This window comes from Pygocentrus nattereri, chromosome 19, assembly GCF_015220715.1.
Source record: "Pygocentrus nattereri isolate fPygNat1 chromosome 19, fPygNat1.pri, whole genome shotgun sequence".
Lineage (NCBI taxonomy): Eukaryota > Metazoa > Chordata > Actinopteri > Characiformes > Serrasalmidae > Pygocentrus > Pygocentrus nattereri.
The window spans coordinates 19826516-19970694 of NC_051229.1; the positions used below are offsets into that span (position 1 = coordinate 19826516).

Below are 144179 nucleotides of genomic sequence, written 5' to 3' on the forward strand. Positions count from 1 at the left end.
ACCCCTTCCACACCAAACAGTAAAAATAGATGCTGCTTTAGAAACTGAATTTTTTTTTCCAAAAGCAGATTGAAAGGGGTGCTGAGTTTGTAGAAGTGGAGTATCCAGTATTATATATTTCAGGTTGGTGAAGGGCTAATATAATTTAGTGGAGAAATTGATATGATTTAAAAATATTCACTTAGCCAGCTAGGTAGTTATTAATAATTAAATGCTTTATTGTTAAATAAATCCTACTTTAAGCTTAATCTTAAATATTTCTTAATATGTCAGCTACTACTGACAATATTGCTGACGTTAGCTGCCTACTGTTGCACATAGCTATAGCTATTGAACAACACAATTGAACTTGAACGCTATAATGTTATCCTAGCTGGTTAAGAATTGAAGCTAACTAGCTAAATGTAGGACAATTAATGTCAGCCCTCTTTCCCTGTGAAACAAACTTGGTTCTTGGTGCTCTCATAACAGTGTATGGCTTGGTCAAGAATTGATGACGTAACCTTAGATGACATTCCTGAAGTACTCCAACATTTTTTACCTGAGATGATAAAGGTGAGGACTGTAGAGACAAGAGCAGAGGACAAACGTAAAAAGATGACAAGAAGGAAAGGAAAATGGGGCAGTGGAGGAGAGATAGATGATGGAGAGAGTGAGGTGAGTACACATTTCAATAAACTCTCACTTTTAGTTGTTTAATCTAAAGTAGATTGTGTTTGTGTATGTGTGCATCTGAATGTCAAAATCATGTAGCAACTCAACAAAAGTTGTAAACTATATTTAAGATAGTGTAAGTGTAATTTTCACTGTACATTCCTTTATCAATGACTCCTTTTTGGAAAAAATTAAGTGGTGTCAAGAAGTCAACTCTATTGACTCCATTCATGCATCACCAGAAAAACATACTGTTTCTATTCATATTTAGTTTTTAATCTGTGGTTGAGACCCCACCCAGTGAAGAAAATGCTTGTGTCGGGTGGTGGCAGTCCTGTCCACTCCACACCTGGCTTGTAGAGACACTGCCACCATGTTAGATGTGACAAAGCTGTGGCAGGATGTGGGTTCTCTACCTAAAAGAACTCTAGCCTTGTTAATTTTTTTTCACGGTCATTGGGTGACAGTGTTTTTCAAAATGATCATCAACGAGGTCCTGCGGCAATTTTGGTCACCACAGCACACTTGACACCCAGTTCTGTCAAGTCCACGGTGGTTGTATGAGGTTGGTGTAAACATGTATTTTTGTGTTTACTGAATGCATGTACATAGACATTGTTCTCTATTTCACCATTAGAATCTGGACGAGCCCTGGGTCTAAGCTGGTATTGTCTATGGGAAAATTAATGTTTTTGAAAGCGCCCTCTTTTGCACACGCTGGTTAACTCACAAGTTCCAAAGCCAATGCATTTTGTCCTACATACACTATATTTCCAAAAGTATTGGATCACATGCATATGAAATTGAATGAGATCCCATTCTTAATCCATAGGGTTTAATATGATGTCGGCCCACTCATTGCAGCTATAACAGCTTCAATTGTTCTGGGAAGCCTTTCCAGAAGGGTTAGGAGTGTGTTTATGAGAATTTTTGACCATTCTTCCAGAAGCGCGTTTGTGAAGTCAGACACTGATCTCGGACAAAAAGGCCTGGCTCACAGTCTCTTCTCTAATTCATCCCAAAGGTGTTCTATCGGGTTGAGGTCAGGATTCTATGCAGGCCAGTCAAGTTCTTCTACACTACACTCATCCAAACTCATCCATGTCTTGGACCTTGCTTTGTGCACTGGTGCACAGTCATGTTGGAACAGGAAGGGGCGAGCAAGAAAGTTGGGACCATGACATTGTCCAAAATCTCTTGGTCTGCTGAAACAGACAACTCCACACCATGATCCCTCATCTACCAAACTTTACAATTGGCACAATGCAGTCAGACAAGTACCGTTCTCCTGTCAACCATCAGATTGCCAGATGGAGAAGCGTGATTCGTCACTCCAGAGAACATGTTTCCACTGCTGTAGAGTCCAGTGGCAGCGCGCTTTACACCACTGCATTCGACACTGCATTGCGCTTGGTGATGTAAGGTTTGGATGCAGCTGCTCGGCCTTGGAAACTCATTCCATGAAGCTCTCTACATGCTGTTCTTGAGCTAATCTGAAGGCCACATGAAGTTTGGAGGTCTGTAGCGATTGACTCTGCAGCAAGTTGGCGACCTCTATGCACTATGCGTTGACCCCACGCTGTCATTTTACTTCATGGCTGAGTTGCTGTCATTCCAATCGTTTGCACTTTGTTATAATACTACTGACAGTTGACTGTGGAATATTTAGTAGAGAGGAAATTTCATGACTGAGCTTGTTGCATAGGTGGCATCCTACCATGGTACCATGCTGGAATTCACTGAGCCACTGAGAGCAACCCATTCTTTCACTAATGATTGTAGAAGCAGTCTGCATGCCTAGGTGCTTGGTTTTATATACCTGTGGCCATGGAAGTGATTGGAACACCTGAATTCAATGATATTGATGGGTGAGTGAATACTTTTGGAAATATAGTGTATATGTTTGATTGGTACTGTGCTATCTGAACCACAAACTTGCAGGTTTGGAACATCACAGGAGATGATTTACCCTGTCAAATTCATTATCATCTTGGAAAATACATAAATATACATGATCTTTATGATAGCGATAGGATAATAGCATTAAAATAATAGAAAGACAGAAGCTAAAGCCCACTGATCCAGCAAAAAAATTCAAGGCTGAAGTCAGCTTCTCATTTGAATGATCTTGTTCCACCTTAAATGGTGCAGCAGTTATGCTCTGGCACCTCAGGCACCATTTGGAATGGGAAAATTCAAACAAAAAGCTGGTGAATATGAGCAGCTGACTTCAGCCTTGTAAAAAGCGGAACATTGTAAGACATTTTAAAAGAAACTATTCTACTTTTGAGGAAAAGTTTCCTGCTGGTGATGTGAGAAAACAGGCTATAGCTGAGCTATGGCTTAAAGCAGAGCAAAGTAAGTCTGCATGGTTGTTTACATTTTTTTTTTAGCCTATACTGAGACAAGTTTACAGCCAAGATGGTAAAATGGACATAAAATGTTGTGGCTCCCAAGGTGGTTTGATTTTTGTTGAAAGGATTAAATGGCTCTTCTTAACATTTGGGTGGCTGACCCCTGCCCAATACCTTACTTATTTTATTAAAATAAATGATTTACCATTCCATTTTGTCACCACCTTTACAGTAACATTAGCAAAATTTTGCCAAATGTTTCGGTAGTGACAATTCTTAAGGTTACACAATTACTGTATTTACATGCACGTAATAATCTGATAACTAAAGAAAATCAGATTTTGTCAGTAATTTATTCAGTGTGTTTACATGTACTTAGGTAATCAGAGAATGGGAAACTCTGGGTCTACATGAGTCAGGCAATAATCTGATTTCTGCTTTGCAACCATCCAGAAGCATTTTGTTTCCATCTCACGGGTACTGTGTTAAATGCTGCTTCCTGTTTCAGGGACATCATTCTGTTTTCATTCATTCTGTACATGTGCATGCTAAGAAAAACAAAAGAAATCAGAATAAGAGTTTACATGTGCTCAAAACTTCAATTATTGGGGTAAAATCCAGATTTGCTAGAAATCTAGTAATGGCCCTTATCTGAAAATCAGAGTTTTACGTTATTGAATGATCATATTATTGGCATGTATGTAAATGCACTTATTGATTTTCAGACTTGGCACATTTACCTCAAACAAGGGGATCTAACTGCTCACCATGTGGTCATGAGGGACAGGGAGATAATGTCTTGCTCTAAAATGCGAGGGTGTGGCTAAAAAAGGTTCCGCCTACAGACTTAAATTCTTTGTGATTCAGTAGTGACATCATCATCAGTAGGGCGTCATTTCTCGATTTAAGTTTTTAAAATTAAATAATTTTAAATTATTTAAATTAGTTTATTACTATCTTATTTAATCATGGGACTAAACAGATCATAACATAGATAGATGTAGAGGGAGAGAGAGAGCGAGAGAGTTTCAGCTAATTTGGTAGAATGGAAACAGAAGAGCAGAACTATTCCTCTACTGCAGAGTAGTTAAAATATGTGATTATATGCATAGTATTTAGTACATATTGTCACTGTCAGGACAAAACCCTGTGTCATTTTTGACGTTTTTCATTTTTTAACATATTCTGAAGTCCTCCACTGCCCTTGACATTGTGCCAAAATTTCTTGATGAATGGACCAATAGAAATGATCCAAGATTACTGGGTGAGACGAATCAACAGAATCCAGACGCTCACAGATAAAAAGGCAACAGTGGTTTTATTATCACTAGGCAAAAGCATGGTCCAATAACAGGCGTGGGTTAAATCCCAAAAAAAAACTCGGTAAGATCACAATGGTGGTCAAATAAACTGGCCAAATGATTCAATAACACAGATCAAATATGAGGGGCAAAAGTACAAAAAGGGGCAAGCAAAGGGCAAAGGCAGTAAAACAATGCAAAGGTCAAAAAACAGGGAAAATGCAGGAAAAACGTTCAGCAAATTCTCAAAGAAACAATACCTCGCACGAAAGCCCGGGCTTATATACTAAATTGTTCTAGTCATATGACAACATACACAGATGACCAGCATTAGTAATCGGGAGTTTGTGAGCACCGATAGGGGTGCAAGCTAGTGTCAGAAGTCATGTGATTTCCCAAAGTATCGTGGGCAATGGAGTCCGTCATGGACTCCGAGTCAGAAGGAAGTTGCTCTGTCATGTGATCTCCCAGTGGAGTCTGGGAAATGAAGTTTCCTTCCAGGAGTCATCCTGATGCTGGACCAACAGATCCTTCTCCTGAGAGTTCTGCAGACGGGTAGGAAGAGAGCTTGATAGCCTCTTACGTGGGCGACCTCTGTGGCGAGGAGTTGGCTTCTTTGGGTGTCGACTGTGGAAATCTGCAACAAAAGCAGGATCCAACACGTCTTCAGTGGACACACAACATTGTTTTTCTGGGCCATACCCCTTCCAATCCACCTGGTGCTGAAGGAGCCCGCCGCGTCTCTTGGAGTCCAGCAACCTACGGACAGCATAGACTGGGGCCCCATCTATCACCTCCGGTGGTGGTGGTATAACGTCCGGTGTGGCCTCGTCCAAGGGCCCTGCAACAACAGCTTTAAGAAGAGATACATGGAAGGATTGTGAGACTATCAGTCTATAGGTTACATTATTAATGCGTTTCACTATCTTGAATGGCCGAATGTATTTGGGCTGAAGTTTTCTGCAACTTCGGAAGTCCCTTGTGGTCAGCCACACTCTATCTCCGGGCTAATATACTGGAATCTGATCCCAATGTCAGTCTGCTTGTTCCTTATGGTGTTGAAGAGCAGTTTCAATGCGCTGGTATCTTGCCACACTTGCTTACTCTGTGTCATCCACTCGTCCACTGCAGGAATGTTGGTCTGAGAGCCAGTCCAGGGAGCTAATGGTGGTTGGTAACCTAAGATGCACTGAAAAGGGATTTTGTGCTATTTTGGCACATGCTAAATACTTAGCCCAATTAGAAGGGTTTTCATAGCAAAACAGTCTTAAAAACCTTCCCAGTTCTTGATTCACACGCTCACATTGTCCATTGGATTGCGGGAGGTATCCTGATGATAGTCTAATATTCTCAATGTGTTCAAATAATGCGGCTCACACCTGAGATGTAAATTGAGGTCCCCTGTCAGACACAATGTACTCTGGAATTATGAAAGTATGAAAAACCTGCTGGAATAATGTTTGTGCCGTCTGAAAGGCACTGGGTACAAATCAAACTCCCCTAGAGAATCTGTCTACCACAGTAAGAATGGTCCTAAACCCTTGTGATTTGGGCAAGTCAGTGACAAACTCTATAGCGATGTGGGACCAGGGTTTGCTAGGTATGGGCAAGGGCATTAACTTTCCTGCAGGTACACTGAGAGCAAATCAAGCAGGAGGAAAAAAAGGAATGGATATCCTGAATCATGGATTCCCATGGGCTAGAGGTTTGTGTGTGTGTGCTTCCCCAGGATGTCCAGATATCAGAGAGGAATGGGCCCATGTAATAAGCTGTGTGCGGAAAGGTTCAGGTACATACAGTTTCCCCGGTGGGCATTGGCTTGTTACTTTGGGACTGATTAGAGCCTTTTCTTTTCTTCTTCAAACTCTCATCGAATAGAGGAGATGGTAACCTCAGGAGGCAGGATCCATTCGGGGTTCTTGGGCTTGGGTGTGGCATTTTCCGCTTGATGGATGCGGGATAACGCATCAGCCTTTGTATTATGATACGATCGGGCTATATGTGATGTTGAAGTGAAAACGTGAAAAGAATAGGGACCATCTGGCTTGGCGAGCATTGAGTCATTTAGCAGTATGGAAATATTCCAGGTTCTTATGGTCTGTGAGGACTGAGAAAAAGTGATTGTCTCCTTCCAGCCAATGTCACCATTCTTCCAAATCTAACTTGATGGCCAGTAATTCACGGTCACCTATACCATAGTTTCTCTCTGCTGTGGAGAATTTATGTGAATAAAATGCTATAGGGTGTAATTTCTAAGGGGATCCAGTTTGTTGGGAAAGTATCGCTCTGACTCCGGTTTCTGAGGCATCCTCCTCTACTACAAATGGCTGTGCAGGATCAGGGTGTTTCAAAATGGGAGCGGTTGTGAACGCCTCTTTGAGACTTTGGAAAGCCTGTTCTGACTGTAGTCCATGTGATTCTTTTGGGGTTTCCTTTTAGCAGGGATGTTTGAGGGGGCTGCAATACTAATAAAATTTCAAATAAATCTATGATGAAAGTTAGTGAAACCCAAAAATCTCTGTAGTTCTTTGACTAACTTGGGTGTGGGCCACTCAACCATGGCATTTACTTTGTGGTCATCCATTATGACTCCTTGTTGGCTAATGATGTATCCCAGAAAGGACACAGACTGCAATTGGGAGACTGTGAGCACTGATAGGTGCAGAAGCTAGTGTCAGAAGTCATGTGATTCCCCAAAGTATTGTAGGCAATGGAGCCCGTCACAGACCACGAGTCAGAAGGAAGTTGCTCTGTCATGTGATCTCCCAGTGGAGTCAGCCCAATGCGTGACACTGGGAATAAATCATTTGTCCATTTACTTCCATTAAAAGTTCAAAATGTTTGGCATTCTCCTATACAGCTACCTTATTGGAGATGCAAGTTTTGTTCCGACAGTGATGATGTGCTCCACTAGATCTCGGTCACAGGTTTAATTGTTAATACTGTCTTCCACTGTTTAATCCACCTCCCTCACATCTCCTCTTATGTATTCAGCTTTTAAAAGTATCAAATTTCACTCCTCCCTCCAAGCTCTTGAAATAGCAGATGTCTGGTTTATGTGTTATAATTGTATTGATCAGTTCTGAAAGCTTGTGGGAGATCGCTAAGCCTAGTTACAGTTATTGATCTATTTTCTGACAGTCTGTGTTTATGTGTTTAGGAGCAGCTTTTAGTGAAAGGTGGCGGGGCCAGGCATGGGATGGGATGGCCTGAACAATGGCTGACAGGTGACTATAAAGAACCCAATCAGGCCATTGAATAATCCAATTAGCTTTTTTGTTAAATCTGAAAGAAGTAGGGAGACCTCGGAGAGATAAGTATCTATAGAAATAATTGAGAATATAGCTGAATGGACACTGGACATTTTTGACATACTGGGTAAGCAGGTCATATCTTACATGAAGAAAATAACTATGTATGATGAGTACTTCTGTTGGAATAATAGTTCACGTTTGACATTTTGCCTTTGGAGTCTGTTTTGTTGTTAAGCTTGTTTGGATTCTTGTCTGTTAAGTGGTTAAATGTAATTTCAGGGAAAGTGGTATTAACCTTTAGGATATGTTTTTACATGGTTCTATTTGTTTAACTTGTCTATGGCTCTAATGAACTAATTCAACAATGGTTTTGTTGTTAAAACTGAAAGGAGTAGCATTACTGAGACAGGTGTTATACATCTTTATCTAAGTAAATGATCTGCTATTTTTGAATGCAACATCAATATTACACAGATGAAAAAATTATGGTAGATAACAACGGTAGATAATTAATTTACATCTTTGAAAGACATACCCTTCACCAAGTTTTGATTGAGTTCTTTTTGAATACTCCTTTAACTTGCTTGCATCTGATTTTTTCAAATCCTTTTTTCAAAACCTTACAAAATGTCTTTCTGCAGTTACACATTTCCACCAGAAAGGTCTCCAAATCGCCAAAACATAGTGCACACACACACACACACACACACACACACACACACACACACACACACACATATATGTATATGTATATGTATATATATATATATATATATATATATATATATATATATATATATATATATATATATATATATATATATATATATATATATATTAAGCTTAGAACAAACAGTATTGTTAGTATTTTTAGATTCAAGAAGTCAAATGTAGCCAGTCTGTGTTTTGTAAATCATACACATATATGTATATATTGATGGAAAAAATGCAACTAAGGTCAAGTAAGAGACATCCTGCAAGCAGCATTGCCTGCATTATCACTGTGAAAAGGGTTAAGATATATTTCAATGTGAAAATGCACCAGAAGCAAAATAAAGGAAAAAAGACAACAAAGTATTGTTCACCCGTAACATCTAGCAAGTCCTCCGCTCAATATGTATTCTGTTGAATTTCAGCTTACTGTGATACAGTAGCTCCATCCATTTTCCAAAAGTCACTGCAGGAAAGAATTCATCTAATTAAAAACATGTTTATAGTGTTGCTTGCTCTACTGTTCTTTCATGACCTTTGTTAGCCTCACACCTTTTCTTAACTTGATGAACTCCATTTGCACCGCATGCATGAGCTGCACCACTCTCCCCTTACCACAGTGCACATTGGTGTATGTGTTTGTGTTGTTTAATGCATGATGTACTGCCATTGTACTTATGTGTTTAGCCATATTTGTTTACCTGCTTGTTTTTTTAATTCATGCCTGCAGCTGTCATTGGAAGCAAACAGAAAAAAAAGCATAATTTCAAATTTTACAGACTTGGAAACCCAAACACTTTGAGATTCTGAACTTGATTAAATATTCTTGAAATGTATTAAATTGTCAGTGGGGTTCCCCTTTATGTTTTTAGTCCTAAGACAAGGGCTTTATTAGTCATCATCACACCGTTATTGCTTCAGGTCTGGAATCTGTTTTGCAATCTGCAGTCGCCACAAATCGTCACCAGTAACCACGAGACTGTCTCACAAACTCCAATGTTAAAGCTGTTCTTCAGTGCAATGTGTCAGCACTTCATACTTAAAAAATAAGTCAGATCAACTTAAAATTTGAATGCAACCAGGTGCAAGCCATTTTTGATCTCACCTTTTCTCACCTTTTGTCAGTAGCTCTTCTAACGACTCAGTTAGGTAAACAGTACATTTTGCGCTTACTCAAAAAGACAGTAAATGTGCTGCCTTATTATGAACTGAAATTGTTTCAACTCTTTCCCACTCCCACTAATTTGGTTATTACTAATTCTCACCCACAGACTCAGACTTTTTCGCTCACCCGTGGTGTCTCTGTGATTCAAACTCATGATTTTTGTGTCAAAAACGAAATAATACGTTTCTTCCTGAACCACATTTATACATATTTTAATGACTTGATTCGTTCTTTCAGTACTTTCATGACTTATGAAATTTCGTAAGTGGTGCAACTGCTGGCTGCTGCCAACTGCATGAGTAGGTGGTGAGTTTGAGTCCCAGTGATGCTCCTGTTCAAAATGATTTGATTAATAAACTGTGATATTTGTTGCTTTAGCCTGAAAAATGTGTAATTTGGCTGACATAAAATTTTAAGATACCTGAATATCAGAGAAAATAATTATGTAACAGAATGTAGGACTTCTTTTGATGTTCAATTAATAAAAAAATTGTCAGCCCCAAACTTTAAAATAAATTTAAATCCAATTAAAAAATCATTTAGTTTTTCTAAGTATTTCTACATGCCTGAGGCAGATTGTGTTTGACTAAATTAAATTAACAATTTAACCCAGCCAAACTAGTTTAAAGTATGCATCGGGAGCTGTGTGGGCAATCAAATGTGCATTTATATGCAAAAGTTTGGGCACCCCGATTAAATTATTATTATTCTTTGGTTGAGTTTTAAAGTGAAAATAATTTAACACGCTATCTACAAAGAACACACGTCTGTGCATTCTAATGCACAAATACTGATTATTTGCTGACTTTACCAAATTGGAAAAAACATAAACTGTGGCAAAAGATATGGTACATTATATAAGTGTGCTTTCACTTAGAAAATTAAAAAAAATAATGATAATAATTTGACAAGAGGTGTTTAAACTTTTGCATATGACTTTATGCCTTTGAGAAATAAAAGAAAAACACATGCAGAATAGAATACAAAAAGACAAATAAATACTTTTAATCTGTGAATTACTACAACCTTGTTTTCAGGTTTTATCAAATTCACATTTATTGTATTTATAATATGTGCAAGTGGTGATTCTACAATGAAAACTTAGTCCAAGACTTGAACCTATAACATTGTCATTTATCACTCCACCTCCTTAATGCCACATTACCAAAAATATAAAAAATACAAAAAAGGCAAACACTTTTTTAAGTGTTTAAGTTAAAGATACAGTAGCAACAAGCTATTCTAAATTTAAATACATGCTATCGACACTTTTATCATTTCTCACACACCATGAAACTCTGAAAAAAATTTGTTCAAACAGAAACTTGCTTCCTGAGGCAGAGTGAAACAGCAGGCATGCTGCCTGGGCCCACTCTTTCGCGCACCTTATAGAAACAGATAGCAATGCTACTACATCTAAACGCATTTCAGTTTTAACTGGGATGTAGCTTGTTTGCTGAGCACATTTGCTGGATATAGACTATTCACAGTATATTTACTGCTTGTCAAAGGTTTGGAGACATCTTTATTTTCTAAATGTTTTTGTTTTTTGCCCTTTTTTAACAACTGAGCATGTTTTTAGGTTTGTAGTAATGTAGCATATTAAATCATATTATAATGTGATAAAAGCAATGTAATGTTTCACTATTTGTGACAGTATTTCTCACAGTATTTAACCTAACATGTCTCAAACATTTTAAAGACTGTAACGTCAGCACTTATGAGTAGTGTTTAAACTACCAAGGATGGACATGAAGCTGAATGTTGCAAAATATACCCAAAGCATTAGAATACTACTGTTTTATGTTTACAAACCATTTGCAGATATTGTTGTTACTTAACTGAAATGTAGCAGCAAGAAATTCCAAATCCCATAAGAAAGTAAGGTGTCTGCAAACTTTTGATGAGCAGCGTACATAAAGAAGCACAGTATCAATACCTCCCTAAGCTGACAGCACATTTAATAATAAACTAAAATCCTTTATGTCTTACCTGGCATCTGTGTCAACATTTTACGGTAGCCATACAAAAAGGAAACTTCTGATGGACCATGTAGATTATAAAAGCTTCTATAAATAATAAGTCTCCACTCCGGCACAGTCAGCTTTTGACCATTCATCTCTAAAGTTTCTCTTGAACTTGGCACGCTCCCTTCGCGTGAGAAGCGCCTGAGCGCCTGCTGTGGTTAGTCATACAATAACCAAAAAATGTTTCTTTCTTACACTTCTGAGGCACTGCTGTTTCTTATTCTGCTGAGGGACTGCCTGATCACTCTCCTGCTGGCGCGCACCTCTTTGGCTACAAAGTAATAGCAGATGGCATCCAGGCAGCTAGTGACATTGGACAGGCATATGGTCAACTGCACAAACAGGGCAATACTCTTCATGGCCTCGCAGTCTGAAATTCTGCCACTGCGCACCAGGTACTGGAGGAAGATGGCCACATGGCTTGGGGTGAAGGGCACCAGGAAGGCGCAAAGGCTGCTGTAGATGATCCGTATTCCAGCCTGCTTCTCTGAACTGCTGGCGTTGGATTCCTTTAATGCATGGACGCTACGTGCTGAGCAAGTCACCAACACGAGAGTGGGAAGCAAGAACCCAAACACCTCCAAGCAGGCGATGAGCGCCGTGTGCCAACCCTTGTCAGAAAAGCCATGGAAGCAGCGGAACTCTGTATTTACTTTCTCGTGGAAGGTGTAGACAGGCAGGGTCGCAAACACCACAACAAACCAGATGGTGATGCACACATTCCTAGCAATTTTTTTGGACCGTAGCCCGCTGAAGTGGAACGGGTGGCATATGCCAATGTAGCGGTCAATGGAGATACATGTTATGGTGTAGATACTCCCGTACATACCCATGAAGTACAGGCTTTCCAAGAAGCAGCAGAATGTTGCCTTGTCAGAGGACCACTTATTGTCCCTTGCATGCATTTTGAAGGGGAGCTGGAGCAACAAAAGCAGGTCCATCAGAGCTAGGTTGGTCATGTAGATGGAGGACTCTGTCCATTTCTTGAGCAAGGTGCAGAACACCACAAGTGCGATGATGTTCAGGACAAGCCCGAAGACAAAGATGGGCACGTAGATGGCCATCTCCAGTGACTTCATGATATTCTCAGTATCATTTAATACACAGTTGGCATTCATGGTGACTCTGGCGATGCTCTGGGGAAAGCAAGTATGAAATTAATCTGCTTGTTAATTTTTTTTTGTCTCTGAGAGCAATTAATTGAACACAGTGCTTTACAATACAGTGTTTTTTAATGCTTCATCTCAAGGATATGGTCAGTTTTCACAGTAATTTCCCCATACCAAAGAAAACACCTGCCCGTTGACGTCTACTGTAAGTGTGTTTTGAGTCAACAGGTTTTCTGTTCTTTTGCCAAGTACAGGGAAAAGATGTCAAAATTATTGTCTATGTTAATTGACCGCAATCTATAGATCTAGCAATTGAAGCTGAAAAACATTTAAGTATTCCTTTCACAACACTTATTATCAGTCAGTGACCCCATCTGTCAACCTCTTTCACACACGCACCCACTCATGTATGCATATGCATACACCAGCAGGTTTTTATGATTGTAAAGCGCAATGATTCTGACAGCGTAGCTGCATTACCATTAGACCAGTGGGGTGTGATAAACTAATAACAAAAAAATGGTTTACTTGAGCGAGGGTTTCATGCTTAGAAATATAGTGATTGGAAACAAGTATTCAGACACTACTTAATTTTTTTTTTTAAATAAAAATAAATATACATTTATTATACACATATACATATGTGTATATATATAATGTATGTATATATATATATATATATATATATACACATGTGTGTGTGTGTGTGTGTGTGTGCATGTGTAAACAAAAGAAATAAATCAAGATCTCATTTTTAATGCTGCTGCAAAAAAGTTGCGCCTGATGTCATTTTGAAAGACTGGTTGCGAGAAAGCAAAACTCAAGAAGCAAAGAGTTGAAAAAGCATTACACTCTGATCAGTTGAGAGAAAAATAAACTCTTGTTATGTTTGGAAAAATAAGGTTTCTATAAGTGCTCCCAACAGCACTGCAGCTGCAGCAAAGTATAGATCATCATTATATGGGCTGACTCTGCAGACAGTACCGGGACAATGACCTCAAAGTACACAGGCAGAATAACTTAAGACTGGTTTCTAAAAAAGAAGGTGAAGGTGCTTGGATGGCTGAGCCAAGCTCCTGACTTGAATCCTATTGAAAATATATGGAAGCTTTTGAAATTTCACCAGAAGGGTTCATAGCCTTGGGCAACTAAAGACAGCAAAGTATTGATGTTACTAATTTGTGATATTTGGATAAATTTTCCCCTATCGGTTTTGTTTTTTAAACATGTTTCTTTATGAATTTCTTTATAAATATATACCTTGGGGTACAAAGTCAAAAGACAGATGTGTAAATTTGAAGTGGTATGTGTGCTGGAGGAATATTAAATAACAAAAACAAAAGAAATTTCTTATCAATCTATTTAAGGTTGCTTTGTGGCTATGATCCAAATTTAGTAATGTATAGTAAAAAACACCTTACAAACATTTAATTACTTTAAAATAGTTCTTATAGTGCAAGTACATTCAGCTTAAGAGCATGAACGTTTAAATCAATATTCAGGTCCTCAGTGGCGGCTTCCCTTGACAAAGATTAAATCTGTTCCAAGACAGAAATGATTTTCAGTAGAATGCTGTTATAATATAATTTGGTTCTATAGTGAACAAAGAAAATTATTTTGTACTTACATAACAAATTCATTATTTTGAATCATAATTATTATTAAAAGTTTGGATTTTTATATTTTCTTGGAACATCAGCAGTGTTTGATGAACAAATCATAAAAATACATTATATATCAGAAGCTAAACAAGTACACTTACAGTTATTCTATCTTATATATGAATAGATTTATTATATCTCTCCTTTGTTGATGACATATCTTGGGTATGACCATGTCTGAGCTCTGTAAAAGTAAATGATGATGAATGACCCATTAAATCCACACACTTCAGTTCCTCCTTGGATAATTTCATAACTGCCATTTTTTCACAGCAGTTCCTTTAATAGTAGTTATTAATTTGTGGTAGTTATATAATAATAAGATTAAGATCAGAATAATAAGCATGGGCTTCAAGAACATTGGATCTTGATAGCCTACAATTAAATACAGAAGCTATTATTTTTAAAAGCAAAATCTGTGTAATGTAATTTTTTTTTCATTTTTTATTACAATGAACATTTTTCACTGTGCTGATTCTCTTTGTTGATTTTGGTCTACTATTGGACCATTTATTCTATGACCATTTATTCTGTGTTCTATGTAAATATCTTTATTTCTTTACATTTCTCTACATGTAATTCTATATATATATATATATATATATATATATATATTACATTTTATTTCTATTATTATTACATATCATATTTCTATTGTGTGCCTCTATTTTTGTTGTTTTTATGTAATAATTTCTAAACCAAATTATTTTCTGTAGAAATGTATTTGTGATTGTGAGTCATATTTAGCCCAGCAGACTTGAATTGAGCTCTCTTAAATTGCTGCATGTGTTTTAACCTGTACATAAAAGTTGCAGTAATGAACAGTGTGATCTGTGATCATGTGAAAATGATTACCGAATATCCTCTCCTTCATGCACACAAACATTAGGCAGAGGGAGGGGGGAGGGGGAATGTAAGCCACCACAACATTTACCACTGCTGTCAGCACACCTTGCTTTCTCAGATTTAAATCACACACAGCCTTCAAAACTGAACAGACCTGAGCTGAATAGGGAATCTACAGAAGATGAACCAGATCCTAAGACATGAATGGGTTTGCTGCTTTAAAGTACGTTCTCCTATAATATCAGTTGCTCGAATGTTATTCTTGCATAAGCATAAGCTGATTAACGACTCAAAGAGTCATGCTTTCGAAACGCTGCCTTCCTCTTCTCACACACATGGCTTGTGGCTTCAATTCTCACAACGCACTTGGAACCAGCACTAATGAATTACACACTTTAAAACGAACGTGAACAACATCGCAATGACATCGATGTCTGTGGGAAATCTTAATGTATATGCATAATCATAGATATCAATATGTAGACATAACCCTTTTTCATCATTCTTGTTAACTTTGTTTTGTTATGTCTTTTTACATGTACAAGAGAGGAAACTTTCTCAAATGCTACACACTGCATTTCATTACAATTATGGATAAAATGTTACCAAAAGGTAGTATATGTAAGGCTACATGACCCCTACATTCGCATTTCGTGAGAACTGACATAAATACCTAAACTTTTAGAAATGCTTATTGCAACAAGCCTCAATTGTCAGGCAGCTTTTGTCCACTTTGATGTAATTTTGAAACAGCTGGTGTATGAGAACTGGTGATTGTTGAAATTAACCTTTATGAATTTGTTTATGTGTTTATAGATTTGAAGGCCTTATACATTGCCCTTCAGAAAAGTTTTACCTATATGTTCTAGCTGTAGAATTATCTCACTATGCATTTAAAATGTATTCCAATTGATAGAACTGATCAAATGTTTAGAGAATCTGAAGGTTACTGGAATTACACAAACATGTTATTGCAGTTACGTTAGAGGTAGATTCAGGATGTCCTACTTTTCAGCGAAGAGACTTCTGGAAATCTGCTTTAGAAACAGTGAGAGTTACAGTGACAAATGTGTCTCATGAAATGATTCAGGACTGCTTCGTTTGACCTCGTAGTGCTTTTGAAATTTGCCACCCCCACCTTTCTGCTGGAAGCAGAAGCATTATCTGTTTCTGTTGTGTAAAAGCCTTCCTGATTATATGTAATCCATTTGTTGCATTTCATCATCTTTTCATCCACCTTTCTTGCCTTTAAATAGTTGTTTATAGATTTTTTGTGGTAGGTAAAATAGGTTCCTGTTTCAAAACTTCCAGTAAACTGGGGCAAATCCATTGCATTAAAATGCTAATTCTCCCATTTATTTAAAAACTAGAACCTGATTATTGACTTTTTTGGAATTTTACATTCCACCATGGAACTCTGTACGTTTGATCATGTTGTTTTTAACAACAATACAAACATGTTCGCAGTGTTTATATATATATATATATATATATATATTTATATATAAAAGGCACATTTTTGAAAGTGTTTGAAAGTTTTTGAAAAAAAAAACAAACAAAACAAAAACAAAAACAAAACAGAAACTACAACCGACTCGATAAAAACTAAACACAAACGTCTAAACTGACAGATCTAAAAATATGTCTATTGTCTGTCGATATTTTTTGTACTCAGTTTCAGATCCTTTTACAGTATAATTTATGAGTACAGTTGTTTCCACTTACCAAGGTGAAGGTGCTCCGATGTTAGCGTCTCTCTCACTGGCTTAAATGCAGACTGTGGTGTCAGAAGAAAACACTTCTTCTTTTAAACTTTGTAACCACATCCTTGCTAAGAGAAACCTATGTCTGCAAGGACGTCACTCAGTCTAGAGGAACAAGCACATAGCCTAGCCTATCTAACCTAATATATAACATTTGTCATTTACTAAATTTTTAGACCTTTTTCTTTCTAATCACTGATTGCGTTACTTTTAATAATGTGGTTGCAGCCTTTCCAAACATAACTGCAATTAATCTGAACATAAAGTTTTAAACCAAACTATTAATTGTGGTTAGCAGTAAACCTCACATTGCAGTACTCAGGCCTAGTCTGCTACAAGCTTTCTCACAGAACGTTATTACATGGAATGGTTATGAATACCTGGGACATTGTTTTACGATAAGATTTTGGAATAAAATGTTTTTAAAACACATGCAGGGCAGAGAACTACATGCAAGGCATGTCTCACTGGCTTAGTACCCAAAGAAAACTTTTTGTGGGGGATTTTCTTAGGCAACAAAGTGTCAATATGGTTAAATAGTACAGCTCTGCTAAAAACCAGCAACCATTGTTTTGCAATGGCTACTAGGTCTCGCTATATTTAGAAATGCAGGTGATCTTAGTGAGACTGTTTTCCTAAACTTTGAGTATGGGGAAGTTGATCATAGATAAGAGAAAGGTACAATTTCCTGTCTGAGAGATACACATATGTACACAATGAGTAAAAAGAATGCTTTGTATGTTTTCACAGAGCCATAAGAAAAGGATAAAATCAGGGTTGACGTTTTTAATGGCAAGGGGGCTCTACAGTCAGTTATCACATTATATTAGCCTGTTAATATATGACAACAGGGCTGGCTGACCTGATACAGCAAATGAAGTCTTTTTAAGATTTTTATAATTTTCAGTTTAAAACATAACTAATATGTAAACAATGTTGATGTGAAATGCTCAATTCTAGAGTCAGAATCATTCACAGTGGTCCTAATAGGAACCAGACTTCTGAAGAGTTTAATGCTTTTGAGAACTACATCACAGAAAGTTGTTACTAGAAATAGTTACAAATATGCTGCCCGGTGTCTCAGACACTGGGCATTGTAAGGCAAGGTAGACCCCAAAGAAAACTTCTGTTCAAATGTACCACTATTTATGTTTCTCATCGATCCACTCTGAAAGCCTTGGTTTACATCCTAATGATTGAATTATGGTTCAGTGGTTAAATGTATACATTTCTGAGGGAAAACATTGGTTGAATTCTCATTTAATGTTGTCTACATTGGCACCATTTAATTAACGAATTGTTTTTAATTTATTTTTATTTTATTACGCTTAAGGTGGGGTAACAGATCATTAGGCTGTGGAGCGAATGATGTGCTGAGTACCAGAGTCTGCATTTATTTTCACCTTAATAACTGAGACCCCTTAACGCTTAGCATCAGAATTTCAGACACAAGACAATAGAGACAGCTGGGTTCTTAATGTAAGTTAGTTTCTAGATTTCTGGGTAGTTTCATCAGACGTTCATTGAACAACACAAAAAATAGAATTTTTCATGGTCTAGGCCAAAGATGTGCAATGTTATGCTGGAAGGGCCACAGACCTTGATTACGTGCGTGCTCACACTTTGATTTCACTAAAGTTAACATGCCTCCGATGCAAAAATCCATGTAAACAACTTTATCTGAGTTTTTAATGTGGGTAAGTTCTTAATCACAGTCAGCACATCAGCAAACCCACAGTTCTGCCCCCGCAAAATTTGATTAGTCTGGGAATACAGGCAGTATCATCATCTCATCATAAGTTTAGAAGAAGAAGCACATGTGTGCACATAAGGTCAATAAAACAAATAAAGGTCCTGTATAGATGTTTAAAAAATCCAGAGAGATTTTCACTGGTCCACTGTTAACAAGTTGTTCGTTGTGCATGTAAACTCTTGAACCAACTTATTACTTATTATAATCTGTTCCAAATACTGCGGTGCATTAAAATGCAAGAGGTGAATAAGTAAGAAGATTCAATTAAATGTACTTTGCTTTTTGTAATTAAAGGTCAATATAAACAGTAGAATCCATTGTATAAAATTTACTGTTCGCTCTCCAGTCCATGCATGAAGACTAATGGCAAGTTTTGAATTCATGTTTGTGACATCCCAACCTTGAACACATTATTATCTTTATATTTTATCACGACACAACTTTAATGTTTAATTTCATGACTGTGACTTTATGTTTATTTTATTATTTGTTATTTATAGTCACAGATTTTAAATTATTTTTATTACTATTTTTATGTACCCATTTACTCATTTTGTTCTAATTTTGAACTACATTCTTTTATTATACTCTGTGATTTTATTTTTCCATTATATTACACAGCTCATAATACAAGACTGCCAATTAGAACGAAGGTTATTTACATAAATCTCAGTCTCTGAAGCAGTGACAAAAATAAGTTAATCCTTGAACTACAGGAGTCATCTAAAAATTAATTACATTTTTGATAAAATAAAACTGCACAAAACTAAACTTTAAATGAAAACCTTAATGTAGAAAAAAAACTGTAGAAACTAGAATGTGTATGTGAATGTGTATATGTAGAAAATGTAGAAAGTGGTTCCTCCTAGTTGTAGTCTTTGAACTGCACAGTGCTGTTGTCCTGCAGGGCTTCTTTGGGCATACATTCATTTTATGGACAGTCTAGCACCTATATGTGAAACACAAGACCAAGCCAGCTCAGCCCCGACACACAATTCTATCCGGCCCACCAAAGTATTTCACAATGCGCTGCACTACAGTCCCCAGCATGCACTGCACCGTAATGGACGCTCTGACTCTCCCAAGAGCCCAAGACTTGAGCCCAAGTCTTAATGAACTTGCAGCAAAAAGGATGCCAAGTGTCTAGTTCAAGTAAATAGGCAGGGTTAAACTGGATGAGCTCTTGGGGGCATTTAAATTTTGAATAATTACAGTGTCCATGTACTATTTCAACGTCTACTACAAGCGCCTGTATTTTACCGTTGACGTTTTTGCATATTTTGAATAAACAGGTTGTAGCACAACATTAATTAAAAAATGAAGGATTTTTTCCCCTAGCCCACAGATCTGATGAGAATTTTTAAATACGTCCCTTTTACTGGTTGAGTTTTACTGGTTAGTCTAGCTAATCCGCCCCATCGCCCCTCAGAGAGCATATTCTATACACCAACACCAAGAAGCCCCCAAAACGTGCTTGAAACAACAATCACAAAGAAAGTTTAGTTTGCTAAAATCTGGGCCGCCTGCCGAATTCTACCTTATCGTACGGAGTGCCACTGTGTCAAACAAAGAAAAGAAAACGTTTTCCTTGCTAAATGGTTTTATCCCCTGGCAGTCGTTTCTGCTCTTCATTCGCACACGTTTTGCATTTCCATGCAAAATCCATTGCATTTGCAAAGGGACGCAAAATACAAACGAAACAACGCCATGTGATTACTTTCTCAGAGCGCTTAGTGTTCGCTTAGCCGCCGGCCCCGGTGCAGACCTGACTTGTGTTTGAAAACACGCGGCGCTGAGGAGGCGAACAGCTGCAGTCAGCGGATTCTCGCTCATCCGGGTATTTTTTCAGGCCATAGGTTGTCATGTGACGCGTTTTCAGCCATCTTGTGGATACGAAAAGAGAGACAACTTCGCATACAAACTCAGCGCTGTCAGTTTAAAGCAGAGGTAAGACAGCGAGGACGATGGGACAGGTTTTGCTGTAAAATAAAGCTTAACTGTTAATACGTCAATTCTGAGTGACATAGAGCCCCCAGTGTCCGGGGATTGAGATCGTTTAGCCGAGGTGTGTAGCCGCATGGTTGTTTGGCCTTGAAGCTTCGGTCTCGAGTAGATGAGGCTTCCAGGTCGGGCTGAGAGAGGCGGGGTGGGGGACCGAGTCAGACAGTCTGCAGCTAACGTTCAGTAGCGGCGTGAGCATAAGCCCCAAATTAGTAGGCCGCACCGAGGGGTTAACTCGTGTCAGACCTCTTCAGTATTGCCGGGTGTACTTCACACGCCGTTCACATCTGCGCCGGTTTTATTCGTTTGACATCGCTGTCTGCGAATAATGGGCACAGACAAACTTACTGTTTGCTTGCCATCCAAAATAGCAAGTATATTGCCAGGCTACCTTCCTGCTGTAGCGTTAGTTAGCATAGCGTATAGCTGGCTAAAAGTCATCACCGCACCAATTTAACCTAACTTTACTACTCAGGCTAATATAACATGACACGCTGACCAGTTAACGCCTACTTGGTCACCACCGTGTTCAGATAAATTAGCTATCTAACGTGAACGGCCTATGGGTTTATTTGGAATTCAGCTTTAGCTCTGACACTTAGTTCTATTTCAACAAGTAACGTCAGCGTTAGCCGCTATAAATGGATTCGGCCTGACACAAGCAAGGTAGCGTTAGCTGTCCTTCCCATGTAGCTACAACCGTACGCCTCCGTGGGCATGGGATACCAAATTAACTTTACACTTTTTTTTAGCTATGTTAATATTTGCGTGCCGCATTAATCATGTTACGTAGTGTGTGCTGGTAGTAAGGTCAGCTGATGAAACGGCAGTGTAGTGGAGGTTTAAGTTAGCCTCTCGAGCTAGCTAGTCTGTTAGCCAGCAAGCTGGCTACTGCCTGACAACTGCCAGTCCGTCGAAGTATGTTAACCTAGCTAGCTAAAGGTTTATGTGTAGCCAACACTGTCCCTAAACAAGTGAAAATGTGTTTCAGTAAATGTTATGCCGGTGACTAGACGCCAGTGAAGCCAGTTCCTTGTGAATTATAATGCTGTGTTTGTTTAAATCACAGTTTGCTGATTTTTAAAAACCGGCCGCTTCTTAAACACGGTCGATAGCAAGTAACGCTGGCTAGGTTAGCTAGCGGACGCGTTTGTGCAGTCGTGGGCCAGCTGGCGAGACCAAGATAGAAAAGCTAAAACCATACAGCCCGTCTCACCTGCTACTGTGGTAACAGCTGCTTTACGTCTCTGTTAAGTTAGTTAGCTAGTTTAACTTTACATTTAACTGCCCGACTGGCACGGCTACCAAAGTGGACGTAAGTGACAAGCATCGGTTAGGAGTTTCTTTAGCGTGGGAGTTGTTAGCTTTGGAGCTAACAGTGGCTGAAGTGGAAATACCAGCTAAAGTATTGTGGCTAATTACTTAGCATCGTCTCTGCGAGTACCCCGATGCAATGACGTTTTCTTCCTAAATCTAACTTTGTTTTAACTTTCTCATAAAATAACTCGACTTAGAGAGGTTTATGTTAATGTCAGGCAATTAACAAAGCACAACTAGTGCACGTGGTTTAAAACCGTACGCAAGTCAGTAAACTTAACCTACATTCTTTAGGATTTCTAATCAAAATTGAACAGCTTCACAATGACGTGTCTTGATAATTTAATACATAAAGCCGAGGTTCAATTATGTGCATGTGTAGTTAGAGTAACACCATGTAAAGCAAGCTATCATTCCAGACTGCGTTGTCAGTCAGGTAAAGCTGACGGAACTCCGTTCCCACACCTTACTCTCAGACCAGCTTTGTGTCTCCACATGGTGTTACAGTGAAGCAAGCAACTGAAGCCCCTGTGTTCGATACAGATGTCTGAGAACGCTCTTCCTAATTGGGAGAGTCCTTAAAATAGCTCTGGCTCCTACATCGCTGTAGACTGCGCTGAGATGAGGGAGCCGTTGGGGTCACCCCTTTTACAAGGAACTGAAATGACGACAGTACACATGAGATCATGGCACTTTTTGTTCTGAAGGTTTCTAAAAAATTATCTTTGACCAACATCTGTTTTTATTACTTTCGATATTTAGTCTAAATACAGTTATCAGAACGTCTGGAGGGTTTTAAAAAGCAAAGCTGTATAATGTAAGGGAGCCTACACCGTGTCAATCCTGCCACACACTAAATGTGTAAGAGTGTACTATTTGGAGTATATATCTCACAGCGCTGTCTGCTATTGCAGCTGGTTCTTTATTTTGAACTACAGCCTACCTTAAGCATGATTTATTGTGTTTTGCATGTTATAACATGTTTATATAATTCCCAGAATTGATGGCTGTGCAAATCATGGGTGCAAACTATGTTGTTAGCAGCGCTATGATGTTTTAATGTAATAGCTCCTTGTATGTAATTTAGAAAGACTTGAGTATTAGTTTAAAGTTTATAGGTTGTTTTACTAAGTATGGACTTTGTCTGGTAATGCCAGTGTAGTTTAAATTGATAGCTGAGTAATTTCATGTTATCTCTTTAGTGTGGCATCAAAAAAGGTGAGCAGTGCAGTCATGCATAAATGCATGTACAGGCCAGTACTGACAGCTGTGTACCTTTTTAACTTGTGAGAAGAGTCTCTAGCACATGGATAGTTCTTAAATATGTTAAAACTGTCATTTTGGTGTCACACGGTTGAAGATTATATTGGGACACACTGCAACAGGTGCTGTGATACATTTTTTTTCTACACACTAAAATATCTAGTTTCCTTAGGTTATCCAAAAACTGCTTCTACTCCTAGACTTAGTCATACGATCTGTTTTCAATGTATGTTGTTAAAATAGGGGTGGGCAGTATGCCAATATTTTGTTGCTGTCATGATGAATAACAAAGTATGCATTTCTGTACACATAGTATCACCAGTAAGAACACTGAACAACTGCACATTTTTATTAAAGCAGAGCATTATTATTCTCACTGAGTTGGATATTTGGCGATAAGACATTAAAAAAAGAGAGTTTTTGCTGGCATTTGTAAAATGTGGCTCTAGTGTTGTTACATCAGTTCAAACTTTAGTATCAGAAGAACTAAATATTGCACTTGTAAAGACATCAATTATTGTGAAGTTATATGTGTACTATGTCACCCACCCCTATATGAAAATGAACTTACACTGTAGATCTTGCTGCATTATTTTCATTCTTGTTTTGTGAAGCATAAATAGTGTAATGTAAAGCCATTGTTAGTTTAGAGCAGATGAGGAGCTGGTGTGGCTGAAGCTTTTCATTCCAACAAAGCAGATTTTATGTTTGAAGGCTGAGACCAACTGATTTCATGAGTGGAAATGGGTGTCATCCTGCTTGTTTGGAATAAAAAGCCATACGTACCCTCTGCAGAAAACACTGGACACTTCTGGTTTACAGGTTTTTTCATCCATATTGGTCATTATAGTCAATTGGTAATTTTAAAATGATCTCTATTATGTGAGACCCATGGTCCATTTAACCATTTCAAACAGAACATCTGGCTGAAGTAGCAGATTAATTGCAGCTGTTGCTTGGTATTGTCTAAGGGGGTTACTGACATGCAGACAGGCTCCCACTGGTGGTGTATCCTGCTTAATAAAATGTAAAAACGTTTATAAAATAAAATGCAATCACCAATTAAATATAGATGTTTTGTCCATCTGTTTTGCATTTTGTTTTGAAATATTATTCATTTTTTCAGACTTTCTAGGAAAAATGGCAGAAACCCAGACACTTAACTTTGGACCAGAATGGTAAGCGTTATAATATAAATTAGTGTTTTTGGTAGAATGCTTTGTGTAACATGTACAGATGTTGATTATAAACTTCTCATTGAGGAGGGAAATTAACTGATTTCAGTGATTACATTTTTCTGTCTCTCGCCTACTGTCTTTTCTCCCTCATCTCTGTTTGTGTATCTCTCTCTCTCTCTTCTCTCAGGCTCCGTGCTTTGTCTGGTGGAGGGGGGAGCAGCAGTGTAGCTTCTCCTCCTCTTTCACCTGCAATGCCAAAGTATAAACTTGCAGACTATCGCTATGGGAGAGAAGAGATGCTAGCACTTTATGTAAAGGATAACAAGGTAGAGAGCACTGCTTGGTTGGAGCTGTTATTGTGTCTGGTTTATTGATGTTCTGAGTATTGCTTTGTGTAACTATATGTCCTATTGTATAGGATTTTCTGACATTTCAGTCACTATGTATGTATTAAAAATGCAAATTTGAAATTAAAGATAGTGATTGTAGACATTCATCTTAAATTAGTTACTCTGAGACTGTTTTTAATTTTTGCTGTACTGTTGTTTCTGTGCTCTAGATTCCGATAGATCTACATGACAAGGAGTTTCTGCCTATTTTACAAGAGGAGCCCTTACTGCCACTGGCCCTTGTCCCATTTACAGAGGAGGAACAGGTAAGATCAGGCAGTTATTCACTGCTAAACGCTATGCAGCACAATACTTGTGCCATATTCATGCTCTCATTCAAGGAACATTATCGTAAACATGAAAAGGCTCATCTCTGTTCTGGATGTAGTTCCTCTAATGTATGCCTGCAATGCCTGGTTGCACTTCTGTCATTGTTCAATACTCATGCACACATGCAGAACGTGCTTGTCACATGTAAGTCGTCGTAGCGTGAGGCACATGAGTAACGGAGGAGTATGTTTTACTTCTGTAGCAACTCAAGAATTTACAATCACAGTTCATTTCTTTGTGACTTACAACAATGAGGAGCCCTCACTGGCATTCTGTAACACTTTGTTGTCTGTCCCAGAATATCTCTACTGGTGTGACACAACAGTACTAGTGTTTACCTTCAACAGTATTGATAGATAAAGAACTTGGAATCCAGTGTTTGTAGTTTGCTTGCTGCTTCAGCTTGTTGTGAAACAGTATTAAATAATGAATAAATAGGAAGTACTCTTTCTGGAAATGTTGTTTGCATCTGGTTAATGTTTACAATACAGTTTAATGTTTTGAGGCAAATAGAACAGTACAACAGGCCAATCAAAACAAGCTATATCAGGTGTGCAAGACAGTCTTTCAGCATAGAGAAGCAGTACTCAAAATTTACTAACTTTATTAATGCAAGCGTAAATATAATTTGAGTCTGTGATATGTTATATTTGGAGAAGGATGTTGAATTTAACTGCTCAGAAACATGCTTGTGTGTTTCCACAGAGAAATTTCTCCATGTCTGTAAACAGTGCAGCAGTGCTGCGTCTGACTGGGCGAGGAGGGGGCGTGGTGGCAGGGGCAACCCGAGGTCGAAGTTCCTCCCGCGGGCGAGGTGCATACCCTCAACCACACTTCCACTTTCCCCCCCTGTAGTCTGAGAAAAATAGAAAAAAGGGAGAGAAAGTCTTTGAAGTGTTTTTTTTCTGATTACGCAGACAAAGCTGTTCAGAGTCAGCAGAAACCAGTGAAACCATTGTGTATTTTGAGTTGAATGAGATAATCTCTTTTAATCATTTAATGTTTTTATGCATTTCCGATGCTACATAGGTAACAAACTTATATGGGCTCCATGTCTCTGTAATTGCATTGTGTGTTTGTGATTTTCAATGCAGGCCGAGGCAGGGGAGAAGGAGGGTTTTACCAAAGAAGTTTTGATGATGTGGAGGGTGGATTTGGCCGAGGGGGGAGGGAGATGCATCGCTCTCAAAGCTGGGAGGAAAGGTACCCCACACGCAAACCGAATAGTCATTGTCAGAACTGCTGACAGCGGGTTCATGCAGTTGTAATAACTGGGACACAAAAACTGATCTAGTATCAGTGCTTAGACTTGCTGAACACCTCAGGTAGTTCTGCTGAACCAGGAGCAATTCTCTTCCATTTGTATTACAGTGTAATTAACTGATTCTAAAAACTGATGTAAGATGAGTGCTCACATTTACCAAACATATAAACTGTGGATCTAGGATCAGCTCCTTCCTGTGTATCTGACTGTAGACAATGGCATGAGAAAATTGCATGTTTTCCATCCACATTTTTTGTGGATTTTGAAAATGTGCAGAAAAAGTCTGAAGTTTGAAAAAATGTCCAAATATCACAATGTATAGTTGTACACTTAGATGAAGTGGAAAGTTGGAATATGAAAAAGGGTGATGGTAATTTTTTTTATTTTATTTTTTTAAAATAAAACCATGACCTATCATATTGCCCTATAGACAATCCGATCATGGCACATTATTTTATGAAGGTTGTTTTCAACATTCTGAAATGCCTAATTCAAAGCTTGTTTGAATGGCTCTGCACAATGTGCTCCCAGAATTCTGTGTTCTTGCATGCAAGCTGGATGATGTTGGGGTGGCACAGAGATTTAAGCCCTCAATAGGTGGACCATTTGCTCATTCTGCCTGATGTCTCTGAGCTGCAAACAACATAGCCATAAAAAGATGACAAATGGATATAAAGATAATTTAAATAGGAGATAAAATAGGAGTAAATCATTCCATCTTGCTCTTTTCGATGCAGCACCTAATCACGGTATCTGTACCACAGTGATGTTTATAATGCTTATTTAAAAAGTGCCAAATTTCAATAGATATAAATTTGAACTTAAAATGTAAGGTGATAGTAATAGATTATTTTCATGTTTAACATTGTCTTTGCTGGGATACTGAAACAATTTTTTACTGAGCCAGCAATAAATGTCTTTATGTAGTAATTTGTGTTTTGCGCCGTGCCCATTTAGACAGCTATGTTAAGTTACCCTGATATGCAGTCTGTGTTCTTTTCTGTGTCTTTATCCAGGGGAGACAGAAGGTTTGAAAAGTCAAGTCGAAAAGATCCAGGTAACAAATTTTTGCCCCAAGTACTTATTTACATTAGTAGTAGGTGGTATGACTAAAAGTTGATAACATAATATAATTTAAATTTGTGATGGTTTCAGTATACATCACTGTGTGTGTGTGTGTGTGTGTGTATGTGTGTGTGTATATATATATGTATATATATGTGTATATATATATATATATATATATATATATATATATATATATATATATATATATATATATATGTATGTGTGTGTGTGTTTGTTGGTAGATTAACAGTGGCTTATTAATTTTGGAATATCCCATCACTTATCAGTAAGAACCATCCTTAACAACCAGTCAATCTGAAATATTTTATTGTACAATATAATAAAAACAAAACTGAACAGTATATATTTCTTTCTAGCACTAGCCTCACAGGCCTGGCAAAAACAATGTTAAATGTTGTCTTTTAGTTGTGCAAAGCTGGCTTATTTGCTAGATGTATGTTCAAAAAAATTCCATTCCACTTTGAATGGAACAGCAGTTTTATTCTGGCACCTGTAGAGGCGGCTGAATGTAATTGTTGCACCATTTAAAATGGAGCAGGACATTTAAATAAGAGGGCACCTTGAGTTTTGTATGTCATTTGTCTGGAATTTGGAAAATTTTGCAGTTATTCACTACCACTTCAAGCTGGTCTACAGCCTGTTACACACACACACACACACACACACACACACACACACACACACACACACACCCTGAGTTGTCTGTAGCTGTCAGTCAGCTACTTTTAGGTGGTACAAGATGAAACAGAAGGTCTTTGGTGTCCATGTTAGGATAAGGATGACCCCAAAAGACTGGGATTTCCTTTGTCCACCGTCTTAAAAACAAAGTGGACAACTTCACATGCAGTGGACTAGACAGCAGGAAGTAATTGACAGTCTGCTGTATTTTCATTTTCGTTTGAAATGTGACAACCATGCCAGGCTTAGCTGTTCAGCCAATGGGTTAAATTAGCATGGTTTGCACTGTTTGTATTTCTTCTTCTCTGCACTTATTTGTGGCATATAGGTGTAATATTATGACAAAAATCAGATCTGATGAAGAATTACAACTCTTACACCTTCCTCTACTAACAGAAGTGTTACAAATATATGGGAGTATCCCCTGGATATGTGAATTGATGATTGTTTTTAAATTCTTTTTTTTGTTTTGTTTAGATGGAGCTCCAGCCCACTTTCAGCTGAATCACAGTAAGTAATTCTCCAGCTCACTAGACCAGCCCTGTCAAAGTTTAGGAGCTAGTTTCTTATACATGGATTAAACCTAATCTTGAACTAAATTGCAATGCTTATAGTGCTACAATTAAGTCCTATTTAGCAAGGTTTTTTCTGGGTTTGGGAAACAGGCTGCAGATTATTCTAGATTGCACCTTCCCATAGTTTAGTATGACGTGTTCACATGTGGAGCACTAAACACTACAGCACTCCCTCTTTGTCTGTCTTGCTGTCTCCACATACCCTTATTTTTTTCCTTCTGTCACAGTACGGGGTAACTATGAGGATGGTGGTCCAGGGGGGTTGGTGCGGAAGCATGACTTTGCACGCTCTGAAAGCGAGAATTGGCGGATGTCTCGAGATGAACAGAATGGTGAGGATGAAGAGGGGGGTGGCTGGCGGCTGGCGGGGTCCCGAAGGGATAATGAACGATGGTGTAACCCAAGTCCAGGTATGGACCCTGATATCTCTTCCACATCCCGCCCCTCCAGTTGCATGGTGCCCTCCCTCTGTTCTGCTCCTCTGTTCTTCATGTTCAGTATCTCTTCCCTGATGCACTATATTGCCTAAAGTATTTGCTCTTCTCCTTTCACATGCAAATGAACTTCACTGACATCCCATTCTTAATCCATAGGGTTTAATATGATGTTGGCCCACCCTTTGCAGCTGTAACAACTTCAACTCTTCTGGGAAGGCTTTCCACAAGGTTTAGGAGTGTGTGTATGGGAATTTTAACCATTCTTCCAGAAGCACATTTGTGAGGTCGGACACTGATGTTTGATGAGAAGGCCTGGCTCGCAGTGTCTGCTCTAATTCATCCTAAAGGTGTTGCATTGGGTTGAGGTCAGGTTGAGGCCAGTCAAGTTCTTCCACACCAACAACCACACCTTGCTTTGTGTGCTGGTGTGTAGTCATGCCGAAACAGCAAGGGGCCACAAAGTTAGGAGCAGGAAATTGTCCAAAATCTATTCCTTTTAGTTAAGTTAACCCCCCCCCACCAAACTTTACACTTGGCACAGTGCAGTCAGACAAGTACCGTTCTCCTGGCGATCGCCAAACTCAGACTCGTCCATTGGATTGCCAGACGGAGCAGCGTGACTAGTTACCCCAGAGAACACGTCTCCACGAGTCCAGTAGTGACACTTTGCATTGCGCTTGGTGATGCAAGGCTGGGATCTAGCTGCTTGGCCATGGAAATCCATTCCTTGAAGCTCTTTACACACCGTTCTTGAACTAATCTGAAGGCCCCATGAAGTTTGGAGGTCTGTAGCAATTGACTCTGCAGAAAGTTGGTGTCCGCTGACCCTGCTGTGTCATTTTATGTGGCCTAACACTTTGTGGCTGAGTTGCTGTCATTCCCAGTCGCTTCCACTTTGTTATATTATCACAGACCGCTCACTGTGGAATATTTAGTAGTGAGGAAATTTCACGACTGGACTTGTTGCACAGGTGGCATTCTATCACCGTACTACGCTGGAATTCACTGAGCTGCTGAGAGCGACCCATTCTTTTTTTATAATTCAGATTTTTTTATTAATGATGTACAACAGGTACAGCATGAATCGCATGTACAATTTGTAAAGTAGCCATTCACTACAAAATCAAAGAGCGACCCATTCTTTCACAAATGTTTGTAGAAGCAGTCTGCATGCCTAGGTGCTTGGTTTTATACACCTCTGACCAGGGAAGTGATTGGAACACCTGAATTCAATGATTTGGATGGATGAGTGAATACTTCTGGCAATATAGTGCATGTCTTATCTCTCTAACACACGCTGATAAGGCTTGTAGTGTTGATGTTTGAATGGCACCAAGTGAAGGGAGAAAAGTGAGCTTGTGCATTTGAGTTGGCTTAGTTTTGTGCCATTGAGTTAATGATTGACAGCCCTGTTTGAGCACAGCTGTCAACACAGGTATATCTGAGTACATATTGATATAAAGGAACGCTGTTTTCCTTAAATACATTTTTCCTTGGTATTAATGTGGTGTTTTTTTTTTTTTTTTTTTTTTTTTTTTTTTTTTTTTAGCAAAATGCGTATGCTTTATTTTGTTTTAGAAGCATGTGTGTTACATTTAATTTTTTTTTAATGATTTTCAGTGATGGTGTCAGACACAAGGAGAAGCTAAGAGCTGCTGACATTGTAACAGTCCCATAATATCATGTGCACCTTTTGATTGTGTAGCTGTATTTGTAATGTGGATCCCATAGATGCAGTTTTCCTTTTGAACTAATGGTTGGAGTTCATGGCTTCAGCTGCATGTCTGCTGGGTTTTTTTTTTTTTAATATATTATTTCTGGAATTTAAAGCAAATTTTAAAGCAATTCTTATGTGCTGTAAGCATCCTAACCAGTCTTACACATTTCTGCAGATTGTGTCTGTTTTGGTGGTTAAAGTCACACAATCCAAATAAATAATCCAACAAAATATTTCTGGTCAAAATATTGCATGGCACCGTCACATTTGTTTTATGAGTATGTTTTAATATTGTAAGTTATACCTTAACCATGCTGTGCAGTTAAGGCCCAGTTTAATATTTTAACATTGTGCAGTGATGTGCTTCTGCACGAGCCAGTGTTGTCATGGTTGAAATGGCACATTCAGTGTTATTGCGTTAATAAATAACTTCCTATCTGTTGACTTGTGTCTAATCAAGCTAGTGATTGACAGAATTGATATTGATTGACACTCTGTCTGTCTGTCTCGTAGATGTGCCACGTTCAGCTGGGTGGCGGGAACACCCAGAACAGCGGCGACGCTTTCCGTTTGACTCGAGGGGGGAGGAGGAGCGCGGTGGGGGCTACCGGAGAGCCCGCTCGGGCAGTGGCAGCATAGAGGATGAAAGGGACAGTCTGCCAGAGTGGTGTCTGGAGGATGCAGAGGAGGAGACGGGTACCTTCGACTCTTCTGGAGCCTTCCTGTCTCTCAAGGTGAGTTGCTACTCCTCTCCACATGTGTCACTTTAGTCCATACGATGCGTGGATTGAATTTAGAAATGTGATCACAAATATTATGATGAAAACGGAGCTTACTCATAAACCTTTTAAATTTGTGTTTATAAAAGTTTTTTTTTCTAGTTAAACAAATACAACTGCTCCTGTGTGTATACAATTGTTAAAACAAATAACAACTTGGTAACAACTCGTATGTGGTGTACATGCCTGGGAAAGTTTGAATAAAACTGGCCTCCTGTATTCCTCTACAACATTGTGTTGGGACCAAAGACCTCTCCGTCCTCCGCTCTGAAGTTCCCGACGATGTGAAAAAACGTTACTAATTAATTAAAGGCAAATCAAAGTTTTACTTTTAATTTAATGTTTTCTAATTTGAAAAGAGTAGCAAAGTAAAAGAATTGGAAAAGCATTCTTGAAAAAGTTAAAGAAAAGTGAAAAATCAAGTCTTGCAAAAAAAATCTGTCAGATGAAAAAAAAAAAAACTAAACTTCAGCCGCAGGTTCGGTTCGAAGGAAGAAAAGGCCCTCTTTATTAGTTCCAGTGTGTCAAGTTGGCGCCCCGAAATCCAAAATGTACATACGTTTCAAAAACCATACATTTTATACCACTCTTGGACGAGCTCAACACCCCTCCTGGGGGTGAGATCATCGCCCCACCTTTTTTGATGCATCCTGAAATCACCTTGGTTACCAATAGAACTGTTTTTCTAGCATTTTTAGGAACCCTTGTATCCTATATTTTATATAATTCCCTTATCCTGGCACCTGAGGTCATCTTAACCAAGTGTTGGGTGCTCGCCTCGTTAGTTTTGATTGATGGGCTACTTTCTACCGGTTCTAATCTATTTTGCTCACTAACGGCAGGCTTGTTTTCACTGAATGGGCAACAGTTCTCAAGGCTCCTAGGCCAGGTGCACTCGCTGTCAAAGATCTCTTTCATAGCCTATGCATTGTTCATGTAGTGGAAATTCCATATTTGGAAGTTTTGGGCCTGCTTTTTCCGGTCCCTGTCTGCCTGCCTCAGTTAAATGCTTACAGGCCTGTCTTTCTCATGCTCATAACTCTATCTTTAATAATTTGTAAGGTAATGATTATTACAACACTTTTATTAAAAGGTGATTTAAGGACATATTTCTTCAAAAAATCCCACAATTGCTTGGACCAAGACCTGCCCAACCCATAGAGGCCAGTTCCTCTGCATTAGCTGCATGGGGCGGGGGCAGAGTATGGTGTTTTTTTTTTTTTCTTTTTTTTTTTTTTTTGTGCAAAATTATGAATATAAAGAAAAATACACTACATTTTATTTGAATAAGGTTTTGAATGGATTATTCCCAACCTGGCTAAATAAACGGTTTCATCTGGCACAATTGTTATTTAAAATACCCTTCTCATAAATAACTGTTCAATATTCATATATTGTTAAAAGGGTTTCTAATAATTCATTTATTTGAATAGGTCCCATTGCCTTTGCAGGCCTTCAGTCAGTGTGCAGTGCTCAAAATAATGGAAATTGTCTTAAATGACTAATATTTGGCAGTTCATCTGAAAGAATCTTTTTCTCGCTTAGTGTTTGTGCAGAAATTAGTCTTCTAGCTTCCTTATCTGTTTGGAAATGTATGCTTTCTGTTTATTCAAGCAACTGCAATATAGTTTTAAAATATTTTATTTCTTTGTTCGTTATCCGCTTAGAAAGCTCCTAAGGAGCCAATTCTGGAGGAGGCGGAGCTAGAGTTTCGTCCCCTGGAGGAGTGCGAAGAGCGCTCGGAGAAAGACGACAGCGAAGCAGAGCATACCAAAGAGTCCGAAGGCAAGCACCAGACTGCCAGACACGAGGGTAAGAGATGGTGGAAAACCCGCTCAAATATTTTTGCTCAGTTGACTCATTTCAGTACTAGTATGGTGGAATAACTAGCACATGTATAAATCTATTTGAGCTGTATTGCTGAAGTAGTTTTGTTTCATTGAATTTAAGCTTTTCCTTGGATATTTTAAAAAATATATATGTAGCTAACCAATGTTCAGTTGCAAATATGTTAAAATCTGTGAAGCATCGCTTTGACTGTGCTAATAAAGAGCATGACTGATTTGTGTCCAGATGGGGCTAAGTCGGAAGAGGCCTCTCTGCCTGCTCACGTACCGGCAACAGTCTCTGTTCCAGAAGCTGCTGCAACAGTATCCATGCCTTCCAGCCAACCTGATAGAGCAGAAGAACCTGAGAGACTGGCAGAGAGAGTGCTGGTGCCTGAAATCAGAGCCACTACAGCTCCACTACACACACCCCTCCCTAACTGCATTGTGGAGGCCATCTCCATACCACACACCACCAATACCCTCAGCACACTTACAGGTAAGAACAAACTATACTTCCTAAATTGAATGGCTTTCTATATGGTGTGTGTGTGTGTGTGTGTGTGTGTGTGTGTTTCAGGAGTTGGGCTCGGCCCCTTGGTTCCAGTGAAAAGAACTCTTAAGCAGACCAAGAGATTTTAGACAATTTCATGCTCCTAACTTCAGCTTCAGCAGACACACTCCTACACCTTGTGGAAAGCCTTCCCAGAAGAGTTGAAGCACTTACAGCAGCAAAGGGTCTGCTGACATTACATTAAACCCTATGGATTAAGAATGGGACGTCACTCAAGTTTATATGCGTGTAAAGGCATACGAGCGAATACTTTTGGCAATATAATGTGTTTTCATGTTGTTTAAAGTTGTCTTAAGATAATTCTGAATAACTGTCATGCTCAATCTGTGGTTGTGCTTAAATAACAGGAATCTTATTTCATAATTTAAATATTTCAGATCTTCAATCCCCGTCCCCCTCAGTGTTGCCCCCGCAGCCTGTAGTCCCTCAGCCCCAGCAGCCCAAACCTGTGGAAGTGCCTGTGGTGGTGCCTGCTGCTATCTCCTTCAAGAGCATCATCACTCCTATTGGCCAGTCTACAGCCATACCACCCGACACAGATGAGGACGAGGGCCTCAAGCACTTTGAACAGGTAGGTCAGGAGGCCTTAAGGCAGAGTTATACTTATGCGTCCCTGCTTCTGTAAGCTACAGTTAAATAAATCTTTTCTGTGCATCTCTAGGCAGATACATTTCCATGCTTTTGTTAATGAAGTATGTATCAACTGTTTATGAAGCTCCCCTGCTTTCAGGAGAAATATATCTGGTGTCTTTCTGTTTGTTTGTTTGTTTTTTTCTTTTTTTCTTGAACAGTTGTTGTACAACTAACAGATGATCAGTCCAACAAATCCTTTTAAAGCGCCCTGATTTTGAGACCAAAGTCTCAAATCTTCCATTAGTCCTCTGTCTTCTTTTTTTTTCGTATCTTCGTTCAAAGCCATTGTTCTTGTTTTCTGTTCATGTTCAGTTCCCAAATGTGTGAAAGTTTTGGATGGTGACACCACAAAGGTTTAAGAGCAGAAGCTGCACACGCTTCCTTAGAAGTGTGTGGTCGGTTGCTGCATTCTTTAACCCAATTCCAGTCACCAAGGCGCGTGGCATGACTTGCAAACATTGAGGTGTAGTGCCACTTCTGCTTTAGCCAAGATTTATCTGTCTGCCTATAGAGAGTTGTACTCTGTGTCTGTGTCATAAGGGTTACATTAGTTTTACATATTGTTTTGTGTTCTACACTTTGCTAAAATTTCAAGGTGAACACTACCCAAAAGCAATTGGCATCCAATGCTAATAGCCATGTAACAAGTGGATCATACTTTTTTTTTTTTTTTTTTTTTTTTTTTTTTTTTTTTTTTTCTTTTCAGACTGAGTACAAGTGCACATTTTTCAGTACTCACAGATACAGAGTCAGAGACGATACTGAAAAATCTACTTAGAATTAAGTAGTTGTTGGTGTAAATAAGTACAGTGTACCTTAAATACTTAATATCTGGCTGGTTGTAAATGACGTGCATTAGCTAGATATGCTTCATTACTTCATTACATCATAGTTTTGCTTCTCAACTCTCTGTTTCAGCAACAGTCTCTGTAGTACAGCAACAGCAGGAATGACATCTGAGGAGCTCACGTGGAGTTTTATGCCTTGTTGTTTGCTTGGCTGTTTCAGCCGTAGCTGAATGTCCTCTAAATCCAGTTTTTAGAAATCTTCTGTGGTGGCACACATTGTAGGTTTGAATAGACCCTCATGCACAGATAAAGCCTAAGATTTATACATGAAACACAGCCTCTACAAATAGTTTAAGGTAAAATTTTTTCATTCAAACTGTTCACCTGGGTGGAGCCTTTGTCACTGAGGTCTTTGAGATCTGGACTTCCGAAGTTTCACCAGAATGTTTCCCACACCACAAGGAGACACAGGATTTTGGGTCACGTTAACATCAGTGTGGTTGACGCCTACAAATCCACATCTCTCCCTTACCTGGTACAGTCTGCCCTCCTCTCTCTTTTTTTTTTTTTTTTTTTTTTTTCTTCCCCCTGCTCCCCAAGTACTCAGTTCTGTTATCAAACATGTGAAACCTACAACAAGATCTGGATGGAAGAGGCTGACTCATCTCTTCAGCACAAATTCCAGCTATAGTGTTTTTGCAGCCCAGGCCACCACAGTCTTATGTCAACATTTACACCAACTCTGTCCTGGAATATATCAGCAGCTGTGTGGACAGAGTGACAACTAACAAAATGGTACAGATATTCCCTAATGGGCAGTCGGCAGGGCAGTCGTGGGCTGGAGGTTAGGGAGCTGGCCCTGTGACCGGAAGGTTGCCGGTTCGATCCCCAGGGCCGACAGTCCATGACTGAGGTGTCCTTGAGCAAGACACCTAACCCCCAACTGCTCCCCGGCGCCGTGGATAGGGCTGCCCACCGCTCCGGGCAAGTGTGCTCACTGCTCCCTAGTGTGTGTGTTCACTGGTGTGTATGTGGTGTTTCACTTCACGGATGGGTTAAATGCGGAGGTGGAATTTCCCCGGTTGTGGGATCAAAAAAGTATCACTTAATCTTAACTTAATCTTAATCAGAAACCCTGGATGAACAGGCAGGTTCGCCTCTTGCTCAAAGCAAGAGATGCTTTAGCTCTGGAGGGCAGGAGGCTTACAGCTCAGCCAAAGGCTAAACACTGTTACAAACAGTTAGTTAAAGAGCACTTCAACTCCTTAGACTCCTGGAATATGTGGTAAGGCATACAGTCAGTTACTTGCTTTAAATCACCCAGCACTGTGCACTTTACCTCTATGGTCGCGCCGACAGGAGAATTAAGGTGGTCATCTTCAAAACAGATTTACCATCTGATGAGTGTCACACTCTGAACAAGGTGAATGCATGAAAGGCAGCAGGACCTGATGGAGTACCTGGCCGTGTACCTAGAGCCTGTGCTAAGCGGCATGGCTGGGATCTTCATGGACGTTTACAATCTGTCCTGTCAAGATCACCACCATTGTGCCAGTGCCAAAGCTCTGCATGACTTCCACCCTGTTTCACTCATCTCCATCTTCAAATGACTAGTTCTTTCTCATTTGAAATCCTCTCTGCCTGGTACAGTGAACCCACACCAGTTTGCCTACTGCCACAACAGGTCAATGGAGGATGCCATTTCTACACTGTACTGACCTACTGACTGGGGACTGTTAAAACTTGGTATCAGCACATCTCTCTGCATTTGGATTCTGGACATCCTGACAGATCTTAGATCATAGTGGACCTTAGGAGCTTTAGGAGCCAGGCATACACTCCCATGTACATCAACAGAGCTGAGTTAGAGCGTGTGTCTGGCTTTAAGTTCCTTGGAATGTGCATCTCTGATCTACCCTGGTTTCTGAACTCCTCCATCATGGGCAAAATGGCACGAAAGTGTCTTTACTTCCTCTGGAGCCTCAAGACAGCTCAACTGTGTCCTGGCATACTGGTGGACTTTTACCACTTTTACCCCATCTCAGTTGGGTACGGAAACTGCTCTCCATCTGACAACAAAGCACTCCAGCGGATGGTGAAAACTGCTCATGTACCCAGTTACCCACCATTGAGAATGTTTACAGCTGGCAGAGAACATCAGCAAGGATGTTTCTCATCCTAACCAGGGACGTTTTACCCTTCTCCCATCTGGCAGGTGTTACATGAGCCTCCACTCTCACACCAGCAGGCTCAAGAAGAGCTTCTTCCCCGAGTCTGTGACCCTGCTGAACTCCAGACCACCATGTTAACTCCATTATTGCACTCACTGCACTGTTATTGCACTTTATTTCCTAATTTTATTGCACTATTCATTATTTCAGAGTGACTGTACATGTTTGCTCTGCATACATATCATTTCATATGCTGCTCATACAACCTACATTTGCATTATCTCCACTCGCTCTGTATATATGTACATTATACTTCTTTTTTTATTCTTTGACCACTCCACTGTCCTTAATTATACATATTGTGACGACAGCATTGCTTACCAAGGTTACTTTCCTGCGCTTTATATGTAAATAACACTGTATTTTGCACTTCTGGTTAGACGCTAACTGCATTTCATTGGTGCTGTACCTATACTCCGTACAATGACAATGTTGAATCTAATCTAATAATACAGTGCCCAAACAAGCATACAGCAATATTTTATTATTGAGTGAAAACAGACCTAGGCTTGCACATATCTAATAAATAAATTCTGTTCCATCTCCTCTCCCTCGCCCTGAAAAAGGAAGCTGAGAAGATGGTGGCGTATCTGCATGATGGAGGTGTGGACGACGAGCGTTTGACTGCTAAGAGCACAGAGCGTCCCAAATCTGCCGGCCTGCCGCTGTCCCATGAGGCTGCACTTAAATGGTTCTACAAGGACCCTCAGGGAGAGATTCAGGGTGAGGATCAGCACCCCACACATGACCTTCTGCTAATGCAGACTAAAAGAACTTTTCCTCCTGAGTGAAGAGCAGATAAGTTTAGCAGTTGCGGTAAATTTTGCTGTTGTAGTTATGGTAGCTTATTTGAAAACTCAAAGTGGCACAGAAAATAGAAGTGTATAAAAAAAGAGAAGTGCATGTGTCATTTGTTTTTGTTTTTGTATCCCTTGTGTCGCAGGTCCATTCAGTAATCATGAGATGTCTGAGTGGTTCCAGGCTGGGTACTTCACCATGACCTTGCTTGTGAAAAGGGGCTGTGATGAGGGTTTCCACCCCCTGGGAGAAATCTTTAAGATGTGGGGGAGGGTACCTTTTGCCCCTGGCCCCACACCACCTCCCATACTGGTAATAATGTAGAGAAAATGGTGGAAATGGTGTCTTGAACTGTCATTTTAGTTTGGGTTCCTCTGAATCTCTGCAATCATTTTATTTTGGTGAAGGTTTGAAATTGCATTTTGTGCACCAGCTATTTTTCTATAGCTTTGTTAGTTGCCCACTTGTGTTGAGAAACTCAAATGTAAAAGTGCTGATTTTTCAGTGTTCTCTTCTAGCTGGCACACAATCCTAATTGGTTTTCATCCTAGTTTGATTCATATATGTAGCTGCAATTTGGTTACTTGCAAAGTTATTGTTGTTCATTTTCATTTGTTTCTATTATTTTGTACGCGCACACATGTCGCCTTTCAGTGAAATTGGCTGTTTTGAGTGGTGACTATTAGAGATGGCCCGATTAGGGGCCTTGTGCAGGGCTGCAGCAATCCTTAACTAACGAAATTTGGCTAATATGTTTAACATCACTGATCAGCTCTCAGGTTTGACCTAGTTAGAGAAATATTGTCTGATCACTGATCACATGTTTGGGCTGAAAATCGCCTGATACCAATATATAGCTGATTGATCCTTCCATCTCTAGTTAGTACGCTTCTCACATGAATGAACATAGATTTGAAGAATTCTAATTAATTGGGTCTAAGACAACATTACTGAAATGTGAAAAGAAAGCCATGTTTTGTGAGTGGTGAAGTTGGGTTTACAGTGGGCAAAAAATGAATGTGTGAAGAATCATTGGACCTCTTTCACCAATATCATGTTTTTTCTTAAGTTCGTTCTGGAGAAAAGTCCTAAGAGTCCTAAGCTCCGTGCTGTTGAGTGTGTAGATTCTGTTCTTACCCTAGAACAAATACCAAATAAGAAAAAGTTGGTCAGTGTCAATCTCTAAAACTGCTGAAGTGAGATTTAAGAAATTTCATCTTAAGAATAGTTAGTAAATGAGGCCACTTGTTGGCAGCCAGCTTCCATTTAGTTTTATCTGAACTTGATTTTGTTGTTCCTGTAGACTGTCACAGCCACTGAGAGCAACTGGCTACTAATCACATTCCAAAAAGCAATTATTGAGGTCCAAGCATGATGTGCCATTTTAAGAGCCAGTAGAGCGCAAACGATGGGTGCTGTGGCATCTGAAATAGCCCTCAAAAGATAACTATTGTGTAGAATATTTATTTTTACACATCATTCTTCTTTTAACCTTGACATATGTTTAACAAGTCAAAATACCTAGAAAGCTCTACGATATTTGGACACATATTATTCATAATTGAATCAAAATGAGCAATTTACCACTGTATTTTAGTCTCAGAATGCACCTGACTTTCATGTTAATGATGAGTTGTGATCTTTTTCCTTGTTTGTCTTGGCATCTCCTGTATTGAATTTTTTTTGTTTGTTACAAGGGAGATGCTGATCAAGAGAGGATGAAAAGGCAGCAGGAGCTGAATGCTCTAAACATTTATCAGATTCAGCAGTTGCAATATCAGTACATGCTTCGGTAAGACACATTCTCATTTTCCCTCTTGGTCTGCTTAAATCAGTTCACTTTTATTTTATCCTATTTTTTATTTTTGCCTTTAAAAATATTTTTTCCAGATACTGTTTACCAGCTCCCAACGTTTGTTTGTTTGCCCCCCCCCAGTAAATGATCTTTTAAATGATCATCTCTTTCAATGATAACACAGGCATCAGCAGTACGCTCAGGCTCTGGCTCAGCAGAAAGCTGTACTCAGTTCAGCTGCTCCCCCGACACAGCAGCAACAGCAGCTCAACATGCTCCTGCACCAAGGCCTCAAGCTCAGGTTGGCCAGCTGCTTATTTTCTTTATTATTTATGTTTTATTTAACACATAATTTTGTGTATCTTTATTGGTCTGTATTCTCAGTTTGTGCTGGTTTTTGTAGTTTTACCTCTAAACTACTTCTTGCTTGCTTAGGCCAGTTTTAATTCCAGTGGTGTTTTATTCTTTTGCTTGTCTAACATTTAATCACTTTTCCATGCAGATCTCCAGAACAGCAACAGAGCCTATTGCCACCAGTGACGCGTTCCATGTCCGTTCCAGATTCAGGTTCCGTTTGGGATATGCAGAACACATCGACTCAAGCACCATGTACCCCCAACATTCAGCCAGCAGCTCCTAACAGTAGTATGTCAACATTTAGCATTCTCTACACAGAGATCTCGAACAAGTAGTGATTTGAATATTGAAAAATGAATTGTAAAGGAAATTCTTTAGTCAGATAGAACCTTATACCTGACAGTTATAAGGGTTTTATTACTGGTTACAGTTTGTCAGAAGTGTACAGTTTGAGCCCACAAGCTGTAAGCTGCTGTCAGATTGCTTAGTAGCTTGTTTCCTGAAGTGTGTGTGAGTCATACTAAGGTTTCATACCCTGCTTGACTTTCTCATACCAGTAACTAGGACTGGGTAGAAATAATGTCTTGTTATCTCTTCCTCCTGGTTTTAATCTGTCAGTAGAACAGCTTTGACAACTGTATGCAGCTTTTTTGCCCCCATACTGAGATTATTGATGCAAGTCAGTTGATAGAGCTGATATCTTTAAAGACTCATTCAGAGAACTAGATGTTTGAAGGGTGCAGTCACCCAATGTTTTTCACTTTGTTCCCCAGCATTACATGACAGCTGATGGCATTTTCCCCTTAACATAGTTCTTGGCCATGTGATGCATCTGGGACCAACCTGGGAAGTGTGAAGTAACACTTGTTTTTCTAAGTAACATGGAAAACCCACTTCACACTTTCTTCAAATGCTGATGTAGCGTCTGTTAAAGGGACTTGAAGGAAACCACTAAATAGTGTTTTGATTTGCAAGCAACGTTACGGAGGCTCTAGTGGACTCATCACAGAGAGATGAATACCTGCAGTAGAATCCACCCCTGAACATTTACAAAACAGCACCTTAACTGGGTTAGTCTGTAGTTTGTTTGTTTTTTTTTTTTGGCAGGGGGTTGCATCTGAAGAGGTTTTTTCTAATTACTCGTCTCATTTGTTTAACCAAGATTACTGATCAAGATTTATATGTTTCATTTATGTAGGTTACAAGTAGAGCTAACATGATTACTCATTGAAATCGGTGAATCGACATTTTCCTTTTGCATAAAGAAAGTGATATTTCAGATTCTTGTCTCCTGTTGGACACACTCAAGACATCCTTATTTATCTGAAATATTCTGCAGTCTTTTAGGGGATGTGCATGTGTGTGTTATTGATCAGTTAAACCAATTAGTATCGTTTGACTTTTTTACACATCTAATTACTTGATTAGTCATCAGACTAATCCATAATCAAATTAATCAGTAGATTAATCAATTTCTTTTATGATTAATAATGACAGCCCTAGTTATGAATATGTGGCAGCTCAAATGGATGTTTGTGTTTCAGCATGGGAAGGGACCAGTGTGTGGGATCTGCCTATAGACACCATGTCTCAAGCCTCCATTGAGCAGATGCAATTGGAGAAAGCAAAAGTAAGCCAGTTTTTTTCTGCTTGGCTGCGTAAGACAAATTACACTTACTCAATGTTTGATTGACTGAGAATAAGACTAAGAATAAAAGCACTTTGTGTAAAACAGTGACTTAAGTCTTTCAGTATTAAGAAACTACTCTTTTGTAACTTTTTAAGTAAATGTTAGTGTTTATAGCATGTAGTTTCAATGTAGTCATTTTGCTCATGCACAAAGTCTTGGCTGTCTTTGTTCTCATTTTTTGCATACCTGCGGTCTTGTCCTTTTAAGCTGGAAATGGAACGGAGGGAGGCAGAGCTACGGGCTAAAAGGGAAGAGGAGGAGCGGAAACGTCTGGAGGAGGTGCTGCGGGCACGAAAGGAGGAAGAGCGCAAACGTCTGGAGGAAGAGGAGCTGGCACGACGGAAACAGGTCAGAACAGAGAGCGAGGAGGACTTTAAACTCTGAGCTTTGTGGCTTTAAAGGTGAGTTGATGTAGGGAAGTCGTCACATGGCGTAAAAGCCAGGGATATATATGTTACTTGGATGGAGCATGAACTCCAGATGACGATAGCAGACAAGCAATACAAGAATTACAACTACTGCAAAGGCCTTAACTGTATTTTATTTGGAGTTTTTTCCTTTTAAATATATGAAATTCCAGTATATGAAATTGTATTATTAATAGTTATCATTACTACAGATGTTGTAAGTAGTATTTAATGTTAAATCCAAACTGGCAAGCCTGGTTCTGTTTAACAGTGAGCGGAGCAGAAAAACAATTTCTGATTTTTAAGCTATTGGGAAAATGGTTTTAAGCCAAACTGCTTTATACTGGAGCATCTCTAAGACTAATCATTTTCTTAGGCAACTCTGGATAGTTAGCCACCTAGTACGCTCTCATTTATTCATAGTAATAATACAACTGAGAACACAGTAGCTAGTAATGGGGAAACATGGGTCTGGAGTCAGGACCAATGTTTAAAATATCAGATTTATCAAATACTATTGAATGTGTTGCAGTCCTAGTAATGTGTTTTTTAATATGTGAGACCAGGCAGAAAACCCCTGCTAAAATTTGAGTTGTTTGTCTTTTGGCCATTATATTGGGGAAAAAATATAAAAGTAGCCCGAGTGCTTGTACACTCGACAAATTCCAAAGCAATCAGCAAACACTGAAGTGTGTGATTTGATGCGTTTTATCTGCGAAATTAACAATCAAATGAGGATACAGTGACACAAAAATGAGAGGAAAAGAAAATTTGTGTGAAAACAGTCTAAAAGAGAGAGCAGCAGCTGGTGGCAGGAAGAACAGTAAGAGAAGGCAAGAGAGAAATCTGGGCAAGCACTTTTTTCAGGTTATTGTTATCTGATTTGCTTGCTGTGTATGGCATGTCATTTGAAGTCGCATGGTAGCTGTCTGAGATTTTTTTTTTTTCTTCTTTGCTGTTTTTTTTCTTCTGTCGCTCTTCAACAAGTAGACACAAAGGAAATGAAAGACGTAGATGTGGTTTCAGGCCTGGCTCTGTTTAGTGTTACTATGAAAGTAAAGTTCTGTAATAAAATATCTGTCATATGTATATATATATATAAGTGAGTAAGTAAGTGAGTTTAACAAACACCACAGAGCGACTTCGTGGGAGTATATCCCAACATGTGCTGTATTGTTAAAATGTGTGCAGTTGTTTAATTGTCACTCGTGTTTAGGAGGAGGCACTAAGGAGACAGCGTGAGCAGGAGGAGACACAGCGGCGGCAGAAGGAGGAAGAGGAGCGTCTGGCTCAGGAGGAAGCACTGCGCAGACTAGAGGAGAAAAGGAGAGAGGAGGAAGAAAGGAGGCAAAGGGAAGAGTTTCTTCGTAAACAGGTGACACCTGGTATTTTTACTTTCCTTACATTTTACATGATGAACTTAAAAAATATGCACCTCCATTCAAAAGATTTCAATAATAAAAGAGCAGTTTCTTGAAGATGAAAAAAAATGACTACACCTGTATTGTTTCAAAAAATGTATAGGAAACAAATGTTATTTGGGTCCTGAATGAAAGCTGTAGAACACTGACTAGTTATACTAAAATTAGCATCCAACATGCATTGTCCCGGAAAAGTGTTGATTAGATGTCAAGACAGATAACTTGTCAATAAATTACTAATACAGCAGATTATTTGTAATTTATTGATGTTCTAAACAACCTGAGACATCGAATAAAACATGTGACTGTGTCTAACACTTCGATGTACGTTGTGCAAGTTATTATTGAATTACAAGAGGCAGCATAAAAAAAAACTAGAGTGCTAGTCACTAATAGTGATGGGTTCACCCCAACACTCCCCCATATATAATTGTGTGTGTGTGTGTGTGTGTGTGTGTATATTAAATAAAAATATTTATTAGGGGTGGGTATCTCTTGGCACCTCACAATTCGATTACAATTCAGAGGGCTACTGCAATTATAAGATTATCGATGCATCTTGATGCATGTTTTTTTCTATACATGGTCTCTTCTTTTTTTTTTTTTTTTTTTTTTTTTTCCCTCACTGTGAGGACTTGGTACTTTTACAGCAAAGTATTTGTAATGATGTATAATGAATTTACTTCCAACATCTTTTATTAATAAATCAAATGGAAATGATGGCAAGTGGCAAGTGAACTGGAAGGCTCTCATTCACTGCTTTTGTTTGGAGCACATTAGATGCTGCCGCCACTCATCTGCGATAAAATGCACTGTTGTGGTGAAATAAGATCCTGTGGTAATGGATGAATATTTGGAGACTTATTCGCATTTATAAACACCTTAGTTGTTTTCCTGGAATGTTAAATCTGCAACGAGAGACTGTCAAACACTAAAAAGTTGTCAAGCAGAAGTCGCTTCTCTTTCAAATTAGCTACTTCCAGGTTCCGCAGGGTCAACATTACGTTATAAATTAAAAATTTGAAAATAGATTTTTGACATTTGTGAATCGATTCAGAATTGTTCATGTCCTCATCGCGATGCATCTAAGAATCGATTTTATACATGCATGTAATATTTTCAGTTATTTATTTTTTTAAAGTTTGGCAGGTCGGCCAAAGTCGGTGTTGCATTAAAATGTGTCTCCTTTATGTTGTACATTGTATTTAAAAAAAAAAGTGACGAAGTTTGTCAAACGCTCTTGATTTTTGTATGGTTTTTTAGGAGGAGGAGCGGCGGAAGCAGGAGGAATTGGAGGCTCAGAGGAGGCGAGAAGAAGAAAGGCGTCTGGAAGAGGAGGCGGCAGCAGCTGCAGCAGCTGCTGCGGCTTTGGCGCGACAACAGCAGGAGGAGCAGAAGAGGAGGGAACAGGAGCTTCAGAGGCAACAGGAGCTTCAGAGGCAGCAAGAGGCTCAAAGGCAGCAGGAGCTCCAGAGACAGCAGGAGGCTCAAAGGCAGCAAGAACTGCAGAGACAGAGGCAGCAGCAACAGGAGGCCCTGCGCCGACTCCAGCAGCAGCAACAGCAACAGCAGCTGGCCCAAATGAAGGTGAAAAGGAATGCTCATAATGCCCTGTAAATTTGCACCATGCATATGGAGAAAACCTGGCAAATTCAGTTTAAAACTGGCATTGCGATTTGTAATAGTAATTCAAATGCACATCCTAAACAATTTATTGTTGTCATTTTAGCCTTTGCAATATTGATGCAACAGAATTCTGCAATATGCAAATGAGCCCTCTGACAAATTTTCTTGCTGTGTTGAGTATTCTGACTAACCTTCGATGTTCCACATGAGTTCTGTAAAATAAAAAACAAAAAACTTTTTTTTTTGTCCACCCATCAGTTATGTGGGGAAAAAAAAATTTAGACAGATTTCTGTACACACTAAAATAAAGCTTGAAATATTTCTCCCTGCTGTAGTTTTTAGTTAACATGTCGAGTATGCTGAGCTAGAGCTTTATTATTAAATAAGTGAAGGTGGAGTTAAAAATATTTAACAAGTAGATTTATCAAAGTAGAATATACAATTAAACTTAATTCTTGATTATTGTATTATAGATTATCGTATTTTTATGTTTATTTAAATGTGCTCTAATGACTATTGGGAATGTCGTGTCCTGTCAGGTTTATTCACCAACTTTGATTGATGTTTGGCCATTTCTGGTCATTTTCTGATAGAATCTTCGTTTCCTCAATTTTGTACTCGATGTGGTCTGGGTTTGGTCAGATTCAGAATAAATTTATTTGGCATTCATAATGCAATATCGTGTCAGGCTCGGACAGAAAATTCTCAGAGAACTGTGTTCTGCTTCGGCCCAAATTTCAGATTCAGTTAAAGCTCAACTCAGAAGTTGCGGAGGCGATATGGCTTCTGTCATATCTAATTTGTCTAAAGTCTAATTAAGCCTAAACAGTGAAATTATTGTTCCAGTAAATGTAACTTTACTACATATTGGTGAATGAAACGCTGTGTATCAGTAATGTTAAGTACTGTGTAGTGTTATATTCAGGGAGGGGAAAATAGTATACAGGACGATGCAACATACTTCAGGGTGCTTTTGGGGCAATGCGTTTACATGTGTTAACGCTTTATATTTGTTCGGTGTCATAAAATCATAAATGTGCCAGGCATTCATGCTATCCATAAAAAGTGTTTGGTACAGTATGCTTCAGATAGTGTGCAAACAGACTTGCCACTCAATCATATAAACAGTGAGAAAAGTGGGAAATGCATACAATTTAATGTGTGCTACAATGGAGAAAATGGGAAAGGTGATAAATTGAAAAAATAAAAATAGTCAGGAAATGATATATGAAGTAAAAGTTATTTGTATTTTTGCCAGCTGTTTTGTGTAGTGACTTTAGTAAATAATTAAAGACTGCATTTTACTCTTAGAATTTCTTGTCTGGACATGCTTTTGATTTAAACTGACATTTGTCTTTGTCTAGAATTGCAACTATATAATCAATCTAATATTAATATACAGTCACATAAACAGCAGTTTTTCATATTTAGCTTTTTAACAGATTGTATGTATTTCTCAGAACAGGAAAATCATCCATTAACAACATTTAATAATTGGTCCATTAATCAGTAAGTTGTTCAAGATTTATGATTAGTCTTGGTTTAAATTCCAGTGTTGGTGTGAATTCTCTATTAAAAATGCTGCTTATTGCTGAAGAGTCCTCTGCGGTTGAAGATCATTTGAGTTTAGTTTGCCCACTTGTCCTACCTATTTCTCAAGCTAAATCGTGATTTGGTAGATTTGGCTTAAGTGACATTTGTATTTCTTTGCTCTTCTCCAGCTCCCATCATCCTCTAAGTGGGGTCAGCAGTCTGCCTCGGCCTCCTCCCTCACCCAGACACAGAACACTCTATCTCTCAGCGAGATCCAGAAACTAGAGGAAGAGCGGGAACGACAAGCTCGGGAGGAGGTAAGACTCTCTAACTGTCTGATTTTTTTTAATAAATACATTTATTCTGGTATACTATTCAGTGTATAGAATACTTAGCAATTCAAACAGGAACTGTTCTTTGTGCTTTAATGACCACAGCAGAAGACGAATTTTGTTTCTTTCGCATTTTCACATGTAAGCACTCTTACATTTGCTTCATTCATTTGCGGTTGCTGTATTACTGGAACTGATTTCTAACTGGTCCATCATTTGTGGTGGCTTGAAAAACAAGTCAGTTTTCCATTGCCCACTTCCTGTTTACACTGAAATTAAAATGGCTGTGACCAGATCCTGGTTGCTTGTATTTCTACTTGATGCTTACACCATGGTTTTAATGTTGCTGTGCAGTTTTCATGTCAGCCTATGCCTCTTATGCTGAAGCAGCATGGTATCTCTTTGCGCATACTTCCACTGCCTACTTCTCAATGTGTAGGGTAGCTTTAGGATTAGTTACTATACCAGTGCAAGAATAGCTACATAATTTGTCTAAACCTGGCTATGTGAGGTGTTGTGACAATATGGGCTGCAACGAGCATTTATTTTCATAAATCACTTTGGTTCATTATTAATCTACTTACAAATTGCAAAACCAATACCTGCATATATTAGTTTGACAGTGATGTTTCATTCCACAAATTAAAGATGCTGGGGTTGTTCTCCATGCAAAAAAAGGACTTTTGTCAAGGGTGCAGCAACATATTTTCTATGTTGCTCATAAAAAACTCATAGAAAACAAGGAACATTTAATGATAAAGCAGAAATAAATGAAGTAGCTTCTGTGTGGTCAATTACATCATGTAATGAAATTTGATTATACAGATCACACACTGACACATTCACAATTATCTCTGTCAGATAATTTCTGTCGGAAAGCACCTAAAGCCTGCTCATCATAAAGATTGTTCATCACACATTAATGAATGTGTGCAATGGTGTTTTCAAATGTGTGTGCCTATCATGATGAGGTCTGTGTTTCTCTATTTCAGTCTTGTGATGTAAATGGGAAGCTCAAATGTCATCGAGCCACCTAATCAGTAACATGATTTGTTGTCAGCATTTTTTTTATTATTGACATTAATAATGCTAATTAGTCGTTGCAGCCTTAGCAATATATATATATAATTAAACAACAACATTATAAACAACAAATTATAAACAAAGGCAGAACTGGACCGTGTATACATTATTTTTCTACCTAGGCATAAGTCTTGTGGGTGGGGGAAAATCCTGTGATGCACTGGTTGTTTATCACCTTTGGGCTGTGGTCACATTCTTGACCTCTAAAGACAACAGAGGCACATATACACAAATGTTGTTCAGTTCCTTTTAATCTTTGTACAAGACACTTATGTATTGGTGGCAGATAATTTCAATCTTTGCAACTCCATCAAAATAATCAAGTTTAGATAAGAATAAATGTGGCAGTTGTAACAAATGGGATGTCCATTCTAAAAAAAAAATAAATATTAACGGAAGTGGATATTAAAAGACAAATGACTTCTGTATTTATTAACTCAATAAAATAGATTCAGTGCCTTTAATGTTGTTGCTGTCCAAACATTTCATACTTGAATTGTTTATCAGAGGGATATTATAATGTAATAAGCCCATGCACATGAATCCCTTTTTTTCTTTTTCTTTTCATGCCTTCCCCTTGCCTTTTATGTTAGGCAAATACACATGCCTAAGACATCACAAGAGTACATTCAGACTGTGAGAAAATGCTCACTGCAACAGTGGTAAAACATGTCTGATGAATCACCAAAAATGTAACTGTAGCAATACTTATCAAATACTAGCTCTGATGAGGGCGATGATAAAACCAGGGAGCTCAGAGCCTCAAACCTGTTTATGGTGAGCTCCGAAAGTGCTAAAGGACAGCAACGCAGCAGTGCTGCTGTGATGGTTGCTTTTGGGCAGGTGAGTCTGGCACAAGGGTGTAGTTACAGCCTGTCTAGCCAGCCACTGTCCAAGCTGTGAACCAATAGCCATATAACTGAGCTGAACAAAGCTATTATAGAGCTCAGTTTGACCTGCATGCCAGCCTTAATGCTTCTTTCCATGAAAAAAAGAAGAAAAAAAAGCCAAAATAAATAATGTAATAAAAATCCTCATCAGAATCAAGTGATTGATTGAAAGCTGGATTTCAATGAAAGGGCATCAGTTGCTGATTCTGTTATAGTAACACAGTGCACAAGCAGCTGATCATCAACCTGGCTATTAATACACTGCTAGTAGACTTTTTTTTCTGAACTGCCATAAAAAAAGTCTTTATATTGCAGGATTAAACAATTTAAATATTATGTTTTTAATGATTATTTTGATAAGGAATATTAGAGTACTTGTTTGGAAAAGCTGTTGAGCATTCAAAGTCAGTAAAATGCTGGTCCACCCAGCCCTAAAAAAAAAAAAAAAAAGACCAGTGTGCCTCAGTGTTAGGGACATGTTCGACAGTGGTGGGTTCAATGTATATTAAGGAGAATTAAAGGCAAACTTCCTTTTTATATCAGGAATTGAAAAATAAGTGGTCCAACATTTTGAGTTCCCCACTTCTCTGTATGTCAGTGCATCTTTGTTGTTCTGTAGCAACGACGCCAGCAGCAGGAGCTCCAGAGGCAGCAGCAGCAGCAGCAGCAGCAGCAGCAGCAACAGCCCCAGGCCAAGCTCTCAGGCTGGGGGAGCATGGCCAAGCAGCCTACTGCCACCAAGTCCCTCCTGGAGATCCAGCAGGAGGAAGCCCAACAGATGAAGCAAAGGAAAGAACAGCAGGCTACGGTCACTCAGCAAAACCGCACCCAGAACAGAACTGTGAGTTCTGCACATTGTCTTCAGTTCTTCTTTCAGAACTGAATGCAATAACATGAATTATCACAATAATAAAATAACAATAATAATTATTTAAAAAATCACAATCATTTGTCCAAAAGTAAGTTTAAATTTGTCTTTTATTTATTGTTTTATCCTAAAGCTATATTTTCATCGCTAAACATTTTACATGGAACATATTTAATATATAATGCATTTTAAAAAAAACATTTTAGGCCAAACAAATCTAACATCATTTTGGCTGCACTAAACTGTACTTTTCTGAATCGATTCCCTCTTATTTCCTGCACATCTTTTTTTTTTTTTTTTTTTTTTTTTTTTTTGGCGGCATGGTCGTGGTGGACCTCAGTGCTAAATTCTATCAACAGCAGTAACAGAGTGCCGCCAGCATGACAAATTAAAATTGTTTTAGGGTAATGAAATTAAGAAGGTAGAACAAATTAAGCAGAAAACCTAAAGGGGTGGGGGGGTGCAGGGTAAAATTCAAAACTAAAAATTAGAGATGACCTGAGCCCAAATTTTTTATTTTTTATTGTGTAAACTAAAAAATAAGTAAATTGCTTATGCTCTCTCTTTCTGGTTTGTATACAGGTTTTGACCTCAGTGTGGGGTTCAGTGAGTAACATGGGTTCCCACTGGGGTTCAGACAGCAGCAGCATCTGGGGTGACACTCAGAATTCTAACATGGGCTTCTGGGATGATGCTGTTAAGGAGACTGCTCAACCTCCACCATCACGCAAGAACAATGCACAGAAGAACAAGGGAAATGCAAACCTCAGGTAAAACCATGTAGCTGTGTGCTGTAGGATGTGTAAAGAGCAGCTGAAATTAAGCATTAAATTGATAACTGTTATGTCTGTTAGTACATCAGATCTAATGAAATGCATCATTGAGTTAATCAAGATTACATTTTCCTCACTTGTTTCTGGAAGGCAACGCTGTGATTTCCAGTTTAAAATGACTGAGCATGTGTATAATGTTATTTGTCTCTTTTTCCATTCATAGTCTAAACGTTGTATAAGTACATGGTGTGTGTTCATGTCAACTTATGTTTCTGTGGTGTCATGAATAACAGTTGCAGCTAATTATTTATTTTGTGCTGGTTAAATTAATTATAACCTGTGAAAATTGAATTTCTGTGAAAACTTGTTACTGCAATTATAGTGATTCAGAAAAAGACTTCTGTGTAATAAATAATTTTTTGTGTATTTATATTTGTTGTGCATTACAGTAATAGTAACAGTGGGAAATCCAGTAAAAAAGTGGAAGAAGAAGAGAAGCTATTGAAGCTCTTCCAGGGAGCCAATAAGACTCAGGACGGCTTCATGCAGTGGTGTGAGCAAACGCTGCACGCGCTTAACACTGCCAACAACCTTGATGGTAAGCTGTTTACACACACTTAAGCCTTCATTACATGTCCACACATACTGGGACAGTTCCAGAAATAAGCAGCATACTCTTACAGGATGACACTCACAGAACTGAAAATAATAAACTTTATATCATGCCACAAAAGCAAAAAAAAATGCAAGAAGCGAACAATGTGTCTTACATAAACTACAACTGCCGTTTGATGATGGGCTTAACAAGAGCATCTTAGTCCTTAAGTCTTTGTTTGAAAGCTTCTTGTTGATTCCATTCTAGATAGTAAACAGATTTATGACCATATGGTGCTGTAATTAAATTTCTGTTAAACCACAGATGATAGCTGGTTAGAGGGAAAAAGTCATGCATAAAAGTTAGCTCACTAGTGCTAACATCATTCATTCTAAGAATATTTTCTACTTCATTGTACTTATTGCTGTTTTATTAGCCTCAGAATGCACAGTACAACAGAGCTGTAATAAAAAAAAACAGCTATTAAAAAGGAAAAGCTAGATGGTTTGTCTAATTGTGACTGAGATGACAGCCTTTTTAGATTATTTACTTGTATTATCTGTCTGCTCATCATCCGTTGGCTTGCAGCCCAGTTGTAAAAAAAAATATTTTTTTTCCCTGTGACTTTGATCTTCCGAAATCTTTGCATGTTGTCCCTAGTTTAAGAAATTGTAATTTAAATGGACAAAATCTAACATTTGTGTGGATTTACGTTCCAAAAATAGTTATTTTCCAATCTCTTGGAATTAAACAGGCACAATGTACACTATATTTGTAAAAGTATTCTCACCCATCCAAATCATTGAATTCAGGTGTTCGTCACTTCCATGGCCACAGGTGTATAAAACCAAGCACCTAGTCATTCAGACTGCCTGTACAAACATTTGTGAAAGAATGGGTCAGTGGATGCTGAGGCGCATAGTTCACAAATGTCGCCAACTTTCTGCAGTCAGTCGCTACAGACCTCCATACTTCATGTGGCCTTCAAATTAGCACAACAGTGCGTAGAGAGCTTCATGGAATGGGTTTCCATGGCTGAGCAGCTGCATCCATTACGTCACAGGGCGCAATGCAAGCATCAAATGCAGTGGTGTAAAGCGCCGCCACCAGACTCTAGAGTGGTGGAGATGTGTTCTCTGGAGTGACAAATCACGATTCTGTCTGGCAGTCTGATGGACGAATCGGAGTTTGGTGATTGCCAGGTGAACAGTAATTGTCTGACTGCACTGTGCCAAGTGTGAAGTATGGTGGTGGGGGGATTATGGTCTGGTGTGGTGCTTTTAAGGAGTTGGTATCAGCCCCTTTCACTTCAACCAGTGAAAGGAACTCTTAATGCTTCAGCACACCCAAGAGATTTTGGACAATTTCATGCTCTAAACTTTGTGGGAACAGTTTGGGGATGGCCCCTTCCAATTCCAACATGATTGCGCACCAGTGCACAAAGCAAAATCCATAAAGACATGGATGCACGAGTTTGGTGTGGAAGAATTTTACTTGCTTGCACAGAGTTCTCAACCCGATTCAGAATGATGAATTAGAGTGGAGACTGTGAGCCAGGCCTTCTCGTCCAACATCGGTGTCTGACCTCACAAATGCAGTTCTGGAAGAATGGGAAGAATATTGGAAAAATTCCAATAAACACTCTCCTAAACCTTGTGGAAAGCCTTCCCAACAGAGTTGATGTTATAGCTGAAAAGGGTGGGCCAACATCATATTAAAGCCTGTGGATTAAGAATGGGATTTCACTCAAGTTCATATGCGTGTGGAGGCAGACAAGCGAATACTTTTGGCAATATATTGTGTTTTATGTATGTATGAGCTCTGTTCTGATTGGCTGCTCTGTATTTGACGGAACTAAAAAGCAGTCTGGGCTGAAACACACCTTATAACTTCAGCCTAAATAGGCAGAGCTGAATACATTTACATTACATTTACATCATTTGGCAGACGCTCTTATCCAGAGCGACTTACAATTTGATCAGTTTACACAGGTAGGTGAAGGTGGTGTTTAGGAGTCTTGCCCAAGGACCCTTATTGGTATAGTGTAGGGTGTTTGCCCAGGTGGGTATTGAACCCCAGTCTCCAGTGTAGAAGGCAGTGGTGTTACCCACTACACTAACCAACCACTGGGGCAGTGAGCACACTTGCCCGGAACAGTGGGCAGCCCTATCCGCAGCGCCCGGGGAGCAATGGGGGGTTAGGTGTCTGTAGGCTAATGTTGGCTTTGATATCTGAGAAACTGTGAATTCAAAAGCTGTTTTTGTAGCTTAGTTTCCATATAGCATATATGGATTGTGTGAACTGGTGAGAGAATGGTACAGTTTGACACTAACAATGTTTACATACTACAACGACTAGAAAACGTGAGAAATTTTCCATGATCTGAGCCCTTGAAGTTTTGCTTTAAAGAGCTTCTGATGGGTGATTGTTATTTATTTCTTTATTATTTTTTTTTTAATTATGAAGGGGATGTGGCAAAATTTGAAAGTGGCTGTATCCATTTTAGTTTCTGATTTAACTCACACACTGCATCTCACTCTGTCCGCACGCTCCTATTTTTTTCTCCTCCACTTCATCTCTCTTTACAGTTCCAACATTTGCGTCGTTCCTGAAGGAGGTGGACTCTCCTTATGAGGTGCACGATTATGTGCGAGCGTATTTGGGAGACACACCCCAGGCCAAGGACTTTGCCAAACAGTTCCTGGAGCGTCGTGCCAAACAGAACGCCAATCAGCAGAAGTCTCTGCAGAGCCAGCAGCAGAAAAATCAACAGGTGTGTCTGTGTATGATCCATGGCTGCGAATGCATTTGAGTGTGTCTCTTCATGCTGTCCCTGAAACTTTGCACTATTTTCCAAGTGTTGCCTCAGGTTGTTTGTGTAGCCCATGTTTATGGCTTCAAAGTGTAATGAAATATAATGAATTTTAGAATTGTAATAGAATGCCACATTAAAATCTTTGACTGCATGAGCAGTGTTCTATTTTCTAAGCTGCTTGTCCTGCGGAGGAACTGGAGGCTCTAATTACTTTCTTAATTTAAGTGTAAATAACTACACATCCTCTACAGGGAACAAATTTAGGAGAGATCCAGCAATTTTTCAAAATTTCTGTGTAATTCAGTCAGCGAGATGTAAACCAAGCGACCGAGTTGTGTGATGTGAAGTGGTTCATTGTAGAGAAATAAACCACCTCTTTACAGTGATGTCAGGTATAGGATTTAGGCAACATTCATAAATATTTCATATGTTAACTGTGAAGAAGCTTTCAGAAGCAATAACTCTTCAGACATCTGGTCAGCACTGTGAACAATTGTTAGTTTCTCTAGAACAGAACTTGGTCACTTGCACACTGCTGTATGTAGTGTTTCATACAGTAATCCTCAGTCACACTGGAAATTAATCAGACTGGAATGAATGAAACTGACACCTTTGTTGATAGAAAATAGTGGTTTTAGGAAACAATAAATTTGCAGAAATCAGTTAGTGCTACTGTACTGTTACATGTGTGTGTCTGTGTATTTATATGAATATATTTCTATGCTGTGGTTTAGCAGGATTCAGTGTGGGGGATGAACCAGACCGTATCTCGGGCAGTGTTTCAGTCCAACCACTCCACACAGCAGCAACCACGATTTGAGACGGTCACCTCTGGCAAAAAGAAGAAGAAACAGAAGATGGTGAGAGCAGATCCCAGTTTGTTAGGTGAGTTAAGAGTGTTCTAATTATAGATTTTTCTAAGTATTCTAAGTGGATCTGTGTTGATTAGAACAAGAAAAAATGTGATGGGGCAGCGTTTTGTTTTTATTCTTGTAGAAAGGGAACGTTCTAACATCTTTCAACATCAGCACAAAATCTTAACAATGTTTTAAGACATTTTTACCCACTTTTTTAATGAAATCCTTGTTTTTGTTATTACTTATAATTGCTGTTTTTTATTTTATGTCTGTTACTACTGTTTTATTACTATTATTTGTGATTAAATGTTTTTTTAATTATTTTACTTTTGTATGATTTTATTTTTAAAAGTTTTTTTTTGTCTTTTAGCCCTCAGTAATTCACTTTGAGCTGCATAATATCTATGAATATCTATGATATCTGTGATCTAGGTGTTGTTATTAAACTGTGAGTTTAATTGTGAGTAATGCAGTGTCTCATTACCACTTTTTGTGTTGCAGGTTTTTCAGTCAATGCATCATCTGAGCGATTAAATATGGGTGAGATTGAGACTGTGGAGGACTTTTGAGACCTACTGACAAACTCACTCCCCCTACTGACTATATCTGTTCAGAACAGCTACGTTTTATCCCATCACCCAATGTTTTTTTTTTTTTGTTGGTTTTTTTTCTTTTCCAGTTCCTTTATTTTTACCTCCCTTATTGTCACTTCTGATGTTGATTTCCAACCATAAAGTGGAGCTATGGATGCCTCATGACCCCCAAGGATATGCCTCTGCATCTTGCCCCAGTTCTAAGCCAGTTGCCCCTTCTCACACCTCAAGGAAAGAACCAAAAATAATACACCTTGAAAACAGGTGAAGAGGGAAACTGGCCTTTCCAGAGCCAGTGAGCAAAGGGAGTCCACTAATTCCAGTTTCAGATGTGATTCTGCTTGGATGCCCTCATCAGAGACAATGCAGCTACTTAACTGACTCAATATTTTTAAGCTTGCATTAAGGAAGTTTGTGGAGGAAGTTAGCCCAAAACAATGTCTTTACCCCCTTGTAATATTTTATTTATTGAATGGTTTGATTTTCCTGTTCTTTGGTTTTTTTTTTTTTTTTTTCCCCCTTTTTTCCTTTTCCTCTCTCCTCCTCTTTGCTGCCGTGTTGGCAGAAGATGACAACGTAGGACCTAAGGACGTATAATCACTGCTGTCCTGTTTTAAGGACGTGTTTGAAAGTTCCAAGTAGTTATCCATTTCTTGTAAAATACTAGGCTGTTTAAAGAATAAACTTTCAATTCTGCATCTGTATTATAATATATGGAAACAATGAACCAATGGAGTCATACTTTTTTATTGCAGTATGGAAAAAAATAAATAAAAGGCAGTCTTGGTGTGGGCTGTTCTACATTACCTTGTCTACTTATGAACACCATTGTCACTCATTGGCTGCAGTCAATGGTGCTTTTATATTAGAACTTGGGCATATGGTCGGTTTTCGTTTCTCTGTGGGGAAACTCGCAAGTCATTGCTTCCTTTTGTCTGTTTAGTGCTTCCTGCTATCTAATCATCTGGGTTTTGTCTAAACGACAGAATTATTTTCACTTTCAATTATTTTCGCCCAGTTTTGAAGCCCTTTATAATTTGTGACAATACATTGTCTATTCTGTGACATGCGAGGATTTCAGATCAGATGGTTCAATTTTCACAGGAGCTGTAAAATGCAATTTCCACAGGTTTTGAAGGTCCTGCAGTTGACCTATGCAATAGTCGTTTTTTCAGTAGCATTGATGGAATATATAGGAAAATATATAATTTACAAAACTAGAAGTGAACTGGATTTTCAACTTCACATGTGAGCAAGCAAGTCAGTAAGTGTTATTTTTGTGGCAGTTCTACATGATTTTCTCATATGAAGAGAACAGTTGTGTTTTCAATTTTATTTTGGCACTACCATCTATGCAGAGAGATGTGAATAGTCACTGCAGGAGGTTCTCACCCCTCCACTTTCGCCCATCGTTGCTCCCTAGCTGCTCTGCAGTGAATCACGTCTCACAGTCTGGTAACAGAGTTAGAGGGACAAATGTTTTTGATTGCATGAATTAAAAATGTCCAAGTTAATTTCCACCGTACTAGCAGAACAGCCACTAGGAGTAAGTGCAGGAAGTTTTGGTGGTTCTTAGAAATTGTTGCAGCACTCCACTGTACATTTTAAGACCTTTGACGCTCTCTCTGGAGACGTTCCAGAGTAAAAAGATCCGAGTAAGAGATGGAATACTTTAAAACTGTTAATAGATCCACATTCTGTTCTGAACTCAACACAGTTTACAAGACTGAAAATATTGTTTTACTCATAAAAGCAGCCCTGTCATGATTTGATCTCTTATAGTGCGTGCAACTGCGCAACAACTGATGTAAGCATAATAGGTCTCTGACCAGGTCTAAAAACAGACTCAGTGTCCATTATTCCATTGTGAAGAAGGTACAATATTTCATAATGTTTATGCTGTTTATCAGGGACTCCAACATTCACAAAATGCTGAGATGATTCAACAGATCCGTAGTCACCTTCTTCCTGATAGTGAATATGATGGGCTTGTCAGAGTGGGCATGAAGCGGGTGGGCTGTAAGTGGAGGTGTTGACAATGTCCGCACTGTCCGCAAACGGACCCCTCCCTAATCCACCCTTCTCCCTCTACCTCTTCCCCTTGAGCTTCTTGGTCTGGTAGAAGTAGAGTGAAGCCTTCGACCCAGCATAGTCCCAACATGGCCTTTTGCAGCAGCTCCAGCACTCAGTCTAGATTTCTCCTCCTAGCTGCCCTTGCTGTTTGTGTGGCTTTTGTATGGACAGGTAAGAATGGCATTCTTCTTCATCTTTACCTCTAGTCAACATAAGGTTAAAAAGAGTTCACATCAGTTTTGGTACATAGACTTTGAGCATGAAATCAGAATATATTTAGATACTATGTAATATTTGTTTAACTGACTAATAAATGGGCTTCACTAGTAAAATAACTGTAGTAGTAGGGCCAAAGTTGCAGTATATTACAAGCATCTTTGAGAAGTTAAAGATGAGATTTTTTTTTTTTGACAACTATTATGTATATTATGTTGATTATAACTAGCCACAGAAAGTCATACAAAATGTGTGAGACTAATTCAAGAGCTGCAATAACAATATGTTGTTCAGCCCTAGTATACATGCCCCTTTTCTCTGTGTAGGCTTCTCTTTGAGAAGCCCCTATTTCTCAGCAGCATGAATGGTGCTCACTGAGACTCAAAGTTTGCCTTTCTCCATAAAATGGCTCACTGATACTCCTTCATTAGGATTTTGGGTAAACAACTTGAGTAAACGTGAGTTTTGCGCACAACGTGTACACCTAGGGCGTTTTGTTTGTGTATTAAGTCCTCTCTGCATTTTAAAGTGTAGAGGCCCTGTCAGTGAGAGGGCCTACTTATGGAAAAGGAGAGAAAAAGAGCACTTACATGAGAATACCCCTAGTCAAATAACATTTTGTTGATATTTTTTTTTAAGTGAAAACAGTACAAACTTCAGTACACAATCTTTTACATTTCACATTACATTTTGTCTTTTATTGTGTTGTTTCACAAATATCAAATGTCAGACACATTTTTTAATGCAGTCAAATAAATGAATAAAATCTAAGGATAAAACACAACTATAGCTGTCATATGTCTTACCAACTGGGAAAGATAAGGTAGTGCTAGTATACAGGGTGGGTCATTAAGGGCACTTGTCTGAACCAATTACATACAACAGCCTTTAAAGCAGCAGTTAGAGCAGCAAAAGTGAACTCCTTTTGGACTAGCATGGACATAAAGGAAGCATTCATTGTTTAATAAACATAGATAAGGATTTCAATACAGATTTCAAGTAGAACAGATAATGTAGATACTATTTGTTCACAGAATAAATTGTACATTTTCTTTACATGTTTTATAGAAATATGCTTATTGTTGAGATTGTGCAAACCTGACCAAACAATCCCACTTTAAACCAAACCAAAAGCCCTGGTAGAACCCTAACCTTAACCCCTAGCAAGGGACTCATACTCAAAGCCTCTGTTGAAAATGTCTATAGGCAGTTCTTTTTGCAGACTTTGGCGTCACATTAAGTGACTCACCAGTTTTTCTCACACCCCAGTGTTGAGTCTGAGGATACAGAACCTGAATTGCACAAAGAATGTTTGTTAGACACTCCAGAAAAGTGCCCCTTTAGGGTCTGATATGCGTCAAGACTAGATTACACAGGTTAAGCAGACGAGCGAGACACAAACTCTAAGCTATGGAAAATTCCCAGAAACAGCGAGGAAAAAAAACAAGTATGGGCTGCATCTCAAACCACATACTACCATGCTAAATAGTATACCATACAGTATGTGGTTTGAGACGCAGCCTCAAATTTTTATTTCTCAGACACCTCACAAAGTTTATTAGGATGTTTCACAACAGGTTCCATGTTGAAGCTGTTCTACGCTTCATGCAAAGCTGTATGCAAATTTACCCTAGTCAAATAATGTTTTGTTGATTTTTTTAAAGAGTGAAAATAGTGCAAACTTTAGTACACAAGTTCTATTTATTTGCTGAAGTGGGCCATAAATTTTACATTGGGCATGTTTTATATATATATTTCTTGTAATATTCAGCAGATGAACAGTAATTGTGAATGAAGTGTGCAGAATATGTTCTCTGTAGAGGACAGCAACTTATTAGAAAATCAACAAAATGTCTCTCAATGAGGAAAAACACCTCTATGATCATGCTAATTTCAGCTAGCAGCCGTATGGGTCTTCAGTAGTATGTTAGTGCACTTGAACCTATTTTCTATTCAAGATTATTTATGGACATATATAAAATAAACTCCATGCTTTGATTGAAGCTTATTACAGACATCTTATACTGTATTTTGTAGCAGTTTCACATTGACTCTCAGAAATATAGAACTGCCTCTGATTTCCCTCAGAATGAAATGCTTTGGTCAGGCTACCACTTGTACTTCCAGTTAGTGACACATCTGGAACTTCCAGATGTTTTTTTATCTCTCAAAATTCCGCCAATCCATTGGAAATGTCATTTCCTAATTGTTAGTGGCTGTTCAGATGTCTAAGGACTTCAGTTCAGCTCCTGAAGTCCTAACCAGTGGGAGAGCTTGCTTGACTGCATCTACCCACATACCACAGAGAAAAAAGGCCTGACCAGAAAATTTTCCATGAGGCGTTTCAAGAATGTAGCCCTTTTGCTTTCATTCAAAACTTAACAATGAAGTAGGAGAATACATGGATACTACAGCACTTGCAGAGTTTATGCGCATCAAGTATGTTTATTATATTAAGCAAAAACTGACTAAAAAGTTTTTTTCAAATCCACTGAAGTCAACGGAACAGGGTCCTGAACCAAAGTACCAAGTGTTTTTGATGCAATAGATTCAAATAGAAATACATGAAACTTTGCACTGAAGGAGGAGGAGGAAAGTAAACTACCATTATTTGGAATGTGTCTTACAGAATGTACCCGTAAATAGATAAACTTGGAAAATGATTCAGACAGCAGACTTTTCTTCATGAAAAAAACACAGAGTGGGTCTGAAACCGTATTTAAGGCCATATTAGGTTTACAGTGAAAACAGTCCCTGTTTGACATTTACAACCTTGAGCTGACACTCCAACACGCAGCATTCTAGAAACCTCAGAACATTCTACAAACCAAACATAGCAGACGTTCTAGAAGCTAAACACTGTGCTATTCCCGCTTATGGCTAGATTGTGAACAGAACTCCTCTCCTTCCGTATAAAAAGATTTGAAATAGTTGCTGTTTGTTGAGAGTTTTTTTAAAATGCCAACCTCCCCCCTTTCCTTGCCCAACTGTGAGGTGATATGAGGACATGAGTGCAGACAACACACTGCCATGGGTGTAACCATAGTGATGGAGGTGATGGTGGCAGTCACACATATCTGTGGTTTTCCCCTAACTGAAAACTGAGAACACGTACTATCACCTTTCTGCGCTGTGTATGATTTATTTTTTAAAATTTAAATAAGCAGCATTATTGATTCAGGAGAAAATAACATGCTAAAATATGAAATGTGTGCACTGTTTCAATATGCCCTGTAATGAGTGAGATAATCATTTAAAAGCTGGTGGAGTTGAGTTGGATTTTTTTGGGTGTTTTTTGGACCGTGTTGTGTGTCTTAACGTGTTGCCATCGCATGCACAGGCTCAAAAAGAAGCTCCGACTCGATGTTTAGGTTTCAAATGCAAAATCAATTTATGACATTTGTACAGTTTCATGAACTAAAACAGTCATACTTTTTTCCAATATATCTTCCAATCCCTTTTTATACCATAGAATGTAACACTCTAGTTTTCTCACTGACCTGTCTGACCTATCTGCGCTCTTTTGTCATTTATTTTAAAAAAAACAGTCCAAACCAAAACACTCATAACTTCATCATGAACAGATGGAGCTAAACAGCTGTAGGTCAAATAGGTGGATGTACATCAATCAGGCATTATGAGCACCTCCTTGCTTCTGTGCTCATTGTCCATTTTATCAGCTCCACTTACTGTATAGCTGCATATTACTGTATATTATTTCCCTTTGACTTTCACATGTAATCTCAGAAATATCTTCTTTAGCCATTTTAGGTGCACAGCAGAATTTGCTGGTCAGCTAAGGTGTGTTTATGTAGTTGCTTGTGTGACAGTTAGTGTCTCTTTGAAGGGGAACATAATGTTAGTAAAAGCTTTAGGAGCAGCTTTTGTTGGGAGGACACAGCTGTAGCTTGATGGTTTTAAGATGGAAAAGATTGAAGAGTTAAAGTAGTAGTAGATTGCACAAAAGTAGACAAATTAAATAGTGATAGATTTAAAATATGTTATCTGTTCCATCTTTCCATCTTTCGTCAGTGCTACACAGGCATAGCTCTTTTTCTGTGGAACTTGTGGAAGATGAAAAGCTACAGGAGCCGCTGCCTTTTCCACAGCCAGGCTGTGTGGCACGCTTCAGTCTGCTGGCCATGTTTAGGCCGTTGCTCCCCGCCCTCTCTGTCTGTACAAGCGGCCTTTTGTGGCCTTTCGTGAAGGGCTCATTGACAGAGAGCTGGCGGGCAAGGCGAAAAATACTCTCTGCTGCGCATGCGCTCTGTCTTCAACTCATACCCCAGCCGTTTATTTTTAATGTGGCAGTGAAAGTTTTACAGCGAAGAACATGGAGGTCGAGGGCTGTAAATAATGTGTATTTCTTTAGACAAGAAACTGTTTGCACTGTGTGTTAAAATGGTAGAATGTCAGAACGCCAAAGTAAGTTTTCTGCTGGCCGTTCTTGTTTACCAATGCCCCAACCAGAGAGGTCAGGAGAGGTTGGACAATCCTCTGTGGCTAACTGTTTAGAGCTGAAGTGTAAAAATGGAAATACAGACTGTCTTCTGCCCTCGTGAAAGAAAATAAAGGCACAGTCTTTGTCAGTCTGACTCTAGGATGTCCATTGTACACGTAGGTGCCAAAAATGTGCTTGTAGATTGGTGAGAAATGTTGGGAAGGGGGCTTGTGGCTAAGCCAATGCTTGCTATGCTAGCTGTGTAAAATTGAGCTTTATTTTATGTGGAAGTTCTTAAACTTAATTTTTTTTTACAAATGTTTTAAGGGTGTAGCTGCACTGCTTCTGTTAGAAAAATCAGTATTATACTCTATACTAATGATCAGTATTATACTCTATGTTTCTTATTGTGTAACCATGCACGCACACGTGGCAGACAAGTGCTCTTTTCCCCATATATATTGCTGATATAGGGTATGTTCATACATAAGCATAACATGTACTTTAACATGTCAAAACAGGATGTGTTAGGCAAGAATTAACTGGAGCTGGTGGTGGGTCACTGCCTAAGGGTATGGGAAACAAGCGCCTGAGGATGAAAATTTAACACCCATGTCCTGTATGTAGTTTGCTCCCTTGCTGCAAGAATAAAAACTTCCAAGACCACCAGTGACCAGTGGTCCCAGGCTGATTATTTAAAGAATTTTTTCTCACAGCTTCATCTATCTAGCTTACTTGTTAGCATGATAGCTATCTTCAATATGCTGTCGACTGCAAGATAGTAATATCTTTATGGTCAAAATGATCACTGCTGTTAATAGGAGAAAGAACATACACTCAATCTAAGCCTGCTTTATTTTTAAGTGTGTTTCAGTTCCACCACGTGCTGTCTGTCTCTACAGAATCCACTCTTCTGCATTTTAACTGTTACAGACGGTCATCTTTCTAACACAACACATCTAATAGAATCTTAAAGAGTGAGGCATCTTCACAGCACTTCAACTGACATAGATCTCTGAAGTCATTTCGTTATGTAGTCGGTGAGGTGTCCATATAAAAACTCGAGGCATAAGCAGTTTTTCTTTATGGGAAAAATGTATATTTTTTCCAATATTGCCACTATGGTGCACTGTGATAAAATAATGTTTCAAATCCAGTATATTTTGCTGTATGTACATTTTTTTCCCTCAGAATGTCATTGGATCCTTTGAATTATGACATTGTTAACACATAAAAATATGAAAGTTGCTACAAGCTAACACTGCAAGCTATCTGACGACAGACTGGCAACCTTACTAAAATATGTCACTCAAACCAGTAAGCTTTGTCAAATATGGTGGTTAAATGTGATTTGGCAGCAGCAGCTTACAGCTTTAGTGGCTGTTAAATAACTTTTTCTCATACAATGTCATTTCAGTGTAACTCACTAATAGCATGGACGTAGCTGCAGTAGTATTTCGACTCCTTATGAGAAGGTCATCATAAATCAGAGGATCCAGTCACGTTCACCCATCCTAGTGGTCATTAGGCAAAAGGCAGGAAATACCTTGGACAGGCCGCCAGTCCATTGCAGGGCAACCAGTAATATTCAAGGGAAAAAATACCTGCTTTGGAACATTTTTGTTTTCCAAAAACAAATAGCAATCATTTTTATTTTAAAGAAAACCAGCTTAGGCTTAGTGTTCCTAACATAGGCATAATGCCAACTACAGAATGAAGCGCAACTTTATTCACTGATGAGCGTAATCAAATCTCATGGTGAGGAGTAATGTATCCTTATTTGTTCTCGAGTGTAATTTCATTTTACAACCCCATTTCCAAAAAGGTTGGGATGCTGTAAAAAATGTAAATGAAAACAAAATGCAATGATGTGCAAATCATGTAAACCCTATATTTAATTAAAATAGTACAAAGACAACATATCACATGTTGAAATTGTGTATTTTGAAACATTGCATTGTTTTTTGAAAAATAATTGCCCATTTTGAATTTGATGCCAACAACACATTCCAAAAAATTTGGGATGGGGTCAACAAAAGGCTGGTAAAGTTGTTTAATGCTAAAAAAAAAAACACTGGTGGTTAATTGCCAACATGTCAGTAACATGATTAGATAAAATGAGCAGCCCAGTGACAATATTCAAGAATATTTAAGCATAATGTTTCTCAACATAAAAAGAACCTTCACTTTTCATCATCTATGATACATAATAACATTAAAAGATTCAGAGAATCTGGAGAAATTTCTGTATGCAAGTGACAAGGCCAAAAAGCGTATTTGCTGGCCATGTTCTTTGGGCCCTCAGGCAGCACTGCATTGAAAACAGGCATAATTCTATAGTGGAAATCACTGCATGGGCTAGGAAACACTTCTGAAAACCACTGTCTGTGAAAACAGTTCATTGCTGCATCTGCAAATGCAAGTTAAAACTCTAAAATGCAATGAAGAAACCAAATATAAACAGGATCCAGAAACACCTCCACTTTCTTTTGGCCCGAGCTCATTTAAAATGTATTGAGGGGAAGTGGAAAAGTGTCCTGTGTTCAAATGTTGTCCAAATCAACATTTGAAAATCTTTTTGGGAGTCGTGGACACTGTGTCATTTAGGTTAAAGACCACTCATCTTGTTATCAGTGCACAGTTCTAAAGCCAGTATTCATGATGGTGTAAGGTGCATTAGTGCACATGGCATGGGTGAAGGCAGCATTAATGCTGAACATTATATACATTTTGGCAACATATGCTGCCATCCAGACAACGTCTTTTTCAGGGAAGGCCTTGTTTATTTCAGCATGACAATGGCAAATGACATTCTGCACACATTACAACAGCACGGCTCTGTAGTAAAAGAGTCTGGGTGCTAAACTGGCCTGCCTGCCATCCAGACCTGTCAACACTCATAAAATTTGGCACATTATGAAATGAACATTATGGCAAATGAGGCCCTGAACTGTTAAGCAGCATTTCACTTTCAAAACTGCAGCAGTCGCTCTCCTCAGTTCCCAATTGCTTACAGAGCGTTGTTAAAAGAAGAGGTGATAAAACACAGTGGTAAACATGCCCCATCCAAACTTTTCTGGAATGTGCTGTTGGCATCAAATTCAAAATTATTTTTTAAGAGAAATTTCTCAGTTTCAACATTTGACAGGTTGTCTTTGTACTATTTTCCTTTAAATATATGGTTTACGTGATTTGCATATCATTACATTCTATTATATGTATATATATATACATTGTGCACAGCGTCCCAACATTTTTTGGAAATGGGATTATAGAAAAATGACATGATTACTGAATTACATGAATTACATAAATAATTAATTGCTCCATTATATCCATTCTTCATTCTTCAGACCCCTGTGCTTTTACACTGAGGTCAGTACGTCTCCCACAGAGTGTCCTTAGTGACTCTAGGGGAACCAGTGACATGGAGCAAGGGGTCAAGTGACTGTGGCTTCCACATAGGTGTGAAAAGTCGCGTAGCTGGTCCAGGCCATGACCTGTGGAATGCAAGTAAGAGAAGTGAGAGAACGGAAGACGAGATTGAGAGCGAGAGGACTGGAGGGCAAAATAACTAGTGAGAAAGGAGCGCTAATCCTACACAAAGACACCCATTCATTCATTCCATCAGCTAGTTTGCCTGCCTCCCCCTCACCCTGCATCATCAAAGTAGCGTCTGACTAACATTTACCTTCACCTGGAGCCTTCCGTCCCATGTTTCAGAATGACCAGGTAAATAAGACGTTACCGTAAACACCTTGTTAGGCTGACCATGGAAAAGGTGCCATTATGTTGATTTTTCCAACCTCAGCTAGTTTCAATTTAAGGTTCTTTGCTTTGGGGTTGTTTGTTGGTGTTACAGACATTACTAAACTGAGATGATGTTTGTGTACAAAACTAAACATATTCCACCAGAGAGGAATCCTCAGGGCCTTCAAGGAGAACTCAACTCCAGCTTTTATTATACAGTCAAGCTCAGAAGCATTTAAAAATGTCTCTTTAACTTAACTTTAAATTAGAACTTTTGATCTCCTGGTATTTATCTTTTTTATTTAGTCTGTGTCATTTTTTAGGATTTTAAATGAATACTCATAATTTCTTCTATTACTATTAAGCTTTATAGCATGTCTGTAAAGCACTTTGAGCTGTGACAGGCATAAAAGTGTGATATAAATAAAGAGAATAACAATAATAATAATTATTATTATTATTATTGTTGTTGTTGTTATTATAGAGAAAGCCTTTCTGTGAAATAAAAAAAAATCTTTCTATTGTTGTTTTGGTTTCCAATGGATGGGACCAATTATGTAAGAAAAACTGTAAGTCTTGGAGGTCCTGTACGTCACTGACTGTAAGTTTGAGTGGTAGCCTATGTTAGGACAACAGCTCTATGTCAAGGCTTACTACTGAAAGACTCCATATAAAACAGCTACAATGTAATATAAATGTTAGTCTTTTACAAGCTACAAATAAAACATGGAAAGTCTTTTTATACAGGCTTCATATCTGTGTATTTAATCTTTAATGGCCAAAAAATGTTAATCAAAATCACCATTAGCTTCGCGCTAACATACTACTGAAATCCTGTATGGGCGCTAGCTGAAATTAGCATGTGTTAGGTGTGTTTTTCCTAGTTTTGACACTCATATCCCAAAGTGAAAAGTGAGTTCTAACAGTCATGTTTTGCTACTACAGGCACAGAACTACCATAACGGTGTCACATTTTTGCTGAATATATGATAAAGTTGTAGGTTACTGGATAAAAAAGTTGCAGTCAAGACTGCGATTACATTTCATGGGATTTTTAGATTCATTTCATATATGCTTGTTCCACAGTCAGCTTACTGTTCGGCACTACTTTATTATTGAAAGACCACCCTAATCAATGGTATGCATTAAAATTATTTTTATTGCATCTATTGGAAATAAGCTCAGTTTGCTGTAATGTATATTTTAACCCTTAAGAATTATTGGTGTCATTACATACAGTCGTATACAAAAGTTGGGCACTTAGCAAATAAACATGTAATTTAACCAGGGCATTTAAACTTTTGCATACGACTCTAATCGTTTAAATGTGATTTCAGAATTGCCTCATTATTTACAGAGATTTGCGTTCTGTGTCAGGTGCAAGTCTGCATTTCTGACTTTTTCTTATTTGTTTGAATGTCACAGAATGACAACAGCATAGCAAAAAATGTAAAAAAAAAAAAAAAAAAAAAAATTTTCTTTGTGCAAAACAAGCATGGCTGCAAGACAATAAAAACATACAAACAACATACTTACAAACACAGATGTGGCATGAAAGGAAAGTTCAGAAGCTGCATTTTCATGAAATTTCTCTGCTTGTTCCAGTGAGGCACAAGGTTGAAAAAAGGTGCCATGAAGGACGTAGCAGGATTAACTATGAACTTTCTGCTTCTACAGAAACCATTGCTGAGGTTTCTCCCACGCTACAGAGTGATAACCAGGATACACTGTCTGGAGGGGGTGCTCCCAGTGATGTCACCACTAAAGACCCATTTCAGGTCCAGACACAGAGCTCCTTCACTGAATATGAGGACAGTACAGACACACCGACTGTGGAGGAGGAAGGTACAGTCAAACTCCACACACAGAGAAAGAAGCATATGAATGTATATTTCTATCTCAAAACTAAGCAAATGTGCAGTATTTCTTATCATGAGATCATTGTCAGATTATTCAAGACAAGATTTTTTTGTAATTTGGTGAAATGAGCTTATAGCACTGGCAGATAAACCTACTTAGATTAAAGGGCCCATTTTTTTGTGATGCCACAAAAACCAATGCATCTACCTACATCCACCTATCGAGCAGTTTAACCCCAGGCCCCAAATGACTTGATTGTGCTTTCAAAGTTCCCCTTCAATTATTTGAAGCTTTTAGTTTGCTGCTTTCAGTACTAAAGTCAAGTGTTTAATGTACATATAGCAAAGGTGAGCATGTACGAACACTCGCAGGTCAGCTTTCTAGGTGCTTCAAATTTGGTCCTTAACTTTGTAGGACTTGCTTTACGCTAATACAGTATTTAAACGATCCAGCGCCAGTTTTTAAAAAGGAATTCGACTGTGTATTACAGCTAAATGTTCTGACACTGATCTCTTTTCAGTAGTGGTGATATGTACTAGGGCTTGTGGTGTGTACAACACAAATGTACACATTTAATTTAATAAACAAAACCGCCAGTGAACCCACACGTCTTCAGATTTTTTATATGTAATGTCGACAATGGTGAAGTAGCGGTAACCCTAACCCTATTTCAAAAATGGTTTATGATCAAACTTCACCTCAAAGCTGTCATAAAACAATGTCTCAGGCATCAAGGAATGCATTCATAACTATTTTGTATAATATGTGAGGGGACTTTTAGCGGCATTAAATGCTTTGGATGTCTGGTTCCTATCACCACCACTTGAACAATTCTGACTTGGCAAGTTTCTCTAGGAGTTATCCACAATGTGCAATGACACATTTCTACCAGCGAGGTCTCCAGATCACCACATCTTACATAGTGTGGTTTTTAATGTCCAAAATAGTAACTTTACAGGCAAAGGCAACAACATTAACTCTTAATGCAGTTTCATGTAAAGAGGTTTTATTCCAAGTTAGGACCATTTTGTTGGTCCATTCATCATGAAATTATTACACAATATAAAGGACAGTGTTCAAATTATGTAGAAAAATCAAAATCAACAAAAATGGAGACACATTGCACCTTTACTTTGAACGATGATGATTTGTAGATGATTTTGTGTGGACAAGAGTGTTATCTGTGCCCTTTGCAGGTGTCCTAGGACCGGGTGCCATCACAGCCATCGTCATCGCAGTGTTCCTCGGCGCCTCCGTTCTCCTTGCCCTCATCGTCATCACACTCAGAAAATTCATTGCCTCTTAAGAGTGGGACAACTTCCTGTTTTAGCCCCTCTGTCTCTCATTTCTCTCTTATTATTGTCTCTGTTTTCCCCTCTCCAACTTTCCTTTGTCCTCTTTTTCTAGTAGACTGTTGAAGACATATCTGCATCCTGGGCCTCTTAGGCAGCAGGTCCCTCATGATTACGGTTGTAGTTGGATTGTGGGTAGGGAACGCTGGTGCTAGTTCTGTGCCAAACAGGTCAAGTAGACTTAGCCCAGTAATCTGTTTGGTGTAAGTGGGCTTACTTAGTTTGTGATGATGTCAGCAGACTCCTCGCTGTAATGAGAGGTGGGTAGATAGACATAAGGCTTCTGGCAGGTTTTTCCAGTGTGAATTCATAAGATTATAGATGTTTATAGGTTTACCAATGTTTTCTAATTATCTTACAAAGTATAACTAATATTTTCTCATGGGTTTTTTTTTCCTGAATGTTTTTTGTTTGTTTTTAACCATGAGTCTTTTATTTTGTATTATTGGCATGTATTGTTACCTGCTCTGTAGTGTTGAGAGGAAAGAGAAATGACCTTTTTATGCTGTATGCTATGACTTACTGTGCCCATTCTTTCTATAAATGTCATTGCTTGTTCATCTTTTTCCAGTGCTTAGGTTTGTATATAGTGGTCTGAATCTTCTGACTCCGACATAAATTTGACACAGTGCCATCAACACCTACAGGGTGATTTTTGGAAAATAAGGCCTGGAGATGATTTCCAACATTTGTATGACATACTTGCATAATGCATGCTGGGGATTACAGTGAGGGAGCAATGAAGAATGATAAAACAGAAACGATATAAAATAGTGAATTGTGTCAAACTGATAAGGCTCAAAATAACACAGCGCTGACCTACTGCTGGCCAAGCAATGTCCACGTTTTTATACCCAAACGTTTAAGTCAACACGACTTTCACTAGAACAGGTCAGATATACAGACAACTGTGATCTTGAAGACCTTTATTTTTTGTGCTCTGCTCCTTTCTCACTAATAAGACTTGGTCCTGCGGTTTTCAGAAGTCAGTAAGGTCTGCTTCACAACAAAGTGAATTAAAAACAACATTTTCAATTTATTTATCTGCTCACATGTCTAGATTTTCTTTGTGGATTTAGTACGTGTGTGAAGAATCAGTGCTGTTGAAGTATTTTTGGCTGATTGACAGTTGTACAGAAGAGGCATATTAAAGAACAGCTGGACAGTTCACATATACTTGTGTTGCATTTGATTTGTGTAGTTTTTGAAAGTAAAAATTGAGTTATTATATAATTTATAATCAGTGCAGAAATATCAGTCATATCATATTTCATGTTTCAGAAACAAATAAACTGATCTTTGCTAATCATTAGTAGTTATGAATAATAAAATACCTTGTCCATAATTAAGATATATCATATAATATGTTGAATAAAGAGACTAATGAGAAATGTAAACCGACTTTGTAAACATAGTACACATTGTTATTCCAGTAGACAGTTTTAATAACATTTTGTCTGGATGAAAATGATCTGTAACACTAAACAAATGCCGATTATTCGTGTCTCTGTATTAAATAAAACTGGCTGATCAAATTGTTCTTAGTAAAATTGTTGCCATATACCCCGAGGGAGACGCGGCTTAGAAAGTGTGTGTGTGTGTGTGTGTATCTATCTATCTGTGTGTGTGTGTGTGTGTGTGTGTCTGTTGCCATCTACTGGGGAAAAATGTAGCTACATTTGAAAAAGAGCAACGTTAAAAATGCTTTCTTACAGCGACGTTCATTAAAAATAAACGAAAACAACAATCCATAAAATGGACATAGAAACAGCCTGCACTATAAATATAACACTTTCACGAAATTATCAACAATATGTAGAACATGAAATATTTAAAGAGATTTCGTAGACCTTTTCTTATCATCACCGCTCAGCTTTGGCTCGTTGGTCTAGGGGTATGATTCTCGCTTAGGGTGCGAGAGGTCCCGGGTTCAAATCCCGGACGAGCCCGCTTTTTGAAGTGTAAAGACGAGATAATCACTAACCGGTTTATGTTTTATAGATTTTAAACGGAAAGGTAAAGTGTAATAGTCATATAACAGCAAACAGACTCTAATGCTCAATGTACACCGCAGGAGTGAATGAACGCACTATGCGGTTCCACTGCCGCGTGTTGATGCCACAGAGTCGGGATCTAGGTTACCAAACTCCCTGCAGACACAGCGCATGTGACTTGAGCTTGTACGAAGACCATGGCCGGTTCTAAAAAACGAAAAGCTGAAAACGAAAATAGACCATTTATACAGTATTTTATGTTCTCAAATTGTAGCTGCCTGCAAGGAGCATCATTCCCGATCAAACCGGACATTCCAAAGTTAGAACGATGTCATAGGAAATTCAAGGATGAAACGAAGTTTTAAGCACAAGATCAGTGGAAAAGATTTGACCCCGACGTGATTTGAACACGCAACCTTCTGATCTGGAGTCAGACGCGCTACCGTTGCGCCACGAGGTCTCGAGCCCAGTTGCTTTCAAATCTTTATAAGTCGTGTTTGTGACAAGGTCTACCTTTCTCATCTATCTGTGAATACGCTTTAATGTTTACATTAAGCTCATATCTAGAGTGACTTACTAAAGTGCTTTGATGTCCACTGGGACAATGTATTCTAGCTAAGTTAGTTGACACAAATAGGTTGCAAACTACCCTTGAGCTCAGACACTTAGGTTAACGTTAGCGCTCGCTTTAGCGCTTCACAGGCAGAAGTTAAACGTCATTGCTTTTGTCGTTTGCTTCAAATGTTTTTTATGCTGGGCGTCACTGAGAACGTGATCGTTTCACTTAAACTGATGAAAACCTGTTTTGTGATTTAAATGAATGAAATATATATCTGTTCAGAAACTGTATCGGCAGGTTAACTTAACTAATCAGACGACCTGTGTGGGCCAGTGCCTCTCAATTCTGCTGGTTCCCAGAGTAACGTAACCTCAGCCTTGCACACGGTAAATCACTGATTTACAAACTGGGTCTTAAACAGTACAGCAAGACGGTTTCTCGTGGCCGGTTAGCTCAGTTGGTTAGAGCGTGGTGCTAATAACGCCAAGGTCGCGGGTTCGATCCCCGTACGGGCCAATAACGTTTTCCTGATTTAACCTTTCAGAACTGTGTGTGTGAACAGGCCTAGTTCAAGAACCGCTGAAACAGCATTGATTACAGTTTAGTCGTCTCTCTAGTGCTCTATGGGCTGAAAATTCCTTTCAGTCTGGGTCTACAAACTTGATTCATCATAATCCATAACATCTGACCTGAAATCAAATAAGCGTCTTTTCTACTCTCCCCAACTCTTGGATGTCTCTGACTCCATCTAGCTGCTCTTTCTTGCTGCAAATGTAATATTTCTATGTCTGAATGGCTCCAACAGCTACAACCACATCAAACACACTGACACGCCATCAGTACGAAAAAAAGCAGCCCTTAGAACAGTCACAAACCTTTATTCTTAGTAACATACAGTATTTTCCAAGGCCAAATTCCAAATAAATAAAAGTAGGACACATCTGCTATAGCCTCACAAGGCAGTAATTCCACTCACACCAAAGAAATAAGACCCCAAGAATGATCAATACAAAAAGAATAGAGTAAATACATTTAAAGGAGGTATTACATGATTACCATAGAATCTAACAGAATACATTTTTGTCCCTGGAATACAAGAGAAAAAAAGATATTTACAGTTTGGATGATAAAAGGAGTGTACATCATGCCAACCAATGTCTGTTGTTTCAGTTCATTCAGATGGCCATCACTGCATAGAACAGGCAGGCAGTGAAATCTGTTCTTTTTTCCCTCACAGAGCTGATATCTAGTTGGCCTTTATCTTAGAAGTGTAAACACTGCTCAGCGTTCAGAACCTGGCTGTGATCTGGAGTGAATTTGCACGCTTTGCTGCAGTTCACCACAAGCTAGGAACACAGATTCTTTCAATAAAAAAAACAAAAAAAAATCCCCCAAAAAAAAAAAACCATGAAGACAAAAAGCAAAATGTGAAGCATTTCATCCAACATCAGCCGTCTCGCTCCAAAAAAAAACCTCATCACATTTACAGGTTTATAAACACTACTGAGATGCAAGTATTAACCCTTTGAATGGGGAACGGGTCTCCCAAGCTACAACTGACTAACACAGCCTGGTCCAATCAAAACAACCCACAAACAGAGAAGGGCGGGACCTGTAGATGGGAAGGCCGACAATGTCAGCTGGATTAGCGATGCCGTAGGGAATTGCCACTGATCCAGTATTTATATTTACAGACTTGCTTAACATCGTAAGGGACAGACATTTCTATCGTAAGAAAAATAATTCACTGGGGAAAAAAAAGCATGTTTATTAAAAGAAAAGGCTACTTTCCAAGTTTTTGTGACCTTTAGTTTCTCATGTTTTCAGAAATGTAACAATTTCAGGGACAAACTGAACAAAGCACTGTTAAAAAAAAAAGCATTGGAGTCTAATATTTGATCACAAAGTTACACCATCTGACAAACTTTAGCTTCCTAAAAGTGGTAGAGTGGATTGGGCTAGGTGTTTTTAGCTCATTATCATATTAGACAAATTCTAATTGTCCACGCATTGTAAAGACTGTCATGATGAAAGGTGAGACGACCAACTGGGATGTCTTGCAAAACAATTTATATAGCCAACAATTTCATGACCTCTGTTTTCTTTTGAACATTTCTGGTCTATGGAAGATTGCATGCGATGTAAATAACAGGGAATGACAAAGCAAGCTGATGCAAATAGAGTGCTTCAGAACCCCAAACTGATGAGATTAAGGAATCAGCCAGACAGAGCAACAACTGGAAGCATGTATACAATGCTAAGCAGAGGTGAATAAGTTTGGTAAAACGTAACGTGACGTTGAAGTTCATCATTGACGTCTTGTGGGTTTAATGCACTAGCATGACTGGAAAAAAGCCAGTGTTAAACTTCAGTGGAGATGTTTACGAGGTGTAGCCTACAAAGTTCAAAATATTTTACGTATACCAATATTCTGAGAAGTGCTATAACAATTACAGACCATATTCAAAATGGTACAAGAAACAAATTGTAAAGCTTTGGAAAACAGTTATTTACTGAACCCTAGGACTACAGCATTTTTGGTGAATAAACTCAATGTTGGTTACTGGAATTTAAATACAGCAAAATTTGTATCAAATGTGAACCAATAACATTTATCAAGTTTTGAACCATGCAAAGTTATTGCTGAATTCCAGCTAAAATGGAGTGACCAATACATTTTAGAATGAGCATTTCTCATAAATAATCCTATGAAACATCAAGACGCGCTCCTCTCCAGCTCCAAGAGACAGGTCTCGACATTCACACTCTTGGGGTCAACAATGTGCGTTTCTAGGTACATAATCATATAACAGATACTTATTGCACATTCATTTTAAACTTTATCTTTGTTGATGACTATAATTACTAACTACAACTTTGACAAATATCAGTATTAAGATAATGCAATATCAAAACAAAACACAAACATCTGGGAGCCAGAACTACAACCTGGCCTTTCAAAACATCTCTAAAAGGCATTTTTCTACATTAACCTGCCACATCTTGCTCCCTTGTAAACATCCATGCAGTACATTGGTAGACGTCTTCGGAACTTCTGCTATTGTTAAAGAAATAAAGGCTTGACATTTGCACCAATTTAAAGCAATACATACACATACATTATGTATGTATGTATGTATGTATGTATGTATGTATGTATGTATGTATGTATGTATGTATGTATGTATGTATATATATATATATATATATATATATATATATATATATATATATATATATACACATACACACACACACACACACACACACACACACACACACACATACATACATAATGTGTATGTATATATATATATATATATATATAAAATTTTTCTTCTGTCTTGTGTAGTATTGTGTTATTATATTATTTTTCCCTGTGCAATACATTTCAGGTACACAGGCGAGTAAGGGGAGAAGGCTGGCAGGGTGAAGGGGGGTGGGGTCTGCGGCAGCTGTAAAAACATACACGCAAGCTTTGTTTCAAGTTAGAATGCTCAGTTTACAATATTAAGATGATGACCACACACACACACACACACACACACACACACACACACACACACACACACACACACACACACACACACACACACGAGGTGGAGTGAATATTTAGCTCGCTGGTTCACAAATGAACAACACTTGCTGCTAGTTTCTCTCTCCTGCAGTAACTCCAACATGTCTGAGTCGCATCAGACCCCGCTGACTGACCCATGCTCGGCCCACAAAAGTGTTTTTTTTTTGTAGCTACCGTGGCCATGTTACTTCAAATAACATGCAAAAGTCCATTTAACCTCAATTCTAGCTCACAATTCATCTAAATACATAAATAATTAATGTCAGACCAATCCTTGTTTCATGAGGTCACATTATAAAATGCTTCACTGCTGACCTCGGGCCCATCTCACGAAGCACTTTAGACTTGGACAGGATTCCATACCAAGCTTCAGCTTCACACAACCCAACAAACGCAGGTGTTCTTAACTTGCTTTATGATCGCGTTCAACAAGTCTTACTGTTAATACGTTAAGACTAGGATTCCTCCCTGTACAAATGCACATAAAAGCCTTTTGCTCATGAAGAACAGCCAATAGTGTGAAATGTAAAAAAGCAACACATTGTTAACATTAAAAGCAACACTGTTGTCACCATATTAGTGCTTATTGGTGTTATAACTGCCTTATATTCCTAAGATTTGTGTAGCATGATTTGTTTGCTCCATTAAAAGTGATAGCGTGATGCCACAAATGCCCCACGAGGAGAAAATGACCTGAAAGGGGCCGGAGGAGCCCACCTCCGTCAGAAGGCTGTCCCTGACAGTCATAAGTTCAGCCCCGACTGGTCCAACAACTGTTTATAACCTGAAGTTCCAAACCTAACCAGCCCTGAAGCAGGTTAGGTGTGCATGGTGATGTAGCCCTGTAAAAAGTGATCCGTCATGAGATGGAAAATCCAAGGCTGCCTCAACTACGCACAAAGTTATCTGGCTAAACAAATGTCACTTCGAGAGACAGGCCCCTGGACTGTTGCTGTAGCTATTCAAAACTAGGCAGGCTTGAAATGACAACATAGAATTTGCCACCATGCTAACGTTAGCTTGGGTGCAAAAAAAAAAAAAAAAAAAAAAAAAACCCTACCAGATCATGAATAATGCACTCCGACATTCTGTACAGTTTACCAACCTGTTCTAAAAGCACTATGAAAGAACACATTTGAAGGTGGAACACAATAGGTCAACTCCCCAAAGCAAAATCAGTGCTTTTACCAATTCATACAAGCATATTAAGCTATTACACCATCTTAAAAGGACAGCTGAACCAACATGCTACTATGGCTAACAATGAATGGCAGCAACCAGACCACAAAAGGCAGCAGTGAGCAATGAATAGAAGGTAGCAGGGCATGAAAGTCAGTTGGCAGTTAGCATAACCACTAAGTCAGGACACAATACCCAGCCATTAGCACAGCTTCTGAGTTTCATGCTATGCTAGTTTTCCCTTACTGTCAGCCACGTTAGCGTTTTTGGAGAAAACTGTCCCTTTAGATGACCTTTGCGCTTTTATGCTAGTGGGGAAAGTGGGTCCTGTTCTGGATTACTGCTTCACTACAGATTATTTAAAACCTTCCATAAACGGGTGCAAGAGCCAAGCACGCAGCACAATATACAAGTAGAGTAATACAGTATATTACCATTATCATCATCATTGTCATCAATACCTTATCCCAGAGCAACAGTAAACAGCAATTCTTTGTAACAAACTTTGGGATAAAGGCAAAATAGGAGTGATAAAGGAAAACTTCTGTTTGGAGGCCTTCACATTCAAATCTCTCAAGGCTTGATTTCACAAGACATAAGATATTAACTGAATGGAGACAGTACTGACAAACAAGCCAAGAAAAGAGGGGAAAAAAAAAAAAAAAAAAACCAACAACACAAACCCAACAAAATCAAAACCAAACAAAGAGTAAAAGATTTCCCTGCGTAGACCCAAGCCTGCAAGTGGAGTCAACCCTACCACTTTCCTGACAAAAGTAGCAGGATCATACATTTAATTTACAATGTCTGAGATCAAAGGTGAAAAGCATAGCATGTGTCTTCCTGAAAAAACCCTCAGGAAAGAGAAGAGTTTGGTGGTAGAGGGGTCTTAGCATATCCACAATCTTTTACGCATATGTGTGTGCGCGGCGTCTCCAAGAAGTCTCTCAACGCTTGCAATTCTCCCCTTCAGGCGGAGGGAAGCTGCTGCTATACTTTTTACTTCTTGGTTTTTTTTTGGTCAGATCAGAATTGAAATTTAACTGTAACAAAAATTCAAGTGTTCCTGGTTTGATCGTAGCTGGAGAAAGAAGACTGCAGGTGAGCCACATCTTGTAGGCGTTGTGGTGCGCTACTTGCCAAATCCTCCCCTTCTGCTACTGTTTGCCCTTTTTTCTTTACTCACTTGCCTCCATACATCCTCTCAATGTCTTCCTGGTAATGGGTTTTGAGCTCTTTGCGTTTGAGCTTGAAGGCATCTGTCACCAGGCCTGTCTCTGGGGTCCACGGCTCTGCACTGAGGCGAATCTTTTTGGGGATCTCAAAGCGCTCTAGCTTAGCTAGAGAAACGGAGAGAGAACAAGGCTGGTATGTGACGTGTGCAAAGACAGAAACATCATCTTTTTCTTTAAAACTGAAGTGACTGAATGATGCACACTTCATTTCTCTCCTACATAAAATCTGACCTTAAAGGGAATGTTAAGGTACATGTTATTAACATAGTTAAAGTATGTTCTCTCAGAGGTCGTTTACTTCAAATGAATAAACAACTAGCAAGAGTAAGAAACCACATAAGCAAGCGTACATATTTTTGTTTAACAGCACAACGTAGTCTAAGGTGTCTGAGGCAAGGGCGTGATCATTTTAGGCATGTGGTTTGCACAACGCTAACAGATATAGTACATAAACTTTCATTGACTGTTAGCTCCACTATCTTTAGTGCAAAACTAAAAAAAGCAAACTACACACACCAAACATATCTTAGACATAAAGCATATCTTACTGACTGTATTTGAGGTAATGGGGGGAAAAGACACCAAATTAAATTCTGCTATTTAAGAAAGTTTTCTTTAAGTGCTTTAAGAAAGTACACAAATATCACATTACAGCAATTCACCATTACCTAAGGTAAAAAATATTCAGTATTTCATAATATTCTTAATCCTGCATCACAACCAACCACAAAGCAAGTCAACAATAACATAAAATGCACAAATATTATTTTGTGTACCTTTAAGAACAAAGCCTGATGCCATGTTGTGAATATGGCTGGTTCACTACTGTTCTACACAGTGGTCTGGTAATGTATTGTACCTTGACATGTTGATTTTTTTGTGTTTGTGTTTATTCTCCCTTTGCACCTAAATGTAACAACGATGGGCTGTGTTATTAATGCTAAGATGATTATGCATATTCTAGTCCTTAAACTGGTATTAGCAAATAGTTCAAAGGCTTGAACTTTTGTTTTCTTCAGGTATCAGAATACTTTTCAGATTAAAATTTAGCAAATAGGAAATGCATATGAACTGAATTATTAATATCAAATTATATGGAAACATCTTTTGTGGTAATTTTTTTAGGCTTACTACCCAAGCCTAACTAAGACAGAGCAGAAATTGATCTCACCAGGAATAGCGGCCTCTGTGATGATGCGAAGCACCTCCTTCTCCATATCAGGGTGGTTACAGAGCTCCTCCCAGGACCCTCGCACCTCTTTCTGTTTAGCCAGTGCCAGTAGCTGTTTCTGATTGGGTACCACGAAGCCAATCACGTATGATTCATCACTAACAGAGTAGAAAGGGATGCAGAGAGAAATTGCATGAAGTACAATTGACAGCTTGCAACAATTTCATTGTCATTTTATAAGTATGTGCCATATTTACATATTTACAGGTATACAGTGACATTGCTTTTCAGTTTTAGGAATATATTTATTAATCTAAATAATAAACATATCCATGACATAACGCCCATTAAACAGCAGTGTCGTTGTTGTCGTCAAGTGATTTGTTTTTTTTGTTTAGGTTTTCAAATTTCACTTTATCTGTTAACCGCAAAACATCATCTACTGGGTGCTTCATACTGTTTGGAGGAAAAGTTTAAAGTTCATAAAGAATAATATCCTTTCTGTTTTTTTTTCTCCCCCAATTTAGTTATTTCCAATTCCACCCACTAGTTAGGACTCCCCCAATCACACAATACTACTAGCGCCCAGCACTAAGAGGGTGAAGGCTAGCACAGTCTTCCTCCGATTCCTGTGAAGCGCCACTGCACCTTTTCGAAGTGTCGCTCATGCAACGTCATTAGACAGCTGAACGCCCTCGGAGAAAAGCGCCAACCACCAGGTCTGTTATGTCAGCTAATAGATGTCTGCACTGACTAGCATTGCGTTGAGTGATGAGGGGGAGGGCATCCTACCCACCCACAGAGCGAGGCCAACTGTGCGCTTTTGGACTAAACGCTTCACTTTAGTGCAATCATAAGTTTGCAGCAATTTAATAATGCCACATTTAAAATGATCAAAACTTTGAGTACAATGATCTCTATTAAGCATTTCACGCTGCACTAAATCCAATTAATCAGGGCAATTTATGCTCTCTTTAGTAATGAAACATGCAGTTGGGTCAGTGTTCCTTACACACCAACAATGTCCATGTTATGCTCATAACATGGACATTGTGACCTGTGGCCTATTGTGACTTAATAATAAGGTCATAAAATTAAGTCATATTGCTAACCCCATTTTAAATAACTTACACATTCAGCACTAAAATGTGAAAAAAAAAAAAAAAAAAAAAAAAAAAAAAAAAAAAAAAAAAAAAATCGGACTTTCAGGAACTTCAGAGAACTCTTATCGGCTTTACATTAAGTCGGAAACCAATGGCATGTGGTGTATGCATGTCTGTGTGTGGGTAGTCACCTGTTGGCGTATGCACATATGTTGTCGATGAGAGGGCAGTTTTTCAGTGCAGACTCCACTTTCCCCAGAGACACGTACTCCCCAGCCTGCAGCTTCACCAGGTCCTTCTTACGGTCTACAAACAAAGAATTCTAGTGAAGGATCTCAGTCACTCACTGTTCCCCTCACTGAAGCAACATGAAAAAACTAACTGCACTTTAACTGTGCCAGTGCTGCATAAGGTGCAAAACAGGGGTCCAACACCAACACCTCCAGAACATTCTTTAATTTGTAGTTTGTGTGTGTGTGTGTGTGTTTGTAAGTCTGAGAAAACATTAAGGTGGGTGGGTTCCAAAAAAAAGGGTCAGGAATGATTAAGTGCTTTTGACAAAAGCTACAATTTTCATTTATAAATGAAGAAACCGTTTCTTTTTGTTACTGAGGTTAAAATTAGGGTTATTCATAAAAAATATCTTTTAAAATTCTTTCAACTTTTGTATTTCTTTAATTACATGTTCAGCCCTATTCAAGCTGAAGGACAGAGGAGGTGCAGTAATGTAATTTGAGAGTGATTTGACAGGTTGATTTGTATGAGATAAAGGATCTATGTAATTTTGTGTGGTTAAATGGCATACAGACTAGAATTAAGGTAGTATAGTGAATTTATGCAAATGCTGCCCAACAAGACAAACTGACATTGTCTTGCATGATGTACTTCTGAAATATTTTATTTTCCTGCTTCTTGTAATCCAGCCATCACCATAAATGCTGTGGATTTCATTGGTCTTGTCAAACTTGAGGATTGAGGAATTGTGTCTCAAATCAAACTCCATTTTAGCTGTTAGCCTTGTCTTCAGGTTGCAAAAAACAACGGTGATGCTGTCGGCGATTAACCAGTCAGTGAAACACACCAGACTCTCTTCACAATAGAGGAAAGTCTGGCTTGTGAGACCAGTTATGTATATACAGGCACATATGAATAACCTCATGTGCTGGCAAGGTATAAAAAATTTCCTCACCGATTATCTTGAGGCAGCCGTCGCGCTGAAACTCTCCAATGTCCCCAGTGCAGAACCAGCGCTGACCATTCTTATCCACAAAGAAGTCCTCTCTGTTCTTTGCCTCATTTTTATAGTAACCCATGGTAACATTGGGCCCACCAATCAGAATCTCACCTCGAGGGTTAGGCTTGTCTGTGCTATAGTATCCGCCTGTAGAACAGAAACAGACAGTTTAGGCATATGTAGACCTAATTAATAAAAATTATAATATGAACAAGCAGGTACATATGCTAAATGCAGCAATCACAGCTAAAACTGTGCCAGCCACATTACTGGAGTTCCTGTTTTCTCCAACTCTTAGCACAATGTTTAGTCTTTGATCAGTACTTGCCTTCCTCCCAGTCCTTAAGCATGATCTCAGAGCAGATCAGGGGAGCTCCAACACGGCCCGTACTGTAGTCATAATCTGCACACAACATATATAAAATAAAATGTAAAAATAAATAAATAAATACAGTTTGCACCACCAGACTTGCAATTACATTAAACCACGTTATGTCTCAAAAAGTTCAAGACACCTACTCATTCAATGTTTTTTCTGAAACTACGTTTAACAGGTTTGTCCCCCTTTGCTGCACTAACGGTTTCTACTCTTCTGGTAGGGCTTTACACCAGATGCTGGAACACTGCCGTGAGCATATGTTTGCACATAATGACAAGAGCATGGCTAGGAGATATTGTTTTTAATGGGAGGGATGGATGTTGTTTTGCACACTGGGCGCTAGGGCTATAGTCAACACATCTATTGTTGAATCCAAGACAAGTCCAAGATAGGCTGAGACTGAGTCAAGACTAAGTGAAAAGGTAATCAATCACATAAATAATTAATTAAAAATAAAAATATCAAACCCTCTTCAATATTTAGTCTTTATCCCCATCAGTACAGTTGGAAGCATAAATATAAGGGAAGCATTTATTTACGTATTAAAATGTTGCAAAATAGCAACCAATCCTTACATGACTGTTAAACTCAGTAGAATGATACAAGAACACTGTTTAGCTAAATAAATGAATGAATTAATGGGATTTTTTTGTTGGATTATTTGTTAAGGCAGATAATTTCATGTGTGAGCATACGTTGGTGATAGTAAAAAGAAAGAAAGTGTTTTTGTAAAGAAGATAAAAGAAAAATTCAGCAAGAGCAAGATTATCAAAACAGAAGGGTCTTGGGTCTGAACTTGAATACTACAGGCCTAACGGGCACCTCACATTTTATGCACTGTGTGTGCCTAAGAGGGACTAGTGGTTACAGTTTTTCCAAGGATCAAGAATCTTGTTTTTGATTGCCCATGTCAAAATGACAGCTTGCTAGTAATGCTGACTGACAGTCACAATGCGGTTCTCTTTACTGAGCTGTCGCTGTTCAAAATATGTAGTATGAGCCCTCCCTTAGTGAGGTCAGATTTTGTGCTGGATGATTATTTCTTCTACTACTGAACTACAGCAGTGTGTGTGTTCCCTGTGCCCTACACTTCTGTGCATGTGTCTTACAGTCGCTGATGGTGCCAGCTCCACAGGTCTCGGTGAGGCCATAGCCCTGACCCACAGGGCAGCAGAAACAGATGTTCATGAAGCGCTGAGTAGCTGCCGACAACGGAGCCCCTCCTGACAGCAACACCCGTGTGTTCCCACCTAGCAACATTCGCAGCCTCCGAAACACCAGCCTGCATAAAGACACAACAGGACAACCGTGTTTTATACCATGAATATTCAAAACTAAAATGCAGTGCAAAAATAGTGTCCAGTACTGCTCTAGTATTTCTCAATACAGCGAAAGGCTAAATGTGTCATTGTAGTCTGGCTATTTGTTCTGTTTTTTCCTTTTTTAGTTTATGTTTGTGTGTTATGTTTGCCTGGTGACAGAGCTACTGTGGTAACAGTCACCAGTGATGGTAAAACGGTTTTTATCACAGGCTTTAAAAAAGGGTGATGTGATCATACATTAAAACCAAATGTACTGCACATAGAATAAATCGATTTAGAAAGGCAGCTGTTTGAGCCGTGCTGGTCGAACACAGGTAGAGACCTAAAAAAAAAGCTGTCTATAGTCCCGTGTACATTTTAGCACACGCTCAAACCACAGCAGTAGATTTTAGACATCGAACAAAATGGCTTTGGTTTTTAGGAAAAACATGTTTTAGCTCTCGCACAATGAGGGTTAGCTATGTGGGGGGGGGCAGAGGGAACAGCAGCGGATGGTAAAGTCTGTGATATTTTAATTATATTAAAATTACATGTTTAATATTTAATTACATGTTTGCTCCAAAACTGAAGACAACACACTACAACCACAACCTTTAATGAACATCAATTTTATTATTACAGGCCATCACTATACTAGCTCCCGCGTTTGCATCAGAGTTGGAAAATGCGTAAATATGAGTGGAAGAAAATGTTTGATGTTTTTAGTATTTGTAGAAGCAGTAGTAACAGTAGTAGTAAGTATCTCTGAGTACATCTGCTAACGCTTCTGGACACATCATCAGTCATGTTCCTGGAAGAGTCATCAGATTTACTTACAGAGAATTTTTATACGGTTCCTAAATTTGAACCAGACATGGGAGTCATCACTGTGTGTTTACATGCACTCAATAATCAGATCATATTCATATTTCTGCAGTTATCGGATTATTCAAATAGTCATGTAAACACCACACTCTGATCAGGAAATGCGATTAAGAAATACGATAGAAAGCTGGACTGATCAATAATTGGATTTCTCAGTGCATTTATACTCTTATTCATATTTCTTTCGGATTTCTCTGTCTGTGCAATTGTGAAACAGATGGATTTACCAAAAATGAGCAAGCAGTGCTGCTCCGAGATGGCAGCAAAACCCTTTTGGAGTGACAATGAAACCAACTACATGCTTAATGAAATGAGGAATTTAAATATTCATCTTCTAGATTATGTATCTTAATTTTTTTATGTAAAGTGGTGCAATATTTTTTTTTCCAAAAGCTGCGGCATGAAGTTTGAGTTACTGTTACATTAACATCACGTCTCATTCTGTGAGTTCATTGGCTGGTTGCAAAGCAGAAATCCGATTACTTCTTGACTCATGTGGACCTGGAGTTTCCCATTATCTGATCATACAAGTTCATATAAACGCGTTGATCAGATTACTGGGAAAAAGAAAAAAAAAAATCAGATTTTCTGCAGTTATCGGATTATTAAGAGCATGTAAACTTATTCATTGTCAAAATATAAAACAAAAGGTAACCAACCTCTTGCCATGTTTGTGTGAGTATGAGTGTGAGAGTGAGAGAGCGAGAGAAAAAGAGACATACTTGTCACACAGTGGGGTGCCATATCCTCTAGAGATCTGCTCTATCTTGTAATTGTAGGCCAGCACAAAGAGAGTCCTCTGCACACGACTCATCTCATCCACTTTAGTCATCACATTCTTATAGATACGGTCCATGATCTCCTACAGAGAGAGACAGAGAGAGACAGAGAGAGACAGAGAGAGACAGAGAGAGACAGAGAGAGACAGAGAGAGACAGAGAGAGACAGAGAGAGACAGAGAGAGACAGAGAGAGGAGTCGCACAGAGACAGGAGAGTGTTAGCAAGAAGTTATTCAAAATAGAGTGGCTGTGTTTACTTTGTATGCGTGCTCACTTACTGGTACAGCTGCCATCACTGTTGGTTTTAAGACACTGGTGTCTCCTTTACTGCCTTTTTTAATTTTGGTCGACTGCGGGAGAAGGAAAAGAAAAAAAAATAGCATTCTAAAGCAAACAGAGAGGACAGCCCTAGTCTATACTGACCTGTCAGTGAAGGCATTGAGTATTCAATGGTTTACTAGCCATGTTTGGAGTCTATTAAAGTTTACACAAATTTCCCCAAATGTCTGTCTATAAAAATTGACAAAAGTGTAAACAAATTCCAGACTTCAAGATGGTTGGTATGGTTTTAGATACGTGAGATTTATATGGCCAAAATTGTATGGACACCTGACTATTACACCTTTAGGAGCTTGGACGACGTCCCATTCCAAAACCATGGGCTTTCATATGGAGTGACATATGCAGCTATAGTAGCCTTCTTTCTTCTGATAAAGCTTTCCACAAAAGTGTATCTTGGAATTTGTGCTCTTTCAGCCAAAAGGACATTTGTGAGGTCAGATACGGATGCTGGACATCAGCCCCAGCCCATTATTTCTTTTTCACCAAACCCTCCATTATGCCAATGAACAGGTTCCAGTCACAGAGTGCTTTACACCACTCCAGCCAAAGGTTGGCATTGTGTGTAATGATCCTAAGGTCATGTGTAGGAAAACCATTTTATGAAACTCTACACACAGTTCTTGTTGCTTCAAGAAGAAGAAGTAGGTGATGAAACAGAGGATAGCGGATTTTTAAGCACTATATGTTCAAGCAGTGAGAAGCTCTGCTCTGTGAGTTTGCATGGTCTACTGCTTAATGGCTGAGCTGTTGTTGCAATAAAAGCACTTACATTTGACTGGGGTAGATGTAATAAGGCATAGATTTCTCAACTGTTTTGTGGCAAAGCTGGCATTCAGCACGACCCATACTGCTACCAATATTTGTCTATGGAGATTATGATGCTGTGCTGTAAACAATGGGTGTGATAAACATCTGAACTCAATCAATACTAATTTCAGTCATATAGTACACTTTTGTCAACTTTTCTAGATGATAGTATGCCATACTGTGTCAGAAACCACATAAGAAATCTCAAATAGTCTTGCTTAACAACTCAACAAAGGCAGGTGCGTTTACCTGGTCAGCCAGCGTCTGTGGTGAGGAGTATCCAATGCGGCAGCCATGAGAAACACACACCAGTTCAGCACTGAGCTCCAGCACGTGGGCTAGCGGCAGGTAGCCAATATAGGTGTCTCTCTCACTGTCAGAGTGGAAATGTAAAACAGACATTTAACATGGTCATCGTCATCGTCATCAACATTCAACTAATACAAAGTCAACTAGAATCCATTTGCACTTTGAAGACTTTGTGAAAGTTCATGCTGGGAACAATATTGTACTTAAAGAGAGGGTCAGGTGTTTGTGTTCACTCAAGATTACTTTTCATATTAGGGTTGTACAATATGGGCAAAACACGAGGGCTGTAATCATACTGTTGCATATTGTGGTTGCAGCACATAATACATTATATGTCCAAGTGTATCCAGACACACCTTCTAATTAGTGAGTTCAGCAACTTCAAGGTGCACCCTTTGCTGACACAGGTGTTTAACTAAACTCTCACAGTGAAAATAAAATTCAATTTTGAATATTCAATGGGTTTCAGGAACATAAAAAGCACATATGAATGTAGAAATGTCTTTCAATGAATAAAGCTATCTCTGTACTGGCTCCTAGCAAGTTACAGGTCAGTTAATAACACACCAGCTACCAAATTCACAGAAGCCATGCATTTATTTTGGAATGTTAGCAAATGTCTGACAGTTTAGCAACTCTAAACATAACAATCTGTCTACTTTTAACAATAACCAGCAGAAATGTTCTATGCTTCTCTCTGCGGTCTGATCCTGCCTTGCTGATAAACAAATGCTCCAAATGCTACTCAGTAGAAAAGTAAGCTATATATAATTATGTAGTACAGTGAACAGCTTGTTTATCTCTTGGGCTAAGTGGTGCTACTGCAGCCACCCACGCTAGATATGGATGCTTGGACGCTTACATGCAGTCACTGATATCACATTCATTCAATGGTCTGGAATGCAAATGCAATGTCACTGAACTAGAAGATTTAATGGAACAGTCAGTCATTCTCAAAAATATATAAAAATGTGTCAATGAATATCTCAGATCCACTGGTTTATAACAGCATTAGCTTTTGGGAATGCCCACCTAAGATAAGGTCTTAGAAAAATGGGATTTACTGCTGTTACGTTGTTAACTTGAACAATAATGTATTCAAAATTAAATATCTGGCAAAGAAACTAGAGAAAGCTCTGAGCATAGTTGTCAGCCTTATCATGCCCAATGACGAGAAGGACAAACTCCCAAATAACAGCCTTGATTTCAGAGGAAATGTTGATGAGCAGGTGTCTTCAAGCTTTTGGACACATCAATTGTAGAGATAAGAGTTTGACACACACTTGCAGAGAGGTGGTGAGACAAACAGATACAAAGAAATGAACAGACTGACTAAAGTGAAAAACACTGACAGAGAAACTAAGAGAGACAGAGGAACAAATGCATTCTTACCTCAGGTCTGGGATGCGTTCAGCCATGCCAGTTACTCCAGCAATGATGTTCCTATGGGAGATCATGACTCCTTTAGGGATGCCTGTGGAGCCACTGGTATACATGATCACAGCAATGTCAGAGGGGAGGGGGTGCCTTCGTGGCACTGCCACTAGAGAAGAAATGATGGAGGTAAAATGGACAAAGACGAAAAAATATTAGAATGCAACAGCTTTGTATGACAAATGAATACATGAACACATGAATGTTTTCTCAGTTTCTACTAAAATGTTTGAATTGTCTATATCTCATATTGAGAAGAATTGATGAGAAATTAGGGGGTCAAAGTTTAAAGTCTTACTGTTTTCAGGCTTGGCCCCCAGCTCCTGCACAGAGGCCATGCTGTGGACCATAATGCCTCTCGGTAATCCAGGCCAGCTGGTGGGCTTATTGTCCACTATGATGATGTGTTGCAGTCTAGGCACATCTAGCACAATCTCCTGAGGGGGGAGAGGGAGTAGAGTGAATATGAGCAAACCTAGCATTTCTAAATACATCTACTATTCAAATCTATTAATATACATTACAGCAAGCAAACAACATACAAAACAATCATTATACCATCATTCAAGGCCTTATACTAGCATTTATACACATAGTTCTAGTTTTTAGTTCTAATATATATTATGTACCGCAGGAATATACTTCTACATTTATACATAAAGTGCTTTGCATTTCAGGGTTTTAAACTGGCATTTTCACAACATCATATGTGAAACGGTGTTAAACTACTGTCCCAGAAACTTTAACTTTATGCCACAGTGGCTGTGTATACATGCAAAGATCTTTGCCAATCCGACTGAATACATTCTGCTTACAGATTAAAACTGAGGTGTTTATATGCTCACTCTATTCAACAACCTGATGGAAAATCCTCACTTACATGCACACTACAAGCAATCTGATGCAAAATGATGCATATGCGTGGAGTACCACTTAGAGTAAACGCTACCATGACAGTGAACATCACTTGAGGTCTAGTCAGTGAGATGAGTTTTCGATTGGCATACTTGTGTTTTTAATTGCTTTAAAAGTATGTCAGACTCAGAAAAATGTACCTCACATGTACTTATTGAGGAAGCAGCGAGAGGAAGAAGTCATGCTCTGAGACACACGAGCTGGCTGCCTGTCTGACCGTGTCTTTTAAAGTTCAAAGCGTAAACTTTATCTCCTCTGCAGACCATGTCTGCTCAGTCCATGATGAATATTATAATCTCTCAATATGACATGAACGCACATGCGTAGAACATACTTAGACATTCCGATTGGACATGTACTCATGCAGGTGTTTTCATGGTTATTATTCTGCTATTTAACAGATTATTTACAACATTACCCATCTTGTTCAATTGGATAGATATTCCAAATGGCCTCAATCGGAGTAAACTACTCCGATTGAAGTGTATACATGGGCGTATTCTATTCTGATTGAGCTATTGGTCTGATTATTAATTAATTATTAGGCTGCATGTAAACGTGGCTAGTGTTCCCAGTTCAGCATGAAGGTGAATAAAATGCTCCTTGCAGATTGTTGCTGTAGTGGAGCTCAAAAGATTTGAACTATTACCTACATTGTGCTTTTCTGTCAAATCACCACCTTTTCTACATAACAATAAATTACAACCTGTACACCTGGCATGCCCATTACTGAGTCTGCCTAGTACAAGCACAGAATCTTTCTAGGTTGCAAAAAAAAAAAGCATTTGTTGAACACTGAGGTCTTATTCTTATCTCCCTCTTATTTCAACATTCTTTTATGCCTAAGCCCTTTGAATTTGTTCATTCGATTATGTTTACAGATCAGAGTAAATATCAGCACCAACCATCTTGGATTAAGAGAGTTGATCCAAGACAATCAACCAACTGATTAATATACTTTTGAATGAATCTCCCTCTGTTTCCAATGTTCCAATCAAAGCCCACCATGTGGTCAGGTGTATACCTTGAGGCGGCTCTGCAGCAGATCTTTACTGGTGATGATGTGAGTGACCTCTGTCTCATTGAGGCCATGAGCAATAGCTGGCCCTCCCAGAGTAGAGTATAGAGTCACCACTGCGAGAGAGGGAGAAAGAGAGAGAACAGAAAAAAAGCAAATAGACAGGCAGTGAGGAACAAGAGAGACAAAGAAATTGATACAGTGCAAAAGACTGACACTGGAGAAATCTGTACTTCCAAGCAGTGCTACTTTTAGCACTTTGGTCTTGGGACTGAAATACACAGTAGTTTGTTTACATTTCAGTCAGAGCACAATCATTTTAGTCAAAACAAAAATGACTTACATTAAATAGATTTTAATTTCAAACGTGTCATACATATTTTTGATGATAGTTATGTCGTTGTAAAGCCATTGCTGGCAGTTATAGCTTTGAGACACTTACACACTTACAGTAAGGAATGAATAACTTTTTGAAGCTGTATGTTAAAATTTTTGGCCTGTTCTTCTATTCAGTTCCAAAAGGTTATGAGGGTCCCTCTGCTGCCCTCGCAATCTCAAAATCCTACATAAGATTCAAGTCAGAAGACTGGCAAGGCTGTATAGACACCTTTACCACCTTTTTTAGAAACCACTCTCGAGTTATTTTGTCTGTATGTTTGGGGTCGTTGTCTTGTTAAAACATCCATCTACATAGCCTCAGTGTCTTGGACAATGAAATTAAATTATCTTCTAACATCAACATTGCGTTATTCATGTTTCCTTTGATGACGTATTGCCCTTGTACTGTTTGCAGAGAAGTAGTCCCATAGCATACATCCCACCTGTATACTTGGGTATGGTGTTCCTGGGATCACATACATAACCCATCTTTCTTTAAACATGTCAAGGTGATTTATTGCTGAAGTGTTAAATTTCATTTTGTTTGACAAGAGTACATTTGATCAAAACCAAAATAGTTCAGATTTGTCCAGATTTAAGATGTACCCCTCGTTCATTTCTTTTTGCACACAATGTAGGAATAGAGATGACTGCTGTGCAGTCCATTGCTTATTGCTCTTGGTGTAACTGTTGTTGCTGCTGCTGTCAAGTAGTCCCGCATATCTACAAGTGACTGCTGGCTTCTCTGTTAACTTAAGAGCTCTCTTAAGAGCATGTTATAAAATCTTTCCTGGCACAACTCTCTGAAGAAGATTAGTAGTAATGGGTCCACCAACTTTACACTTACATTTTATTGAACCAATTTTAATGACAAGGATGTATAAAAAAGTCCTTGGTAGGGTTTTAGCATCTTCCAAGTGTTGTTAATTAATGCTGAACCAGAGAACTTTAGGCAGCCCATTCTCTTCACCATGACTGCCCGCTGCTGTGTGAAATCTTATCAACCTTGGCAACATCTTTTATTATGACACCAAGTGCAATTTGCACGAGAACTTTTTTTGCAGCATTAATATCTAGAACTTGATTTATTTTTTGTGTAACCTTTACATGCATATATATTTATTTTAAATGTAGTGTCTGTATACTTCTTTATCCCTATCAACTGAGCTTTTTTAAACACGTGTTTATGCACATTAACAGGTGCACCGATGTGTCAAGCGAAACTCAAAGCGGCCAGTGAGTGGAAGTACAAGGTAGGCATTTCTAATCTGCCACTTAAAAATTAAAATATGTAATCTGTATGAAATGTCCATAGATTATGCTATACAGATATAGACAGAGCCCAACTTTCAGGCTGAGCTTGCATTAGAATAGAGCATTGAAAGACAATATGGTGTTATTGACCTGACATTCTCCCACCTTTTCATAAATTCAGCAAAAAACACAACCAAGATACTGTATTGATCTACCAAGCAGACTAAGAATAGCCTGAGTGGATATAAATGAGTGTATGTGTGTAATTGGAGCGCTCACCAGGGAAGTTGTACCTGAAGCAGGCCTGTGCTGCTATAAGCCACTCTGCCCGTGTCTCACAGAAAATGGCTATGTTACACAGTGGCTTCTGACCCAGAGCAGCCAGCCCGCTGCCAAACCTCTGGGCCAACTCGAACACTTCCTCATATGATAACCAATTATATTCACCAAGTATTACCTATAAAGAGAGAGTACAGATTACAGTTTTGAGTATACAGTAAACATTTATACAGCACTACGTTATACATTAAAATGCAGGATTATTTTTCAACTAATAAATATGAAGATTTATTATTCAGTAATTACTATAAAACACTTGGTAAAGACTATGAAGCCAAAATGCAAGTAATGCAGTTATGGGTGTAAGGAATTGAAATGTGCACCCACAAACGAGCCCTTGCTGGCTCAGGGGTTAATTCTTGGCACACTGGCCACAAAGTCAGTAGTATTAATAAATACATTTTATTCACGCTTGTGTCATGTCACCAAAAACATACATAATTTAAAGTACTAGTTGATAGCTCCCCTAGGCTAGACCAGCATTCTGACTCCGTCCTGCCATTATTCATATAACAATAAGCTATAGTAAGTTAACAATAAGAGTCTTAGAGCCACCTGGCCAAAATGAGAAATGTCACTATTACCACATCTGTTGTAAAGACGTTACTTGCCACCAGTGCCATAAGTGTATCGGGAATGAGATTTTTCTGGATTAAATACTATGAAAACCCTCTCTTCTTATGATGTGTCTTGAAGGTGAGAGGAACTTTTGAAGAACTACAAGCACTTTGAGGATGACACCTGAGGGCAAGCGGTCATGAACTCTGTCAAACTGATGAGGCTGAGGCCTGCAGTGCTCCACTACTGAGTATCACGTAAGGTGACAACATATTAAATGCTAGTTTTAAGCCAGAATGCCCATTTAACATATAGCTGTGCTCATAAAAGCACAGATGGCCTTGGATGTAGTAGCGAATCAATGTTCTTGTTCACAAACTTGTTAGGGAATATTTCTTTTATTCATTCGTTACTTTTGGCTTTAGTTATCCAGCTAAACAGGCTTGCTTTATAAAATGCTTTCATGGAGAGATGTGTGTTTGTTTGTTTATATGTGATGCACTCTTTATTCTTTATATGCACCAGAATCTGACAAGGAAATTTGTACATCCGAAGGAAGAAAAAATAGTCAATACCATAACACCAGTAAGTATTTCACTGGTATATGGTATCACTTCTCCAGTGTACTTCTAAGTTTCATAGCAATGCAACTTCCTGTTTTCACAGGGGTCCCAGTAAATCCCAGAGGGGAATGGAAAATAAAAAGTAAATCCAAGATGGTATTTATATATATAAAAAAAAAAAAAGCAAAACGCACACTATTAATATTAGCTTCATGCGCACACACTGTATTAGTGAGTATCTACACCCTCACCTTCTTGAAGACCTTGCCATTGGGTTGTACTTCATCCTCTTCACTAAGCAACTCCCTGGTGCCAAGGCAGTCTCTTCGAGGGAAATGTGTGACTGCATATTCAAGCACTTTATCTAGTGTGTCTACCCCCTCATGAATCTGGGGGACCAGCTTCTTCTGGCTGTTTACTGCACGGTAAGGCCCCGCTGGATCACCAGTCACCTAGCAGGGTAAACACAGGATTTAACGTGATAAAGAAAGATATAGAGCTTTGGCAATCACTACTGGCTCAAGAATCTAGCCCTTCAAAAGCTTTGAGTGGTTTTAACAGCTCAAGACATCAAATATTAAGACAGTTGAGACTAATACCCCTAAGACATGCTAAAAATATTCTAGCAAGAACACCATGACAACCACTTCGTTTGGAGTATAAAAATCCAGGACAGCTCTGCTCTGAAGCACACTGACTACTTAGTAATCGTCAAGGTCCTTTATAATTAGGTAAGTACAACTATCCAGCACATAAAAGGCTTGGGGACCTTACCTTCTCTTGAAATTTTCTGATTAATGTTTGATTTTTTTTATTATTCTTACATTTTATTTGGAAAAGAGAGAGGAAAAAAAAAACTTTGAATATATTTTTGCAACAATGAATTGCACACATTCACAGGAGGGTCCCAACTAGCTAATAAAAGTAAAAGTCAGATTTTCAGGTATGGCAATACTCACAGAGCGTGCTTTGATGCATTTAGCATGGGCCTGCTTGGCCCCAGTTCCGGACAGTAGGTACCAAGGTATGAAGGTGATAACCGAATAGACCCAAACCACAGAACGAAAGACCTGCAAGAGGATAGGAGGAACGTCCTCCTTCAGCTTCATTCTGACAGTGGAGAACAAGACACTACAGAAGAGTCCGACTTGTTCTCTCTGAGTGGAGTGCAGCCGTTTTTCTTCTGAGGATGGCTGGATCTCTGGTTCTTCAGTCTGTTGTGGTGTCTCCTCCTCTTCTCTCCTTTGCCCTCCCACCCTCTTTCTGCTGCTGAATATAGGCTTCTCTTGATTTTATTTTCCCCCCCTCGGTCCTCGTCCTGGACACTACCCTTTCGTTTCTGGAGCTCTTCGAGTACCGTTATCCTTCCTTCCTGCTCTCTGATTGCTGTGCCAGGTGCCAATGCAACTTCCCGTTTCCTTTTCCTTTTCCCACTACGCTACTACCTCCTTTGATGACACAGGAAATCTTCTGGCAACCAAGAATCAGTTTTCCTGGAGGAAAAGGACAAGGCAGTGAGTAAAGTTAGCTTCACAAAGTATCATCACTCTCATAGACATTGAAATGAATGTGACTGACAGTCCACAAACACAACTCAAAACCCCACCACCTTGGAATAAACACGCTTCACGCTAGATGATGGACCACTGCTGTAAGTAACTGATTGCATTCAGCCACAACAGCATTAGGTCAGATTATAAATTCTAGATCACACACAGTAATCCAACTCATGCCAAAGGTACTAGATGGTGCTGTATCACTCCAGATACTGCTATTTCACAGTTAAACAGTTCAATACTGGGGGGCTTCATACGACTCTTGCTTGGCTTTGGAAATGGTGAACTTAGGCTCACCTACAGATGCTCCCATGTGTCCTATTGCATTGACCATGCTTTTCATTGGAGATTATACAATCTGTGTGTGCTCAACTGAACAACCATGTTATCAGTGAGTGCATCGTAATTAGCAGCCTAACTACAAAAGGGTGAATTTATACAGAGAATTAAAGCAATTTATCCAGGTTAACTTAACAACTGTATCCCATTAATGCTCACCTATGCAACACAATATGTACAAGATACCATATTGCAATTACACCGCTACATACTGCAAACACAATGATTTGCAATATATTGACCTGCTTGAAGATAAATGACTTTATTTATAAAAACGACCACAGAAACTCAAGAAACATCTGAGGACAGATTTAAAAAAAACATATGAATTTCTTTTTAATGCAGGAAATATTAACAAATGACACACTGCTTGTGCTATTTTTTATGGCTGTACAATGTGTTGGGATAAAAGAAACAAACAAAAAAAAATCTAATGCTAACACATACTGAATATGAATTTGGAGATTCATAACTTATCTACTGCTTAATGGGAGAGGCAGAAGAGTGGTGAATCATTTTGCACACAGATGTCAGCCTTTTTAAAACCAGGCAAAAATGTTGGAATTAGGCTATAAAGTTCAATGCAGAATGGTAGAATTAGGAGACTAGCAGAATTCTCCATACAGCTCAGTGTGTGTGCGAACAAGGGAGCGTTTGTTTCGCTCCTAAAACAGACTCCTCTGTCAACATGACACTGCAAAGTCAGAGTGTGCCTGTGTGTGTGCATGTGTGTATTAATTGAGGATCAACATGAAGGTCTAAACACTGATCGATTGTAACTTGTGTAAATGAAACACTGCAAGACTGATTATAGTAATGCAGATTACCAAAGATGAAAAATACTAAAATGCATAAAACAGACTCATGTTTCACGACTACTAGAATTGCTAAATGTGCTCTGGTGGCCACTGCTACATATATATCACTATAAACCACTAGGTCCAAGGAAAACTGAAGCTCAATAGCAGTGTTTAAAAACACAGCTCAAACCATGACACAAATATAGTTGATGTCTTGTGGCCATCTTGACCATAACCTGAAATAAATAAGTTTTAGTGAGTAAAACACATGGAGTGTGTGAAAAGACAATTTTATGTATGCAACATAGCTAGTTGAAAGATGCTTTATAAAAGAACCAAAATAAGGATGTTTCTGCTGCATAATACTAGCAATACATTCCTCCTTATTTTCCAGCCAGTCAGTAAGCAGAAGTAGGTCCATGTGCACATGTGCAGTTTTAAGCTTTGAGTCTTTTTGCCACTCCCTGCAGCATCGCTTAAACCTAGCCTGATTGCTGCTGTTGACATTTTATGTTCAGTGATACTGTACTAACCAAAGTTTCAGCCAACAGCAAAGATATGGGCATACGTTTTTTTAAATATTGAAGTATTCAACTGTATTACTGTAAGCATCCATTTAAATCTCCCCTTTTGAATTTCTGGTGGTGGCACTGCATTGTCACCTAAACAGCCCTACTTCAGTATCAATGCACTATTAAAGATTCCATTCATTATTTACCAAAAAGCAAAGTCATGTACTGTATTTATGCTTTATTAATAAACATTTTCCAGTTTTCAAATCCAAGTACAGTGCGGATATGCAAGCGGTCATAAAGTCAATAAATAGGCCTGCACAGGTCCTATTTCAATGATCAGCATAAACAGAAACCACGCTAGTACTACACAACCTCAAATCACGTGTTGAAATCTGCAAAAAGAGGAAGAAATACGTCCAGAATGATTAACAGAACTGCAGATTAATGTTGAGTGTTGTTTAATTATACCTTACTGTTATAATATATTTCTATTACTTAAATCAATGCTAAACACGTATTTATTACCAAGTGACTACTTTTATAACATGAAATTCCAACTCTTGAGCAGTGTACACAACTACACTAAGTCAGCTCAGAAAACATTCTGCCTAGTACAGTCAAAGATGAAATAATAAGGAATCATTGATGCTCAGATCTCTCTGCCTTGAAGCAGCCTTCATAAACTTACCACTAAAAATGACTTAACAGCTGTAGGCACGGAATGTTACATGTTGATGAGAAGTGAAAGCTCACAGTAGGCCAGCACTTGGGAAAATGTCTGCTTTTCCCCCCTCTTAGTACTCATAGTGTTCTACAGCACTCACAGTGTGCACAATCTAGTTTTGACAGCGTGTTTGGGCCTACTCATAATAGCTATGGCTACAGAAATCTTTGCTTTGAATGTTATGAAGAACGAAGACTATTCCAAACATTTTGGTCATATTTCCAATCCAGAAAAAGCTAGGAATATGTCACCACACAGTTACACTGTATGTCCAGACGTATCCAGCCACACTGATAATCAGCGAATTCAACTACTTTAAGGTGCATCTATTTCTAGAGGCTACAGGGCTATAAATCTTTGCAGCACTGAGCCATGGGGCAGTGAAACTGCGATCTCTGCAGTGATGGAGTTTCCTCTGGGATGAGCTGGAGTGCTGTTTGTGATCCATAACTACTTATCCAACACCAGTACCTGAACTCACTAATGCTTTTGTGGCTGATGGCAATCCTCACAGTATTGTTCCAACTTCTAATGTACAGTCTTTTTCAAACGAATAGAGGCTGTTACTGCAGCAATAAGGCATCAAACCAGAAACCTGATCTCAACCCTACAGAGCTTTCACTTTTTAAGATGAATTCTCAGCAGCAGTTCAATGAAGTGAATGATTACATTAGGCTTTCACGTCTCCATAAATCTACACAGGAAACTTATAAAGAGTTCTATTTCATGCACACAGAAGAGTATGTAACGTCTAGGAGTGAAACTGAATGTGCTGTCTCTAGCAATAATGGCCCATCCAGTGATCTGAGCAGTGACTTCTGAAAAGGATGAATGTAGAGCTGAACAAGACCACTGGTGGCAGAAAGAGATCTAAAATGCCATTAAAAAAAAAAAAAAAAAAAAAGCATGGCTTACTTAACTTTATGAGCCTTGTAAGAAAAAGGCATACAAATAAACTGTGATCTCATGATCCAGCTCTGCATGTGATCAGACGTGAAAGACTGGTCTATCCTCTCTGGGTAGTATTGGTACTAAAGCTGAAGAGGCACGCTGCACCTCAAAACCCTAACCAGGGATACACCTACTTGGCCACCAATAGGCCAAAGACAAGAAACCACTTGGCAGTTACTAAAACTCAGAGTCAGCTGATGCTGAGGGCTACCAAAAGCCCCAGGCCATCAAACCTTATTCTCTGAACATACTACTCGCCTGCTATTTTGCTATCCAGTGTCAAACACAGGAGGATGGTTCTTCCTTTTGCTCTTAGGGAGTTTTTCCTTGCCACTGTTGCCATTGGCTTGCTCACTAGGGGCTTGGACCTGGATTTTTCTGTAAAGCTGCTCTGTGACAATGCCTGCTGTAAAAAGTGCTAAATAAACAAACTTTGAAATTTCTTCTGCAGCAAGTGAGACTGGTTGCACCACTGCCAATGGACAGCACTGTTTGCCAAGTCATAGCACATTCAACAGGGAGAAATGTGATGCTGCTTCAAGTATAGCTGGGTTTCCATCTGGAGCCATGCTGCATTGCGTAGCTAAAGGTGAATATAAATAAGTGATGAGCTTAATCAGGTGTGTCAGAACAGAGAAAAGACTGAATTGTACAGTATTACAGTCTTGAAGCAAGCAGCAACTATCAGCTATTTCCAAAATAGTTAGTTACTGATGCAGAGTTGTTGCAGTACTGAAAGATAGCTTAATTGGTAAACACTAAAGCAGAAAACTTAAAAATACCTTTGCCTTGAAAGTGGAGAGGTGTCACACATCCTATGTATTCCAGTTTTGCTAACTTTAAACAAGTGACTTTTTGTTCTGTGACATAAGTGCTTATTACAGCTCCTGTTACTCATAGTGAGAGGACAAGATGAAAATATCAATCATGTAAAATTTCTGATTCAAATGTGTTCTTACCATTTAATTTCAATTATGCTTTTTAACCAGCAATCTTGGATTATATATATATATATATATATATATATATATATATATATATATATATATATATATATATATATATATATCTGCAGTGCAAATCAATGACAGAAGTCGCACACTATATAAAAAAAAAAGAAAAAAAAGATGGTTCTTCAAAGGTTGCTTAGTAAAGGCAATGATTATATATAGAACCATTTCTTGGTTAAATGGTTCTTTGTATGGTGAAATGGCTCTTCAGATTAATGAAGAGTGTGTTTATCATTCTAGTTCAAATGTTTTTGAAAATGGTTCTATATAGCACCAAAAAGGTTCTTCTATTGTTACAAGCTTCACATTACACACATACAGTAACCCTTTTGGCGCTTTACAGAACCATTTTCAAAGTCATTTTAAACAGAATGTTCTATATAGAAGCCTTTAATCAGAGTCTTTACTAAAGAACCCTTTTAGGCGTGCTGCTTAAAACTCAGCTACTTTACTGTGTCTGGCAAGGCTACTCCAACATGAATGCTCCCTTTAAATTAAATGTCTTTTAGCTGCGTAGCTCCTTTATTAATAGTTATGCTCGTCATGCTGACAGTTAGCACAGTAAACCATGGCCACTAGCAGCTAGCTAGCTAGCTAACTAGCCACCCGGCGGGCTAAAGCTAAGTTAGCTAAGTAAAGTTAAGTTAAAAAGAAAGTAGCTCGACTGCTAGCGAGCTGTACAGATACCATCACGTCGATCATGCATCAGGTTATCTACGTTTCACAACATCAGTGGACTTTTATAAAGCCGAGGGATTAACGCAATCTGACGTGTTTATTTGTCTGTTTGTATTTTGCATTGGTGTGTATGTACATTCCCGATAGATAATGAACAAAATCATAAGCTAACATTATATGTCACAGATCAGGCTATTCTGCGTGTTTATCAGTACCGCTATTACCACTAGCTAGATCTGGTATTGCGTATCACTAAACGTTTTGGCAATGTTGCGTGTAAAGTAACGTTAAAGTATTCATAGTAGTAAAAGCCAACAGTGCTGAACGAACCAAATCACTGTCGCCACGATCACTAATCACTAACTAGCTGAATTTCATCAAGATGTCAACATATCGCACACTAGCATCCACTGCTAGCAGCGGTCTGGAACGCAATGCGATTAGCTATCTGGCTAACAACACTGGGAGAGACAGGGAGACGAGAGGGAGAGAGAGAGAGCCATACCACACATTCCTGCTGGCTGTGGATGAGAGGACGAGAAGGGTCTTTCTAATCTATTCCATGTGATCGCAAATATTTAATGGCATTCACAGATAAGAATAACACGGCTAAGTGAAGGGCTAGATGGAGAAACCCCTCGTTAAAATTCCACGCCATTGTAGCTTCCTAGCACATCTGCACCGTCGCTGAAAGACAATGAGCGCTCACCTTCTCTTTTAGATTATCCTCGCTGTCTTTTGGAGGGGACGGGGAACTAACAGAGCCTCTCTAATGTGCACTCTGTGAGAAAACCATTATACACAACGCAGCCACATTCTCGAAGCTGAATTAAAGGAGAACGCATCTGTTCTGGGTTGAGCCGATTCACTTCTATTGCCGGCCCTTGTTATCAGTCCGGAAAGCGTTGTCAAGACGAAGGCCGTTTCCCTAGAATCTGATTGGCTGTCTGAAGGTGGCGCGTGCTGCATGCTGCCGTGACGACATCAAGGTTACTTGCGGTCATCGGCGTGGTGGTCAGAACTACGGCCAGTTAGTTATGTGTCGTCCAGTCACATTTAAGTGTCTTCAGACCTTTTAACGCGTGGCGTGCCTGAATGAAATGCGGAGAGCAGCGTGTTTCGTTGCATTTGGTGTCACTGTATGTAACTCATTTTGCCCTTTAGTGAAACGTTCAGTTTACGTTGATATCACTGGGCTAAACAGCTAACGTTAACTAAATTAGTCTGATATGAAGTAACGTTAATTTAACGATAGATCTTCTTAATGGTGTAGAAGCTGAATATGTAAAAAATCTCTGATTACTCAACATAGCTGGTCTTCCAGAACAGAAAAGAGTCACAAGGGAGACAAGGCCGTGATTTCGCACAGCGCCGCTGGTGTAGTGGTATCATGCAAGATTCCCATTCTTGCGACCCGGGTTCGATTCCCGGGCGGCGCACTCGTTTTTGTGTTCTTCTTTAAATTGATACGTGTTCAACATTTTTACAGATTACATTATAACAAACGTCAAGCGTGTAGTTTGAGCTGCTACCCCTGATAAATCTCTTTGGAGAACATTTTGCCTGCACCAGTGACAACTCCCAAATGCGTTGACCATCTTCTATGGCTATGTTGAAGCATCCAACACTGAAGCAGCATTTAAGGTCTCACTTCCCCCTGGTGACCGGCTGCTACTGGCTGATGTAACTGCAGCTGATGTGAGGAGAACCCACGCAAAGCTGCCAGCCCTGACAACATAATGGTGCTCAAAGTGTGCGCCCACAAGCTAAATATCTCTCTTGCGCAGGCCACTGTCAATTCAGTAATCATTATCTCAGTCCTCCCAGAAGTCCTCAGCCATAATGCTCAATTTTGAATTAAGGAATCCTTGCTCTTTTGCATTTCCTCCAAGTGGTAGAATTGCTTTGAGTTGTTGGTTGTTGTTCTCTTTAGGAACTCTATTCTGGCTGCACTGGAGATCCAGTACAAGCAGAGGCCAAACCTGTCCGCTAAAATGCAATGACCTTTCCTATCCACTTGGACAACAAAGACACGTCAGACTGCTGTTCATTGACTTTAGCTCAGTGTTCAGCACCACCATACCCCACAGTCTAGTCAGCACCTTTTACTTATACTGAGCTCTTCACTCTGCAACTGGTTCTAGACTTGCTGAGAAGTAAGCCTTAGGTAGTCAAGGTCCAGAACAGGTCCTTCCTCTACATTGTTCTAAAGTCTAAGGACTTTGCTGTACAACTCTCTCATCTATGACTGTATTAGTAAACATTTTATCAAACATATTATCAATTTTGTAGACGATTGACAATAAACTCATCAATAACATTGAGACAGTTGGTGCAAAGGCAATAATGTCAGCAGACAAAAAACTTAAGGAGAACTTGTGTGGCTCACACACCTCTGGACAGTAACTAACGATGTGTCTAGTTAAGGACGCAATGTGTTTCTTTTAAAACATGTTTTAAGAGTGCATCACTCCATTTGTGGACACTAGCTAGAAATCAAATAGTGCTACTGATACACCAGAAGATGCTGAAATTAGCTACAAAGTGCTACTGTTCAATCATGCCAGTTACACCTTTTTGTATTAACCTCTTAAATGGCCAGGGCTCGGTGTGACCCAGAGTTTTATTATGCACTGCTAAGAATGGCTCGACCTGTTTGTATTAAAGTCCCTGTAGTCACAGAATAAGCCTTAGTGTGTAATAAGGGTTGACTCAGTGTACTGTATAAGTGTTAACTCAGTGTTCTTGCACTTTACCTTACTGGCTGGTTTCGCTTAGATGTCATGTTGTCAAATTGAAAGGATAAGACGAAGACTGAGATGAAAGACCCTGTAGTGAACCCAAAGTTCGTTATTTGGAAAAATGCTCATCGCACAGGTATTTTTAAATTGGCACCACAACAGTGTCATCATATGCAGACCAGCAGAAAGGAGCTACCACAGTATCTTAACTGTGACAGATTAGAAAAAAAAATACTTTTGGCCCTTTTTCCTAACAACTACCTGGAATTTGGAACGTTATTTGTCATATTTTAGAACAATGGTTCCCAGTCCTGGTCCTGATGACCCCATGGTTGGCACGTTTGCTTCCCTTCTTTGATACCAGCTCATGAAGGGCTTGATAATTAGCTTGTGAGTTAAATAAATGGGTCAGAGTAGCAACTCAAAGTATGCAGAGCATGGGTCTGGATTTTTGAACCAGTGATTTACAGTGTGAAGCACATCTCACCAGATGTTGCCTTCTTAATGTACTGTCAGATGGGTCCCTCTGGGTGGCGCACTACACCATTTTACTCGAGTTGAAGAAGGGAAGTGAGGAACCGAGAACGCCTAAGCATCATTTGTTTTATTGATCCACAGCCTCTGAGAGAGAAAAAGAGAAAGAGAAGTGAAAGAAGAGCACAAAAGATGAAACGAAGTGAGAAAATGAGCAGGAGAGACACATATCTTTTTTCTCTTTAATACACAGTGCTGCTATTAACTCCCCGGAACTGCACCAAGAAGAAGCAGAAACAAGGACAGTAAACACTGAGAATAGCCTTCCAACCAAAAATACCCAGCCAACAGTGCCAGAAACTGTCAGACCACTAATGCAGGACTACAGGATGTGACTTATGCAGCAAAAGATGAGCCACATAGATGTTTCTAACTTTACATTTAGTTCTACAAGGTGGACCAACAAGGTAGGTGTGCCTAATAGAGAGGTGTGCCTAATATACACTACACAGTGTATAAAACCTCTAGAAACATTCCTGTGTGTGATCCACTTATACCAGTGAAACACCTGCTAACATGTCACTGCCATGGCAGTGCAGGGCGTCTTGTGAGGGTCCTCATCATTACTAAACCGGGTAAAAAAAATGTTAACACATTGATAAGACTGTAATCTGTAATTGTAGACAGTGCTATGCTATAGTTTAGTATGCTGTAGTAAAATTATATATTTTTGTTGATTTTCTAAAAGAGAATAAGTTAACATATCCTTTACAGAAAAACAAGGTGCAAAATACAGTGGGTCCTGGGACCCCCTAATTAACCTCTTGGATCCTGAAAGGTCTCATGATAAAAATTCCTTAACATAAACACTATGAAGTTATGCTGTTCATTAGGGACATTCAAAAGTCTTTGTTTAGCTGCTTCACCTACAATCAGTGAGCTCCTTAATTAACTAGTGATGCAGCACTGGTCTGCCTCAGGGTGGCAGATTGGTTCACCTACTTGGTCCTGAGTAGTAGCTGGTAGCTAACTATGCCCAAGACACCTCTAAAAAACTTTATAATGTGCTGTAACATACACTATATTGCCAAAAGTATTCATTCACCCAAATAACTGAATTCAGGTGTTCCAATCACTTCCATGGCAACAGGTATATAAAACCAAGCACCTAGGCCTGCAGACTGCTTCTACAAACATTTGTGAAAGAATGGGTCGCTTACAGGAGCAAGTCCAGCATGGGACCCTGATAGGATGCCACCTGCACACAAGTCCAGTCGTGCAATTTCCTCGCTACTAAATATTCCACAGTCAACTGGCAGTGGTATTATAATAAAGTGGAAGTGATTGGGAACGACAGCAACTCAGTCACGAAGTGGTAAGCCATGTAAAATAACAGCGCGGGGTGAGTGGATGCTGAGGCGTATAGAGGTCGCCAACTTTCTGCAGAGTCAATCGCTAGAGACCTCCAAACTTCATGTGGCCTTCAGATTAGCTCAGGAACGGTGTAGAGAGCTTCATGGAATGGATTTCCATGGCCGAGCAGCTGCTTTACATCACCAAGCGCAATGCAAAGCATCGAATACAATGGGGTAAAGCACCACCACTGGACACTAGAGCAGTGGAGACATGTTCTATGGAACATGTTCTCTGCTTCTTTGTCTGGAAATCTAATGGATGATTTTGGACAATTTCATATGCGTGTGAAGGCAGACGAACGAATACTTTTGGCAATACAGTGTATTTGTAAATCTGAAATTTTGCCCAATTTCACAAAAGACTCATGGAAAAAGTGAATTGTTGCTTATTTCTCAGACCCATAAAAAAACAGGAGATGCGTACAATCTCAGTGAATGTGTTGAAAGCCACATTACCAAGCTAAAAAGGACATTAGCACCGGTACTGCTGTGGTGAGTGAGTTAGCAGCCGGCCAACATTGCAGAGTGCATGTGTTTAACATCCGTACCAAATCAAAACCTACATTAAGATTTCAAACCCAGATACTAACCTATGTCCATCTACCCTATCTAAATACCAAAATAAAGCCAGCTTCCAAAGCCACACACTAACCTACAATCAGCTGTGCTACCCATGTACTGATTAATGTTTAGCTCCTTATCCAAATGCTAATGTTCTACTCAATATGTATGGTCAGTTATGCTACTTATATACTAAGAAATGTTTAGCTATCTATTAAAATACTAAGGCATGGTGGTTAGCTACAGTATTCATATACTAATGAGTGAAATACAACCCTTTCCACAAAGGTTTCCAAAAAAGTTGGGGAGCTGTGCCAAATGTAAATAAAACCAAAATGCAATTATGTGCAAATCATTCAAGCACCATGTTCCATTGGAAATAGTGCAAATAGTATAAATACAACATCGGTGATGGTATGGGGTTGCATTAGTGTACATGGCATGGGTGACTTGCACATCTGTGACAGAACCATTAATGCTGAATGTTATATACAGGTTTATATAGAGATATACATTTACTATAGAGATATACATTTATACGTTTATTATTATCGAGAGATATATTTTTATAGAGCAACATATACTGTCATCCAGATGACGTCTGGGTAACAACAGTGACTTTTTGTTTCTAGCAGTACCTAAGCTCTAGCCTATTGGTAACTAGCAAAGATAGGCAAAGCACTCTGGATAAGAATGTCTGCTAAATGCTGTAAACGTAAATGTAAATGTAAACGTCTTTTTCAGGGAAGGCCTTGCTAATTCCTCACGTATTACAACAGGATGGCTCTGTAGTGAAAAAAGTCTGGGTGCTAAACTAGCCTGCTTGCAGTCCAGACCTGTCACCCACTGAAAACATTTGGCGCAAAGTGAAACTAAAAATACAAGAAAAGAGATGCTGACCTGTTAAAATCCTGTATCAAGCAAGGGAAGGGAAACATTTTACTTTCAAAACTACAGTAATTGGTCTCCTCACTTCCCAAACTTTTTTGAAACACGTTGCTGACATCAAATTCGAAATGGACATATGTGTTTAGAAAAACATTTTTCACTTCCAAAATTTTGTATGGTGTCTGTGCACTATTTTCATTTAATATAGGGTTTAAGTGATTTGCACATCATTGCATGCTGTTTTCATTTACATTTTGCATCCTAACATTTTTTGGAAATGGGGTTGTACAAATGTTTGGTTAGATATGCTTACCATATAATAACATTCTCAGCTACCTAAATGATAAAATATAATCAACTACACTACCCATGTACTAACTTTTGATCAGCCATGCTAGGCAATAACTAAGATATAAATAGTTTCCAAACTCAAATACTATAGTATGATTTATGCTACCCATTTACTAAAATATACTTAGTAATGCTACCCAAATATTAACTTATGATCAACTAATCTTAAAAATAACCAATAATCAGGTTTCCTTCTGAAATGTTTATCTTCAACTTTGTTAGAGGAATAGCAAAGCAGCTGTCAAATACATGTGAAGGGCAGCATTACAAAGTCTAGAAGCAGCCTGAGGAAGCGCTTTGAAGGAAGGCAGAGCTGATGGCGATCTCTGGGCCATGCTTTTGCAGGTCCTGCAGTGGAGGGCAGATGTAACATGACAGAAAGTCTTTCATCTTCTCTGGACTGTGAATGTGTGTCCAATGTGATAATTACTGTTGGACTGTTCTGCCTTCTGTTCCATATGAGTGACCTGCTGGTGTGTGTGTTAGTTAGAGGTGGAAAGGTTGCAGGGTGGATGTCCCACAAGTAACTTAATCTATTGCCATGTATATATGTATGTATCTTGCATTATGCATTAGATTATCTTCTTTCTCCTTTATTTGCCGTACGCTACATGGCAAAAGCTATGTACCAATACACAAGAGTATGTGGACACCCTCCTAGTTATTGAGTTCAGGTGTTTGAGCCACACCCACTTCTAATAGGTGTATAAAATCAAGCACATAGCCAGCCAATCTCCATAGATAAACAGTGGCAGTAGGGGGTCGTACTGAAGAGCTCATTGACTTTAAAAATGGCACTGTAAGTGCTATTATTCTGAAGTGAAAGCATCTGGAGGAACAACAGCTCAATCACAAAGTTGTAGACCATGCAAACGCTCAGAGTGCTCAAGTGTGTAGTGTGCAAAAATGGCCTATCCTCTGTTGCATTGCTTATTAGTTTATTAGTATTACGTACATGTTGCTACTATTTTGCCTTATAATCTCCTGCATGTATTGTTCTGCCATGAAGGAGTTTTACAAATAAAATAAAAAAATTAAAACATAAGCTAAATGCTTACCTTAAAACTATGATAAAACAACACGAAGACACCAGACAGCTTATTTTTAGTCATTTCATACAACAACTTTTTGTGAGGCAACAAATAAAATTTTAGAATTTCCATATAATTGAATAATTAAGATCTAAACACAGCCAATCAGAGTGATTTTATGTAAAATGCTCTGTTCCAGAGAAACTCACTGAGTCAGAATTGTTCACAGAGGTGGAGATGGGATCCAGACATCTGAAATGTTTTATGCCTCTAAAAGCTTCTTGACAGAAAGTTTTTACTAGAAACACTTATAAATATGCTGCGTGATGCCTGAGACACTGTTTTACAATAGTTTTAATAAACTTTACATATATCAATTTTTAAAAACATGGCACATGCAGGGAGTTGTAAGGCAGTTGTAGTCCGCAAACAAAAACTTACTTTTTCAGATTTACCACTATTTCTCATTATTAACATTGCATAAAAAACACAAAAGACAAATGCAGGTTCAATTGTTTTTTGGATAGTGAATAAAATGGCTGCATTTCCACGGTACACATTGTGACATCTGGTTCCTATCACCGCCACTATAAAAAAAAGTACGAGTAATTTCTCTACTATGCACCTGGCTTTATTTATTATTATGACATGACTTTATTTACATCTAACCATTCAATTATGCACAAGTTGGAATCTCCCTTTAAACTCTTCACCTGCCTAGTATTACCATTGCTCTGAACAACTATGATGGAACATCAAGCCACATCAAGTCACTCTGAATGACTTTCTAGACTCTTTATCCACTGAAAGGTTCTTTAGGGAACCAAAAGTGGTTCTTTTATGGCATTGCATCAAAAAACCCTTTTTGGCACATTTATTGTTCTACGTACACAGGTGACTGTAAGTCAACTCGTGGCCTCAGGTAGAATTAGCCGCCACAGTGCAGGGAAAACACTGACGTGTGCAGTGCACAATGACCAGGATTATGAAACTCTGATCTAGAAGACCAAATGGTGGACCCTGAGGAGCTTTCCTACTTTTCAATTAAGCTCAGGCCGAGTGGCTGGAGAATTAGACGAGGGAATTCCTTTGCGTGGCGAGCGAGACGAAGGTGAAGAATGCACTCATTGATGCCGAGGCTCCAGCTTCGGGTCCCTTTGAGCTCCGTTTGGGCTTAAAAACGGAGAAGAGTGGAGAGAGGGATTAAAGAACAAAAAGATCCTTCTCTGTCATCAAAGCGGATCTTCTCTGTGGCTCATCCCTGCACTGGTCCACGCCTACCGGCAGGTTTTAGCACTGCTGGGGAGGGAGTGGTGCCTGAGAAGGGAGTGAGGTGTTGGGGGGACTAAAGAGGGAACGCAGGAAGGACCTGAAGTACTTTGAAGAATTTGCTTGGTGTAAATGTGCACCATATTTCAACAAATACATTGCATCAATACAATTATTGCCAAAAGTGCATTCTTAAAATGACTCTTGGACCAATGCAACAGAAGAACCACTTTACCTAAAGAACCTTTCATTGAGTAAGAATGTTTAAGAATTCTCATACAATATAAAGGTTCTGCACCAAGTGAAGGTCTTTTTCAAGGTAGAACCATTCAAGCCAAGAACTATATAGGAACCTTTATTTTAGAGTGTACATGCACTTCAGGGGCCTTTGAAGCCTGATCACACATAATGTAATGGCTCTATGTAAAGTCCACCTTTCTCCAAGCAGCCAAAAAACAACCAGACATATAAGACATTTACAGCCTCTAAAAGCTCCTTTACAGAAAACAGTTACAATGAAAAATAATATAGTGTTTTTGATCATATAAAATGAATAATAATATAAAGAATTGATTTATTATTATTTTACAATTATCAATATTGCTAAAACCTTACAGGACACTCACTGCTCATTTTGTATAGTAAATAAAATCACTATGTGTGTGTGTTGTAGACATTGTGACTCGTTGTAAATAAGAAAGCAAGTTTCTCTACACTGAACAAACAAATCTGAAGCACATTTTTGGAGAGGTGTGATTCTCCTTTACGAACCTTTATTTTAATTGAAAGACAAAATTATGCTTTATTTCATTCATGTGGAAATGATGTACACAGTTGAATCAATTAGGATCCATGCATTTGTTATTTCAGTGAGGTGGGATGAAAAAAGAGGATGAGGTAAGAAGAGAACAGGAGAAAAGAGAAGAGGAAAGTAAAGAAAGAGAAAGGGGGGGGTTAGAAAGAGAGAGAGAGAGAGAGAGAGAGAGAGAGAGAGAGAGAGAGAGAGGGAGGTGGCTAAGAAGAGGTGGGGTGCAGATTTCAAAGGTAATCTTTAACTCTAAGCCTTGCAGACAGACTCAATATCCCCCACTGCTCTCTCTCCACAGTGTCTGGGCTGGTGTGTTGCTTTTTGCTCCCAGTGGTGCCCCATTCTTCCTGCTCCTTTGTCCCCCCAGGGGCATTTCGGTGCTTTATTCATGGCCTGGCTAAGCGGAGGGAGAGAGGAGGCTTTTGAATGGTCTCTAAAGAGGGCGACGTCCACTCCGGACCTCTGACTGTCCCCCTGAAAACAACCCTCTGCTGAAACAAATACCTGCTTTGTGTGAACAGCTCCTCACGCCGGGTCAGGGCCGCACTCGTCTGGCTGATAAAAAGACAGTCCAGTGCTGGGCAGCCTCTGTAGTTAGCCGACAACAATGGCAAAGTTCATCTTGAGTGTGTTTCTGGATTAGGATCATGGCGTTGTCACCTTTTTCGGGGGGATTCTTTAAACATTTCCCTTTCAGCTGACTTCAATCATGGAATTAAAGGCTTGCAGTGCTAAACATTACTGGGGTTTCATTTATTATTTGTTATTGACTATAATTGTACATTATTAATGATATTACATTTAGTTGCTGAGGTATCTATGTAATTTTCCATTAAATATATATCTCTGCTTTTTTAGAGATACTAAAAATCAAAACACTTGTACTTAATCGTTTTGACTATAAACTAAATGAAGGATGCTGAATGACAAGATGACAGTACTGTTTTTATCAAGTGCAGTACTCCATACTTATCATTTATGAAGATCATGACATAATTCACCCTTTTTTCTTTCACCAATTCCTTTTCTCTTTAATTTCCATGTACATGTATTTGTGAGTGACTAACTTGTGGTTTGTGTATTAGCATGTGGCTGCTGTATCGTATTCGATCAAGTTTTGTGAATCATTGCACTTCTAGTATTTATAACACAATGGATTAACTCTATTTATAAGCAATATTAATTGCTTGTAGTGGTAAACATAGCACTTATTATTTACTATTGACCATAATCATGTGCATCATAAACAATACTTAAATATCAGTCCTGCACAAATAATTCTATCTCTCTTTCTCTTTCTCTCTCTCTCTCCCTCTCTCCATTACTTAATCCCTTTCACTCTACCAATTCCATACCTTCTCTTGGGGCTGGATACATTAATATTTCATAGGTAATTCTATCACAAAACTTTGAGAGTCTGTGGAGCTCCAGCTGCTTTAAGGACTCAAATGAAAAGCTCAGCTAGGAGTTAGATCTTTGAACACTACACCCCAGTCCCTGACAGCAGGGCACACTGTCTAGCAAGTGATGACCACCATGTCATTTGTTTTGCTTGAATAATTTGAATATTTAAAGTGATAGTTTGGCAGATGATCAAATTAGAAGAACTTTCTCCGTATCCCAAAAATAATTGTTCAGCTAAGACATGTTTGGTGTCTGAAGTTTGCTCCAATTAGCATACAACTATGTATTCACCCTATTCCAAAATATGAAATGCCAATAATAGCATAAAAGCAGTGACCAATAAAGTGATATATGACCAGTATTAAGCTCAAAACAGTACAAAAGCATGATCTTTCACAGCTTTATTTGTACATATATGCTCATTCCACCCTGCGATGGACTGGTGACCTGGGTGTATCCTGCCTTTCGCCCAATGACAGCTGGGATAGGCTCCAGCACCCCCGTGACCCAGAAGGAGAAGCGGCTTAGAAGATGTGTGTGTGTGTATATGCTCATTCCAAATCTGATGCCTGCAACATGTTCCAAAAAAGGAACAGGAGCATGTTTACATTACATTATTTTACCTTTTAACAACACTTTTAGTGGCTGAAAACCCCAAATGATCCAGTTTTGAAAGTGTTTTTTTTGTCATTCTTCAGTTGTTTAACCATACAGAGCCTTCATTATTGCATTTTGTACTTAATAATGTCCCACGTGTTTTTAACAGCAGATAGGCAGGCCATACTTCTTGGCTTTGATTTTACGATCAGAGAATTTCCAGATTCCATGAATCTTTTCTGCACTTTTTGGCAAAATGGCAAACCTTGAGCCATCCTTGTTCATAAAGGACTTTCCTGGATGCACAAATTAATTTTACAAACATAATTACATCACTGTTTTTTAAAGGAACAATATTGTAAGATGACACAACCTGTTGAATTCATGCTCCACACGCCAAACAAATACAAGGCAACATGTCACCATTGCCCTGCGATGGACTGGCGACCTGTCCAGGGTGTATCCTGCCTTCCACCTGAAGACTGCTGGGATAGGCTCCAGCACCCCCCTGCGACCCTGATGGAGAAGCGGCTTAGACAATGGATGGATGGATGTCACCAGAAAGTTGTAGTGTCCACCCCTAAGAAACAAGGAAATCTCCTCCTCCCTCTTCACTCCTCCCCCTCCTTACCAGTCTAGAAGAAACATTGCGAGTTCAGCATCAAACTTCAACCCTTTACTCACCTACAACTGTCTCCAGTGTTGGAAACCAATGCCAGGGTCAGCTCTTGTTCTGCATCTATTTCTGCCACTTCTTTTTTCTTCTGTCAAATGTTTGGTGACAGGAGGGGGTCATACTGGGGGCCGTACCTTCAACATGGTTGACAAGAGGTTAGAATATAGTCTTGGGGCAATGCTACTTCTTCAACCTCTCATATTAGACTGATGGCAGACTTGATGTTACAGTGACTCGCTATCGCCTCTTGAGGTACAAAGTGATATTATGAGACAGGTTGGGCCAAAGGTAGATGGTTAGCAAGCTAACTTCATCTCTGCATCACAACAGATACAGGTAGATATAGGTTGTACATTTTTATAACAGTATGTTAAACAGTATCAGACACCACAGAAGCAAGTCTAGTTGAAATTAGTAACAGAGAACCTAAAGCAGGTAAAGTATCATTTCCATCAGCATTAGGGTCCATTTGTCCCATGTTCATATTTAGAACATCATCAGGATCAATATATTCCTATTAGCAATGCATTTGCAGGACCTGTGATATTGACAGAGTACTGTGACCTTGCAGTGATCTGCTGTCCATTGTGTAAATGTAAAGCTTTCTGCAGCATGTGTGTGATTCAAATGGGAAATTCTTTTAATGGACTTTAATGGACTCTCTTATATTTGAAATTATCTGATGAGACAGTATACGAGAGTTAGGAAATGGCCTATGTGCAGAGTAAAAAAAGAAAAAGAAAAAAAATAAGAATAGTTACTGTTTATTTTGAAATCACAGAAATATTTCTAAATACAGTTGACTAAGTAAAAATACTTAGTTTCCAATTTCCAAATCCATCTTACACCAAGTCCAAGACAAGACCAAGACCTGTCGAGATGATGTTGAGACTGAGACAAGCATAGGACTGTTCATTTAGAGTCTCAAGACCGAGGTCGGACTTTAAAAAGTCCGACAAAAACTAAAAAGTTACAAAACTATTCCGGAGGAAATTTGGAGGCAAACCTGCAGACATCTGTATAATAACAATCTGCAAAACATTAGCTGCTTTTTTAAAGGACATAGAACGGTCTGTTTAAAATAAACACAACATTTCTACATGGCACACATTTTTAAACACTTTTTGTGACCAATAAAGTAACACATTATACAAATAAAAATGTAATTAATATGCAATTACATAATTACTTTTGAATAATTGTGTAATGTGAATTGTTGATACAGATACAAATGATAATAATAAATGTAGTCTTGTAATGCTATAGATGGAAGTAAATTTGGACTTCATGGACATCTCTGCTGACCTCTGCGGGTTTTCCTGTGTTGAGTGTGTGCCAGTGTAGGTGCATATTGGGGCGTGACGGGAGGCGGGGGTATAAGAATCCTTGCCTCTGTGGAGTTAGCCTAGGGCTGAAATGCACCCTGCAGGGTGAGCTGCAGCTGCCTGTGAGTTTGTCTCAGCAAGGTAAGGCTTAGTGAAAATGTTTAATTAATGAAACCTGAATAGACTAAAGGAATTCTCTCTATCTCTGCTTGTTTCTTGGAGTAATGCCATTTTTGCTTGCCTAAAGAACAAGCCAGCAGATGTTTTCTTCAAGAACCATGTTTGCAAATGTGATGTGCAAGAAGTTTAGAAGTTTAACCCCTTAAAATCCCAGGCTTATTATTCAGCAACCACAGGGACTTCAATGCAAACTGGCTTAGCTATTCTTAGGTTATATTAGTATGTAATAAAATGTGGGCTATGTAACGTATATACCAATTAAAGGTTTCTCCTAACGCTCTACACTCAAGCTAGCCTTTACTTGTCAGAGCACTGGTATATATACAGCTCCCTCCTTTCCAACCACCAAAACCCAATAACCTCTTTTAGATATTAAATACAATGAGGGATGAGGTTGCGACCTTTGCCTGATACACTGTGAAAGGTGTCACTCTGTCTTCATTACCCTCATCATTATAGATTCAGGTACAGCTTTACAGCCTATTCAAACAATGCAAACAATTTACGGCCCAATATAACTGTTACGCATAAAGTCCTCTCACACTACTCAACCTCCCTGTGAACTGTGCCAGAGTTCAGATCCAATTAGAGGGGTCAGCGGTGAGCACATCCTGCTGGTGGAAGAGGGACATAGGCTAGTTTAGGGCTTGGGGAGGGGAGGGATGAGTTGAAAGAAGAACAAGAGATAATCCTGGCCTGAGGCTGTGTTTCTAAATAGTTCTTTCAAAAGCCTCATGAAGCTCAATTGTAAACAAAGGTCATTTATAAGGGTTTATAAAGAGTTACGTTCCTCTGTGGTTCCTTCACCTGTAGCTTCACTTTTTGATACCATCTAACATTGGTTCCCCATTTGGGTGCCCTTTTGGGTGCTCCTTAAGGTTTGCTCATCATGTCACAGATGCTCTGGGCCTCTTGACCCCTCAATTGTCAGACTTGAAATGCCTTAAATGCCTAAATGCCTGCCATCTAAAACAGCACTTTTGACTTTTTAAAGTACAATACTTGGCAAAGATCAGAGACCACCTTTCATTTACTTCATTCCCAGTCAAAACAGCCATGAAGAAAAAAGAAAAGACATATTTAACAGACAATTACACAGAAACCCCCAACACTAAGTATAGTATCAAATCTTTTGGTATTCAGTGTGTCCACACTTTTTCTTACAGCTTCGATTCTTTTCAGGAGATTTGCTTTAGGTTTTTCAAAGAAATCTGCAGTGATATTTTTCCACACCTCTAAAGTTCAGTCTTGGAAGTTGGTTGTATTGTCTTCCTCTCACAGTCCAAATAATCCCACACACATTCAATGATGCTGAGGTCTGGACTCTGGGATGGCTGCTGCATTGTACTGAGATTACCAGTAGCTTTGTTTGATTTGATTTGATTCTTCTTTTTGTATCTGTTTTCTTTTGTCAGTAACGGCTGATCAAAACAATAATTCAGACATGTTATTAGTAGAGGTTATAAATGTGTTTTCAATCAACCAGTTTTCTTTTCCTTTACCAAGCCTATATAAATTACTGTCCATGGTATTTATTATTTCCCTACTCTACAGAGCTCAGCTTGATTTCTTTGGCCCCTTTTAAGAACCATCCACTGAAAAGTTCTTTAAGGAACTAACCCTTCCAGCACCCTTATTTGTAAAGAATGTAACATAACGAGCTGATGTTCCAGCAGCACAATGGTTATTCCCATGAAAGAAGGGAACATGACCAATCCCTTCCACTGACTGTTGGGCCTGCTTAGGAAATGGCACTGACCATTTATCTAGTGAATCTGTTTCTGTGCTGTGTGTTGCCCCTGTGGCCGGATGTGTGTGTATCCTCTGACTGAAGAGGCCAGGCTAGATCAAAGAATAGGTTAAGTGGTCAGCGTCCGCTGGGAGTGCAAAGAGAGGGGAAAGTGGGGTAAGTGGTCCAGACTGGACACTATAGCCTGCAGCTACAACACATAATTAACACAGTGCTAATCTCCAGGGAAACAACTTTTCTCATTTTGTTTAATTTATCATTCCATCCTATAAAAAAACAGGTATAGTATTGATTTTACCTCAAGTCTGCACTGCATATAGTTATGTATAGTTTTAGTGTTTGCCCGCTCTATAACTGAGAAACTGAAATCAGCACATGGAATTTAGCTTATAGTGTTATATAAACACAATACATTAAATTTGTGTTGCTGTAATATGCAGGCAGTGTGCAGAAATGGTTGAAACTTACTCCAACCAACATAAGTCTAGTCTCTAGGGGTTAACAACTTATGCAAGCAGCATTTTGACTTTGAAAATGTACTTTAAAAGCATATTGATTAAAATTAAAATGGCTGGGACAACCTGTGCAAGTGTCATGTGTAATCCAGATAAATCTGATTAATTTAAAGGGGGTAGAATGCTTAATACTTTTGCAATGGGCTGTATATGGATCATTGAACCAAACTGCTTTAAGGTCGGAACGGAAAGCACATTTTGGAGTTTTAACAGGGATTTTAGACTGAGTGACTCTATATCTTAAGTACATTTACTTCATTAAAATAAAGGATTTTATCACTACCAAAACAATCTTAACACCGCCAAAACTTGACCAGATGTTTCAGTAGGGACTGTTTTGGCAGTGATCATTTTAGCTCATTTTGAGCATAACTCAAAAACACTAGGCAGTACAAAATGCAAAAAAAAATATTGAAGTATTATTTTCACAAGTTGAAATGTAGGGATTTGGGGCAGACACCTTCCCTTTAAAAATACCCTATACATTATGATTGTTTATATTTTTAGATTATTAGTATGTCAGTTAATGCTTGTGTTTAAACAGACTATTGCATAACCATTGTAAACATTTAAGATCTGAATAAGAAAGTTGAAGATGAATAAATGAATGAATGAATGAATGAATGAATGAATCACTCTTCAGCTGATGTTTGTTTTATTAAAATAGTTTGCTTAAGTATATTGAGTAAACATCGTCAGCCCACCTTGCTTTAAGTTGCTGTACTTCTGTCATTGGCTTTCTTCACTACACTGTAAATCCAAATGTTTAGGTTTAAAAGACTTTTCGGCAACACTACTTGCATTTTTAGTTGAGCGTGATTGTAACATATATTACATATTTGATAATAAAACCTAAAAGGCAGCTGAGTGTCTTTAACTGTTAATGATCTCCTTCTTTAACACCGATGTTTATTTACCATTACGGTCATGATTTCCTCAGTTTCTTAACAACATCATTCTGTGTAATTTGGTTACAATTTTTCGAAATAGAATAAATGAAGTAAGTATTAAACAGAGGACTATTTCAATGAGTTTATTAATGCACTGCTCTTAATGCAAATAAACACACACCAGTTACGTTTCCTCAAATCTACTCATGTTGCTTATTGATAGACTTAGACTGAAAGACGTGATCCGCCGCGGTTCATCTGACTGACAAACTGAAGATATGCCCACATTAAATAAGTGAGTTGTGTTCTTTAAGCAACTGATTTATGAACAACGGGCAAAAATGAATAAAAGCTCAACCCAATAAAAGAAAACTGTTCCGTCTGATTCAAAGAGAATTCGATTCCAATGAAACTAAAGCTTTAAATTGCACTAAAATGCTTCCATTTGATCTCATCGGCAGCTGAAGTTTGTGTTGATGTAACAAAGTGCGGAGTCTGTTTGATTAAACGGAAATCTGTGGCACATTTGGAAGAACATCAGTTCATCCATCCATCCATCCATCCATCCATCCATCCATCCATCCATCCATTTTATAAGCCGCTTCGCCATCAGGGTCGCGGGATCAGTTCATTTGTTTATTTATTATTAGCAGTTTTAATACATTTTTAATTCATTTATTTATTTATTCACATTTACTTTTAACGGATTTCCTAAGAATTTCCAAACGATAATACTTTTACTTTAATACTATTTTAATGTTAAATGATAGTAATTTTGAGAGCATTAATATAGTTATATTTAAGGTATGGTATCTACTTTTATTTTTACTCATTTTAATTTGTTTTTTTTGTGTTTTATTGTCATCATTACGTTGATAACAGCGTTTGTATTGTGCAAGAGTGTAACATCTCAGGTTATAGGTATTATCATAGATTTCTGTTTTTATTCTATTTATATATATATATATATATATATATATATATATATATATATATATATATATATATATATATATATATATATATATATTTATTTATTTATTTATTTATTTATTCACATTTACTTTTAACTTTTAGTGACTTTAGCGTCACCAAGTCTGCCTAGCAAACCTCAGCTCTCCCAACGTAACGCGCGAAGTTCCACCGCTGTTCTATAAGTTACTGGCCATGTAAGTGATCTTCTGTGCTGCTGCGTCTCTCCTCAGGTTCTTCTTAGGAAATGCACTTTTACAGATAAACGAGTCTCTGTTTTCCTGGGTTAAGCAGCAGTCAGTGTACCTGGGGAGTTTAGCTGCTCTGCTGGTCTGTGATGTTCACGCGGTCTCAAACGGCGGTTCGCTCCGCTCCGATAGCAGGAACTGTCCGCCGGCGGTGGTGCTGAAATATCAGCCGCGCGTGTTTCTGGGTCAGCGGCGAATGGTGCCGTGACCACGGTAAACCATGCATATGAAGTGAGCTCCTGTTAAATCAGAGCATTTTTAAACAATTATAAGGAGTTCTCAAATAATACAACGTCAGATTTGCTCCACTTGAACTTCTCACGAGCTCATCAAGCCATGTAAGTTCAGGATCTCCAAAACAGCGCATAAACATCAGTCACTCAGATTAGATACTCTGGCTTCCTGAAGCATCTGCAGGCAAAGAACGCCGTCATTACCCGAAAAGTAAATAAATGAATGAATAAATAAAAATAAATAACCTCAGTTTTTGAATTTTTTTTCTGTCGTGTAAGCACAACAGCTGTCCTTTACATAGAAGATGTGAAAGATCACCTACAATAAAACTCCTACAAAAGCTTGAGAAGATTTTTGCCCTCTCTTGTGAACTGGCCATTTTGGTGATGCCATTTGTTTTTGATAGTGACCATATTTATGATGCTGTCTTAACAACACACTGATGGTGTACCCCATTTTTCTCTATGCCAATATTGTATCTAAATGAATAAATAAATAAATGAGGCATACCCAAAGTACAAAGTTACCCTTAAAGATAAACAAAATAACAACAGTTTAACATCATAAATGAGTGTTACAGTCGCGTTACACCAAAACAAACGCGCCTTTTTGCGCTTTTTCCTACCTCAACTTTTTAAACAAGAAAATGGAAAAAGGGAATAAAACAGCCTCAACAGGCCTTAAAACCTCTAACACGAAACCAATTGTAATATAATATAGTGCTGTTATGTTCTGTGAGTGAAGCTACTGAAGACATATTCTGGAGGTCACCACTCCAATGACAGCTCTCATACACTGAAACTGTGCTAAAAGGGTCATCCTATCATAAAGCATAGGATGTAGTAATCACTCTGCTTTCTTCTACAAAGAGAAACTTAAAAAGCCACGACTGAAAGAACATCATTCTACCGTAAATTATAAATTACAAGTCATGGCAACCTTTTTAGTGCTGTATAGGATAATTTTTAAAAGGTCATATACTGTAAAATGGTGCTTTGATACATAAATAAACTCTCTAAGGAAAATAAATGAATAAATAAAAGCTTTCCCCAAAATCAGATCAAGCAATACTGTTTTATTTATCAACCAATTCAACTGACAGACAGACAGACAGACAGACAGACAGACAGACAGACAGACAGACTTTCATGCCCATATCATGTGTCAGATTGTTGGAGAATGTGTTGTATGTAGCCCTATATAGAACATTTCTAAACATAACTCTAAATAGAACCAAAATGGCTCCGCTATTGTTACAAGCATAACCCTCTTTGGTGCAAACCATTTACAATAGATATTCTATCACTCTGAAGAATGGTTTCACCATGCAAAGAACCATTAAAGCATGCAAATTCTTGAAGTGTCCAAGGCTCTATAACCATTGCTTTTGCTAAAGATCCCTGGAAGAACCATCTTTTTTTAAGAATGTACTGCAGTGGTTTCAAGGTGCAACTGTGTTCTTTAAATACATAGGAAAGGGAACAGGTGCATATTTGAACCTTTTCATAACCATATGTTTTAAAACAGAACAATAAAGCAAAAAGGCCGGAGAAAATACAGGGTGTGTGGGAGGTTCCACCCCAGTCACCAGAGGAGTACCACTCCAAGGATAGGAGAGGCACCATCCCAGTGACAGTTTGACACTTTTTAAGTAAATAACAATAATAACCTGCTGTGTGTTAACACTTCAATTGTTCTAGATGATGACAGAGAAATTGTTAGGTGAAGACTTATTAATACATAAGTCAGTGCAAATAACAAACGCCCAATCCAAAACTGTGTGTATTTATTTATGTTGGCTTGTGTGCAAGAGAGAGAGAGAGAGAGAGAGAGAGAGAGAGACCTACACACTGATATAGACCTGCTCTTAAAAGCATGTGTTAAACAACAGTACTTATTTTTAGAAAACTTAACATTTCATCACCCAACACAACTGAGGTGCTATCATAAAGTGCTTAACACGAAGTACTAACATTAAGTGCACTGAGCTTCGGTCCATCACACATTCTTAACACATCTACAGTCATGACTGACACAGTCAGGGTCGGGGGGCTATAGCCTACTGTTAGGAAGGGTCTCCTTGGACAGTGTTCTCCCTCAGAAACCAGAGAATGAAGCGATAAACCAGCTCAGCAAATCCCACCAAGTCCCAAGACAGAGAGCTCTCGGTGCAATTCTAACATTGTAACCACATTCTAACATATGTCGTAACCTGCTTGTCCATACATGGAGTTGTTTTTCTCCATCTCTGGATGTGCTCAGTTCAAAAGTCAAAAGTGCAAGTGGTTTGCAGAATGAAAGAGGAACAATAGTTATTAACAGCCTGTAAGTATGCACAAAGGGCAGACACCCTTGCACCCTCAGCAGAGTCTGATTTTATTAATACATGTTAGTCACTGGGGAAGAGACAGGCCAAAGGAAAGCTAACCCTTTCACCTACCCTTCTCCTGGAGATCTGCTGTCCTGTAGAGATTAGCTCCAACCTGCTTCTAACACACCCACCTAACACGAATATACCTGATCAACAAATCAAGGATCTCTGAATAGGTTAATCAACTGGAGCAGGCGTGACAGATTGTGCTTGGAACTGGACTAGACCGCCCGGACGAGGGCTAGTGACGGCTGGCCTAGGAGAATAAGAACACTTCTTGTTTTTCAATCCTCCATGTGCGCCCTCTGGTGGGCATATTAAAAATGAGGCCATTCTGCGTACAGACTCTTAAGACGACGTTTCCAGTCACTGCAGATACATGTTACGTTCAACATTCAACGACACCTGCTCATCCATCGTTTCTTTGTTTATCAACCGTATTAATAAGACGTTTGCTGCAGTAAGAGTCTCTCTTCTGGGAAAGCTTCATTAGACTTTGCAACATCGCTGTGAGGCTTTGACTGCAGCCTCAAGAGCTTTAGTGAAGTCAAGTGCTGATGTTGGATCATCAGTTCTGGATCCTGAACTCCACTCCCTTCCCAAAGACACTGGATCACCATGCTCCATCACTCCAAACAACGCAGCTCTACTGCTCCACAGCTGGAGGTGTGTGTGGGGGGGGGTGTATAGCTAATCAACTATATAATTGGGGTGTCATGAGTTTTAAGTGGAGGTGTTAGAGGTGAGTAAACAGATAAAGTCAAGTGGTCTTTGTTGTCATTCCTGAATATCAAGTGTATACATTGGAGCGAACACACAACAGCACGACAACACAGAGAGCAGATACACAACAGTGTAAAACGAGTGTAGAATATACAACATACCAGATAATAAATATACAGAACAATAAAACACGACAACAAAACTGGCCAGCGCAGAGTGCTTCTTCAGGGACCAAGTTTAAGTTTGTCCAATTAAAAAACTTCTCAATGATCCAAATACAAACACACAGGTTTTAAAATGCAATTCTAACCAAAAAAAAAAAAAAAAAAAAAAAAAAAAAAAAAAATATATATATATATATATATATATATATATATATATATATATATATATATATATATATATTTTTTTTTTTTTTTTTTTTTTTTTTAAATCAAGGTTTTGTCTCTTTTTTTTCTAAGTGTTCTATTTAGGTTATCCGTCGTGCAGCCATGAACAGGTTTTCTACAGGATTAACCTTGTTACCGTTAGGCTTTATTTCAGTTGAATTTTCCCAGCGCTTGTCAAAACTGATGGGAAAGGGAGCCAAACGTTCAATAAACTAACTCTAAAACATAATTGAAAAAGAAGACACTTAGGATGAAAAAACAACCTTCCTAGACTCTGGGGTTAAAGTTATGACCAGCAAACTAACAAAGTTCTATTTAATTGTCTCTGATATCAGTTCATCTTGTGCTGCTTTCTTTTAAATGAACAATATGATCAAATTTCAGGCCAATGTGAAACTACTGTGAAAGCACCCAAATTTCTGAAGGATGTTTAGCCTCACAAAAAAGGATCTGTATCCATGTCGTTTGCTAAACGGTGGTTTATCCTTTTTAATATCCATTTCGGGAAACTTAGCAAGCTTATTATCCTTATGAAGTTAAATTCACTCACTATGAGGGCGAGTAAGCACATTTAACTATATAAGCTGACTGGGATGTTTCTTTACTTTCAGAGGCTTCGGTGTGTTAAAGTAAGGGAATCTTCAGGAACGTACATTTTTATGCAAATAAATGACCAGAATTCTGAAGAAGATTTTGTAATAAAAAGATATTTTTTAAGTCTGAAATAAAAATAATTGAAATGACTTAATTTCTTAAGAAATTCAAAAGGATCCGCTCGCAGGTTTGTGACATTGTGCTGATTAGTGTCGTTCTATTCGGAGTTACAGGCCTTTATTTATAAAGAAAACACAGATATATTTATAAAGAAACTCCAAAAGACGTCAACACGTTTAGAAACTCCAGTTAAACGTGAGGGGCCGTTTAAAATAAAGGAGGGTTGAGATTGTTGCAGCTACAGCTCCGGTCCACAGTCCTCCAGCTCGGCCACCTCTGATGTCCACCACCTGTTGAGCGAAGCTCTGCTGGACGCCGTGGTCACCTCAGGGCTCTCTGCGGCCCAGAAGAGGGGCAACACCGAGCTTCCAGCCCCGGGGCCAAGGTTCACCACGGGGGCAATAAACTCCAGGTTCTCCCACCATCACATCCAACCATCGTCATGCCCCGCGGCCCGCGCGCAACAAACGGTGCAGCTTTAAACTCCAAAAGCCTCTTTCTCTCTTCATTTCCCTTGAATGCCGGTGTCAGGGGGCTGTACAGGCCTCGAAACAGTTCAGCTACACTCAGAAGTAACATGTGATTAAAACCATCAAGCGCACAGTTTGTACTGCCTTTAAATGTCAGTTAGAAATGAAGGTGCAGCTAATTGGTGATAGTGGATCCACCACTAGAGGACTAGAGTCGGAGGAGGATGCACGCTCGCGCTGTGAAAAGAGCTTTTAACTGAAGCTGACAGAATCAGTAAAAAGGATATAAATAAAACGAAATAAATAAAAGAATATATATAATAATAAATAATAATAAATGATAATAATAATAATATCACTAACAATAATTCATTCATACATACAATAAAACATATTTTTAAATTTAAAATTAAAATTTTACAATAACAAGAGTACCACTACTACTACAACTATAATAACAATAATAATAATAATAATAATAATAATAATAATAATAATAATAATAATAATAATAATAGTCTGTTATGTTTAGAGTGTCAGTTGTGTTAATTAGTTTATGTAAATAAAATGCAGCGCGCGAGACTGTTGGTAAAAGAAGACCTGACACACTGACAAACCTAAACATCAGCAGGGCATCATTTACTTACTGTGAAAAGCAAACAGCAGGCAGCTGTAGCTGTGATAATGGCAGCGCCAGCAAGAGTTCACTATTAAACTTCTCAGGAAGCAGCTAGTCACGTTAAAAAGTGTAAAAGCTGACTGATTTCCACGCTGAGATGCACGGTGGGAAATCATCACCTCGGAGCAGAGCGCTTCTAAAACCCACTCACACATTCAGTACAGCACTGTGGGTCAACTGAAAAATAATATAGGCCAATGGACGTAAAGAAATGCTTGAATGAGTTGTGGGAAAAGCTGTTTCACAGTCCGAGGCCTGCAATCTTAGGCGTTTTTAGACACAGACAGCAAAGTAAATGAGAGAGACAGTCCTAAGTTCGGTGCTTGGACCCCTGAAAGCAGCATAGCATTACACGGCGTTATATAAGGTTAAACGTCTGAAATGAAAGTCTGTGTGTGAATATAAATGAGGCCAGCTTCCAGCTTCCCGAGGTCAACAGTCTGTTGGTGTTTGGCTAATCTGCAGCGTTCTGCTCTTGACTGCAGGCCCGCGCTGCACAACACAAAGAGCTCGAATTTAATAAAGTCTTTCCAGCATCCCAGGGGTTATTTTGGTTTAGATTCAAGTGAACCCTGTGCGTTTCGGCCGTCTTCTCCGATGTGACATTTGCTTCTTTATTTATGATGTTTTTTTTTCTCCCACTGACGGAGAAAATTTCTGACTTGGATTTTTCACTCCAGAATTGATTTGACATGGATATCCAGTGTCCCTTTAAGCGCAATCAAACGGCCTCTCCAGCCCTATCTCCCCCTCCGCTTAGGACGGAGTTGAGTTACAGCTAAACCCGCTCTGCGCCCTCAGCAGATCTGTCCGGCCTCAAAACATCCTAAGCGGTGTTTATTAGGCCTGTAAGAGCGGCGCAGTAAACACAAACATATGGAGAAAAATAACAACTCAAACATCCAGTTTCATGTTTGCCCTGATTTGATAGCTATAGTTTATCTCACACGTGTCGCTTTCAGTGAGACTTGCTGAACAGCCTTAAAACCACACATAGTACAAGTACGCAGCAGACAGTGAAGAAAACCGTTACTGCTTCTTACAGTAACACTGTATCACATCATAATGTGTTACAGCAAACGCTCTGTAGTCTTCTGTTTGACTTTTGATCCACAGTTTACATATTTACACTCTTGAATCTTCAAGGGCTCGTTAGTAAAGAAAATGATTCTATGAACACACAAAGAACCCTTTTCGAAAAAGGTTCTATAAAGCACCCTAATGAGTTCTTCTATTGTTATGATGCCAATCTTGTTACGATAAAATAATTCTTTGGAGTGCTATATAGAACCCTTTTCGAAAAAGGTTGTTTTGTGTGTTATAGTAACGTTTTCACAAAGTTTCTATGTAGAACCATATTCAACACATTCTCTGTCAATCTGAAGAATGCTTTCATGATGCAAAGAACCCTTTAACCATGCAAAGGTTTCTTTGAGTGTTCATGGTTCTAGGTAGAGCCATTTTCTTTACTAAAAGTCCCCAGAGAAACGATTTTAAGGTTTTACCCATGATTTAGCCAAATGGACATCAATGTATTTTTTTTCCTTAAAATAAAGGCTCCAAAATGGGACAGACTCTGGATTGAATAATGAACATTTTTGAATGGATATAATATATACTTTTGCAAACTAGTTGCAAATGTAATGGATATTTTAAAATGTTACAGAACCTTCAAATAATGTAAAGTTTATAAGAATGAAAGGTTTAATCCAAGCTAAGAATAATTTAGGAAGCCTTATTTTCAGAAGTGTATTCTTTTCACTGTACATGGTTGGAGTTGTTGTATCTTTTTATCTTTTGTTGTCTAAGATGGATTCAGGTATTATCAGCCATCTGATAGCATGACAAACATTTACGTATTATAGAACAGTGCGTTAAGTATTATAGGAGAGTGTGGCAGATATTATGGGACAGAATGTTAAGTAATATATGATGCGTTAAGGGCTAGTGTATATTGTGTTATGTATTATAAGACTGTGTGCTGGCACTGTGTGACACTGTGTTAGGTGCTATGGAATAGTCTGCTGGGCAATATAGAACAGTGTTTCCAGTTTTATAAGACAGCGTGTTAGGTATTATAGGATAATGTGTTAGGTATTAAGGTAAGGTTGAATGGTAGGTATCACAGAAAAAATGTGTTATGTATTATGAGGACAATTTGTTAGGTTTTATGGTACAGTGTGTTAGGTGTTATGAGAACAGTATTGTACATATTATAGGACAGTGTGTTAGATATTATGGGACAATGCTTTAGGAAATTTAGGACAGTATTAAGTATTGTAGGACAGTGTGGTAGATATTGTAGGACAATGTGTTAGGTATTTTAAGACAGTGTAGGTAATGTGAGACAAAGTTCATTAAGAATTTTATGACAGTATTAAGTATTATAGGACTTTGTGTTAGGTTCCATATTGTATTGTGCTAGGCAATACGAGGACTGTGTTAGTTATGAGGACTGTGTCAGTGTTTTAGATAATATGAGAACGGTGTTACATATTATGTCAGTGTAGTAGATAATATGAGGACCTTGTGTTCAGTAGACTGATGCTAATATGCTAATATGGTAATTTGTGGACTATGCATTGGGTATTATGAGGAGAGTGTGTTAGGTATTTTGAGGACAGTGTATTAGGTATTATGAGGACAGTGTGTTAGGTATTATGAGGACAGTGTGTTAAGTATTATGAAGAGAGTGTGTAAGGTCGTATGAGGATAATGTGATAGGTATTATGAGGACAGTGTGTTAGGTATTAGGAAGACGGTGTGTTAGGTTTTATGAGGATAATGTGTTAGGTATTATGAGGACAGTGTGTTAGGTATTATGAGGACAGTGTGTTAGGTATTATGAGGAGAATGTGTTAGATACTATGAGGACAGTGTATTAGGTATTATGAGGACAGTGTGTTAGGAATTATGAGGACGGTGTGTTAGGTATTACGAAGACAGTGTGTTAAATATTATGAGGACAGTGTGTTAGGAATTATGAGGACAGTCTGTTAGGTATTATGGAGACAGTGTGTTGGTTATTATGAGGACAGTTGGTTAGGTATTATGAAGACAGTGTGTTAGGTATTATGAGGACAGTGTGTTATGTATTATGAAGACAGTGTGTTAAATATTATGAGGACAGTATGTTAGGTATTATAGAGAGAGTGTGTTAGGTATTATGAGGACAGTGCATTAGATTTTATGAGGACAGTGTATTAGGTATTATGAGGACAGTGTATTAGGTATTATGAGGACAGTGTATTAAGAGAGTGTGCTAGGTATTATGAAGAGAGTGTGTTAGGTTTTATGAGGACAGTGTGTTAGGTATTATGAGGACAGTGTGTTAAGTATTATGAGGACAGTGTGCTAGGTGTTATGAGGACAGTGTTTTAGGTATTATGGGGACAGGGCGTTAGGTATTATGAAGAGAGTGTGTTAGGTTTTATGAGGACAGCGTGTTAGGTATTATGAAGACAGCATTTTAGGTATTACATTTACATTTACAGCATTTAGCAGACGCTCTTATCCAGAGCGACGTACAAGAAGTGCTTTGTCAATCTAGAGAAAGTATATTTGCTAGTCTTTGCTAGTTACCAATAGCTTAGAGAAAAAGACAGTCCTGAGCTCAGATACTGCTAGAAACAAAATGTCACTGCAGACGCCAAGAGAAAAAGAAACAGAGTTGAACGCAGAACTCTGTGCCATTCAATGCAATACAATAACAAACAATACAATACAATAAACTACAATACACAGTGAAGTACAATAAAAACAAGTGCAGCTTATAATTCAGTGCTCATTTAAGTGCTGTGTAAAGAAATGAGTCTTCAGTCTACGTTTGAAGACAGCAAGAGACTCTACTGTTCGGACAGCCAGTGGGAGTTCATTCCACCATCTGGGTGCCAGTACAAAGAACATTGTCGACACTTCTCTTCTATGCACCTTGAAGGATGGCGGGTCAAGCCAAGCTGTACTCGAAGCTCGAAGGGCTCGTGGTACAGTTCGAGATTTCACCATTGCCATCAAGTAGGTAGGGGCTGGTCCATTTTTGGCTTTGTAGGCAAGCATTAGGGTTTTAAATCTGATGCGTTCAGCTACAGGAAGCCAGTGAACGGAGTGCAGCAGTGGGGTGACGTGGCTGAACTTGGGCAGATTGAAGACAAGTCGTGCTGCCGCATTCTGGATGGGTTGCAGAGGCTTGATGGTCTGCATGGGAAGACCAGCCAAGAGTGAGTTGCAATAGTCAAGCCTTGAGATAAGTGAGATAAGAAGAGACTGCACTAGCACCTGGGTGGCCTCTCGGGTGAGGAAGGGTTAGATCCTTCGGATGTTGTACAGGAGATACCTGCATGACCGAGTTAGGTTCGCGATGTGAGTTGAAAACGATAACTGGCCATCCAGAGTCACACCAAGACTTCTTGCCTCTACAGATGGAACAATCAGGGAGTTCTCGGATGAGATGGCAAGATCATGATGAGGACCTGTAGTTGCAGGGATGAATATCAGCTCAGTCTTGCTGGGATTGAGCTTCAGGTGGTGAGCTGCCATCCATGTAGAGATGTCAGACAGGCATACCGAGATGTGACTGGAAACCTGTGTGTCAGAGGGAGAGAAAGAAAACATTAGTTGAGTGTCATCAGCATAACAGTGATAAGAGAAGCCATGAGAAGATATTACATCACCAAGAGTGCTAGTGTAAAGAGAAAAGAGAAGAGGACCCAGGACTGAGCCTTGGGGGACACCAGTGGAGAGCCTGCATGGAGAGGATGTGAACCCTCTCCATGTTACCTGATAAGAGTAATCCTCCAGATAGGACTTGAACCACTTCCACGCATAAGCAGTGATTCCGAGGTTGTTGAGGATGTCCAGAAGGATTGTATGGTTGACTGTGTCAAAAGCTGCAGAAAGATCAAGAAGCATCAGGACAGATGACAATTCGGCTGATCTTGCAGTTTGGAGGTTCTCAGTCACTGCGATGAGGGCAGTGTCTGTAGAGTGTGCTGGTTTGAAGCCAGACTGCTTGGGGTCTTGGAGCTGGTTCTGTCTGAGAAAGAAAGAAAGTTGATTATAGACTTTTTGAAAGGAAGGAAAGAAATGATACCAGTCTGTAATTGTTGACATCAGAGTTGTTAAGCATGTGTTTCTTCAAGATGGGGAGTACTCTTGCAGTCTTGAATTATTATGAATTGAGGTATTATGAGGACAGTCTATTAGGTATTATGAAGATAGTGTATTAGGTATTATGAGGATAGTATGTTAGGTATTATGAGCACAGTGTGTTAGGTATTATGAGCACAGTGTGTTAGGTATTATGGGGAAAGTGTGTTAGGTATTATGAGCATAATGTGTTAGGTATTATGAGCACAGTGTGTTAGGTATTATGGGGACAGTGGTTTAGGTATTATGAAGACAGTGGGTTAGGTATTATGAGGACAGTGTGTTAGGTATTATGAAGACAGTGTGTTAGGTATTATGAGGACAGTGTGTTAGGTATTATGACAACAGTGTGTTAGGTATTATTAAGACAGTGCATAAGGTATTATGAGGACAGTGTGTTAGGTATTATGACAACAGTGTGTTAGGTATTATGAAGACAGTGTGTTAGGTATTATGAGGACAGTGGGTTAGGTATTATGAGGAGAATGTGTAATATACTATGAGCACAGTGTATTAGGTATTATGAGGACAGTGTGTTAGGAATTATGAGGACAGTCTGTTAGGTATTATGAAGACAGTGTATTAGGTATTATGAGGAAAGTGGGTTAGGTATTATGAGGACAGTAGTTTAGGTATTATGAGGATAATGTGATAGATATTATGAGAACAGTGTGTTAGGTAATATAAGGACAGTGGGTTAGGTATTATGAGGACAGTATGTTGGTTATTATGAGGATAGTATGTTGGTTATTATGAGGACAGTGTGTTAGGTATTATGAATACAGTGTGTTAGGCATTATGAGGACAGTGGGTTATGTATTATGAGGATAATGTGTTAGGTATTGTGAGGACAGTGTGTTAGGTATTATGAAGACAGTGTATTAGGTATTATGAGGACAGTGTGTTAGGTATTATGAGGATGGTGTGTTTGGTATTATGAAGACAGTGTATTAGGTATTATGAAGACAGTGTGTTAGGTATTATGAGGACGGTGTGTTAGGTATTATGAGGACAGTGTGTTAGGTATTATGAGGACGGTGTGTTTGGTATTATGAAGACAGTGTATTAGGTATTATGTGGATAGTGTGTTAGGTATTATGAGGACAGTGTGTTAGGTATTATGAGGACGGTGTGTTTGGTATTATGAGGACGGTGTGTTTGGTATCATTAAGACAATGTATTAGGTATTATGAGGACAGTCTGTCAGGTATTATGAAGACAGTGTATTAGGTATTATGAGGACAGCATGTGTTAGGAATTATGAGGACAGTCTGTTAGGTATTATGAAGACAGTGTATTAGGTATTATGTGGATAGTGTGTTAGGTATTATGAGGACGGTGTGTTAGGTATTATGAGGACAGTGTGTTAGGTATTGTGAGGACAGTGTGTTAGGTATTGTGAGGACAGTGTGTTAGGTATTATGAGGACGGTGTGTTAGGTATTATGAGGACAGTGTGTTAGGTATTATGAGGACGGTGTGTTAGGTATTATGAGGACAGTGTGTTAGGTATTATGAGGACAGTGTATTAGGTATTATGAGGACAGTGTGTTAGGTATTATGAGGACAGTGTGTTTGGTATTATGAGGACAGTGTGTTAGGTATTATGAGGACAGTGTGTTTGGTATTATGAGGACAGTGTGTTAGGTGTTATGAGGACAGTGTGTTAGGTATTATGAAGACAGTGTGTTAGGTATTATGAGGACAGTGTGTTTGGTATTATGAGGACAGTGTGTTAGGTATTATGAGGACAGTGTGTTTGGTATTATGAGGACAGTGTGTTAGGTATTATGAGGACAGTGTATTAGGTATTGTGAGGACAGTGTGTTAGGTATTATGAGGACAGTGTGTTAGGTATTATGAGGACAGTGTATTAGGTATTGTGAGGACAGTGTGTTAGGTATTATGAGGACAGTGTATTAGGTATTGTGAGGACAGTGTGTTAGGTATTATGAGGACAGTGTGTTAGGTATTGTGAGGACAGTGTGTTAAGTATCATGAATGAAGACACATTTAACGACACAGTGATAATCAGTGAGAAACAGTTTTGTGTGTTAAAACAGAAACGAATGAAAATGTAGCAACACTCTGTGTTCACAGCGCTCAGGTCAGAGAGCTGCTCTCTGCACTCGGCACACATTCCACTGAATGCCGTGTTTGCCCCTCAGCTCTCAGGCCAGTTCCTCACAGGCAGCTATAGGAGTGAGCTGACAGAGCGCGATTGTAAAGGCGAAGCCTGTAAGGCCCCGGATGCCCCTTATATTGAATTAGTGTAGCATCGTGAGCTCCCCTTAGAAGTCTTCTCCTGTGAAGTTTGCTGTTAGAATAAGAACAAGTCCTCCGTTAGCACGTGAATAGCCTCCCGTGTGCTCTCCGTCCGTCCCCCCCGCGCGCCATTGTCCCTGCCGCCCTGCGGTAACACAACATTTGAAGTTTCTTTTCACGTTCACAAAGAGGGAGAGATGTTAATGGAGCGAATGAGCCCTTAATGGAGACCTCATTTCCATCTTTAGCTGCTGTTCCGTTTGCTCTCAACGTCTCTACCGAGCAGCTTTACAGGAGCCTCGTGACTGAACACTAAACAAACTAAAGGTCATACAGCCAATGCATGAACACAGCACATGCTCTCAAAACACCCACACAACAACGGCAACAACAACAACCACAACATTAATAATAATAATAATAATAATAATAATAATAATAATAATAATAATAACAACAACAACAGCAGCAGCAGCAGCAACAACATTAATAATAATAATAATAATAACAATAGCAGCAACAGCAGCAGCAACAACAACAACAATAATAATCATAATAATAACAACAACCATAATAACAATTATTGTTATTGTTATAATAATAATCGTAGTTATTATTATTATTATTATTATTATTATTATGGTTATTATTATTATTATTATTATTATTATTATTATAAAAGTTTATTGTTGTTGATAATGATTTGCGGTCTAAACACAGAGTAAACATGCTCTGATCTTCACGGAATGGCCCAAGTATGTATTGTATCTGATCGTATGTATTGTAGCGGTGTTGTTCTGATGATGTGAGCTGCAGTGTGCGGTGTTAAGCTCTGTGGAGCAGCGCTAATCCGTTTATAGAGCACCTGGGACCGGCGCGCGTAAAAATCGCTGATCCGCGCGCGCCTGCTTGCGCCGCCAAACGGGCCAACGTTCTTTCACTTAGCGTCCAGGTCCCCGGAGAGCACGAGCCCTCCGATAGATAGATAGATAGATAGATAGATAGATAGATAGATAGATAGATAGATAGATAGATAGATCGATAGATAGATAGATAGATAGATAGATAGATAGATAGATAGATAGATAGATAGATAGATAGATAGATAGATATGTAACTGACGGCCACCATAATCATGTAGAGCTGAAGAGACATTTAAAGACGACGATGTCTCTGTAATACTGATCCGCTTGAAGACCGTTATGCCTTAGACGTGTCCTTTTGCAACCCCCCCCCCCCCCCCCCCCCAAATAAAATAAATAAATAAAAACTAACTTCTCCACTTTTATAAAGTGTGTATACAGTGCCGCGGTGTTAGTGGCCCCGTGCTGCAGTTGTCTTTGTGATGAAGGAGAAAAAAGGCGAAGCATTGTTTTGTGTGATAGCGCTCTTCCAGTCTAGTGATCGATCGCGAGGCTTTTGAATGAACAGAGACCACTTGACTGACGTGAGGGCCTCAATGAGCTCCTACAAAAGAGAGAAACTTAACGGAAAGAGAGAGAGAGAGAGAGAGAGAGAGAGAGAGAGAGAGAGAGAGAGAGAGACCAAGCCTAGGAGAGAGCTCTGACACAAAGATACAATGAAACAGTGAAAGAGCTAAAGAGTGAGAGTCGGAAAGAGAAGTAACAGGGAGAGTGAGCTGTAGGGCTATGAATGAAATGAGTAGCTGAAAGAAAAAAGAAAAACAATAACAAAGAAAGAAACTGCGTAAGACTGAGAGAAAAGTGGATAGAGGGAAGTAAAAGTGAGTCAGAGAAAGTCTGGGCCAAGTAAATTAAATATCCAAAGACACTGTGAGGGTGTGTGTGTTTGTGTGTGATATATATATATATATATATATATATATAGAGAGAGAGAGAGAGAGAGAGAGAGAGAGAGAGAGAGAGACACAGAGAGAGATACAGAGATAGAGAGACAGAGAGAGACAGAGAGAGAGAGAGAGAGAGAGAGAGAGAGAGAGACAGAGAGAGAGAGACAGAGAGAGAGAGAGAGAGAGAGAGAGAGAGAGAGAGAGAGAGAGACAGAGCGACAGAGAGAGAGAGAGCTGAGCAGTCTAAACTGACTAATTTGCAAGACACAAAGCCACAGTGAGGCAGTGAGAGAAGGTGTATAGGCCTACTGAATGTCACAGAGTTATAAATAAGGGCTCTTCACAATCGCATCCCTTTTTCTACAGACACTTTTTACGGCTCTCTTGGCGTCATACCCTGCTGAGAGCCTCCAGACCTGCTCCTTTCAGCAGCTCTGCGCTCTCTACACACCACAAAAAGCCCAAAGTACAGCAGCAACTGCAGCAGCCGACAGCCCTCTGAGCCGGAGTCGGCGCGGATGCTGGGCATTTCTTTAGTCAGCCCTCAGGTTAGTGCTGAAGTAGCCCGAATTCCACGTTCAGGACAATACCGCAACTAAAGTGGACAAGACGAGGCTGCGAACTGGAGAGGGTTTCCTTCAGCAACAAATCCTCAGAACTCATGCGCTCCTCGCAGCTCTAGCGAAGGAGAGTCTTAAACAAGAATCAGTGAAACATCGCCTTGAACCCTTGAGGTCACGGCGCAAGAAACTTTCAGCCCGTGGACCAATCAGAGAGCGCCGTCGGGTCGCGCGGACCCTCCCTCCGTCGACCAATCAGAGGTCTCGAAGCGCCTGAGGAAGCTACAATTCAACAACTCAACAACTGATAAAATGTTTAGCGACTGAGCGCCCGGCTCAAACTGAGCGACAGGCGTGACAACACGGGCGAAGAGCGACAGCACCTCTGAGCTTCTCTCAGCTAAAAGCTGTCCGTCCTGCCTGGATAATATCCCGCCGCCTCACTCGGAAGGATTTGCATCTTTACCGGCTGTTTTCGTGTCGAAGTTGACTTTGTGGGGACCCTGACACTTTCTGAGGCGTCTCCTCCCAAACCGGGGAGATCAAACAGCGCCGGCTTGAGCCACGAGTGGAGCACTTATACACTCATCCTCAGTAAAAACACGTTCACCGTCCACTCTTTCCCCTTTTGTGCGTGAGGAGCGTGAGAAGCAGGAGTTATGGCCGCCTTAGCAGGGGGCATTCCGAGGATGATGCGCCCCACGCCACCCCAGAACTACCCGAGAGGGGGCTATTCACTGGAAGGTAGGAGGGGAGAGGAGCAGTAGCGCCGGCTTTGAACGCCGCAGACTCCAACTGTACATCTTTCATGCTGCAGGTCTCTTAGCAGAAATCACAACACGCAGGACACAGAACTCCCTGCAGAAGTTCGCGGGACACTGTGAGAGGGACGTTCTGGCTGATTAACAGTCAGATCAGCGTAGCGTCTCTCACTGTCAGTTTTTATGATTGTATACATTTGGTTCAGACTGTGAGCCTCAGTGACGCGTTTGGGCGAAGTCCTAGAAAGTGCGTCTGTTGTCGGTAAATAAGAGAGATTAAAGAGTAAATATGTGACACGGTGGATACGACCGCGCGCTGCAGCTCACAGCGTTTCAACCTTCCGTTGAAAAGACACAAGCGTCTACGAAGAAAAACTTATTTAAGGCGCACAACCGGACCTTAAAACCGCTGTTGCACCTTTGAGGGCACACTTACATTGTTTGTGCCTTGATGAACGAATCATGCAGATGCATGGTGCCTTTATTTCTAACAGTGTATGCTCAGTTTCCGTTAGGATTTTTTGGGATTGGAGGGAACGAAACGGGTGATAGCAACAGGTTACAGTCTGATCATCCATCTGGTTCCGTTATTTGAGCTGTAAAAACTCAATCCAAGGCAGGCTGCGTACCATTTTGAGTTTACTGAACTTCAAGTAGAATTTAAGATACATATTCTTGTTCCGTTGCCTTGAGATTAGAGGCTCAGAACTTTTTCAAGGCAGCCTGGTAACTTAAAGGTAACGTTTACAGTTAAACAGCAATTTTCTAACAATGTGCACTCATAAGCAGTCATTCAATAAACTTCTATTATTATATTTGTTATTAGTATTATTATTCCTTTTATTATTATTATTATTATTATTCATTTTATTATTATTATTATTATTATTATTATTATTATTATTATTATTATTATTATAACGATTGTAATGACATTACTTATTTACTCCACTGCTTATTAATTTTTCTTTCTCGCTAAGTTCTGATAACTTTGCGTTCCGGTCGTAGAGCTGAATTAGTGATTAATAACATTAATAATATTTGTGGTAATAATCAGTGTTGTTTGTTTTCTTGCTCTCAGTCTCCACGCCGTTAGGACAGGGTCGTGTGAACCAGCTCGGCGGTGTGTTCATCAACGGCCGCCCGCTGCCCAACCACATCCGCCATAAGATTGTGGAGATGGCGCACCACGGCATCAGGCCCTGCGTCATCTCTCGCCAACTGCGTGTGTCTCACGGCTGCGTCTCCAAGATCCTGTGCCGCTACCAGGAGACCGGCTCCATCAGACCCGGCGCCATCGGGGGCAGCAAGCCCAAGGTAGGCTTGCGGGCCGGCGGGAACGCTGTACTGTAGGACCTCACCCGAGCATGGTTCTCACGCTTCGTCTCCTCCAGGTTCAGAACAGGCGCAGCGCTGAACAACGTGTTTAATGCACGCGCAAAACGAAACGCCCCGTGTTGAATTAATGCCTACAGTACTGAACGAACACCTGCGCGGGTCGTTTAAGTCCAGCTGAGCACAAATGAATGCTGTAAAAGCTCGTTTAACACTGGAAAAGTGAAGTCAGCTATGACGATTTTGATGTATAAGCTGCTTCATAAATATCCAGGACGTGCGCAAGTGCACAGGAGGAGAATGAATGAAAGAAGGTAAACAGTTGCTCGAATAAGTTTATTAAGCACGAGTTTACTTTAGATCAGACAGGCAAAATGATTTCCCTCAGCTTGAAGTCTGTCTCCGCTGGAAAAATGGTTCACGCTTTTATTGCAGGATGAAGTTACACTAAAATGTTATAACTGCCCAGTTTATTTAAATGTTAAGCTTATTTAAGTTTATTATCTATCTATCTATCTATCTATCTATCTATCTATCTATCTATCTATCTATCTATCTATCTATCTATCTATCTATCTATCTATCTATCTAATTGTGGCCCTAAAGATTAGGTTATTTCATAAAAACAAAACACAAAAAATGTATTTACTTCTGGGAGATTTATTTATTTATTTATTTATTTTTAAATTAAGGTTTTTTTTGTTTTTCTTAAATATTAATACATATTTGTATTAAAAGACATGAGACTGGTTTTATGTTTGTTTATTGTTTTATTTAATTGTTGTCTTAGATATTAAGGTTTATATGATGGTTTAAATATAATAATAAATGAATAATTATGTGTGTTTGATTAAAGAAAATTTAAAGTGTTACTTTATTAGTTGTGAAGGGAGTTTGTTTGATTGTTTGTTTGTTGATTTATTTATTTAATTATTCTCTTAAATGTTAAATAAACTGTTAAAGGAAAGTTTTTTACGCTGCTCATTTGTTATTTTTCAGGGTCTCTTTTTTATTTATCTGTATATCTATGGAATCATTGTCTGAAATATTACTTGTGTTGTTTAAAAATGTATTTGTTCATTTTGGGGACAGAATTGTCCACTTTTGTCCGCTCAGTCTCTGTTTGCCTGTTATTGAGCCGCGTTTCACCTTCTGACAGTGACATTTAGTTTCTGATGATCTCCATTTACAGCAGAACTCCAACCCCGACGTGGATAAGAAGATCGAGGAGTATAAGCGCGAGAACCCGGGCATGTTCAGCTGGGAGATCCGGGACAAGCTGCTGAAGGACGGAGTGTGTGACCGAAACACAGTGCCCTCAGGTAACAGACCACCCCTACCCCCACCACACACACACACACACACACACACACACACACACACACACACACACACACACACACACACACACACACACTGTTTCATGCTTTACCTCCTTCTAACAGGTAAATACAGGCTGTGTAATAACGGGGCTCGTTTAGAGTAATTAGAATAAACTTTAAAACTTTTAAACAGAGCACGAGCCTCGAATACATAACAGGTCTCAGCTGTTTCAGCAGAGAAAGTGTTAGCAAGACTCCATTAGCATCACCTACATACTGTCATACCTAATAAAAATACTGAAAAATACGAGTCAGAACTTTTATGAATATTATATTATATACACGTTAAGCAGTTTATACAGTCTTATGCAGTACAGTTGGGGAACAGAATGATAGTATCTGTACTGAGTTGATCGTTATTATTGTAACAGTCAGCTCCATCAGCCGCATAATGCGCTGTAAGTTCGGCGCAAACGGAGAGGATGAAGAGGACGATGATGAGATCGAAAAGAGGGAGATGGAAGAAAACGAGAGAAGAGCCAAGCACAGTATCGATGGCATTCTGGGGGACAGATGTGAGTAATAACAAATTTCTCTCTTTTGCTTCTCGCCCTTATTAATGGCTGCGTGGTGGCGAATGCAGCGGTGTGCAGTAACATATTCAACAAGTGAGCACTACATTTAACCAACTATTATTATTAGTATTATTAGTAGTATTATTATTAGTATTAGTATTATAGTAGTAGTAGTAATCGAGCAGCAGTACTGTATTAGTACTATTAGCAGCCTACTAAGAGGTATTAGTATTATAGCTGTTACTGTAGTCCTAGAAATGCGGCAGTGATTGTATGATTGTATTTTTCGTGACACTGTACACAGTATTATTAGATACATTATACACGCGTTGACTTTATTTATATATATATACTGTTGAAGTGGTGAGCGGATGTCTCGAGGAGTGCTGTTACTTTTTCTTATAGTTGACTTCAGGGTGTAAAAGGCTGAATCGCGCGCTGCAGTCAGTTTACACGTATTTCACGTGACATTCGGAACTACTGGCCTAAAGGAACCGTTACTATGTAAAAGTAATTATATCTGGAACTGCTGGGCGCCGGTGAGCAGACTGCAGGTTACCGTCACGCGCACGTGTGTGTGTATGTGTGTGTGTGTGTGTGTGTGTGTGTGTGTGTGTGTGTGTGTGAATGAGTTCAACCAAACACTAACCAAACATTTGTCCAGCAACGGCTCGCGCTGAAAGCGGCGCACAATCGCGCGACTCGCGGATGAACTTGGAAGACAAAAGCGCGCGAGTCCATGACGCACAAAAGAGCCTCGCGCTGCAGCGGCTCCGCTCGAGAGAAAAGGGGCAGAAAACGGGGCAACAAAAGGCGCGCAGAGGAACATTATGGACGGCCAATGAGAGATGAATTATTCAAGAAAAAAGAGCAGCTTTAGAGGCATTTTCATCTGCAGAATATCTCCATGGAGACTTTACTAAAAGCTAAAAATGCCATTCACAACCCAGAGGGACAATAAGTCAGCCAGGGCGTTCAGGACGAGCCGGAATGAGCCAGAACTCTCACTCACACTTGTTGATAAGCGGACCTGTTGAGTTGAAGATTGAAGATAAGTTCACGTTCATTTTAGATTTAGCATCTAAAACTGTTCTGCATTCTCAGTGAGGCGGGTTATTATTTATGAAAGGATGAATAAAACAGATGCAGCGCTTTTCAGTCTTCCTTTGAGATAAACTAAAGAGTGGATTGAGGAGCATCAGGTAATGAGGACCCTTTAAGAAGCTTGTGATTACTGATTTAAGATAATGATGAATCTAAAAGAGCGAAGGGAAATTCTGTAAATAGACTCATTCAATAAAAACATATTTTTTGAATGGAAAGTTTAATAAAAGAATATAATTCAAGGTCGATGACATGCTTGTGTTATAATAAGTAATGCATCGTCCCACACAGTGCTGAATACTATTCAATGTCCCATAACAACCAAGCTTCCTAGGACAGACACAGGTGGACCAAACTTACGAGGTCAGCATAATAAGCCTTATACTGAAATATACTGAAATACTTTATTTATTGGGCCTTGAATTCCATGAAAACGTCCCAAGTATTTAGCTTTATAATGGAGATAACAAATGCTATTTACTCATGGAAACATTATCTCATTCATAAAGCATAGTAAAAGACTGCTTTCCCCAACATCAGGGGAAATGGGACAGTGTGTTAAGTATTATGGGATAGTGTGGTAGATATTATAGGACATTGTGTTATGTAATATGAGACTGTTAGGTATGATCAGGCAGTGTGTTGGGTGTTATGAGGCCAGTGTATTACATATTATGGGACAGTGTATTAGGTGTTATGAAGACAATGTGTTGGATATTATGTGACAGTGTGTTAGGTGTTATGAGCACAGTGTGTTGGGTATTATGAGACAGTGTGTTAGGTGTTATGAGGACAGTGTGTTGGGTATTATGGGACAGTGTGTTAGGTGTTATGAGGACAGTGTGTTGGGTGTTATGAGACTGTGTTATGTATCATGAAACAGTGTGTTAGATGTTATGAGACAGTGTGTTGGGTTTTATGAGGACAGTGTGTTGGGTATTATGAAACAGTATGTCAGGTGTTATGAGGCAGTGTGTTAGATGTTATGAGACAGTGTGTTGGGTGTTATAAGGCAGTGTGTTAGGTGTTATGAGGCAATGTGTTAGGTGTTATGAGGACAGTGTGTTGGGTATTGTGAGGACAGTGTGTTAGGTGTTATGAGGCAGTGTGTTGGGTATTATGAGACAGTGTGTTAGATGTTATGAGACAGTGTGTTAGGTATTATGAGAACAGTGTTTCGGGTATTATGAGACAGTGTGTTAGGTTTTATGAGGCAGTGTGTTGGGTGTTATGAGACAGTGTGTTAGGTGTTATGAGGACAGTGTTTTGGGCATTATGAGACAGTGTGTTTAGGTGTTATGAGACAATTCTATGAGACAATTTTTTTTTTTTCAATTTTCAATTACTGCTGACATTTTTGTCATTTAAAATATCTTTGGAAATTCAGTTACTCTATTAACGCCCTTAAAAATAAAGCTCTCCAAGAGGTTCTTAGGATCCATGCCACTGAAGAATAAATAGCACACATTCACTTACTGTGGACAGCAATTTAGACACATTTCTCTGAATATGACAAGAGAACAGAAAACCTGTTAACTGCCAATGACCTTATAATAGAAGTAAAAAAGAATAGGAGTATAAAAGAAATATTAAGATAGAAACATAGAACGATTCTTCTGTGGCATCCGTCCAAAGACACTTTCTCTGCGTTTATTCTTAAGAGTGTGCAGTGTTTCCTTTCGCCCATTTAGAAAGAATACACTAGTGAATATTGTCTCAAACTGGAATAAACAAGCGTTTGCAGAGTACTCCTTGCAGCTTGAATGCACCCTGTGTTTAAACATTGAAACTGATCCAGGGCCTGAGTTGCTCTAACCTCCAGCTCCTCAAACTCTCAAGTTTGCTCTGGCCATCGGGGCTGGAGTGGCCGCACTGAAACAGCCCACATTACCCTGAGCCATGACGAAGAAAACCCCTGTAGTAGATTAAACCGAGCCCTTTATTCGCCTCCACTTTCATCTCAGCACCCCCCCCCCCCCAAACCCGCCCCCTTCCTCCCTGCCTGGGGCGCTCTCTCTTCTCTCTCTTTTCACAATTAGTTTAACAACCCACCTTCGATATGTTCCCCTTTTCGGATACAGAGCTGATAGGAGTTTGTGTGAGAGCTGATGGCCGTGGGGTGTGTGTTCCCAAACTGAGAACACACACTGTCGCTGTTCAGATCCTCTGAAGAATAGAGCAGTGGAACCAGGCCTAAAGTTGTTCGCTCTTAGATTCAAAGTGGGGGATGATTTTGTTTATTGATTGATGTTGTTTATTGATGGTTGTTGTGATGTAGGCTAATTAATTAGTAAGTAACTCCTGCAGTGTTTTAATGGTCTTCAGGATGGTGTTTATTGGGCTAGAGGAGATGACTTCTTATAGTGGTCACAGACTCAAGTGTTTACGGCTTCAAGTCATTAAAATATATCAAAATAACAAATAGTGAGTACACAATAAAATAGTAACAGGAATGCATAGTAACCAGATAGGTAGTTCAATTTACTTGCTTCTGTACAATTTAGTTACAATTAACTTTTTAACTTTCAAATAATGCCTTTACTTATACTTTATTAATACTTTTTATGCTGTTGCATTTCATTCATTCACTGTTCCTCAATTTATGGGTTTCATTTTCAATCTGTTGTGTTGGTTCAGCACCTGCACTGCTTTGCTGTTGCTGCCCTTCTCACTTTAAAGCTTTATCTTTTTATTTTAGATCAGTAGCATCACACAAAGAAAAAAGTCTAACAAACTTCAGTTCCTTTGCTGATAGATGCTGTTTGTACTAAAATGGGTATTTCAACATTTCTGTGTAGTTAAATTGTTTAAATGTAAACAAAGTCATTCAAAGCAGCTTTGTAGCTTTCCAACAAAATTTTGGACTTTTTAATTTTTTTTAGTTTGTAAACCCATTCAGAGTGGAAGGATATATGCAGGGTGTTATAAGGCGGAATATTCCCCAAAGAAAACTTACTTTTATATATGTTCCACTATTTTAACATTATATATAAAACTCAGAAGACTAGTGTAGGTTCACTGGTGGTTTTGGATAGTAAATAAAATGCCTATATTTGTGTTGTAGACATTCCAACCCCTGGTTCCTATCATTACCACTGTAAATAAAATTTGAGTTGGCAAGTTTCTTTACAAGGAACCACTTCACATCAAATTACTCTGAATGACTTTGTTTACATCTCAGTGACAGAATTAGGCAGAACTTTGTAAGACATTGGTGGAATTCACCTTTAAGTTCTACTACAGTTCTATTGTGAACTCAGATTCAGGATTTTTTTGTTTCTATTCAGGTTGTTTTTTGGTAGATATTTTGACTTCTTCTAGAACCATAGATTCACTGAATTAACAACAGCTTTATTTCAGTTTTCAGGCTTCTCTCAATAGTAATTGCAGTAGAAGTAAAAGGTGCAACAGTTGTACAAATATGAATACAAAATGAAAGTGCTATTGTATGTATTTATCTGACTGACTGACAAACTAACAATTGACTCAGGCTTTTGTCTGCATGCAAATGTGAGCACATCATAAAAACTCGAGCGCTCTTCCAATGTGTCCTGATCTCTATTGACAAACTGTAAAGTCCCCTCCCCTCTTTTGTCTTTTTGGTTTATTTACTGTGACATGGCTGTGGCAGTATTTCATTCTGCTGTCTCTGACCGTCAGCCTTCTGGTCGCTTCTTCTTCTTCCCTTTTACAGCGCTCAATTAAAATCTGAAAAGGGTGTTTTCTGTATCAAGAGGGAGTGTTTCTGACCAAATATTGATTAAGTAGGTGTTTGCTGAGTCTATAGTTGTCGGTAAGAAGGTCCTGTTGGCCCCGGGGCCCCCGCTCCTCAAAACCTATTGTTGGGCCTCTTTAAGTGCTGAGATCAAAGCGAGCGCCCACAGATTTATTTGTCTGGGAAAAGCCGGGGCAGCAGGCTAACAGACTGAAGTTAGCAGAGCATTGCCAGTCAGTTCTGTAGCAGTGAAGGTTTCATTTGGAAGGTGCTACTGTTTGTTGGAATTTAATGGCTTGAATAGTTAGTGAAAAGATGTGTGCACATTAGGGACCTTTGAGTTTGGAAAAGCACTTATGCTAGCAGCATTACTGTTGCATTTTGTTCTCTATTGTGGGCCCACATTAAGTTACAAAATGATTTCATTGAAATTGTTAAATTATTTAACAAATAATAAGTTATTGCTACTAGCACTGTTTGCCCCACTGTACTATAGTATACTATGCAATGCTGTGCAAAATCTTAAAACTGAGAACAGAATAATACATTTCAAGAGGATAAAATTCTGAATTTATCGCTTGATTTTATTGTTTTTTTATATCTCTTGCATTTTTTTAATAAAATTTTTGTAATTCACTGTGATTTTCCTGCTACCTGAGGCACAAGAAAAGTTTAAAAACTATTGAAAGAAAATTTGCGGAGGCTCTCTGCTTCCCTAACCGGCAGGGTTGTGATGTGTAAATCAATAAAAATTTTTTGCACAAAAGAGGAGCTCGCATGAGTGCATCCGCTCTTTCCTCTTATACTATTAACTTTGGGAAAAGGGACAATCCTCGAGCCTCATTTAGCTAATTAAAAGTAACTAAAGTCATCAAAGAGCACTGGCCCCCGCTCCCTCAGACTTTCATTTATGGCGGGCAAGAAAAGAAAACTCAGAAATACAAACAGTCAAAGGGATCAAGTTTTTTTTTCTTTTTTCCCCCTCTGTCTTTTTTTTTTTTTATTTTATTTGAAAGGGAGTCCCGCGGAGGCCAATTGAATAAGCTTAGTGCTTTCAGACGTGCCATGGTGAACGCAGTCAACATGTAATAATTAGTTTCATTGAGGAGCATTCCAACAATCTGCTGCCATTCTCCCAGGGCCATTGTCCCTCGTGCAGGCCAATAGCCAGGAAGACAGAGAGAATCAACTGCTAACAAAACATGAAAGATTTAGCTGCCTTTGTCCAGGAAAGCGAGGAGGACTTTGTTTGTGTAAATAAAGCGGGGGGTGCTGGCTCGCCACTATTCTGGCAAGGAACTCGCTCAATAGTGAGAGAGAGAGAGAGAGAGAGAGAGAGAGAGACAGAGACAGAGAGACAGAGAAAAACAGAGGGAGATGAATAAAAAAGACAGCAAAAAGACAGAGAAATACAGAGAGATTCTGTTGCAGGTCTGAAAACAGAACACCACTGACAAATATATACAAATTGAGAAAGCCAAAAATATACGTTTTATGGTCATGATGACAACAGCTCATTTTAAGAGTTCCCTTTTTGTGGAGTATTTCTCAGTTCTTTGTGGCACTGTTCTATTCTAGTCTATTTGTAAATGCTTTGTGCATTTTTGGAGCACTTTTGTGTGGTGTGCACAAAAAAGGGAGAGAGAGAGAGAGAGAGAGAGAGAGAGAGAGAGAGGGAGGGAGAGAGTAAGAGAGCGCGGACTGTCTCCGTTATCAATAAACAAGGGGCCTACTCTTCCTTCTGGAATGCTTTTCCCAGTCATGACTTCGAAGCCCTGCAGGCAGGGGGATACAGCAGTAAGCTGGCCTCTCTTCACCCCACTGTCCTCTCTCTCCTCTCCATCCCTTCGTTCTGCATGTGAAATCGTCTGTACGTCAGAGCAGAGTGAAGTTGACATGTAGAGTCTTCTCCATGTATCGTGAAGGAGGGTTGTACAATTGTAAATATAATTGGATGTGATTGAACACGGCAGGATTGCCCAGGAGTTTTTGCGTAACCCTGTGTCGTGCTGTTATAGCCTTTGCAGAAGAAGGTTCAGAGTTTTATTCTCTGTTTATTCAGATGCCTTAAAGTTTGGCAGCGTGAACCGCAAGGACCTGTACATGGGCTCACACTTCAATTCCATCTGAACTACAGCCGGAAGTTTGAATTGGTTTCCCTGGTTTTCCAAGTGAAAACAAGCTTCTTTTTTTTTAGCACACACTTTGTGTTTACTTGGTGAATTTAACACATT

General features: G+C 39.0%; 5 protein-coding genes and 4 non-coding genes across 13 annotated transcripts in view; 6 read left to right on the top strand and 3 right to left on the bottom strand.

Moving 5' to 3' along the window:
• Positions 1–10469: 10469 nt before the first annotated feature.
• LOC108439860 (G-protein coupled receptor 55) lies at positions 10470–16947 on the bottom strand. The gene is made up of 2 exons (XM_017718502.2): positions 16808–16947; positions 10470–12602 (listed from the first exon to the last, which is right to left on the bottom strand). The coding sequence occupies exon 2, from the start codon at positions 12582–12584 to the stop codon at positions 11658–11660; it is 927 nt and encodes a 308-aa protein (XP_017573991.1). The 5' UTR covers positions 12585–12602; positions 16808–16947; the 3' UTR covers positions 10470–11657.
• A 3506-nt stretch (positions 16948–20453) lies between these two features.
• Positions 20454–56906, top strand: gigyf2 (GRB10 interacting GYF protein 2). Of its 3 annotated transcripts, none has more exons than XM_017718498.2 (29): positions 20454–20545; positions 24306–24357; positions 24545–24683; positions 24917–25012; positions 25782–25890; positions 26171–26279; positions 27357–27397; positions 28585–28617; positions 28910–29092; positions 31350–31570; positions 33283–33427; positions 33689–33940; positions 34393–34586; positions 38234–38390; positions 38611–38777; positions 40163–40257; positions 40445–40561; positions 40763–40905; positions 42162–42247; positions 42515–42655; positions 43931–44089; positions 45399–45722; positions 47483–47611; positions 50219–50440; positions 51050–51237; positions 51690–51838; positions 54424–54608; positions 55385–55535; positions 56009–56906. In XM_017718498.2, exons 2-29 carry the CDS (start codon positions 24320–24322, stop codon positions 56074–56076), a joined length of 4041 nt encoding a protein of 1346 aa, XP_017573987.2. In that variant the 5' UTR covers positions 20454–20545; positions 24306–24319; the 3' UTR covers positions 56077–56906. The 3 variants fall into 3 exon arrangements, with proteins under 3 accessions (XP_017573987.2, XP_017573988.2, XP_017573989.2); XM_017718499.2 differs by having other exon boundaries at positions 55388–55535; XM_017718500.2 differs by having other exon boundaries at positions 28910–28915.
• A 1225-nt stretch (positions 56907–58131) lies between these two features.
• Positions 58132–70962, top strand: snorc (secondary ossification center associated regulator of chondrocyte maturation). The gene is made up of 3 exons (XM_017718529.2): positions 58132–58344; positions 68258–68425; positions 69637–70962. The coding sequence occupies exons 1-3, from the start codon at positions 58260–58262 to the stop codon at positions 69744–69746; spliced, it is 363 nt and encodes a 120-aa protein (XP_017574018.1). The 5' UTR covers positions 58132–58259; the 3' UTR covers positions 69747–70962.
• A 707-nt stretch (positions 70963–71669) lies between these two features.
• Positions 71670–71741, top strand: trnap-agg. The gene has a single exon. It is a non-coding gene; the product is annotated as a tRNA-Pro (tRNA).
• A 433-nt stretch (positions 71742–72174) lies between these two features.
• Positions 72175–72246, bottom strand: trnaw-cca. Its single transcript has one exon. It is a non-coding gene; the product is annotated as a tRNA-Trp (tRNA).
• A 541-nt stretch (positions 72247–72787) lies between these two features.
• Positions 72788–72861, top strand: trnai-aau. The gene has a single exon. It is a non-coding gene; the product is annotated as a tRNA-Ile (tRNA).
• Positions 72862–77757: 4896 nt separating this feature from the next.
• acsl3b (acyl-CoA synthetase long chain family member 3b) lies at positions 77758–100567 on the bottom strand. Its single transcript, XM_017718497.2, has 16 exons — positions 100389–100567; positions 94066–94599; positions 93358–93558; positions 91926–92103; positions 90021–90130; positions 88380–88518; positions 88040–88190; positions 86588–86711; positions 85468–85539; positions 85132–85271; positions 83333–83505; positions 82173–82247; positions 81800–81991; positions 80802–80916; positions 79508–79665; positions 77758–78441 (listed from the first exon to the last, which is right to left on the bottom strand). The coding sequence occupies exons 2-16, from the start codon at positions 94213–94215 to the stop codon at positions 78284–78286; spliced, it is 2136 nt and encodes a 711-aa protein (XP_017573986.2). The 5' UTR covers positions 94216–94599; positions 100389–100567; the 3' UTR covers positions 77758–78283.
• Positions 100568–101047: 480 nt separating this feature from the next.
• Positions 101048–101118, top strand: trnag-ccc. The gene has a single exon. It is a non-coding gene; the product is annotated as a tRNA-Gly (tRNA).
• Positions 101119–133447: 32329 nt separating this feature from the next.
• pax3a (paired box 3a) overlaps positions 133448–144179 on the top strand; it is a 36770-nt gene continuing 26038 nt past the window's right edge. For 2 of the 3 annotated variants that reach the window (XM_017718528.2, XM_017718527.2), the window contains exons 1-4: positions 133448–133877; positions 134976–135211; positions 136422–136551; positions 136983–137126. In XM_017718528.2, the coding sequence (XP_017574017.1) occupies positions 133793–133877; positions 134976–135211; positions 136422–136551; positions 136983–137126 (595 nt within the window). In that variant the 5' untranslated portion in view covers positions 133448–133792. The remainder of the gene's footprint in view (positions 133878–134975; positions 135212–136421; positions 136552–136982; positions 137127–144179) is intronic. The other variant, XM_037547686.1, reaches the window with a different exon arrangement.

Excerpts from the sequence above, each read along its gene's own strand:
- LOC108439860 (XM_017718502.2), bottom strand. The coding sequence starts at position 12,584 with ATGAATGCCAACTGTGTATTAAATGATACTGAGAATATCATGAAGTCA.
- acsl3b (XM_017718497.2), bottom strand. The coding sequence starts at position 94,215 with ATGAAGCTGAAGGAGGACGTTCCTCCTATCCTCTTGCAGGTCTTTCGT. Across the intron at positions 82,248-83,332 it reads AGCTGGCACCATCAGCGACT|ATTATGACTACAGTACGGGC; the intron begins GTAAGACACATG and ends TGTTGTGTGCAG. Across the intron at positions 78,442-79,507 it reads CACAGAGGCCGCTATTCCTG|CTAAGCTAGAGCGCTTTGAG; the intron begins GTGAGATCAATT and ends CCGTTTCTCTAG.
- gigyf2 (XM_017718498.2), top strand. The coding sequence starts at position 24,320 with ATGGCAGAAACCCAGACACTTAACTTTGGACCAGAATG. Across the intron at positions 28,618-28,909 it reads CCACTTTCAGCTGAATCACA|TACGGGGTAACTATGAGGAT; the intron begins GTAAGTAATTCT and ends CTTCTGTCACAG. Across the intron at positions 40,562-40,762 it reads CACCAAGGCCTCAAGCTCAG|ATCTCCAGAACAGCAACAGA; the intron begins GTTGGCCAGCTG and ends TTTTCCATGCAG.
- snorc (XM_017718529.2), top strand. The coding sequence starts at position 58,260 with ATGGCCTTTTGCAGCAGCTCCAGCACTCAGTCTAGATTTCTCCTCCTA. Across the intron at positions 58,345-68,257 it reads TGTGGCTTTTGTATGGACAG|AAACCATTGCTGAGGTTTCT; the intron begins GTAAGAATGGCA and ends CTGCTTCTACAG. Across the intron at positions 68,426-69,636 it reads ACCGACTGTGGAGGAGGAAG|GTGTCCTAGGACCGGGTGCC; the intron begins GTACAGTCAAAC and ends TGCCCTTTGCAG.